General features: G+C 48.9%; 1 protein-coding gene across 1 annotated transcript; it reads left to right on the forward strand.

Annotated features, from left to right (window-relative positions):
* Window positions 1-4,814: 4,814 nt before the first annotated feature.
* MYRFL (myelin regulatory factor like) lies at window positions 4,815-88,042 on the forward strand. Its single transcript, XM_038549569.1, has 22 exons — window positions 4,815-4,892; window positions 12,227-12,501; window positions 13,936-14,099; window positions 20,537-20,687; window positions 23,977-24,172; window positions 26,167-26,243; window positions 27,953-28,063; window positions 28,926-29,016; window positions 39,425-39,625; window positions 47,852-47,960; window positions 48,720-48,829; window positions 66,758-66,921; window positions 67,577-67,640; window positions 72,155-72,240; window positions 74,330-74,404; window positions 74,488-74,540; window positions 74,661-74,876; window positions 81,859-81,946; window positions 84,031-84,105; window positions 87,122-87,242; window positions 87,551-87,625; window positions 87,763-88,042. The coding sequence occupies exons 1-22, from the start codon at window positions 4,815-4,817 to the stop codon at window positions 87,847-87,849; spliced, it is 2,667 nt and encodes an 888-aa protein (XP_038405497.1). The 3' UTR covers window positions 87,850-88,042.
* The last annotated feature ends 55,438 nt before the right edge of the window (window positions 88,043-143,480 follow it).

Below are 143,480 nucleotides of genomic sequence, written 5' to 3' on the forward strand. Positions count from 1 at the left end.
AGGTTTGCTTTATGAACCAAGATACGATGTATCTTAGAAATTTTCCACGTGCACTTGAGAAGAATGTACATTCTGCTATTGTTCAATAAGGTCTTCTATAAATGCTAATCAGGTCAAGTTGTAGACATTGTTGTTCAGATCATCTCTATTCTTGAGGATTTTTGACTACTTTTATCTGGTACTGGGAAAGGAATGTTAAGTCTTCAAGAATGATTGTGAATTTAGAATTCTTGGTTAAGTTGTTTTTTTCCCTAACACTTAAAAAATTTTGACCTACTGTCATCTGACCTCCATGGTTTCTGATGAGAAATAGACAGTTATTTGAATCATTGTTCCTTTATATATAATATGTCACTTTTCTCAAGCTGCAAGATTTTTTATCTTTGGTTTTCAGCAGCAGTTTTATTACAGTGTGACTTGGTATGGGCATAGTTTTGTTTCGATTTTTGAGAGAGAGAGAGAGCAAGTAGGGGAGAGGGTAAGGGTGGAGGGGTAGTGAGAATCTTAAGCAGGCTCCAAGCCCCGAGCTGAGCCTCAATCTCACAACCCTGAGGTCATGACCTAAGCTGAAATCAAGAGTAGGATGCTCAAATGACTGAACCACCCAGAAACCCCTGGGCTTAGTTTTATTTGGGATTATATTATTTTTGAATTTGTAAATTCATGATCTTCAGTACATCTGGGAAGTTTTCAGCTATTCTTTCTTCACATTTATTTTCCTGTACCGAGTCTTTCTTACCTCTTTTTAATACTCCAGTAATACAAATGCTAGATCTTTGATTCTATATATAGGCTCCTGAGTGTCAGTTGATTTTTTTTTTCAATCTCTTTTCTGTCTGTAGCTCAAATTAGATAATTTCTATTAGATAATCTTCAAGTTCACTGACCCTCCTCTATCATCTCCATTTTGTTATTGAGCCTATTTTGGCATACCTGTAAATGCCCTCCCTCCTCTTCCCCATGAAAGAATGAAACCAGACCTGAATCTCAGTAATGAGGAAACCTATTTGTGGATACCTCTGGCACCTGGCTTTTGCTGCTCTTTGCTAACAAGAACATGCTTGCCAAATGGCCACAGGATGAAGGGAAGCTCAACATTTTGCAAGCTGGTTAAACACAAACACACACAAAGCTAGTGGGTTGCCAAATGTGCGAGCCTACACTCTGAGCTAGCTTTCCTGCTCCCAGCACTGTATGGGCTGAACCCAGACACTAATTGCCCCTGTGCCTTCCCTCACATTCCCTCTCACTCCATCCGAACCACTAGTGTAAATTCCTGTGGAAAGAGTGGAAGTTGTCTAGTTTCTCTTCTATGTAACTACTCCTTAAGGGAAGGTACAGCTGATTGTACCAGGGTTCTGTGTACTTATCTGGGTCACTTTTATAAGCTGCAGAAAGAACTTTAGCTATTTGGTGGAGAGAAGTGAACAAATGTCTTATTCAAAGAACTGTCTTCTTCTTTGGAAAGTCTGAAATTTGTCATATGATCTTAGTCTCCATGTTAATAATGGTCCTTCCTATGGGATCAGAATTATCTCCCTGTGGGCTACCACTATTGGTTTGCCCAACTGGATTCATTCTCTACCTTGAGGGGTGGTTGGGTACAAGAGAGGTAGAGGGGGGAATTACTATTGCTGAGCATTTACCAAGTATTAGGCAATGTTCTTTGTACCTTTTACATGTTCATTTATTTAATTACATATTTAATTTTACACATGTCATTCTCTGAACAAATTTGCCAAATAAACACAATATTATCTATATTTCATGAATATAGAGGGGCAAAGAGAGTAAGTAATTCTCCACAGGTCAATAAGTGGCAAAGCTGGGATTAAGATGTGCCTGGCTCTACAATACTGGCCCTTTTTTCTATATGCAGCCTTTAGATTAGGTCATCTTTTGGAGTAATGTGAACCTCAGGACAATACATTCAATGCATCTAAAATTATCTGACAAAAGATGTGACATAGGATGGATCTGAGCCATACTTTGCAAAGATTGTCAGAGTTCCTGTCCATTAAAGAAAAGTCCGATAATCAGATAACTTATCACTGCTTGATAAAAACCATTCAGATGCATGCAGTTAAGTGAGGCTGCAATTAAAGTCTGAAAGAGAACACGTGGAACCAGTCCCAGTCCATCCATGACCACGGGGCTGTTCAGCTGGTTCAATGATCATTACATCTGTACAACCTATTCAGATACTCCAAGGGTTGAATATTTCTAAGTCCCAGGCTCTTTTTTGCAGGTCAGTTGCATTCCTTATAACAGCACTGACATGTAGGGTTTTTGCCTGGGCTCACAGCTAATAAGGAGCAGAGCTGGGATTCAAATCTGAGTTTACTACCAATCCTGAATGACTTCCCCTGCTACTATATTTCTTATGAATTATGCTTTTAAAAAATGTCAGTGACAACTCTTTGCCTAAATGATCTAAGAGACCGCTAGGCTGCAAAATTGATGAGAACCAGTTTGAATCACATAGGGAGATTTTCACATCTCAAACATATTTAAAAATTGAATTATTGGCCCTATAAAACAGATGCCCCTAAATGCTCTCTGCAAAATTGGTCCCAGGAGATGCTGTGGGGAAAAAATAAAAGTTCCATGATGAGTAAATAAGCTTATGAATCACTGGCTTAAACAAAATTAAATGAACTTTACTGCAAGACTTTTCAGAGCCTTTGTTACGCTAATATGCAACTGGAGAAGGGAAATGGTATGCACTGTTTCTTAAATTTATTTGGCTATGGACCCCCTTTGGGAGGCAGGTATCCATACATGAGCATTGGAATACACCGCTCAGGACTCTCTCATTTTTCTGTCTGAATCTAATTGGCATGTTGAGCTAGGGGCAGTCCTGTCAGCCTGTGAAAATTTCTGAATATTGCCCTTAACCCTTTGTTTCCTTGTGTGGCAGAATCCAGGGCAGCTGTCTGCCCAAGAGGGGCAAGCTGAATCCTGGGATTTCCCTAGGTTAGCCAGCTAATTACTTACTAGGTACACAAGTAAGCTGTGGTGGACACACGGCGAAATGTCTAGGTGGAGAGCTGCTTGAAGGGAGGAGGGCTAGATAATTAGGGGATAGCATAAAACCCTGGAGGTTAAAAAAAAAGTGGGGGGGGGGATGCCCGGGTGGCTCAGTGGTTGAGCATCTGCCTTTGGCTCAGGGCGTGATCCTGGGGTCCTGGGATCAAGTCCCGCATCGGGTCCCTGCAGGGAGTCTGCTTCTCCCTCTGCCTGTGTCTCTGCCTCTCTCTGTGTCTCTCATGAATGGATGGGTAAAATCTTTAAAAAAAAAAAAAAAAGTCCTGGAGGTTTCAGGGAAAAAGGACAAGAAGTGTGTGTGTGTGTGTGTGTGTGTGTGTGTGTGTGTAGAAGGAAGACTCCAGAAAAGAGACTAGTGAATCTTAAAACAGATTTTGTTTCCTTCAAAAAGGCCCAGAAGTTCACCTGCTTCTTTTCTTTACTCTAAGTGTGGGTCAGGGAGCAGCACTCACATGACCTGGGAGCTAGAAACGTAACATCTCAGATCTTACCCCAGAAAAGGCCGATCGGAATCTACATTTTTAATAGGATCCCCATGGCATTCACATCACATTATGGTTGAGAAGCCTTGCTTTAGGTCACATAAATATGCTTTCTTCCCCATCACCTCCTATGTTCCAAACCAAATAATTTGGTCTGGTTTGAGTAAGTGCGCTCAGTGGGGATCATAGCATCCTGGACGTTAGGCTGGCCTTGGGGTCCTTCCTGTGGGGTAAGAGGGAACTAGCTGAGGGCACTGGGGTGTTACAGTTTTGAATGGGTGACTTCACCGGGGGAGACCTTGAAGATGCATTAGGTCTGTGCGGAATCAACTGCAAGTTGTATTTTATTTCATTCAAATGGTTGAGCTTATTCTGGGTTTTACTTAGGACTTGGCTTATTGGGGTCAGATGGCAAAATGAACTGGGAGTCAATGACCCACTGCATGCTTCAGTTCTGCCGCTAATGGAATGGGGCTAACAAGCTCTTTATGGTGGTGTTGTGAAAGGGGTGAGGTGACACACCGTAATTCTGTGAGAAGCGCCTGTTAAAGGCTGTGTGAGTCATTGACCAGTTGACTTCTGGGTTCAAACGGATGCAGTAGGAGAAAGGCTAAACAGAATCCTGGGCTGAAACATTCCTGGTGGCATCTTGGTTCTAACGATAATTGTGGAAAATTACCTAGTAATTAATTTGATTAGGACAATCTGTATTGGGGGACCTGGTGGCTCAGCGGTTGGGCGTCTGCCTTCAGCTCAGGGTGTGATCCCACAGTCCTGGGCTCGAGTCCTGCATCAGGCTCCCTGCATGGAGCCTGCTTCTCCCTCTGCCTATGTCTCTGCCTCTCTCTCTGTGTGTCTCTTGTGAATGAATGTGTAAAATCTTAAAAAAAAAAAAAAAAAAAAAAAAAGACAATCTGTATTCAAATCACAGTGTTTTTTTAGCTCTGTTTTTTAGCATTAGCTCTGGTGGTCGACCACTTGATTCCGGCTTGATTAGTTGTCAGATGAATCATCTTGGGTGAGTTATGTAGCCTTATCAAGCCTTAGTTCCATTGCCTGTGGAATGGAGTTAATAGTAGCCTCTTTCCCCATGGTGGTAGTTGAGATTAGATGAGATAACACATGCAAAGGATGAAGTCAGTGCTTGGACCAGAGTAGGTTCTCCTAGTAGTTTATCTATTTCTAAAGCAGCAGGGGGAGTGGTGGCAGGAGGCCCAGGGTCCTTGCAGTCTGCCAATAATGGGCTGGAGGGGTGGGGTGGCATCTTGCTTCCTCTGTCCTGCCATGAAATTATTCTCGTGGGCTATCTTACACATTGACAACATTGCTGCCAAGGCCCTTTCTCCTCCCAACTTCCAGGTGGTATGTACAAACCCTAACTAAGCTTCATCAAGTATTTATTGTCTGCCTACAACATGTTCCCCACTGGGCACCATGCAGGACACACCCACACACAGTATTAAGATTTTTTTTTTTAAGATTTTATTTATTCATGAGAGACACAGAGAGAGAGGCAGAGACACAGGCAGAGGGAGAAGCAGGCTCCACGCAGGGAGCCCGATGTGGAACTCGATCCCGGGTCTCCAGGATCACTCCCTGGGCCCAACCACTGAGCCCACAAAGCACCCCCTAAGATATGTTCTTAATGCAAATGTTCACGTGGGAGGATAAATCATACACATGAAAAATTGAAGAAATTATTTTCAATAACAACTATGTTTATAGTTGGGTGTTGGAGTACAACAGCGAACAAAACAGATGAAGTCCCTGCTAACAGTTTACCAAGGGCAGCGCGGTGGGAAGCAGTCTGCCCTGGCAGGGCTCCCAGGCATTTTTCTCTGAGTTGGTGGTGCATGGTGATAAAGAAAGCACACTGACTTTTTTGTAGGGTTAAGTATTGTTTTTAAATTCCCAACAGATGGTGCATTTCCTTATTGCCTGCTGCTGGGGTGAGACGCTCCCGTGCCCTTACTCTTGGTACACTACTGCTGTCATGCCCCTCTGGTGGGAAGAGAAAGGCAATGGCATACAGTATAAAGTCATGAAGTAAGATGAAGAAAAATAAGGCAGTAGGAAGAGGGGTGGGGGAAGGCTATTGTTTTAGATTGGATGGTCAGGAAAGTCATCCTTTAATATATGAATTTACATATATATAACTTTTATGGCCATATGTAGTATAAAAAAGGCAGTAATTCATATTTATTAAGTATCAACTGTATACCAACCTGCAGAGTTGAGCTCACCGTGCAATAGAGCCTTAGAGAAGGCACAATTGGTGTGTGAAGAAGGCACTGGGGGAGTCATCAAGGAAAACTAGGGATTGGACCTTTTTTTTTTTTAAGATTTATTTATTTATTCATGAGAGACACAGAGAGAGAGAGAGAGAAAGAGAGAGAGAGACATAGGCAGAGGGAGAAGTAGGCTCTTCACAGGAGCCTGATGTGGGGCTCGATCCCAGATCCCGGGGTCATGACCTGAGCCCAAGGCAGCCTCCCAACCACTGAGCCACCCAGGTGTCCCTGGATTGGACTGTTTGAATTGTGAGTAGTCCCAACTGGGTATGCCCAGGAAGCCCGTGTCTTAATACTGTATGTCCTTCATAGTGCCTAGTAGAGTCATGAACACACAGTAGGCACTCAACAACAACTTGGCCGAGCCTGAATACAATCTGAATGAAATACCAGCTGCTTTGGGCACAGCAGGCAGCCGTCATGGATATATTATATATATATAAGTCCCACCAGATGGAAAGAAAATCTGTTTTGCATTCTCTCTTTTGGTTGGCATGGCATTCAACCTCAGGAGACCATATTTATCCATTTATCCTCCCAAACACAGACACAAGTTATATATCTGAGAAGAAGAGGTTTAGAAGGCAAATTATTCGTTTTTTATCAGTAGCTAAGAATCTCTTGATTATCAACTATTTCCTACAGAAGATGGAGACAGAAATGGCCACTCAAGGAATGATCCAGGGTTCTGTTACTTTCCAGGTCCACTTCGTGCAAATCCCTTTCATATAATAGGCAGATTCAGAGCATGAAGACCAAAAACAGTCTAATATGCCTGACTGGGATTCCTGATGTGATTCCTGTGTCTCTCATTAGGAGATTAGCGCCTCATCAACAGTCCCAAACAACAGTGTTTTTCTTAAAGTTAATTATTGCCTTTGTCTTAACAAGTTGCTCAGTTTCAAAGGTATCCATCACTAATTCTTCCTTCAAATTCTCTGAAAAGAACTACAACATTTCTCTCAACACTATAAAATACATTGAGCATGGAATGCAATGGCATAAAGGAGTAGCTATGGTGAGTTTTGTAAGGGAGAGTAGACTGCAAGGAAAGCATTGAAGATTTCAAAATCTTGGGGTGCCTGGATGGCTCAGTTGGTGAAGTGTCTGACTCTGTTTCAGCTCAGGTCATGATCTCAGTGTCCTGGGATCAAGCCCGATGTTGGGCTCTGTGCTCAACAGGGAGTCTGCTTGAGGATTCCTCTCCCTCTCCCTCAGCCCCTCCCCCTCCTCGTACACTCTCCCTCTCTCTAAAATAAATAAGTAAATCTTTAAAGAAAATGTCAAAATCTTCATTTTGAAACCATCACCACATGTTGCTGCCCCTCAACAAAGGGACGTTGGATTCTCTGTGCGTGCATTCCTATATATGATATGCCATGCCATATTTCTCAAGCAAATTGATCATTTATTTGTGATTTTTAGTTTTTATTAACATTACTGAATTCCAGTGGTGCCAATAATGTAAAGTTAAACAACTGCCTAGAATCTTGAATGTGTAATTGTGCGATCGCAGAGTCAATCACAAAATACAATTTGTCAACCTATGAGAGTGATACATGTGCAGATGGTACTGTGTGTATCTGGCTTATGAAGAAGACCAGCCATCCTCTGCCCCAGTCTTCTCCATTTCCCTCAGTTTGCCTCTCCCAGAGACAGATACTTTCCAACTCTTTTAGATATGTCTCTCACTCTATATATATCTTTTTTTATAAATTTATTTTTTATTGGTGTTCAATTTGCCAACATATAGAATAACACCCAGCGCTCATCCCATCAAGTGCCCACCTCCCATTTTATATTTAAATGGTGTTTTATATTGCTGTTCTTACTTGAGATGGTTTGAGAACTTCATATCGTCTTCAGGGAGGATTTAACTTTCTTTTACCACATCTGAGACCCACTTCTAGCACCAGCCTCTCAATATCATACAGTTATATTAAATTTTTGGTTAGGTCAGTATCCAGGGCTTACATTATTATTATTACTATGTACTCACATATAATTTATTAGGATTACATTTTCTTGAACTTTTTGTTTTTCTTGAACCAGAGCCTTCTTTCCATGATTTTCTTTGCCTTGAATCTATCATTAAGTCTTCCCACAAATTCTCTGAAGGGGAAATTCCTCTCAGTATTGAAACACATCGGTTCCTTTTCTTGTTAAAGAGATTTCTCAGATGGTCTCTGTCATTCCTGATTTTTTGGTTCTATCAGTTGAGGAGAGAGGGATGTTAATTAAAATCTCCAACTATGATCATACAATTATTTACTTCTGTCATTCTGCTTCATGTATTTTGAAGTTCTGTTATTACATATGTAAACAATAAACCATCATGATTGCTATGCCTTCCTTTTTTTTTTTTAAGATTTTATTTATTCATGAGAGACAGATTGAGAGAGAGGCAGAGACACAGGCAGAGGGAGAAGCAGGCTCCATGCAGGGAGCCCGACGTGGGACTCGATCCCGGGTTTCCAGGATCATGCCCTGGGCTGAAGGCAGCGCTAAACCGCTGGGCCACCAGGGCTGCCCTGCTATGTCTTCTTAGTGAAGGGACTGTTATTATTATAGAATGAGCCTCTTTATTTTTAATAATATTATTTTGAAGTCTGTTTTACCTGTTATTCATGAAATTACTTCTCACTTCTCACACCTTTTTTTCTCCATTAGTTTTCACCTTATCTGAGTCTTTAAAGACTTGTTTATTATATTATATTATAGACTGTTTCTTACAGGCAATGTACCGTTGGTCTTGGTTTTTAAAAATCCATTCTTATAATCGCTGCCTTATATTAGAGTTTTTAGTCCATTGACATTTAATGTAGTTATTGATAAGGTATTTAATTAAGCCATTATATTATTTGTCTTCTTTTTATCCCTTCTATTTCTTATTTCTGTGCAATTCCTTTTTTACTCTATTTTGTATTATTTGAATAATTTTAAAATTCCATTTTATCTGTTGACTTCCACTATACTTCTTAGCATCATTTAACCTTTTTTTTTTAAAGATTTTTTTTTTAAGATTTAACCTTTTTTAAGACCCTGGGATCATACCCTGAGCCAAAAGCTGTCATAAGTATTATGTCATAAGTTTGTCATAAGTATGTCATAAATATTACCTCTTCATACATTATAAATGCTACAAGATAATGTCACAATTTTTGCCTTAAACAGTCTTATGTATTTTAAAGAAATTAAGAAAAATTTAAAGAAATTAAGAAAAAAACGTATTTGCTTTCAGATATATAATTTTTTATTCTCTACATTCCTTCCTAAAGTTTCAAGTTTCCATCTGATATCATTTTCCATTAGCCTAAATAATGTCTTTAATATTTCTTATTGTGCATGTTTATGTTTATGGTCTCCTAAATTTTTTTTAAAATCTGACAGTATCTTTATTTTGCTTTTATTCTTAGAAGATATCTTCATCAGATATGAAATTCTAGATTGGCAGTTTTGGTTTTTGCTAGCACTTTAAACATATTGTTGCACTGTCTTCTCACCTCTGGAGATTTTCATGAGAAGTCATTGGTCATTTTAATTACTATTATCCTACATGTAATATGTTGTTTTTCTCTGGTTGCTTTTGAGATATCTCTTTATTTTTGCTGATTTGATGACCTAGGGGTGTGTGTGTGTGTGTGTGTGTGTGTGTGTGTGTGTTTTCTAGATCTATCTTGCTTAGAATTAGCTAAGCTTCTTGAACCCATAAACTTATGTTTTTTAATTAAATTTGGAAAGGTTTTGGTCATTATATCTTTAATTACTTTTCTGTTACATTCTCTCCACCACAGTTCATGAATCTCTTTTTCTCTCCCTCTTTTTTATATTTATTTCTTCCTCTCTGTTCTTTAGTTTGGATTATGTCTATTGATTTGTCTTCAAGTTCTTACATTAAACCACCCAATGATTTTTTCATTTTCTATTTTTATTGTTATTTCTAATTTTTTTCAATTCTAGAATTTCCATTTTGTTCTTTTTAAGTTTCTATTTCTTTGCTGAGATTTTTTTATTTTTTATTTATTTTTTACAAACACATTATTGTCTACTCCATTAGGCTTACTTATAACAGCTGTTTTTATAATAGCTGCTGCTAAATCAGGTTTATTTATTAATCCAATATTTGGATCGTCTCTGGATTGGTGTCCACTAATTGTTCTTTTCCTTAAGGCAAGGCCATATTTTCCTGCTTCTTCATTCGTTGAGTAATCCTCAATTGTATTCTGGATATTGTGAATGTCTGGGTTTTTTTTTACATTCCTCTGAAAAGTATATATACTTTTGTTTTGCCAGGCAGTAACTTTCATTAAGCTCAAATTATAAACTCTGTCTCAAATTATAGTTTTGTTTCATTTGTTTGTTCATTTTGCTCTTTTGTTTTTTGTTTTTTGGGTTTTTTTGGTTGGACAGTATGCAGTCAGCCCACTGTTGTTGATGACTCCAGAGTTAGACAGACTCTTGGCCAGAAATTATACACAGAATTTTGGGTTCACCTTTCTGAATCTCTTTTTCCCAAGATTCCTCTTTCACTTTAAGCAGCTGTTTGTCCCAAATTCTATTCTCTGGCTCTTTAAGTCAGAAAGTTTGTGTGTTTCTAATGGAGTTTTAGCTGTTCTGTGGTTCTGCCTTCAACTGGCCCTAAACCTAAAAGCTGTTAACGGGTAACTAACCTTATGCTATTACCTTCATCCAGGTTTTCAATGTCCCCCCAGAATCATCTTGGTTTTGTCTGCTTTCCAGTATTTTTAGGCAGATTTTTTTTTTTTTTAATTTTCCAGAGTTCGCAGTTTTTATCTATGAAAAGGTCAAATCTGGTAGGAGCTTACTACTCATATGAGAAGCAGAAGGGCTCTTTGTGGGGATTTTTGCATCCCTTCTTTATCTAGTTGTTCTTTGTCTTTGATATCAAGGGTTTCTGGAAATGTCTGGTCCCTCATCTTTTGTTCCTGTGTGCAAGCCATTATTCTCAAAGGATGAGTTTCATTGTAGAGTGATTAAGCAGGCACTGGCCATTTTGTGGGGGGTAACTTCAAAATATTATTTTTTCCCTTGAGGACATTCCATTTTTCTGGGGAACAGTCTTGCAATTTCTAACCATAGGAAGTCTGCTTGGATGCCTGCAAAGTCAGGTTGAAAAAGAGTCTCAGGATACAGCATTTAGACTTTTAATGAATCCTTCCATTTTTAACTCAGTTGCTTTACAATCTCCCTGGGATCTGTTTCTCCAGAGAGTAAGCCTTTCCAACTTCTATTGGGGTGATGGAGGTAGTTGGATGTACAGATTGGGGAAGCTAGTGTAAGGGTCCAGCCATTCCTTAATCAAACTTTCAACTGATGGTTTTGTTTTCAGCTCTAACTTAGTCCTGAATTCAGAGGTTCTGGTAGCTTCAATACCTTGGGCTTTTCTTGTATTAAAATTGGATAATTTCTTGTTGGCTGTGTCCCTTTTGCCCTCTCCAGTCTTGTTGTTGCTTTTTCCATTCCGCTAATTCAGTTACCATCCATCCTACTTGTTGCTGCAGTGTCACTAAAATAAAGTCTGTTGTGCTCTCTGTTTATGTACTCCGTGTCCTTTTGTGTTTGTGCTTCTTTCTTTACTCCTTTGCTTTCATTTTTGGTGGTGTTTTTGGAGGACGGTGGCATTTTTGGAGGAAGGTGTTCTCTTCCTTTATTCATAAAGAGCAAATAAATTATAAAGTATTAACATGAGGAGAAAACTTAACTTTTCTAGTTAAACACTAAAAACAGACTTTTCACTGTATGAGGTTAAAATCTTAATCAGCCACGAAAGACAGGATAGCTCTCGCAGGAGAATCAAGTGGAGGGTGGTGGTGCTTATGAATGCCTTAGAATCACGGAGTTTCTGAGCCATACGGAACCTGTAGGTTTTATTGGAATGGAAAATTTCACACTTTTTTTTAGCGGTGGTACTTATTTCTTTTCTTAAATGAAATTTTACTTGTACCTCAATATATAAAACAGAAAAAGTTATGAATTCCTCCCCCCTCCCGACATTTAGTTTTTCTTTTCTTTTGTAAAGCCACGTTGCTCTTTTCCAAGAGCTTTGGGATTTCCCAGGGTGCAGATGGAACACCATTGCTTTAGTGGTGACATTTTATAGGGCTTTAGCTGGAAGAGTATGCACAACCATCTCTCTGGTGTGAGTGCTTGGAGAATGTTAAGAAGCAACAACAGTGCGAATTAAACTACAATAAATAAACTATACATAAACTGTAATTGAGCACACACTCCGATTGGGGGCACTCACTATGTGATGGGTTTTATACCCAGTATCTCATTTAATTCTCACGAGGCCACTAGGAGGAAGGCATGATGGTTATTCCCAGATTGTAGGGGAGGAAACGGGGGCCTGGAGGGACTGGGGCCTTGTTCGTGGATACACAGCTCCGAAGTGGGGGAGCTGGGACCCCAACCCGGTTCTGTCCGGCTCGGGGGCCCATCTCCTTCACACCTGACACCAGGCCCAGGGGGTGGGCGGGCGGGCTGTCCCAGGGCTGCCTCCCTCGGTGGCAGAGGCGGCAGGACAGGCCCCGGCCCCGGCCCCGGCCCGGCCCCGGCCCGGCCCCAGCCCCGTCTGTCTCCCCTCCCCAGGCAGCCGCAGCTCCCGGACACCCCGCCCTACTCGGCGTCAGACTCCAGTTCTCCTCCCGACGCCAAAGGTGAGCGGCCCCTGCAGCCCCTGCGGCGCCCGCCCCGCGGGTCACGGGTCAGGAGCGGCCCGTCACCCGCCTGTGCCCCCAGGTGCGTGCTGCGCCCCCGCGACGCCCTCGGGCCGGAGGAGCCCCGCCGCGGCCCCGCCTGCGCCGCCCCCCGCGCACCTGCGGCCGAGCAGCTCGGGCCCCCTGCGCCGCGGCCTCCTCACCTGCCTCGAGGACACCTGTCGGCGCCCGGCCCCGCCCGCCCGCGGCGTGTGCGTCCACCTGGGGATCGGCCCGGCCCGCCCGCAGCAGCGCCCCCGCCAGCCGCCCCGGTACTTAGTGAGCACGACGCTCCCAGCGGCCCCAGCCCTCCGGGCCCCCCCAACCCCCCAGCCCTCGCGGACCCCCCAGCCCTCGCGGTCCCCCCGCAGCCCGCAGCCCTCCCGGGCCCCGCTACCCACCCCCAGCCCTCGCGGTCCCCCCCAGCCCTCCGGCCCCCCGCAGCCCTCCCGGGCCCCGCTACCCACCCCCAGCCCTCTCCGACCCCCGCAGCCCTCCTGGCCCCCCGCAGCCCGCAGCCCTCCCGGACCCCCCCACCCCCGCAGCCCTCGCGGTCCCCCCCGGCCGCTCGGAAGCGCGAGCCGTGGCGGCCTCTCCAGCAGGTGGCGCTGGTGGCGCAGAGATCGGACGCGGCCCGGCGCCGGCCTAGGACGGTCCTTGGGTTCAGCCGCCCCGACCCCAAAACCTCACCCTCACCGTCGGATACAGAGGGGGCCTGAGAGCCGGGCAGACTCCGCGGCTTCCCTGCCTTCCCTGCCGACGAACATTAACATTCCCCCCCTTCCTTCCCCTTCTTTTCTCCTCCCTTCCTCCTTCTAAACCTAAAGAATGGCAAAAAGAGTAAAGGTCCTCAAAAATTGTGCTGAAATTCCACGTGAAGAAAAAATTTCAGGCATAAAATGTGCACCTATCGGGCTATACCTTAGGTCCATATCTTCTCTGCCTCAGTGGGCCCTGCGCAAATGTGGTCAGAGCTTATTTTTCAAGTAGCTGAACCTCAGCTCTACAGGATATTGGAAAACTAAGTTTCAGACTAGGAGGGATGCTGAGCTAGGATCTTGTCCTATTGCAGACCAGCAGGGCTCGAGCAGTCGTAACCAACCAGAATTAGTCTTTTTTAAAAAATATTTTATTTATTTATTCACGAGAGACACACAGAGAGGCAGAGACACAGGCAGAGGGAGAAGCAGGCTCCCTGCGGGGAGCCCGACACAGGACTCAATCCCGTGCCCTGGGGTCACGCCCTGGGCCACAGGCCCAACGGCTGAGCCCCCGTGTGCCTCACCAGAATCAGCCTTGAGAAGGCCAGGAGCAGACGCCTGGAATATTGAATCTGATGTGCTGCAACCTGGAGAGCGGAAACTCTTAACCTTCGTTTTGGGTTCTTGATTTTAGAACCTCGTTTCCACCAACCAAGAAGAGAAAGTGCACAGAGGTGCTGGAGGACCCTGGGGACTGCCAGGTGTGGGCCCAGCACCAGGACCCTGGGGACTGCCAGGTGTGGGCCCAGCATGAGGACCCCGGGGACTGCCAGGTGTGGGCCCAGCATGCCCGAGCAGGTGAGCCAACCCGCGGCCTGTCCCCGCGTTCACCCTTCAGCCAGGGGTTAGTCCCCGGGGGTTTCCTCCTTTCCTCCTAACCCCGGTTACCGGCTGTGCTAGGTGGGGTCACGCGGGGGCTCCTGGGGAGAGATGCCGCATTCTCTCCCTCTCCCTCTCTCTGGTGGAGGCCAAATGGCCATCCCCTGGATCTCGGGGCGGTGTGTCTGGGAGGACACAGGCTCCGGGCAGGTGGCAGCGTGCAAGGTGGCAGCACGTTCTGCAGCCTGCCGGTGTGCTGTTGCTTGGTGCGTTGCAACCCTTCTCAACTTTAATAGGGATCTTGGTAAAATGCGGTTTTGATTGAACCTGAGATGACGTTGAACCTGCAGCCTGAGGCGGGGTCCGAGATTCTGGGGCCCCGACGAGCTCCTGGGGGCTCCCAGGCCTGCGGGCCCGCAGCAGGTACTCTGAGAAGCCGACTTCGGAGAGTTTCTCCAAAGTGGAGCAGGAACCACTGAGAGACTTGAGTTCCCCTAGGACTCACTTCCAAGTTAGCGGGTTCCAAGTCGATCTTTCAGATTCTGTAGGACCAGTTCCTTCGGCCGGAAGATCAAGTCTTCAGCAGAATCATAGGATGCCCAAGGGGTCAGACGACCTTATCTTTGGTCTTATATAACCGATGACGCATCATGTTTTGAGCTTAGAGACCTCTTCAAGTTGTGAACAAATTGGAGTTTCGGGGTCCAAAGCCTTAACCTTTGAGAATACACGCGGCGGCACTTACCAGGCAAAAGGATAAGCCCCCGCGCGTCTTCTATCAGCTGCTGTGAATAATCAGATGCAGGCCCCGTGAATGGGCGCCCAGACTTAGGGTACATCCCTTTTATTCCCATGCATCAGCTTGGCAGGAGGTTACACACTTCTGTCCTGGAGCATTCTTTCCTCCTCCTGTCCCCAACTCCAGGGGTTTCTACTACCCTGAAGGGTGATGCAGGTGGCTTCCTCAACTGCTTGAGTTGCTGCCCTTGTCTTTCAAGGCCAAGGATTAGAACCGGTCCCCTGCGCTTGTGCAGCCCACTGTCCTTTCAGGGATCCAGCTCCGCCAAGGCCCACACGGGCCGCCCCCCGGGAGTGCTGGGGCACACGCGCACTGGGCATCCGGCCCTTGCAAGAACCAGACCTCTCCCTGCCTCCTTTTCTTTCGCATGGATCCAGCCTGGCCAGCAGTTGCTTGGTTTTCCTTTTTCAACCCTTGAGCCACAAAATGCTAATGAAAGTCTCCTTTCTGGATAATTTGGAGCTCACGGTCCACCTTCCTCTGCGAACTTCCTCTGAGTCTCCTCCAGGATCCTTACATCTAGCCTGCAGCTTCTTTGTGATTCTCAAACACAAAAGGCTGAGTAAGTTCCCAGCCAGACGAGGGACCCATCTGTTCGCCTCCCACAGAGGCAGCGGCCCACGGAGAGAACCCAGCAAGCCACCCAAACCTTCCTAGCCTTTCCCCATCAAACCAGATTGCTGCCCAAATCGTCCTGGCCGTTGCAGGGTTCGGCTCCATCCTGCGATGATTTTCTGCTGCCTGCCTCTTGGAGAGGACATTGATTTTTTTTTTTTTTTCACCATCTCCAGAGAAAGTCATGGAAGAGGATCCAAAATGTCTCAACAGATAGGAAATTTTGAATTCCTTGTTTCGGTCCTTATTCGGACAGAGGTCACTGAAAAGCCCATGAAAGATCATTGCCTCCAGACAATGGTTCCAGAATGTAAATGAACAGGTTCCTGGGGTGGGGGTGGAAGGAGGCAAAAATCCGAATGCTGTGTTTTCATCACAGTTTACATTTTCTGCCGAAGTCTTCTAGTAGGGAACTCCTATTTGTTGTGGCGGAGGGCAAGGTTTTTTTTACAAGGACAGGAGAGCAGGAAGGAGGAGCTCATGCTAGTTTTTATTGGGCAGGGATTTCGGTGGGAGGAGATGTTCTAAATCAATCAATAAGGCTTTTCTGGTGACCTTCGCCCAAGCAGTTCACTTTGTCCAAGGGTTCCAAGAGTCCCATTTATAGGCTCACAATGTGGACTCACTGGGTTGCTGTGGGCAGATGTAACATCTTGCTTAGAGAGAAAATAGCTGGTGGGCAGGCTCCTTCTAGCGGTTTCCAGCCCCACATGGTCTAGACCCCATATATGAGAGGGTTCCCGCTTCCCTCTGATCCGAACCCCAATTATAAGAGAGTTCATGGACTCATACGGTTTGAACCTCAAATATGAAAGGGTTTTTCAGCCCCAGAGTGGTGGCCTTTGGCCCCCAGGAGAGGTGCACTGGCTGAGTTCACACTTTGGAATCAGAAAAAGTATCTGCTCATCTCCTCAGCAGCTGGGGACTTTCTGAGACTGACTCTTTTTTTTTTTTTTTTTTTTAAAGATTTATTTATTTGGGAGAAATTGAGAGAGTGAGCACACGCAAGTGAAAGCAGGGTGGGGCTTGGGCAGAAGGAAGACGGAGAGGGACAAGCAGAAGCCTCCTCATTGAGGGGCTGGATCTCAGGACCCTGAGGTCACCACCTGAGCTGAAACCAGGAGTCAGCCACTTAATGAACTGAGCCACCCAGGTGCCCCAAGACTGACTTTTCTTGATTGTCAAATGAGGATCATAATTTCTATTTCACCCATTTCTTAGATTATCTTAAAAGTAATGTATAAAAGAACATTTTTGAAAGACATTAAAAATGCAAGCTATGAGTTTTTCCAACAGGTGGGGACTTGGGCAGTTTGCTGCCTTCACACTTGTATTCCTCTTCTGCTACGTGTTCTCAAGAAATCCTCTGTGTAGCATGAAGGGAAGAGGATGGCTTGAATCCCGTCTCTTCCGCTTAGCAGCCATGACACAGGGCAAGTTATTTCAGGTGTTTGAACCCCAGTTTCCACATTTGTTAAATGACACGAGGAATCCTGACCTCCTAACCACTCGGTAAATCAGTTTGGCTGCATGGACTAATGCATATCCTATGTCCCCGTCATTCCACTGCTAGGAATATGTCTTCCAGAAATATGCAGGTACACCCACTAAAAGACACACAAAAATATCCATAGCAGCATTACTTATAATATCCACGAACTGAAAATAACCCAAATGGCCATCAAAGGCAGGAGAAGGGACGGCTGGGGGGCTCAGTGGTTGAGCATCTGCCTTCGGCTCAGGGCGTGACCCTGGGGTCCCGGGATCAAGTCCCGCATGGGGCTCCCTGCAGGAAGCCTGCTTCTCCCTCTCCCTGTGTCTCTGCCTCTCTCTCTGGGTCTCTCAGGAATAAATAAATACAATCTTAAAAAAAAAAAAAGGCGGGATAAATTGTGGTACATTCCTCCAGTAATAGAGATGACAAATGACTGCCATTTGCAACAACAATGAGTGAATCCCATAAACACAATATTGGGCAAAAGAAGCCAACACATAAGAGTATGTATCATAGGATTCCATTTCTATAAACTCCTCTATGGCATTAGATTTCAAAATAGTCATTTGTCTTGGGCAGGAGGAAGTAGTAGCTGGAAGAGGACACGAGAGTGTCTTCTAGAGGGCTGGACATGTCCTATTTCTTGGCCCAACGCTAGTTACCCAGTATAATTCACTTTATTAGGAAGCATCAAATTGCATACTAATGATCTCGCATAATAATACATTCTTTTTTTATGTATATTGTACTTAGTCAAGAAAGCTTATTGAAAAAACAAAAAGGTATCCTTACCTTGCAGAGTTGATGAGGAGCTATGCCAAGTGTGTGGGTGCGCTTGGGGACAGCGGTGGTGGAGACAGCACACGAGAGTAGTAGATGTTCTTATTAGTGTGAACAGTGATAGGTCCCAGCATTGGGCTCAGGCTTTTTTTTTTTTTTTTTTAAGATTTTATTTATTTATTGAGAGAGACACACAGAGAGAGAGAGACAGAGACAGAAGCAAGCTCCCTGTAAGGGGCCGGATGTGGGACTCGATCCGGATCCTGGGATCATGCCCCGAGCTGAAGGCAGATGCTTAACCACCGAGCCACCCAGGCTCAGGCTTTTGCCTTGAAGTTCAGTGTGGCCTGGGGCCCGGGGTCTCACCAGCGGACATCCAGCTCCTCCTGCGGGGAAGCCTGGCTGTGTCGGTCCCGTGGGAGCGGTGCCCCATCCCTTTGCTGCTGTAATGAGAAAAAGCAGGAAAGGCCCGATCCTTGACCTTGCTACCACGAGTGAGTGAGGAAGGGCCCCAGTTAGTGATTGTCACTCAGGCACTCGGTGTGAGTTATTCCACCTCCGACTGAGTTCTCACGAAGGCCAAGAGCAGAAGTATTGGCCAAGGCTTCTTAGAAACAGCCGAGGCACCTGAGCTGAAGCAAGGCCACGTGATGATGATGACAGGCCACTGGTAAGTCAAAGTGCCACCGTTTAGGCCCTTACTGGGGATAGACAGGCGCTGAGCATGGATGGACGTAACCCGTTGAATCCTTCAGCAGCCCCGGGAGGCTGTTACTCCCGTTTTGTAGATGAAGAACCTGAAGCCCAGAGACCTGAAACCATTTGCCTGGATTGTACATCTGGTGAGTGTGGAGTTGTGACTCAGGCCCAGGCCCGTCGGATTCCAGACTCCAAGCTCTTGAACTTCTTTTAGCCTCTTTTTCCGCTGGAGGACAGAGGAAGAAAAGATGGGAGGATAGTGTCTTCCTTTCTCGGGATTTTGTCTAAGCAGGAGAACCCTGGAAGGTGTTTGTGTGTGTGTATGTGTATGTGTGTGTGTGTTTTGAAAAGTTTTTAGGTCTGGTAACTTTTGGAGGAGTGACAGCCTGAAGAGAGGTCCTTGCGCTGCTGACCTTCTACAGTCCAAGCCAGGAAAACGGTTTTCATGATTTTGCAAAATCATTTCAAAATGGTTGTTTACAAAAACTGAAAAAAAAAAAAAGTTGTTTTCCTTAGGTGACATGTAATAGAGAGATACCCCCATAAGCCTATTTTCTATGACATTTGAGACCAAAGACAACCTGCAACAGCTGTGTTACTTATTCATTTGAGGAAGTCCTCAGTGCAAGTGTAAAGAAAGGAAGTTGGGAGGGCGAAAGCCAACCCAGCATTTACCAACCCGTGGGCTCAGGGCACGCTCCACAGGAACTCATGTCACACTTCTGTGTTGGTGCTTACAGCCTGCACCTGAGCTTACGAACACCCACTATTTCCCTCTCACTCCTGAAGTCAGGCATGAGTGATTGGAGGGGGATTAAAAGAGAAACAGAAAACATACCAATAGAATTTACACCAAGATTATCCAAGGGTGAATCACACGGTCTGGAGGCATACTCAAATTAAGACAATTTGCAAGGATTATGCAAAAATAGTAGCTTGCGCCTGTGAAATTGCTGTTATTTTAACATGTGAAAATAGCAATTTAGTATTGTCAATACTACATACTTTCGACCCTTTCTGTCACTTTATCTTGGCTTTAGCTTCTGGAAGCGCTTTCACTTGTACTATGATAGTCTCTCTGCTTGTATAACGTTGCAAGATGGGCAAGACATCTGCTTTAATTTCTGTTTTTGCTGTTGAGGGAAGTAAGACCCTAAGTGAATAAATAGCTCATCTAAGTTCAGAAAGCTAGTGCCACAAGGGACCTGTAACGGATTAGATGTAGTGGTTGCAATGAACAAAAACAAAGAAACAAAGGACAAAATCCCCAAAACCTCAAAGTGCCTTAAGCAAAAAACAAACAAAAAACAAAACTGGAGGATTCCTTGGCTCCTGTAACCCAAGAGTTTAGAATTGGATCCCAGAACTCCAATCACGACATCAGAACTGGGTGCCCTTCATTCTCAACCCTGCCTTCTGCTGTGTGGGCTACGGTCCCAGACAGGCTTTTCCTTCACATACCAAAATGGTGCCAGCAGCTCTTGGGGCTGTGATCTCATGGGTTTAAAGCTCATAGCAAAGAGTCAGCATCTTGGAACCCGTGTCCCCTGAAGGGCTGAGGTCCACTCTGCTTGGATTGGCTTGGGCCATGAGTCTACCTGACGCAGTTATCCATGCAAGTAGTGAATGCTGTACTTTAACTGGTCCAGCCTGGGCCCCCGTACCCTCCTCCGGCTGGGAGTGGACTCCACTGGAACCACGTTGACTGGAAGAGGGGAGATGCTGTGCAGGAAGTAGAGTAGATAGATACTGAGGGCAGAGTTTCCACCAAGTACTCATGATGGCATCATAGAGATCACTGACCCCAAACTGCTCTTGTTACAGATGAGGAAACAAGGCTAGCCACATGTCTCCTGCCTCCCAACACTTGTCACTTTCTACATGGTCACTCTTCCTCATACGCGGCCAGTTCATTTGCTCCATGCAACTGTCTGTGAGTCCAGGAAAAACAGCCTTGGAAGAAGGATCTAACACTGATTTCTTTTTTTTTTTTTTTTAAATTTTTTTTTAACACCGATTTCTTTGCAGTGACAAGTAGGAGTCACAGCAGTGAAGTGCAAGACTACGACAGTGAGGGGCTGAACGTGATGCCTGTGGACCAGTGTTCTCCTACTCTGAAGTGGCAGCCATACCAAAGTGTTCCTTGGCACAGTTTATTAAATGGTCATTATGAAAAACTGTAAGTGGTCCAGGACCCCCTGGTGGCGTACTGGAGAGTGAGGGAAGAAAGGCAGTGCTAACTCTCAAGACTAAATCCAAATATTTGGGCTTTGATGCCACCCCTGATCAAATAGAAGGGGGTCAATGAGAAAGTGTGTCTTACTCCTTATGTTTTGCAGTCCAGCTAATGAGTAGCTGGGGCATGGGCTTCTGGCTTTTTGGAATCCACATTATAATCCCAACTCATTATAATTTACCCACTAAATGATGGAGGGAGAGCAAATCTTTTTGAGATCATATACCCAGTTCAAACTAAAAGCTGGAAAATAGGGATTTCCCGAATCAGTAACATTTAAGCCTGCAGCTGATTTAAAATTCCACAGAATACTGTTTTGGGGGCCACGTTAAATTGCTAGCTGGTGACATCCCCCTCTCCCAATATCTATGTTGTGAATCAGTATGTCAAGCTCATTGTCAATATACACGACAACAACAACAACAACAACAAAAACATACACGACAACAATCCTAGCTGGTGGTGGCTTTGTATTTAGAGACTGAAATGAAACCGTACAAAATATCTTTAAACTATAAAAGTTTCATCGTGATCTTATGACATTATAGTTTCAAGAAATAAATGTGGACCTATGTTTTATTGCTCTTAAATATCCTCTGAACCTTCTCTTTATTCCTTAGGGTATAATTTACCTACGTAAATCTTCTAGAATTTTCAAGATTATAAATACCTTCTTGAAAAAACTGAAAAATGTTAATGGCTAAAGAATAGGACTTTCAAGTAATAAATATAATGTGAAATGAGAAACGTTGATCTATAAACTTGAGGGCCTTCCCTGGTATTTCCCAAATTCAAATATAGCTCCTTTAAGAGCAAAACTTATCACTAGGACTTTCATGTCAGAGGAACTCTTAGAAGGAAGAAATCATTTCCTTAAAACAAATTCTAAGGACTTAAACAGACTTTGGGGGTTGGTGTGTTGAATGGGAGGCAGAAAGGAGCAAATTGCTAATTGCATCATTGAAATGTCACAACTTTGTGTCTTTTCCACTGTGTCCAATTAGACGAAGAAAGGAAGGGTCCACTGGTCTTGGTTTTGAGTCTTGGCCTTCATTTGGTTATATTTTGGGGGAGTATTCCATGTGCTATCTTAAATATGACTACTGAGGTCATGAAACCCTTGATCAAGTTTTTGAGGCAACTTACCCTTCTTCTTACTTGGGTAGATTTTTTTTTTTTAAGTTTTGAATAGCCAATCTAAGCTCCACTGATCTGGAAAAAAAGGAGAACATGGATGGTATCAGCTCAAAGGTACAGAGGCAGATTTATCTTGAATGCTTAGACGTAATTCACTTCTCTTAAGTGCAAGAAAAAGACCATGTTAATCTACATTAGACTTCATGTTGTCTTGATTTCATTACTCATATCATTGAGACAGAAAATTGCTTGTCCCAGATTATTTTGTCTAATTTGTCACAAGAATATTGTTTCCTTAAATTACTTAAAAGCAATCCAGTTAGGGGATTGAACATTCATCAAAAACTTTGTCTTCTGAGTGATACTTAAAACCTGTTTTGAAAGAGCTTTTAAAAAGCCAGTTTAGTTGACTTGATGTATAACTTTTGATATCAAGAACAGAATTGCTATTTTTAGGTAAACAGATTTCTATAACCAGAGTTTGGTGTTTAAGATTCAGAATCATCTTCAACTGCATAAGTGTTGTTGGTTGATTCAGTTTCTGCTTCTGACTGTCTTTAAATTTCAGGCTTAAATGTTCCTATCTGAGCTGTAAACTTTACCTGCTTCCTTTGGAGTCTTTGATAGTGAAACATGGAAGATCACAAAAAGATACTTCCTTTTTTTCTCAACCAAGACAGTTCTTATTACCCTCTGCAGTAAAATCTATACAATTTCATTCATCTAGCCGTGAGATGAGTAAATTCGATTAGTTCTAGAAACATGAGTCAATATGAAGTTCCCAGATGGCATAAGACATGTGGTCTTTATCAAATCCTTCACTCAATGAATGTTCTTGGATTTGCTGCTGCGGGCACTCTGATTGCGGAGCCTTTGACGGATCAGCTACTTGGGAGTAATCAATGATCCAGTGACTTGATCCATTGGGAAGGTGCTTAACTTGCAAAGAACATGAACACTTTTTTCCCAAGAGACTCATTCATATTTTCTGTCTCTGGAATTAGAGGAAAATGTAGAAACTCAATGTTGTTCATTATAATGGCAGCCATCCAAATTGAGATCCCAGAAAGCACAGACCCATGAAGCAGCAGAGAGCTAGCAGAGCAGTAAATCTGCCCTTCTGTGCTTCTGGTCCTGGGAAGGAGCTTCTTTCCTGAGGAAAACCCCACATTTAGGAATCTTGACGACTTAAAAATCCTGTTCCATATCTACAACATGTATAGGAAAAACTTACCAAAAAGGTTTCACCTTCTATATTCTGTTCTTTACTCAATAATGTTACACATGTAGGGTGTTTTATTTTTCTTAACATTTAAAGGGATCTAATTAAACCCATGATACACAAAGCACTGATATTGAAAATAATTTGATAGGACAAATAAAGCAAGGGCCTGATTAGCCATCCTGCCACTTCTGTTCCCAGTAGATGTAACCAGTATAGTAGGTTTTCAGTGCCATTACCAGATCAGGAAGGGAAAAAGGAAATGGCCAAACTCTGATGAAAATAGGTTTGCAATCAGTATTCTTACACTGGCTCTGGTGAATCTAGTTTAAAGCTATTCCTGGTAATTCTGACCAGCCTCCTTTTTCCTTCTGACCACCAGTAGGCTGAAGAGTCACTCATCTGAGGGACTATTTGTGTATGGTGTTGCTGATGACATTTAGAGGCTTATTTTTTAAAGGAGGAAAAAGATGAATTTCATCCCAGATATTTCACAGGTCTGAGTAATGCAGTGACTTCTCAACTCCTAGACTATGCTTTCTGTTGTATGGTAGAGTCCAATTAGAATTCTAGAAAGCACAAAGGGAAAAGGCAGGCTGAGGAGACAGTGTTTCCATTTGGCAAGAATTGTGCTTCTTTCTTGTGAGAAGATAAAATGCTGTGAGAGAACCATCTGTGTTTTGAAATAGCATTTCACTTCCTCAGCAAAAAATCCACAAAATTGATTAAATATAGCAAGGGTCACCTTCCACAATATATTTTCTTGAAATGTTTATACTATTAATATTTTATTTTTTACTATTAATGTACTTAATGAAAGAAGATGTGTAGAAAATGTTTGTTAAATTAGATTCTTGATTCCTCTTTTCATAGACCTGATTTAGGCTATCGAGTTGTCACAGACAAAGGATTTAATTTTTCGCCAGCAGATGAAGCTTTTGTTTGCCAAAAGAAGAACCATTTTCAGATAACCATCCATATCCAAGTTTGGGGAAGTCCAAAATTTGTCAAAACTCAAATGGGCCTAAAGCCAATAGAAATGTTTTACTTGAAAGCTTTTGGGGTTAAGGTAAGTCTTTTATTGAGCTCAATTTAATTAAACCAACATTTATTAAGTGTTCCAGTTATCTGTTGCTGCATAACAAGCTACCCCCCCCCCCCAACTTAGCAACTTAAAATAATGACAATCATCTCTTTGGGTCACAGATGTGCAGGTTGGTTAGGGATTGGCTCTGACAGTTCATATCTCTTCAGGAGTCATCAGCTGGGGCAGCTTAGCTGGGCCTGGATCCAATTTCCAATATAGCTCATTTATATATCTGTCAAGTTTGGGTCTGGCCATTGGCCAGGAGCTCAAATGAGACTGTGGCCGGGAGGCCTTGGCTCTTCTTTACGTGGATAGGTTGTGGGATAGGTTGTGCTTCCTCACAGCATGGTGGATGGGTTCTAAGAATAAATGTTCTAAGACATAGGAAGCGGGAGATGCCAATTTCTTAAGGCTGAAACTGGCTTGGAAAGAGCATCACTTCAAACTACATTTTGATAGTTTTCACTATATAAATCTTGCACATCTTTTACTAACTGTAATGCTTTATTCTTTTTGATTCATAGTTTTCACCTCATTCTCAAATAGGTCTCTGACTTTAAAAAGCCACAGGAACCATTAATCTAGTCAATGTCCCCATTTTTTCAGTTTACCAGAGGGGAGACTGGGTCATGGTAAATTTAGACAATTCATCCAAGATAAGTAAATAAGAGAGCTGAGTTTAGAATGCAGGTAGGATGACTTCTGAATGGCCAACAAGGATTTGTTAACTTTTTACCTCAGATCTAGCATTTAGGGCGAGGAGCATCCATTATCTGCATGTTTTATTCTGATTATTAATCTAATTGCAGGCATTGAGTCTCCCAAAATAGGGCTCGACTGCTGCACACATCAGCTGCTCTTGCTCCAAACTGAGTTCTTAAACCAAACCAAACCAAAAGCAAACACAGATTACAAACAAACAACAACAACAAAATATATTTTTCTGTGATTATGGAAGTAACATGAATCCATCGTGAAAATTTTGGAATAGAAAACAATAAAGAAGAGAGAAAATTCTTTCATATTTGGGATCTGCCATTTGGTAGTCTAATTTTTCCCATTATTAAAATTAATCTCATATTGTTAATAGTGTATTACAAAAATAGCGTATGGTACTATTAAAGATCCTGTAAAATATTGTTTCTGAAGATGACATAGTTTCTATTGAATAAATGTACCATATTCCTACCTTATTTTAAGTTTTTCTTATTTTCAATTCTTTATTATTAATAAAACTTCAAAAACATCCATGAATACCTGTCTTCGCATGAGGATACATTCCAGAATAATTTATACATCAAAGGCATGAACATCATTAAAGCTCCTGCTGTATGTTGCCCAACTGCTTTCCAGAAGAATATTATGCTAATACCCACAAGCCATATAGAACAAGGCAGATCTCACCAGACCCTGGCCACTACTCATTCATAGCAAGAGGAGTTTTGTAGCAAGTACTGAAAAGCCATTTTCTGTATTTTATTTAATTTCATTGTTTATTGTTATTTCTTCTTACTAGAATGCTAGCTCTGCGAGGGCTGGGGTTTCTGTTAATTTTGTCCACTGCTCACCTCTAATGCCTTGAGCAATGCCTGGTGCATAGCAGGTGCTTGGCAAGGATCTAGGGAATGAATGAATGTATCATTTGAGCTGCCTTGCTCCTGTGTTTTGCTCCTGATGTTTTAATTATCTACAAGTCACACTATATTCAGCACCCAGAAAACTCAACTGTCTTCTGTTGCCTTCTGTTTTCATTGTTTAGTTTTACATGTATTCGTTTCTTTTCTCACCAATAGCATACTCCTTAAGGTTGGGGCCATTGTCTTATACATCTTTTCAGTGACTTGTTCCTTCTACTCGGTGCCTATCCTGATGCCTTGGAAAACTTGTAAAGTACTGAAATGTTATTTACTCATGGACTGTTTAAAAAAATAATTTATTTATTCGGCAACTAATTTACTTTCCATTGTTCCACACAGGTAGAAGCCACCAATCAAATAATTGCTATTGAACAATCGCAAGCAGATAGAAGCAAGAAGACTTTCAATCCTGTTAAGTAAGATTTTCTCTTCTGAATTCCTTTGTGAATGTATGGGGGAAAAGACCTATTGCCTAATTTATTTTGTTTATTAAAAATAAATCCTGCTGACCATATGATCTCACTTATATGTGGAATCTAAAAAGATAAACAAATATACCAAAGAAACAGAAACAGACCTATAAATACAGAGGATAAATGGATGGTTGCCAGAGAGGAGGGGTTGGAGCAGGAGTAAAATCAGTGAAGGGGGGTGGGAGGTACAGGCTTCCAGTTATAGAATAAATAAGTCACAGGGATGAAAAGTACAGCATCGGGGATAGAGTCAATGTCATTGGAACAGTGCTGTGTGGTGACAGCTGGGACCTGCACTCACAGCCTAAGTAGAGAGTTGTTGAATCATTATGTCTACACCTGAAACTACTGTAACATTATATGTTGACCATACTTCAATAAAAAAAGTAAATAAATAAAATCACTCCCACTGTAGAAACCACATTAGTAATATATTAATATTATGAATACCTGCTTATTAGCAAAAACAAAGATGGTAAAACGCATTGAAATAATTTCAAACAAATTCTTGTAAAAAGTTCCATTTTGAAGTCATCATTATTAGTTTTTTAAAAGATTTATTTGTACATGAGAGAGAGAGAGAGAGCAGGCATGAGGGGCAGAGGGAGAGGGAGAGAGAATCCCAAGCAGACTCCATGCCGAGAGTGGAGTCCAACACAGGGCTCGATCCCAGGACCCAGAGATCATAACCTGTGCTGAAACCAAGAGTCGGACACTTAACTCCCTATGTCTCTCAGGCGCCCCAAGTCATCATTATTTTAATAACCATTTATAGCATCCTTGCTAACTACGTGGGTTCCTTGACATAGATTATGGTTAGACCTTTCTTTTAATGTCATGCTGTGCTTATTAACAACTCATTTTTTCTTATTTTTTAATGCTATGTTGATAGACTGCCTCGTATGTTCCAAGGTAGACAGCATACAGGACTGGCATGACACAAAGCAATATGACTGTCCAAAAGGAATGTTCATGCTGTGGGCTGACTTGGAGTGGGATTTGCGTTTTGACCGTCTGGCTGGGATGTAGTTGAGACATCTCAGTATTTTGACCATGAGTCAATCCCATCTGGGCTGGAAAGAAGATGATCCTCCTGCCTGGAGGGACCAGGCGGGAGCTCAGCCTGACGCTGAAGCCACATGTCCAAACACAGCCTTGAACTTGCCTGGCACACCTGGTTCTCCCTCGCCGGGGCAGCCTGGGTGTGGTCTCCCTTAGGAGCCGGGCCAGGAGGAGGCCAATATGTGAAGGGGAGGCAAAAACATTCATGAGAAACTTAGGGAAATTGCTTGTCGGGAGGCAAGTGCTCTAGCAACAGCGGCAGAGGTGCAAATGAGATGTCTTCCCACCCCCCCACGGTGGAGTTAAAAGAGCTGATACGTGGAATGGGGAGCACACGGCCCATGAGTCAGAAACTCTGGGCTCGAGCTTCTGCTGAGTGGGCATATGTCACCTTTTAAGAGTGATTCCCCGGCTGCCATTCCTGACCATGTTGTGGAGAGTTTATTAAAAGGCCAGGGCCTGGGGTAGGGTCCCCCGCGGTGTGATGGGGACCGGGGACTGAACGTCCCTGAGAATCTCAGGACCGGTTAGACATGACCAGAGTCCACGTTCTCTCACAGTGTCCCCGTATTTCTGCTCTTTTGTTTTAGAATTGACCTGCCGGCCGACCAGGTCACCAAAGTTACACTGGGCCGGTTGCACTTCAGCGAGACTACGGCAAATAACATGAGGAAGAAGGGAAAGCCAAATCCTGACCAGAGGTACTGGCATCCGCGCATAATGGAAAGACTTGGATCTGAAATTTCACACCGCCTTGAGCTGGCTGGGTGACCTTGATGCGTAACTTCCCCCATTCTGCGAAATGGGGACAACGTTTATATCCTTCTCCAGTAGGGCTGTCCGGGACTTCTAGATGAGATACTGTAGATGAACTGCGTAGCCCAGCGTAGAACCCATTTCGGGGACTCAGATGATGGCTAATAATCATGATGAAAATAACCATTGTTTTACTTTAGATTCAGGGGAGAACTCTTGTCTGTAAGGGTGAGAGGATCTGTCCAGTTTGCAGAGGAAGGTGGTGAGGCTTAAAGCCAAAGCTTCTCTCATAGGGATAGTTTTATTTTGACTTTCAGGAAACGATCCCATCTTAGGAATGCCTCATCCGTGTTACATACGAAGCAGTCATTGGAATAATGATGAAACCTGCACTGGGGGTGATTGGAGGGGAGGAGGGCCCAGGTCTTTGACCAAAGTCATGACTGCAGGGTAGACAGTTGGAGCTGGCCAAGAGCAGGTGGGGTGGGAAGGATCCGCGGTGGCCCTACTGGGACAGCTAACGCAGCCTGGCTGGCTCTGGGCAAAGGGACCTGTCCCGTGGCCACTTGTCTTGAGGCCTGCAGAACGGCTCACCTCGGAACAAGCGGAGGGTGGGCCCAGAACCATACCAAGGGGATCAGCTGCTCTCCCTCCCACAGCAGGGGCAACTTGGAGCAGAATAGAAAATCTTTCAATGCACACACCCATCTAGGTGGATTCCCCATTGGTTGACAAGGGTTGGGGGGTGTTTGATGGCTCAGCTCATGTCTCTGTTTCCTGGTGTGTTGATGGCTGGTTTTGAATCAGATACTTCATGTTGGTGGTCGGACTGTATGCTGCGAACGGAGACCAGTTCTATCTATTGTCTGCCCACGTCTCTGAACGGATCATTGTGAGGGTAAGGTTCGGTTCCTGTGCTCTCCTGGGTCCCACCTGCTTTTCTCCTCGCAAGTAGAATTTGCATTTCCCCTGGCATGCTGGGCATGTGCTGTTTCACAACTGATGAGGATAGTAATAGCAGGTGTTATCATTTTAGGTTTCACATAATGGTTCCCAACCAGGAGAACTTTTGTCCCCTGCTCCCCGCCCCCTGAAGGTCGTCTGGCAATGTTTGGGTTGTCACAACTGGGGGATGCTACTGGCCTCTAGGGGTACAGGCTGGGGGTGCGGTTCGGTCCCTTGAATGGACAAGATAGGCCCCCGCAGCAAAGAATGACCCCTTCCACCATGTCAGCAGTGCTCCCGTTGAGACGCTCTGGTTAAGCCCTTGAGAAACTCCATTCCAGGCACTGGGCCTGATAAGTCATGTACAACGTCACTTCACCTCGTGGCACCTTTACATCACCTTCTTCACATGCAGAGGAGCCGAGGCTCAGGAGGGCAAGAAATTCATCATCTTGCATAGTTTGCAAAAGGGGAGCTCGGGTTACAACCTCCCAGAGCCCATGGGGTGGGGAAAGTAGTAAGAGTGACCGGTGCCCCAAGGAACCCCTGGGCCCCTGCCTATCAACAGCGATGGTTCCGCACGTTCTGCTGAATGACTGATCGGTCACAGCTGTGGATGTGAAGCTTGGCAGCTGCGAAGGCCCAGAGCTGTTGGCAGCTGGAGCTGCAGCTGTGTGAGGCCAGGCTGGCCACCACAGACAATACCAGGGCCATCAGATAACAGGTCACCACGGGCCCGGCAGCGGGAGGAGCTGGGCTGTGACACGGGGAGGACATGTAAGGGCCAGGAGAAACCGTTCGGTAAGGGCCTGCCCACGTATGTGGCTGTTGCTCCTGGGCCTGGGGGCAAGATCTGCCCATCTGGGGACACGAATCTTTCCTTTCTTACGCTCAGCTATTCTGAAACAAAGGGTGCTCTGTGTAAATTCTTTTAATCAATTAAAAATAATAAGCCACTTCTACGTGGAAATCCTTAAACCGCATCTCAAAATTTCAATGGAAGTGAAGTAACGATGGAAATAAGGTAAAACATTTGGGTTTAGATGTCCCAGGTCAGGCCTAGCCTGTGTCCCTGCGCAGTTCTGTGGGGCTTGATCTAACCTGTGGCAAACAAGGGAGGGAAGGCAGGGGAAGGGGGGGCCTCTTCCACAGGCCAGGGGCCAAGGGCAGGGGTTCTCCATCTCCCGGCAGGGTTTCACGGGGTCCTGACGATGCCGTCTGCATTGCTTTGCTGCACTGACGAATGAGATCTGAAGTGAAGTCTGCAAACCTGGGGCTCTCATTCTTTCTGGGTTTTCCTAAGGAGGAATAAAGACAGACAATGCTGTTCTTTTCGGAGCTGGCAGAGGTCAGACGTTATGCAAGGGCTGCTCTGAGCTGGGAGGCTCATGCTTGAGTCACCTGCAGACCTTGAATACTTTACCTGGTGTCCGGTTCCCCCATTTCCTGCTGGCAGCTGTGTCCTCTGGCTCCTGCGGAGTCCACACAGCAGCTGCAGGAGAGAGCGCTCTCCTGTCTAATACTCCGTTACCAGAACCCGGGAACTGGTGCCTCCTCCTACCCAAAACTCAGTGATAATTTAACTCATGATCACTTTGAAAAGTTGAGTGTCTCTGCAATTCACATTCGGTACAAATACTAAAAACCATTAAATTATGATTAATATAGATTGGTTGTCATATTTCTCACTAAACTTTTATTTGTAGTACGTGATTGTATTCCAGATTTGATTGCTTTCTTCTAGCTGTAAGTTTCGGTGAAAGAGAACGCCCTATTCTAGAAGTGCGCTGGGTAGTACAAGGCTTACTCTAGTAATAATGAGACAGAGGAGAATGGTAATAGTACAAACCATTCTCCCCCCCCGCCCCCAAACTAGAAATATCTTACTGATACTATTTTGTTCTAACTCCAAATGCAGAAGTGAAAATGAATGTCCTTTTGAATCTATTTAATTGTTTAATGTTTAAGCCAACCGAGGATGGGACACCTGGGTGGTTCAGCGGTTGAGCATCTGCCTTTGGCCCAGGATGTGATCCTGGGGTCCTGGGATCGAGTCCCTCATCAGGCTCCCTGCATGGAGCCTGCTTCTCCCTCTGCCTGTGTCTCTGCCTCTCTCTGTGTCTCTCAGGAGTGAATGAAATCTTTAAACAAAATAAATAAATAAATAAATAAATAAATAAATAAATAAATAAATAAACCAACCAGGGGAAAAAAAAACAAACAAACGCTGAACTTCAGAAGTGGTGATGTTGGGTGAATCTGTGAGTTTTTGACTTGTTCACAGAACACATTACCTATAGGATTGAATGGTTAGCCTTGAATGGTTAGACCTATGGTCAGACCAAGTGTAGACCAGCTCGCATCCTCCAAAAAAGCCAGGTGTGCCCTCTCAGGCCATGTCCTGGGTGCGTTGGTTTGAGCTGCGGGATAATGAGAGTAAAATTTGACAACTGAACATGTTTTAGGAGCAGACTCCATTATACGGAGAACTGCAAAGTACATTGAGCAGGTTCATTTGCTTCATTCATTCATTCATTCATTCATTCATTCATTCAATTCAATCTGTTCATTTTGAGGCCGAAGAATCGTTCTTCCCAAGAGCAGAGATTAATACAAGGACGCATGTGAGAGGCATGGACTAGACGAGGTTTAGGCCTCCGGGGGCTTCAGGAGACCAAGCCCGTCAGATTTCTCCTTAGAGAGAGAACGGTGGGCAAGAACCCAGTAAGGGCTCATCTGGCTTGTCAACCAGCCTCCTGTAGTGTAAATTGCCCAATTTCATGGAAATTAAGGTTTACTCCGAAGACAGATTTATTTCCCAGGTCTGCTGTTTTTGGGGAGCACTCTGCCATGGGGTTCCTTCAGATTCTCCTGGTTAATGACTAGGTTTTCATTCAGCTCCCCTTTCCTTCTAAAACACGTAATTAAACCTGGTTTGGAGTGCTGCGTGGTAAGCAGGAGGGATGGTTACTTTTGTCTGCCTTTCAAAGACACGCCGGGGTTTCCTAGTTCTGAAAACGAATACATTATTCCAGTTTCTTTTCCAGAAGAATAAAAAAGCATATGTCTCCCCGAAATGCCTCTTTACCGCCCCGCAAACTGTTCCGTCCTCAGATGAGAGACCAACAAACAAGGGCAGGGAAAACAAACGAAATAATGCAGCTGTAAGGATGGTTGAGGGCGCCTGGTGGCTCCGTTGGTTGAACGTCTGCCTTGGGCTCAGGTCATGATCCCGGGGTCCCGGGATCGAGTCCCGCGTCAGGCTCCCTGCTCAGCGAGGAGTCTGCTTCTCCTCCCCCTCCCCCTGCTTGTGCTCTTTCTCTCTCTTGCTCGCTTTCTCTTGTTCTCTCTCTCTCTCTCTCTCTCTCAAATAAATAAATAAAATCTTAAAGAAAAAAAAAAAAGGATGATGAGGGGTGGGTGTAAGAGCAGAGCCATGTGAGGGTCCACTTCCCTTTCCTCCCCAACACATACACACACGCACACACACACGCACGCACGCACACGCACACCCGACTTCTGGAGTTCACATGAATTTTTGCTTACCCAAAGGAATCAGTATGTGGAGCAAATGTCCATTCCACCCTGTGGGTGGAATTCACGTGTGGGAATACACATAGGGCATTGAATTAAAGCAAGTCTTTGGGGATCCCTGGGTGGCTCAGCGGTTGAGCGCCTGCCTTCGGCTCAGGTTGTGACCCTGGGGTCCCAGAATCGAATCCCACGTTGGGCTCCCTGCATGGAGCCTGCTTCTCCCTCTGCCTGTGTCTCTACCTCTCTCTGTGTGTCTCTCATGAATAAATAAATAAAATCTTAAAAAAAAAGAAAGACATTTCCAGGAGATGCCGATGTTGCTGACCTTCAGATCACATCTTGAGTAGCATCTCTAGGCCCATTTTCCACAGCCCTTTCGAAAGGAACAAAAATTTATTTGTTATGAACTGCCTTTCTCAACTCAGGCTTTCCTATCATGCTCTCTGGCTGCTGCTTTTGAAGCCCAAATGATGGTAAAGCAGAGAAATTCCAGCTTTCCCTTCCAAACTTAGGGTGGCCTCAAAGGACTATTAATTGCTGTGTCCTAATCCGAGCACCTGCAGAGGGCACCATTTACATTTATTCGGTGAGTGGAGCTCCCTCAGAATCAGGCAACTGTGCAGTGTGTTGCTGAGGAGAGCCGATTAAATGATTACAGGCGTATTTCGGAGACGGTGCAGGTTCAGTTCCAGGCCACCGCGGTAAAGTGAGTCAAATGAAGATTTTGGTTTCCCGGTGCACATGAAAGTTAGGTTTACACTCTACCATAGTCGACTAAGTGAATCAGAGCATTATGTCTTCAAAAACAATGTACATACCTTCATCAAAACCTATATATATAGGGGATCCCCGGGGGGCTCAGTGGTTTAGCGCCTGCCTTCAGCTCAGGGCATGATCCTGGGGTCCCGGGATCGAGTCCCGCGTTGGGCTCCCTGCATGGAGCCTGCTTCTCCCTCTGCCTGTGTCTCTGCCTCTCTCTCTCTCTCTGTGTCCCTCATGAATAAATAAATAAAATCTTTTAATAAAAAGATTTATATATTTTAATATATTATATATATATTTTTTCTAAAAAATGCTAGCAGTAATCTGAACTTTCAGAGAATAATACAATCTTTCAGAGAGGGTGGAAGGTCCTGTGTCAGTGTTAGTGGCTGCTAGCAGATAAGGGGGTGGTTGCTGAGGGTTGGGGTGGCTGTGGCAATATCTTAAAATAAGACAAGAGTGAAGTTTGCCCCATTGGTGGACTCTTCCTTTTAGAAATGGTTTCTTTTTTAGTGTGAGATGCTGTTTGTTAGCATTTTACCCACAGTAGAACTTCTTCCAAATTTGGGAGTCAATCCTCTGAACCCCTGATAGTGTTTTATCAACTAATTTTATGTAATATTCCAAATCCTTTGCTGTCTCTGCCACAGTCTTCACAGGATCTTTAACAGGAGTAGATTCCATCTCAAAAAACCACTTTTTTTGCTCATCCATGGAAGTTTTATTGTAAGATTTCAACAATTTGGTCTCATCTTTAGGCTCCACTTCTGGTTCTAGTTCTCCCCCTATTTCCACCTCATCTGCAGTTTCTTCCCTCTGCCAAAGCCTTGAACTCCTCAAAGTCATCCAGGAGGGTTGGAATCAACTTCTTCCAAATTCCTGTTAATGTGGATATTCCTACCTTTTTCCGTGAATCAGGAATATTCTTAATGACATCTAGATTGGTGAATCCTTTACAGCTTTTCAACTTACTTTGCCCAGATCCATCAGAGACATCACTATCTTTGGCAGCTATAGCCTTATGAAACACATTTCTTTCTTTTTTTTTTTAAGATTTTATTTATTCATTCATGAGAGATACAGAGCGAGAGAGAGAGAGAGGCAGAGACACAGGCAGAGGGAGAAGCAGGCTCCATGCAGGGAGCCCAATGTGAGACTCGATCCCGGGTCTCCAGGATCAGGCCCTGGGCTGAAGGCGGCGCTAAACCGCTGAGCCACCCGGGCTTCCCTGAAACACATTTCTTAAATAAGAAGACCTGAAAGTCAAAATAACTCCTTGATCCATGGCCATAGAGTGGATGTTGTGTTAGCAGCATGAGAACAACATTGCACATCTCCATCAGAGCTCTTGGGTGACCAGTACGTTATCAATGAGGATATATATATACTTAGATGTAAGATACTTTTTTTATTTTATTTATTTTTTATTTTATTGTTTTACTTTTTTTATTTTAAAGTTTTATTTGAGAGAGAGAGAGAGCAAGTGAGTGGGCCGGGGGGTGGGAGGGGCAGGTGCTCAGAGGGAAAAGCAGAGAGAGAATGTCAAGCAGACTCTCCGCTGGGTGTGAAGCTCAGTCTCACAACCCTGAGATCCTGTCCTGAGCCAAAATCAAGAGTCATATACTTAACTGACCGAGCCACCCAGGTGCCCTGAGCAGTTGTATTTTGAGAGGAATCTTCTTTTCTGAGTGGTGAGTCTCAAGAGTGGGCTTAAAATATTGAGTAAACCATGTTGTAAACCGATAGGCTGTCATCTAGGTCTTGTTCCATTTACAGAGCACGGGCAAAGTAGATGTAGCATAAACTCATAAGGGCCGGAGGCTTTTCAGAAAGGTCAAGGAGCATGGGCTTCAACTTAGACTCAGCCTGTCCTTTGATGCTTTGAAGCCAGGCACTGACTTCTCTCTAGGTATGAAAGTTCTAGATGGCCTCTTCTTCCAACAGAAGGCTGTTTCATCTACATTAAAAATCTGTCGTTTCGGGGCACCTGGGGGGCTCAGTCTGGTAAGCATCTGACTCTGGATTTTGGCTCAGGTCATGATCTCTGTCTCTCTCTTTCTCTCTTGCTCTCATTCTCTCAAATACATAAAATCCTTTAAAACGTCTGCTGTTTAGTGTAGTCACCTTCAAGAATGATCTAGAGTTTCTGGACAACTTGGGGCAGCTTCTATTAGCTCTTCGCCTTGTGCTTTTGTGTTACACATATAGCTTCTTTCCTTAAAGCTCAGGAACCACCCTCTGCTAGCTTCAGACTGTCCTTCTGCAGCTTCCTCACCCCTCTCAGCCTTCATGGAATGGAGGAGAACTAGGCTCTTGCTCCAGATAAGGCTCTGGCTTAAGGAAACGTTGTAGTTGGTTTGATCTTCTGTCTAGACCACTCGAACTTTCTCCGCATAGGGCTGTGTCACTTTCCTATCATCTGTGTGTTCGCTGGAGCAGCACTTACAATGTCTTTTGTCTTTTTCACAACTTGGCTGTCTGGCACAAGAGGCCCAGCTTTCCGCCCTTTCTCGGCTTTCAACATGCCTTCCTCCCTAAACTTATTCATTTCTCGCATTTGATTTAAAGTGAGAAACATGCATCTCTTCTTTTCACTTCAATACATAGATGCCATTGTAGGGTTATGAATTGGACTAATTTTAGTGTTATTGGTCTCAAGGAATAGTGAGGCCTGAGGGCAGGAGGAGAGGTGAGGAAAGGGCTGGTTGGTGGAGCAGTGAGAATAATACACGTAACATTTATTAATGAAATTTTGCCGTCTTATGTGGGCATGCTGTGGCTCTCCAAAGTATGATAGTATCATCAAAGATCATTGATCACTGACTACCATAGCAAATGTAAAAATAATGAAAACATTTGAAATATTGTTAGAATTACCAAGTTGTGGCAGAGATGTGAAATGAGCAGTGGCATCAGCAGTTGATGGTGCAGACAGACTTGCTTGATGCAGGGTTGCTACAAACCTTCAGTTTGTAAAAAAAAAATTAAAAAATAGAAAAAAATGTGCTCTCTATGAAGTGCAATAAAGCAAAACTCAGTGAAAAGAAGTATTCCTTTATAGGTAGGACAGTAGTTGCTGTGCACAGCGGTGTGTTAAGGCTAATTTGAGACTATTCATCCTCATTTTTGCCAAGTATTCATATATATGTGATTTGATTAAATTCCCACAACACTGTGAGAGAGGTAAAGACGTCATTATTCTCTTTATTCTTCAAAGAGAAAAAGCTGGTACAGAAAGGTTAAATGATTGCCCCGAGATCACACAGCCAGCTTGTATCATAACACAGACTGAGATGTTCAGGTGTTCCCTAAATATGTGGGGCTGTGGAATAAATAGTTAAAGTATTTTATTCACTATTCATTCACTTATTTATTCACTTATTCATTCATTTATTTATTCACTAATTCATTTGGGGGTTTGATATCAGTGAACCACTATTGGACCACATGGGAACACAACGTCATAATTCCGGAACGAGATAGTACATTACAGTTTGCTTTGAACTATTAAGATCGCGGATAACAGAGAAGGGCATTTCCCATTACTGATGAGGACAGCCTGTCCATAGGTCTATATATTTAGAAAATTGCAGATCTGTGGCCCTTTCCAAAATGACCTGAATGTATTTTAGGGATCTGAGTTTTCATCTGATGAAAGCTAAGTGAGATTTCAAAAAAATCCAAAAATCCAAAAAATAAAATCTACTTATATCTGCTGTTCCAACACGATATCAAGTTTATGATAATAAGTATCTCAAAGCTCTTTAAGAAAAAAATCCATCACTGTCTTTTATTTCCTTGAAGTGGCTCATTATGTTTAGATAGAGCAAAATGCATCAACATTTATCTGGTATACCTTTGGATTTAGTTGATTACTCGCTATAAAAGGATTTGAGTCAAAGCCAGTTTGCTATTCACAGCCGAGGGGGCTCTAGGGATCTTGTGGCAAAGCACTTTGTTTAAGTGAATTCACTCAAAATAATGTTCAAAGTTGTTACTTTCTATTCTTTTACTGCTTTTGTCTCTCAAATGGCAATGGTTGAGTCTTCTGAGCAGCTCAGGGTTCAAACAGGTGAGAATGAAAAATTTGAAGACACCTAAGAATTCTTTCACTGAACCCAAGCTAAACTTTGTGTGTGTGTGTTTTTTTTTTAAAGATGTTATTTGTTTATTCATGACAGACACAGAAAGAGAGAGAGGCAGAGTCGCAGGCAGAGGGAGAAGCAGGCTCCATGCAGGGAACCCGACGTGGTACTCGATCCCAGGTCTCCAGGATCACGCCCCGGGCTGAAGGTGGTGCTAAACCGCTGGGCCATTGGGGCTGCCCAACTCTGTGGGCTTTTAAAAAATTATTATTATTTTAAAATTGGTAGCACATCCTTAGGGTAAAAATATCCAAACAATACCAAGAGCATGTAGGTTGAGCAGTGAATCTCCTTCCCAGCCCAATTTCTACATCTCCCAGTTCCTGTCCTTAAAGAAAATGTTGTAATTGGTGTCTTGATTATTTTCCAGAGATAATCTATGTATATTCAGGTCCTGAATCCTGAGTGTCTCCCACACGGCCCAGAAAAGCAAAGTGAAGACATTGCATCAGTGTCGACTTTTTAGATGATCAGTGCCTGAACTTGTGACAACCTGCCTCAAATGCACAAAAATCACATTTAAAAGAATAGGTCACAATTTTAAAAACAAATTATTTTTATTGTGAGGATATGGAGGGATTCAGAGATTCCTACTTAAAGAAATATATTCAACAGCCGTAGGGATCCCTGGGTGGCGCAGTGGTTTAGCGCCTGCCTTTGGCCCAGGGCGCGATCCTGGAGACCCGGGATCAAATCCCATGTCGGGCTCCCGGTGCATGGAGCCTGCTTCTCCCTCTGCCTGTGTCTCTGTCTCTGTCTCTCTCTCTCTCTCTCTGTGACTATCACAAATAAATAAAAAAATTTAAAAAAAAAAACCAAACAGCCGTAGTAGGTGGGGAGAAGGGAAGGCAGTCGAGTGAAAAATTCTTCAGCAAAGAATTTTCTTGAATAGTAAAATCTCCAGAATGTTGTCTGGTCTCATCATTTCACTTGGATACTCTTTGAAGACTACATTCAGCCAGGGTTATTTTTTTTTTTTTACATTTATTTATTTATTTGAGAGAGAGAATGTGAGCATGAGCAGGACTGGGGGGTGGGTGGGAGGAGAGGGGCAGCAGGAGAGGGAGAAGCAGACTCCCCGACAAGCAGGGAGCACAATGTGAGGCTCCATCCCAGGACCCCGGGATCATGACCTGAGCCAAAGGCAGACGCTTAACCGACTGAGCCACCCAGGTGCCTCCGGCCAGACTTACTTCTAATAGGAAAAGTTAGAATCTTTATTTAATCACTAAAAGAAGTATAAGTCCAGCTCCAGAATTTATTAGCTTCGTGGCCTTGGGCGATATATTTATCCTTTCAGAGTCTTCTGGATATCTATAAAATGAGGACAGCAGTACGCGTCCGTCGTGCAGAACGGTGGTGCGGCCCAGCGCACATCGAGCGTAGCTCCTGTAACTCCTCCTGCAGTGTCACCTGTGTTTAGGGAGTGGTTGGGGTGAACCAAATACATTTGTCCTGTTGTTTGCTTGCCCATTGCATATGAAATCATAAATACTAAAGCGTTTTGAAACTTTTATAAAAGGGCTAGCTAAATGCAAAGTAGTTTTATTTACCCGGACTTTCATAAACGTATAATAACTTCTAATGTAAGGTGCTGGTGTGAAATCCTTATTCTTATTTTCCCAGAAAAGAAGGTCATATTTGAGTTTCCTTCTTCCTTATCATCTGCTCAACGTAAGCGACACATTCTAATTCCTGGATAGTCGCAGTCGAGCTGGGACGTCCCAAACCATGACATGCTGAGCTCTGGCTCTGCTGGGGCCACAGTTATTTGGATACGTCGGAATGTCCCATCCAACAGAGGACTCTCGCCTGAAAGACTTAGATGCCATTCCGTGTTCCTTAGCCCTGAGGAATAAAGCAACCATCGACTCCAGCTGCTCTAACTTTAGTTGTAACGTACTTACATATTTCTTCCAGGCCTCTAACCCTGGTCAGTTTGAAAATGACAGTGATGCACTATGGCAGCGAGGACAAGTTCCCGAATCTGCTGTTTGTCATAGTCGAGTGGGAATAAATACAGATGCACCTGATGAAGCCCTGGTTGTCTGCGGCAACGTGAAAGTGATGGGGACCATTATGCATCCCTCGGACAGCCGGGCAAAGCAGAACATCCAGGAGGTGAGCGCGGGGTGGGCCTTGGGCGCCCCCTCTGACACCTGAGTCAGGTGTGCTGGGTGCCCCTGGACGCCGACACGCCTTGCAAAGGGTCCCTGTCCACGTCTCCTGTTGGGGCCAGACACACACAGTGCGTGACAATTGTGGGTGTTGGAGCCGACAGGCCTGTCTGCTGAGTCTGAGCTACTTCCTACCCGAGAGAGCGGATCTACCTGACGGGAGCCGTGGGCAGGGACAGCACAGCCCTGGCTTCACAAGCAGGAAGCCTTCGAGTCACTGTCCACGGGCCCTTGCCCTTCCTTCCACGCATTGTCAGCTGCTGGGCTTGCCCTTTCCTTCCCACGCCCTAGTGTCCCCCTCCCTGTTCATCTTCCAAGCACGGTCCAGGCCAGTTCCTGCCCGTAGTTCTGCTGAGCCTCCCAGCCTCTCGCTCCTGGAGTCCTGGAGCCCTGCCTGCCGCCGCCTTCCCCACTCATCATCTTTCTCTGAGGCACAGTTGGAGGTGCCCCTCCTCCCCTTCTTCCCTCCACCAGGTCAGTCTCATGGCCTAAGGCTCCAGGCCAAGACCTTCTCCTATCTCTGGAGAGACGGTTGCCGAGTGGAAATCAGAACTCAGGCCTGGACGTCAGGAGGTGCTTCTCCACTTTGGGCTCGCCCCTGCAACGCGGCCCTGGATAGCACAGCTCCACCCGAACCCGCTGCCCTCTCGAGAGGGTGCAAATAGTGCCTCTCTGATTGGTCCTACCAAGTCTTTCTTACTTTTAACCCATTGGGATAAGAATCATCTTGGGAAGTCACAAGTGCCCTGGAGACCTAAGAGATTGGGATAAAGATGCTGGTTCCTTAGCCAGAACGCTCTAGTGTTCTCCGTCCTCGCCCTCCCATCGCTTAATTCTGTTTCCCACTCACCGCTTCTACCCCGACCCCGTCCTCTCATTCACTGGCTTCTCCTACACGCATCTTCGAGGCTGGGGCAGGATTGTGTTTTTGAACCCCCTTTCCTTAGTCTTTTTTAGCTCAAAGGAGACATAATCTGTAAATCATTGGCCATCCTTCCAGACTGCATTCCTTTCCCAGTGCAAATCTGCACTGGTTTTTCTAAACGGGCCAAGGAATGTCCTCCTTTGCTGAGTGGATTCCAAAGAATGGCTGTAATTGTAGACTTTTATACTGATTGCAAAGCCGTGGTTCGTGTTAGGAGAGCTGTGACCTACTGCCGGATGGGAACTCTTGGGGCTACAAAGTTCTCACGTACATTTCCCGATCCCAGTCCTAGATATGGTGCTTTTGACTTTCAGAGAAAGATAAAGTGTCTGCGTTTCGGATCACACCGACTCAAACTTATTTTTGCTATTGGCTGTTCAATTCCCTACTAGATCTTATCCAAATGCAAATGGAAGATGGTAAGTCGGGAGAGTCCTCCACAACCCCTCCTGCTACCACCAGGCTACCACCCAGAATTCGCCTACCAAACGTCTTGGTTTGAAGAAAACATATTGTCTTAAAATAACAAGCTTCCCTAGAACTTCTCAAATCTCTTCTAGGCAGCCTTCTCGTATAAATAAAATGTCACCCCAATCCAGGCTCTCACTGTGGAATTCCTGTATCCTCTTCCTGCCTGTGGCCACACGATGGGCTAAGGAGAAGCCCAATTTCTGGTGGAAGGCCAGAGTTTTAGTTTTGATTCCGGCAACCACTGGCCCAGGAACCTTGGCACAGGGATGTTCTGTGCCTCTGTATTCTCCTGTGAACAGGGAAAGCTCATATTCAATTCACTGGTGTTAAATGTGTCTTTTCAGCTCACATACGTGAAGCATTCTTTAGCTTTAGCATTATTTATCTGTATAAAAATGAAAATTCTATGTGATTCATTTATTAAATTATTTCATATTAATATGTTTGTTCTTAATAGGTCTATCCACCTTTATGAAATAGGGGTTTCTAGAAATCTTATCCCGGAGGCTGCTTTTAGGCAAACAGGCTCGAGTGATGGAATGCCGAAAGGGCCCAGAACACTCTCCTCTCCCCTAGGCTGAGTATGGACAGGCCCGGCAGGCTACACACTTCAAAATACCCTAACTGACCAATGGGCCTCTTACAACCAGGCACAGTTACCAGAAAAGGGAAGATTCCATATGTCCCCGTACCTCCTCACCTTCCTCCTTTAAATACAGCCCCTCCCGCTGTCTCCTGGCAGACAGCCTCTCCCTCCCCGCCCTGTTGGCCGCTCCCAATGAAGGATTCAGTAGACTTCTACATCGTTTGTTCTGCTTTGGGTGAATCCGTTCACACTGCTCATGCTGCCGGCTTCCTACTCAATTGAATCAACCCCACACTTGGGTCACCCCATCAGTAGAGTCATCACACTTATCAGTTCTGTTCACTATTACAGACAAGGGAGATGAGGGTGATGATGACAGGGTTGAGAGACACGTGAACTTCATCTTCACCTCCCTTGACTCAGTTTTTCCAACTCTTAAAAATAGCCATTGCACCCTGGTTGACCTGATTACAAGCATGGGACTGGAGGCAGTTTCTCGTTCTTTAAGGATGCATGGTCACCAGAGCTGGCTTCCGGATGGGCTGTTGCAGGACAGTGGCAAAGCACGTTGCCCAGTACTGTGATGGGGGGAAATGAATAGAAGTCGCCGCCTCGCCCTGGCTCTGTGCCTCCTCACTCAGGGCAATGGAGCTGGTTTTGTGGGTATTAAGCCCATGAGCACCCTGCATAGAGGCCTGGTGGAGGCCTCTGTGCCCATCTGGACACATATCTGCCACCCAGAGACCATAAAGCAGGTGTGATTGAAGCCAGCATCGTGGAAGCACTGGGAAAATGAGGTGGGCCTTGGTGAGGAGCGGCCTCCCTTACCCAGACGCCGTGTTCACTGACGTGACTACAGACCGTAGAAGGAAATGCAGCTCTTACGGTGGAAACAGCGAAATCAGGGTAGAAACGATGTGCTGAGAAACAAAGGAGCATGAAAAAACGGTAAGGTCGAGGCAAACAAAGTGAGGCGGTTGAAAGTTGAACACATCAGTCAGATTCTGTGATGAAGGCTGCAAACAAGGCCGCAAAGGATTCAAAACTAAAAGCCAGGATAGCAATCAGCCAAGATGAATTGCTCGAAGATCGATTTCCCCAACCACATCAGCAGCGTGGTAAAGACAGAAGTGTCGGGTCCAAGAAGGTCACGGGGGCGAAGTCTCCCCTCCAGGCCATGAGCCAGATGCAGAAGTTCCTGAGCTTGAGGTGACCCAGTGTCAGCCAGGCTGCTCCTGATGGGAGTCTGGTTGCCTAGGCTGCGGCCGGATGATGGAGAGTGAGATCTCCCCCCCTGAACAAACTGGGGTCCCGGGGGCAGGAGCGCCTTCTCTGCGGTGCAGTTGCTGAGCTCATGTTGGAGGAGCCAAGGTGTGAAGCAACAAGACAGTGACGGCCACTTGCATTCAGGCGCAGTACTTTCCAAGACTGCGATGTGCAAGACCAAATCAGACACCCGACCTCAGCTTCTAGCTTCTGGCTCAATGCGCATTGATGAGCAAGGTGCCGTGTGAAGTCCTGGCCGGTGTTTGGTTCCTGGAGGAGGAGGCCCAGAAGGCACAGCTCTGGCCTCAAGGGCTTTCCCTAGGCCACGTATACGCATAGGGAATGGGCAGTGCACGCAGCTTATGTTTAGTTCTGGAAAGTCTACAACCCGGCATTATAAACCAGAAGAGCATTATCTTTCTGTTTTTTTTTTTTTAATATTTTTATTTATTCATGACAGACACAGAGAGAGAGGTGGAGAAGCAGGCTCCCTGCGGGGAGCCCGATGCGGGACTCAATCCCAGGACCCTGGGGTCACTACTCAAGCCGAAGGCAGACACTTGACCATTGGGCCACCCAGGCGTCCCCAGAAGAGCATTTTTCTTACAGAAAATTTGCTATAGAAGGTGTTTAGATCCCCAAGCCAGCCCTCAAAATTTTCTTCAGCCAAAATCTATCTGAAGCACAGCGATAATAATACCGTGGAACCCAAGTACCGTGCGCAGCAGTACGTCTTCAGGGAAGATGTGTCAAAGGGGCCACATTCCCCCCACGTAGCCTGGACAGCCGGAGTGAGGGCACAGCCTCCTCTGCTTCCTGTTGGCAGCAAAGGCCCCCCGTGGGGGCTCAGGCAGGAACCACAGGGATAGTGAAAAGTAGGCAAAGCAGGTGCAGGACTCCCAAGGTGCAGGGAGTGGGGAGCTGGTTAGGGCCTGGCTGGCTCCTGACTGATGCCCTGTCTTCGATTCTGTGAGTGTCAGGGATTGTCCTGCCATTTTACTACCTTCATTCTCTCATCCCTTCTTCTTTCATTGAAGGTTTTGGGTGAAGTTACTCTGCTGGGCACTGCAGGGGTCCTGAGACGAACTAGCTGAGGGCCTTACCCTCAAAATCAGGACTTTTTAAAAAATTCAAACTCCAAGTAAGAAATACTCATTGGATCTCCAATGCCTGGGATAACATCGGGTGCTGTTCATGAACAATTTGTTGTTGGCTTGTCCCTCTCTCTCCCGCTCTGCCCCTCCTCTGACTCTCTCTCTCTCTCCAATCAATTAAAAAAAATTTATTGCATGAATGAAGGCACTCACCATGTTAGCTGCGTGCACAGGCCGGTGTGAAATCATGACTGCCCCTTCCTCGCGTGGCCTGCAAGATCCTCCCGGCTCTGACCTTAACCTTCACAGTCTAGTAATGCCAAACTCTGCCCTGGTCATGCAGACATCGTTCAGGGGACTTAGTCCCTTGAGACGTCGCTCATGATGTTCTTTCTGCCTAGCAAACCTGCCTTGGTCTCCCCCTTTCCATCCCTTCTCCCTTCCTTAGCTCTTTCCCTAACTCCTATCTTAAATGTATTCCTATTAAATTTATTTATTAGATTGTTAATTTATTTAACAAATGTTAGTTGAGCATCAACGCCATGCAAGGAAATGTACTAGAAGCTGGTAATATGGTGGTGGGCAGGAAAGCACGGCCTTAATGCGTCTCGGCCCTCATGGGGATATTACATGTCCTACAGGGAAGGCACATAGTAAAGGTGACACAACTAGTAGTCTGGGGATAACTCTGATTAGTGCTACGCAGGAAAACAACAGCTCCCATTAGCACATAAAGCAAAGGGACCCTTCCTAGTACAGGAGATGAAGAAGTGCTTCCCTGGGGAAGGGATGTTTAAGTTAGGGGAGGAGAAGGTAAGAGTGGGAAGGAGAAGCTTTTGAGGCAGGGTAAATGCCCTGAGCCAAAGGCCAGAAGTGCAAGGAGCAGAATTTGCTTGAGAACCAAAATAAACCAGGATTTCCGTGGGGCTTCACCATCTCTAGAAGCCCTCATTTATGCTTCCCTAGGAATATTTTAGGGACCCCCTTGGAGCTGCCATAATTCTCTATTCATAATTCTGTTATCACTCTGCACTTCTCACATTGTAATATAATCATATGGGATGAGTCTGCCTTCCTGTCTAGACCACAAACATTTTTTTTAAATGTTCATTTAATAAGTCTAAATTTTAGGAAATTTGGAATGTGAAACCCCATAGAAATAGTATGATACAAGGTCAAGACAGTCAGAAAACCTATCTACTTATTTTTACTTTTAAATTTTTCTTAATTTTAGTTTTGCTTATTTATTTCTCATTTGAGTATCATTAACACGCAAAGTTACGTTAGTTTTGGGTGTGCCACATAGTGATTCAACAGCCCTATGTTATGCTATGTCCATCACGAGTATAGTCACCATACAATGTAATTACAGCCCCATCAACTCTATCCCCGATGCTGCACCTTTTTTCCCCATGACTTCCTCATTCCATGACTGGAGGCCTGTATCTCCCGCTTCCCTTCACCCATTTTGCCCATTCCCCGCCTTCCTCCCCTCTGGCAACCATTAGTTTGTTCTCTTTATTTATAGGTTTGCTTTTTGTTTGTTTATTCATTTGTTTTGGTTTTTAGATTCCACATATAAGTAAAACCATATGGTATTTATCGTCCTCTGTTTCACTTAGTATAATATCCTCTAATTCCATCCATGTTGTCACAAATAGCAAGATTTCACCACTTTTTAATGGCCGAGTAATACTCCATTATATGAATATAGCATGTCTACTTTGTCCCTTCCTCTACGGGTGAGCACTCGGGTTGCTTCCACGTCTTGGCTCTTGTGCGTAGTGCTATGATAAACAGGTGCATATGTCTTTTTGAATTAGTGTCTTCATTTTCTTTGGGTCCTCCATAGTGGAATTATTGGATCATATGGTATTTCTATTTTTAACTTTTTGAGGAACTTCCATATTGTGTTCCACGTGGCTATACCAATTTACATTCCCACCAATGGTACACAAGGATTTCTTTTTCTCCACATTTTTGCCAGTACTTGTTGTCTCTTGTCTTTTTGAGGCTAGCCATTCTGACAGATGTAAGGTGATAACTTATTATGGTTTGGTTTGCATTTCCCTGTTGATTAGTGACATCAAGCATCTTTTCATGTGTCTGTTGGCTACCAGATGTCTGCTTTGGAAAAATGTCTATTCAGGTCCTCTGTCCATTTTTAATCAGATTCTTTATTTTCTAGTATTCTGTTATATAACTTCTTTATGTATTCTAGATAGTAATCCCTTATCAGATATATCATTTGCAAATATCTTCTCCCATTTAGGAGGTTGGCCTTTTATTTTGTTCATGGTTTCCTTTGCTGTGCAAAAGCTTTTTATTTTGATGTAGTCTCAATAGTTTGTGTTTGCTTTTGCTTCCCTTGCCTTAGGAGACATCTAGAATAATGTTGCTGTGGCTGATGTCAGAGAAATTACTACCTATGTTCTCTCTTAGGAGCTTTCTGGTTTCAGGCTTCACAATTGGTAGAGCACAAATTTTTAAAAGGCAATCATTTTTTTAAAGTGCCAAAACTAGTGTAGTGCATGGTATATAGAAGGTGACGGGTAAATGTTAATTGAATAAAACAATGAATGAATGAATTAAACCAAGCTTTTGTTAACAGCAGGTATCAAAATAACAGTGAGCCCCAAATTATAATTCCCAAGAAGAACCTGAAGTAAAGTTTGCCCGGTTAGCCAGTTAAGAGTCAAGCTACCACCTTTCACAATCAGCCAAACTAGTGAAGGACGGGGAGCTTCTAATGATATTGGAGGAGCTTTCCACTCACCCAACAGGGTGGGTCAAGGAAGGAGCTGAAGGCCATGTCAGGGGTTTTCCTAAAACAAGAAAAACACAGCACTTTTGGTTACTCTAATACATGGATGAATGTCCGAGCAGTATGATTTTAATTGCCAACAGACCACGGGTTTTGTAATTGTTATATTCCCAAAGAAAACTATATCGTAAAAGAAAAAGGGTCATCATTTTACTTATAGAAAAAGGTCATTTTAAAAATCTATTCTGCTAGTACCATGGATTCATTAAAAAGAACTCAAAAGAGAACCCCTTGAATCAAACACATCTGGCTTTAGGAAAAATTCACTCTATTGCCTATTATTATCATTTTGCTGGGACCCAGTGACATTATTTTGAGGAATTGGCAGTGAAAGTTGGGAATACCTTTTATAACCTATAAGAGCAATGAACTCAGAGGAGCACACCATCACTGACCAGCGTGGTTTGAGGGAACGGCCATCTGTAGGAGAGGAAAGTATGGATCTTAGAAGGCCTAGCAGGTGGCTAATACAGGCTTGCAACCTGCCACTTGAGGAAATTTTCTACAGCAAGGTGTCCAAAATCAGTGATATAGGATATAGCCATTCCTCAAAGACCGTTACCTGAACTAAGCCTTTTCAGTTTGTAAATTCGTTTGGCGTATTTGTGTTTATTTGGTGTTTATACTGTGTTCATTTGGAAATGATCCCTTGCAATCCTGGATCCTGATTGTTTCTCTCCGAAGTGATCAGTCTCCATTCTCAGAATGAGGATTGGCCTCTCACAGGAGAGAAAAAAGGCAAGAGTAGTGAACAAGGGAACGTTCACCCTGTAATTTAGACATAAAAACTCTGTCTTGATTTGTCAGTGGATTGAAGTCACTGATATGGACCTTGAAGCTATGGTTTCTCTAAGGAGAAAAACATAAATTTCTCTTAGAATAGTTTGGGCAAGAGAAAGAACAGTCCCACTGTCAACATTCTAATTTCCCTGGGTCCCTTTGGGCATTGATTTGAATAGGAAATATCTAAGCGGGTGAAATCTGCTCTTCTTTAATTAAATTAGGTCGACACAAATGAACAGTTAAGACGAATAGCCCAAATGAGGATCGTCGAATATGACTACAGACCAGAATTCGCATCTTCGATGGGAATAAACACCGCCCATCAAACAGGTAGGCACACAAATTCCCTTTTTAATTTTGTGTTGTCAACTCTTCAAAGTTTAATTCCCTCGTTAGCTGGAGGTTGCATGCTATGGCATTGATTTCCTCTGTGAAATCCATAGTCATGGGAAAGGTTAGAGCAATTTCTGTGTCATCCTTACTCAACACCCCCATCTCTACTCCTGCACCCTGAGGTACTGTTGAAATATTTTGAAACCTTGCTTCTTTTCATTGAGCCACTGTGCTCATGGGATGAGGCCTCAGGGCCAGATGGCAGCTCCAACTGTGACATGGGCAGCATTGGGCAGACCCGGGAGAGAGGGACATTGCAGAGTAGGTGGGTCTAGGTCAGAGAGGGGGAAAAGTGGTGTTTATACTCCAACCAGGAATCCTAAAGAAACAGGAACCGTTTAGATGGCAAATCCTCCTGTAGGAAAATAGGAAATCAAGCTAACACCCCAACCTTACTTCTAGATGCAGGGATTTTAAAGTATTTACTCAACCCCTTCCAACACTTAGCCCCCAGTCTCAAGGAAAAGTGAAGAAAATGACACCCCTCTTTTTAATCCTATAGCAGTTATGGGCTCAAAATTCCTCCTTTGCTTCAAATATATCATAGATCAAAGCAAAAGCTGAAAGGGGATAATAAGCATCTATCTGCAAAGATGTCCTGGGGGGCTGTCAACATTCTATTTTGATGTAGGCCTGGAAGGATTTTCTCCAGAAAGCTCTTTTCCTGACTAAACGTGTTGGAGTGTTTGTGTCTAGGAATGATCGCCCAGGAGGTGCAAGAGATCCTGCCTAGAGCCGTAAGAGAGGTTGGTGATGTCACCTGTGAAAATGGAGAGACGCTGCAGAACTTCCTCATGGTTGATAAGGTAACCACAAAATAGATCTACCCCCTGGAGCTATGACCCCACGGGGGAATCCCTTTTCTGTGGCATCGCAATGCACTGAAACATGCAACCAGGAACAGCAAAGCTTCCCCGGGCTGTGGAGTAATTGGTATCAATTATGGCACCCTGGGCATGGGTACCAAAAAGAAGCCCCATAAGGGAAAAAGAAAAAGGAATCTAAAAAAAAAAAAAAAAAAAAAAAAAAAGGAAAGAAAGAAAGAAAAGAAAAAAAAGAAAAAAAAGAAAGAAAAAGGAATCTGTAACAGTGATGGTTGAGCTCAGCCAGGCTGATTGTCAGAAGGAAATTGGCCTGGGGAACATCGGCTTAACAGGAGTGCCCCTAAAATGAGGACCTGATGTCTTGTGAAACAGGGACAACAAGTTGTGATTAGATTTGTCTTAAAAAATGGAACTGGAAAAAAAAAATGGAACTGGAACTCACACAACATAATTTAAGTAATTGTAATAGAATGATTACATTCTTAGAATGATTACAGTTCGAATGCAGTGTTCATTTTTCTTTCTGAGCATAGTTTTTCAACAAAATTGTGTGTTCCACTTTTACAGCACAATCATAAAGTGGGTCACTTCTACAAAGATATTCATGAGTCTCAGCCTTTTCCCCAAGGGCCTGTCTTCATTCTTTGATATTCAAATCATTCTCTTTTGAGGGGCCGTCCCCTCCTTGTAGATGAGCTCCCCTTCACTCGGTAAAGGGGTCTCAGCCTGCCCTTCCTCTGCTCACCGGGGCTTTGTTGTGTGACTTGAGTAGTTCTCCGAGATCACGGGCCTTAGTTCTGTGAAATCCTGCATCTTTTGCAAGGTTGGCAGATGCACTGTGCTGCTGGTTTGCTGTACATGGCACTGATGTATTTGATGCTGGAGGGAAAAAACTGATTGACGTGGGGATATTATGGTTGTAGGGAGAGGTATCTGAGTGGAGACCGATTGGTAATTTGTCAGTTCACGGGGGCAGTGCTTCTCAAACTTCAAAGTGTACATGAATCCCGGGGGGAACTCACTAAAATACAGACTCTGATTCAGCAAGAATGAGGAGAGACCCAAGATCCTGCATTTTCAACCAGCGTTCAGGTGGTGCCAATTTTGCCAATCTTGCTGGTCAGCAAGCCACACTTGGAGCAGAAAGGAGGAGGGTCTCTTTCCGTGTTGGGCCCTTGCTCGCTCTTCTTCCTATAAGCTCTTGGGCAACAAACACTTAGATCATAGGCCTGGATGGCCTGCTCTGCCCTGGGCTGCAGGGGCGGAGGGGCAAAAGTCAAGTTACTTCCTCTTGCTTCCCAGACCCATCGCGAGTAGAAGCAGCTCTTTGGTCTCGGACCTGGGCTTTCACTTCCCTTGAGAGGTGTATTGTGAGAAATCTATTTTTAATAATCAAGTCGTGAAGTTTTCCAATTATTTCTTTCAAATGTAAGATAAATGATACTCAGAGGTATTCATGTAGCAAGGTCACACTCACTCTCTTGCATTTTCAGAAAGAAGCTTCCTGAGTGAGAGAAATACATGTAGGCACAGCTGTCAGGAAGCTTCCTGGGTGAGAGAAAAACATGTAGGCACAGCTGTCAGGCTCAGGGTGCAACCTGCAGGGTGTCATTAGGCTGCCGAGGTGGGGCTCTTGGGATTACTCATGTGGTAGCAACCATGTCTCTTCTGACTGTGGCCCTCGCCTGGAACAGTCAGGAAAGATTTCTGTGTTTTCTGTGTAGGTCACATCTGCCCAGGGCCTTATGATTGTCACTCTGCAGGAAAATAATTAGTTCTCTGCTGGCCCAGTGTCTTCCCATTCCCAGTTGAGTTGCATGAGGATAGTGAGGATTGTTAGCAGCGGCAGTTCTAAGCACCGCCCATCCCCTTAACCCCCCAAAGAGGCTACAACCCAAGTTCATTCCCAAGAAGGCAAGCCCAGAGCCCTGGGACAATAGGGGTGGTATTTCCGTTCTGGGCAGCCGGGGTCGTTTGTCATCTGAGGAGCAACCCACGCCAAGGCAGCAGTTTATAAGTTAAATACAACCGACAAGAGTCCAGAATGGACAAGTCGTGATTCTCTCAGTAACAGGATCTTGCCCTGATTCCATCTGTGGAGACATCACCAAGGCCACACTCATTTACAGAACCTGTAACACGATGAGGGGGTGAATATCTCTGTGCTCTGAGGCCTGGCTTTCCTCTTGGGCTCATTTCCGAGGAGAAACTTCAACTGCTGGTTTAGCCCTCCACGCTGCGGAAGATCCCTCCACCCCTTATAAATACTGCACAGACTATTTCCTTTGTTCCTCCTTATTAAGGACACAACTAATGTGACTCCTGTTGTCCCCTACTCTACGTTAATTGTACGCTAAGCAAGGTGTACGGAGAGCCTCTTGCTTTCCTGGCCTCCTACCCATTCGTGTGCCCACCACGTTGGCCTTGATCACCACATTCAGGACTGCTTGTGTTTAGAGACTTTCCTAGGACTTCCTGGGCCTCACTTGCTGTAGCAATGGGTGGAGGTCAGGTTCAGTTACAGTTTCTCCCTCTGCTCTTCAGTTCTCTTCCACCCAATGTCCCTTTGCTATAAAGAAATTTTTATTGAAGCTCGAGTGCAAACTAGAAATGCACGTGAAAATGTTGAGATGCTGCACTCCGTGATTGCTGTGTCTTTTCCACATGCGCTTTGCAACTTTAAGCCCAAATAAGAAACAGAACCAGCTGGATCTTTACAGACTGTCCCTGTAACCAACCATAGCTAGAGACTAGTGATGTCGGCCCAATCATTTGGAGAAGAAAAGAAAGAAATCATTTTTCTTTCAGAAGAGATGACTGTGTAAGGTAAACCTCCCTTATCTGGGGTAATTTGCCTCCTCTCATAAATTTCTTATGATTTATGTGCCCCAGTGAAAGCTCAGTAAGAGTAGGTAGCATGAGAGGGCTCTGGGCTGGTCCTGAGAGCCAGGGGGCCATAGGAGGCAGACACCGTGATCTAACCTTGCGTAAGACCCCTAGGGCTTTGCCCTTTGGCTTGTTCATCTATCTCTTTATTTATTTCTGTGATTATTTGGGGGTAGGTGGTTACATTTCTCAAGCGTTGTTATTATTAGGTGTACTTGGGTGTAAAAATGTACCCAGTAAGCGTAAGAGTGGCCCTAAACATGTTTATAATTGAGTCTGTATAAGGATGAGGTTCATTCTGTGAATAAATAGGCTTTGAATAATCTGTGTGTGTGTGTGTGTGTGTGTGTGTGTTTTACAAATGCATGTTATAAGCCATCCTACCATATCTCAGTATGTGGTTACTTCTTACTCATTGATTCTCTTTTTCCTTCAACTAGAAGGAATTGTCTGTTCAAGTCATGCAGAGAGAAGTAAGGCAGGGTTCCTGTCTTCAAGCAGCTGACCGTCTAAGCAGGGTGATGAGACGAGACGCGAGGATGGAGCTATGAGTGGCAGCGTGACAAGTGCCGTGGCAGAAGCGGGGCCTGTGTGTGGCCACTGGGCAGGGGTTTGCAGGTGGAAAGGAAGCGGGGCCAAGAGACCAGCGAAAGAAGACAGTGGCTAACCTGGGGCCTGAAGGTCTGGCTGAGGAGGAGGAGCATCCGGGGGGTCTTTCCATTCTTCCATTTTCTCACACACGGTATCCAATGAGACGCCGAGTGCTGCTAGGACAGTTTTGGCGGCATCTCTCGTCTATCCTCTTCCCTCTTTATTCTCCTCATGCTTCCCAGTTTTCTCCCTAAAACACAGACAACACGAAACACCTCTGATCGGACAATCTCCCTTTTCCACTTGGGCTCTTCATTGGCTTATTATCACCCTTCCACCATCTGGATGGGATCTTCTCTGACTCACTTCCGAACACTCACACCCACCCCGCCAACCCCGAGGCCCCTGCAGGGGACAACGTCTCTGCGCACACCTGCACCTCGGCTTCGCCACCCCTCTGCCATCGGCTTTGCTGTCTGTCCTCACGCTCACCAAGCCTGCTTCTGCCCAGCACTGTTCCACTGAGTGTCCTCTGCCCCCGAACACTCGCCCTCTAGATAATCTTGTCGTTTGGATCGCAGCACCAAGACTTGACCCGGCCACCCCCTCTAAAAGACTCTCGGCGTCATCTGGTTTCACTGTTTTGTGACATTCAGGGCCACTGAGCGGGTGTGTAGCACCTTGGCTGGAATTAGAGAAAGGTGCCTCCTCTGGCCGGTACAGACCTCCCCGGCCCCTCAGCCCCAACCTCTGTGCGGGGCACACCCTGCAGACTTTTTCACAACAGCCTAGAGAGTTCTATCCCCAGCTGGAATGATCTTATTTGCCTACTTATTCTTTACCAGTCTCCCTGGTTCATTGCATGACCCCAAAAATCTTCTATAGTCTCAAAGCTTTATCTGCAGTTCTTTGTTTGTGGCTTCAACCCCAGGGCTTCGAGGACTCTAGGAATTCAACAAGTATCAGTTGAATGAATTAATGAATTCTTTGATGCTCTGATTGATCCTGTGTCTATATTGGCTCAGGCCTCCGAAAACACATCTTCTAGACTATTTATCACATCGTGTGGTCGTTCTCTTTCTACTCCGTGTCTCTCCCACTAGACCGTGCGCCTCCCAAGGTCAGAGGATGAGCCTTGTCAATCCTGTGTTGTTTAGTTCAGTATCTGGTACACTGTGGGTTCTCGGTAAGAATGTGTTTAAGTTAATGGCTGAGTTGCTGAGTCTCAATGAAAGGAAGAGAAGTGGTTCTATAAAAATGAGAAAATGTGACAGAAAAGTGGTTTTCTAGTGGGAAAATGAGTTCAATTTTTGAGTTTGAGATGTCAGCGGAATATTCAGATGAAAATGTCCAGAAGCAACTGGAGTATGAAAGTTGGGAGTGCAGTTGGGGCCCAAGGGGAAGCTGCAGCCGTGGGTGAAGATATTAATTAATAAGGAACAGATTATGGATACAGGTCACAGATCAGAAGCCTGCGGCCAAGTCTGGCCTGAAGACTTTTTTTTTCTCATGACATTTAAAAATTTTTCAAATTTGTTGCCTATTTTTATTTATTTTTTATTTTTTTAATAATAAATTTATTTTTTATTGGTGTTCAATTTGCCAACATACAGAATAACACCCAGTGCTCTTCCCATCAAGTGCCCCCTTAGTGCCTGTCACCATTCACCCCCACCCCCCGCTCTCCTCCCCTTCCACCACCCCTAGTTCGTTTCCCAGAGTTAGGAGTCTTTATGTTCTGTCTCCCTTTCTGATATTTCCCACACATTTCTTCTCCCTTCCCTTCTATTCCCTTTCACTATTATTTATATTCCCCAAATGAATGAGACCATATAATGTTTGTACTTCTCCGATTGTTGCCTATTTTTAAAACTTAGGAGGTCCCCACACGAATTCTGGATTCCTGGCTCCCTTGAGCCCTCAGCTCTCATGACATGATGCTGAGGAGTGGCTCCCCTGGAAGGGCTTCATGTGCCATCCCCGTGGTGCCTCCCTCACCTGCCCAGCCTGCAGGCTTGCAGTGCTCGTGGGAGAAGGAGCAGTAGACCAGAAGCAGCAGATTTCCTCAAGTTAGGGCCAGTAGAGGGAAGAAGAGATCTGGGACGGCCAAGAAGATTGGGCTAAAGCAAAATATGGAGCAAGCACAGTGTCAAGTGAGCAGAGAGGACGGATAAGGACATGGGGAGGAAAGAGACGAGATGAGAAGGAAATGAAAGTTATCAAAATATTGTTGATTTAGATGATTGGAAACTTACAGATAATGTATAAATTTTAACATCAGATAAGACTTTGTCCAAAACTTGGCTCAGCAAGTTTGGAAGATAATAAGGTCACTTTCACATCTATACCAGACAAATTATTGTATTCTTTACAGTTCTCAGGAAAAATAACTTCAGTATGGCAAGCTGAAATTCTCCCTTTATCCCTTTTCCTCCACCAAGGCAATTGGCTTTTATAAGTGATTTTTGTTAATAAAATCTTTCTTAAGACATGACTTTTAGGTCTACAGTAGAGTATAACCTAATAAGTGATTGTTAGTAAAATTTTTTCTCAGAAATGCTACCACCTTGATGTCTGAGATAATTTGTTTTATTTTTTTAATAGAATGGCACATTACTATTTTATACCCTTAGTATCTTTTTTTTTACATTTTTTTAAACTTAAATTCAATTTGCCAACATAGCGTATAACACCCAGGGCTCATCCCATCAAGTGCCCCCCTCAGTGCCTGACACCCAGTGACACCATCCCCCCACCCACCTCCCCTTCTGCAACCCTTTTTTGTTTCCCAGACTTAGGAATCTCTCATGGTTTGTCTCCCTCTCTAATTTTTCCCACTCAGTTCCCCTCCTTTCCCTCATAATCCCTTTTACTATGTCTTATATTCCACATATGAGTTAAACCATATGTTGATTGTCCTTCTCCGATTGACTTACTTCTCTCAGCATCATACCCTCCAGTTCCATCCACGTTGAAGCAAATGGTGGGTATTCGTCTCTTCTGATGGCTGAGGAATATTCCATTGTGTATATAGAGCACATCTCCTTTATCCATTCATCTGTCGAAGGACATCGTGGCGCCTTCCACAGTTTGGGACGCATACTATTTTTTATTCAGAAAAACTGAGTGGTAAAAAAATTTATAGTAGTTTGAGTTCCTATGACTAGACGAGAATCTCAATGGAGGCATTTCTTTAATTTATTATTAAAAATTTAAAATTCGTGTATAGTAACACACAATGTTACAGTAGTTTCAGGCGTACAGCATAGTGATGCAGCAAGTTTATACTTCATGCTCTGCTCACCCCAAGCGTAGCTCCCCTCTGCCCCCATACAACACCATCACAACACCATGGACTATATTCTCTGTGCTGTGCCCGTCATCCCCCCTGCTGTGATTTCTTTATCACATGACTGGGAGCCTGTCTGTCCCTGTATTTGCCCAAAATGGGGGCTTTCAATGTCCTACTCATCAGTTTGGTTTAAAAGTCTGGTCTTTTCTCATCAAGAGACATAGCAGAACTCATTTATTGGTTGTGGCAATAAGTCTCCTGGAGGGGGTAATCCTTCTCTGTTGTGCTCACATAATTGATTTGACTCCAAGCCAGGTGATTACTTTAGAACTAATCTGTTATTAAAATCAACCCTGGGTATTTTAACACCTGATCCCCTGTTTGTAGGCCATCTTCTTTCCTAGAAGCTCCTCACACTGGAAGCAGGGAGAAAATCCTCTTGCTTCTGGTAGATATTTTATTTATGTATTTATTTATGTATTTATTTATTTATAAGATTTTGTTTATTTATTCAAGAGAGCACACAGAGAGAGGCAGAGGGAGAAGCAGGCTCCCTGCGGGGAGCCCAATGCAAGACTCAATCTCTGGACTCCGGGATCACACCCTGGGCCGAAGGCAGATGCTCAACTGCTGAGCCACCCAGGTGCCCCGCTGGTAGACATTTTAGAGAGAAATATGATATTTATTGTTTTCTTGGAAATTTTCTTTTCGTAGGTTAATTTCTTTTTGTAGCTGTGTCTTCTTTAAAAAAAAAAAAGTTGTTGCTCATTTTTTTTTCATGTGTTAATAGTTCAGAAGTAACAGAAGTAAAACCTGTGGATCACCAGGGTAGTAATTAGTAAAAGTTTATTGTGCACACACAAAAAAGACAGTTTGTAAACTGAAACCAAAACACAGAATAAGACAGTTTATGAAGCAGCTTACAGAGAGACAAAGCAGTGCCTGTTCATTCTTCACGGTGATTGGTTATAACATTAGAATTTTCTTAAGTGATCGGAAAGTGGTCAGTGATTACTTCATATTGACCTTGGGAAACAGTTCAGGTTTTGCTTATGATTTCCAGAGGCGCAAGCAAGAGATGACGTAGGTCAAGTTAGTTATGCAAAATAAGTTAAAGTAAGCTTTGTTTATATGACTAAACTAGTTTTGTCTGCTCAGAGAATTTTCAAGGTTGGTCACAATTTGTTTTTTATTTTGACGCATGCATTTAAACAAGATGGATGGACGGAGCTAATTGTGGAATTTAAGTGGTAGGTATACGGGCACTTACTGTACAGTTTTTAAAGTTTCTCCACATGGTTGGAATTTTTTGTAATAAAATGTTGAGAAGACCTTGTTCCAGACACCTAAAACTGCAGTTTAAAAATTGTGGCAGCAGGTAGTGGCAATACTTTGAAAATCAGATAGCCCTGTTTACTCAAGCCACTGATTTATTTATTATGTTTTAAAGATTTTATTTATTCATGAGAGACTCACAGAGAGAGAGGCAGAGACACAGGCAGAGGGAGAAGTAGGCTCCATGCAGGGAGCCCGATGTGGGACTCGACCCCAGGTCTCCAGGATCACGCCCTGGGCTGAAGGTGGCGCTAAACCGCTGAGCCACCTGGGCTGCCCCAAGCCACTGATTTAATACCTGGAGTTTTATGCTTTATTTACGAAAGTGTAACTCGGTAGTCTCCTTTTCTGGCTTAGGGAGGCTATGTTTTTTAGATCCATATCAAGGCCTGGTGAGCCATAAACAAAATAAAGTCTTGGACAAACATTGAGAGCCGAATTTACTCAAAGCCCAAATAATTGCCAGGCACATCCGTTGGCTAAAGACAGTTTTCCTCCTGCTGGCAGGCACTCTCCTGATGCTCAATTGCAGGCTACTGTATTCCCATGATTTTATTATAAGACATGAGTCCATACAACATCAGATGCCATGAGGACAAACAGTCACATCCGTGACTCTCACTGGGAAAGAAATAAGAGTCTATTTCAACTTCTCAAAGCTTTTCCTTTGCCATCAGACTGAGTTCCCCTTAATTAGTGTCGTTAGAGAGAGGACAAGTTGTAGTTCCCAAAAAGAGAGGAAATCCGCTCTGCTGCCTGGCTGCTCATTGCAGGTTCCTTTATCATCAGAACTGCGAGGGACCCCGAGCTTTCAAACTGCATTCTGCAAGGCTTACCTAGGGGGTGGGGTATCCATTCCCTGAGCCAAACCCTCCCAAAGGGGAAAGGACCTACTCAGAGTGGAAACCAGTTTGCTGTGTACAGTCAAGCCCGCCCCCCACTGCACTGAGGATGTTAAACACTAGTATTTCTTTGTTTAATTCACCCAAAACTCCATGGACATTCCCTTACATGGAATTTGGACCTCAGTCTTTTTGCTCTTCTGAGAGCAACCTCAGATAAAAGAATGGACTAGAAGGTTGGCCGCTCTCCGTTTCACTAGAGAAGGGTGCTATGGGTCCCCGTGGGGCATGCCATAGCCGTCCTTGTAAGAATATGCATTCGTGTTTACGTCCCGAGTTCCTGCTCTATATGGAGAACTGTGGACAAGATGCGGCCCTGTCTGTAGGTGTTTATCATACGGGTAAACATGACACCAAGTGGAAGGAAAGTGGGAGGTGGGGGCGGGCAGGTGGTTGGGGTAGAGGGAGCAGCCTGTGCTGTGCTGGCTTCAGAAACCAGAGAAAGCTTGATACGTTCAGCAAACAGCACATGGTTCCATATGATTAGAGCACGGAGAGTGAAGGGAGCTACGGGAGGATGTGGCTGAAGGAAGAGGCCTGTCCAAGCTCAGGGAAGGCCTTGATTTCATAACGCTCCCTGCTGCTTTCCTGTGCACTTACACTCGCCAAACCGCTGTGCATGTCCTTGCAGGAAATAGGTCATGCTGTCCATTTGTACCTTTACCCCAAAGCAAGTCATAAATGGGCACAAGATTTTCATGTGACTTGAAGCAGGTTCTATCCATCCCGCCAGAGACCTCATCAGCAGTTTTGGGTGGCAAGCTGGTTTAATCATTTTTGCATCACAATCGTAAAGCCTCATTTCAGCTGAGACAATGGGTCCCATTTTACATGGTTAATTATTATTAACTGGACACAGTTGAATAACTCAATTAAGCTCAATTATAAAATAGTTATTAACCAACACTGGGTATTAGATGGGGAAGCTTTTCAAAATGCCCCAGACTTATGCCCATCTGAGTCCTAATGAATATAGACCTTTACATGGGACCTGGATGTACGTATTTAAACAAAGTTCCCCAGGCATCTAGTTACATGTTCATGGTTAAAGTGAACTCCCAGAGATTTGTCACTTGCATAGAAAAGAACAGTTTCAGAAAATTCTGGGTTATGTTTTTGAACATATTTATGGCTTCAGTCTGGTGTGAGAGGACAGTGTTCAGTGGTTAGGTTAGTGTGAGAAGAAGTCAGAGTCAGTGCCCATAACATAATGTCCTAGAAATTTATTTTTTGGTAAATTTCCATTGGATCCATAAAGTCAGGGCCATAATTATAACCAGGAAGGTAGTAGTAAATTTCCTCTCTACCTTTATTTCCTCTTAAATAGGAAAACACATGAATTATCTTTCTGCCTATTTGGATCTACCTGGAAGATGTATGGTGCCAGCAAATTTGAGTTGGAGAAATCAGAGTTGGCTTGTCATCATTATTTACAAGTAACTGGACAATTGCAGCCAATTGCTCATATCTCATGAGGCAGCATTAAAAGTCCTGTTGGGTAGACACTGCAGAATGACCTTACTGCACTGGAGAGGGGACTTTAGTATCATATTCCATGGTCTGCTCTCGTTTGGGCTAAATCACAAAGCCATGTATCAAGTGAGCATTAAAAAAAGAAGAGTTAAGCTGGTTGACAAGAAAAATAAAACAAGCTAGGTATGGTTGTGCCAGTGAGGATGGAGAAAAGTGGGTGGAGTCAGGAGGTTTGGGAGACTGAACTGGTCGCGTGGCAGGGACGTGGCACAGTGGATTCCCCTTTGCGGGAGTGGGTGGGGAGGAGTCAGAGATGATGGCTGGGAATCTGTTTGGGACCACTGATGTAATGACCAGTTATAATTATAGTATAAGGCTTTCCAGAGTGTAGACATCGTGAATGGTTGTATGGCATTTACTAGGATTTAGAACCATAGGATGTTATTCTTGTCTTCATGATTTCTGCCTTATTTTTATTAAAAAAAATTTAGATGTAAGGGAACATTTGTACCAGAATTAGAAAATCTTAAAGAGCTTTTGTCAAAAGATTTTTGGTTGTTTTCTGATTTACTCATTTCTTAACATTTTTAATAAAAAAATCTCAAATATACACAAACTTAGAATAATAGTGATACCCATGTATATACTTCACCCAGATTTGCTGGTTTTCAATTTGTGTCATATCTTATTTTCTTCAAATCCCCCACCAACTATCCTTCCTTTTACCAAGTGTGGGTTTTTTTTTTTTTTTTTGCTTTATTGAGATATAAGTTTAAGGTATACAACATGATTATGTGATACACATGCATATTACAAAATGATTAGTACAATAAGGTTAGTTAACACATCCATCACCCACATAATTATCGTGTGTGTGTGGTGAGAACATTTAAGATCTACTCTCTTAGCAACTTCCAAGTATATAATACAATATTGTTAACTATAGTCATGATGCAGTATATTAGATCCTCAGAATTTATTCATTTTAAATTGAGTTTGTATGGGGCGCCTGGGTGGCTCAGCGGTTGAGTGTCTGCCTTCAGCTTGGGGCGTGACCCCGGGGTCCTGGGATCGAGTCCCACGTCGGGCTCCTGCATGGAGCCTGCTTCTCCTCTGCCTGGGTCTCGGTCTCCCTCTGTGTCTCTCATGAATAAACAAATAAAATCTTTTAAAAAAATAATAAATTGAGTTTGTACCTTTTGATGAATGTCTCCTCATTTCCCCCATCTCTCAGCCTCTGAAACCACCATCCTACTCTGTTTCTCTGAGTTTGGCTTTTTTAGCTTCCACATGTAATGATATCATAGTCTTTCTATGTCTCACTTAATTCACTTAGCATATAGCTCTCAATTCCTGTCACAAATGGCAGGATTTCCTTCTTTATTATAGCTGAATAATATTCTGTGTGTGTGTGTGTGTGTGTGTGTGTATCCTATTTTCTTTATCCATTTGTCTATCAATGGATACTTAGATTGTTTCCATATCTTGGCTATTGTCAATAATGCTGCAATGAGCTTAGGGGTGCACGTAACTCTTAAAGACAGTAATTTCACGTCTTTCGGATATACACCCAGAAATTTTGGGGAGGGAGTATCTCCATTTTGTATTCTATAGTGCCTGTACCAATTAACATTTCTACCAAGAGTGTACAAGGGTTTCCCTTTCCCATACCTTCACCAACACTTGTCATCTCTTTCCTGCCTTTTAAAAAATAGCCATCCTAACAGGTATGTGATGATACCTCGCTGTAGTTTTGATTTGCATTTCCCTAATGATTAGTGATACTGAGCATCCTTTCATGGACCTTTTGGACATTTGTATGTATTCTTTGGAAAAATATTCATTCATGCCCATTTTAATCAAATTATTTGTGTTTTGCTACTGAGTTGTGTGAGTTCCTTATGTAGTTTGAATATTGACCACTTATCAGATACATGGTTTGCAAATATTTTCTTCCACTCTTTAGATTGCCTTTTAACTTTGTTGATGTTTTCTTTTTTTGTACAAAAGCTCTTTAGTTTGATATAGTCCCACTTATTTATTTATTTATTTTTAAGATTTTATTATTTATTCATGAGAGACACAGAGAGGGGCAGAGACATAGGCAGAGGGAGAAGCAGGCTCCTCAAAGGGAGTCTGATGTGGGACTCGATCCCCAGACTGGGATTGCGCCCTGAGCCGAAGGCAGACGCTCAACCACTGAGCCACCCAGACATCTCATCCACTTGTTTATTTTTGCTTTTGTTGCTTGTGCTTTCAGTGTCATATCCAAAAAAATGGTTCCCAAGACCGATGTCAAGAAATTTTTTCCCTGTTTTCTTCTTTGAGTTTTATGGTCTTAGGTCTACATTTAAGTCTTTAATCTATTTAATTTTTGTGAGTGGTATAAGGTAGGTCTCCAATTTCATACTTTTGCATGTGAATATCCAATTTTCTCAACACTGTTAAAGAAACTATCTTTTCCCCATTAAGTACTCTTGGCTCCCATGTCAAATTTTAGTGGAGCATATATATATGTGTGAGTTTATTTCTGGGCTCTCAGTTCTATTCCATTGGTCCATATGTCTGTTGTTATGCTAGTCTTATTTGGATTGTTATAGCTCCATTATAGTTGAAATCAGGAAGTGTGATGCCTCCAGTTTTGTTCTTTCTCAGGGTTGCTTTCGATTTAGGGATGTTTTGTGGTTCCATACAAATTTTAGGATTTTTTTTTCTGTTTCTGTGAAAAATGCCATTGGAATTTTGAGAGGGATTACACTGCATCTATAGATGGCTTTGAATAGTATGGACATTCTGACAATGTTAATTGTTCTGATCCAAGAACATAAGATATCTTTCCATGTATTTGTGTCTTCAATTTTTTTCATCAATGTCTTATAATTTTTAATGTGCAGATCTTTCACCTCCTGGATAAACTTATTCCTAAGTATTTGTTGCTTTTGATGCTATTATAAATGGGATTCTTTATTTCTTTTTTAAATAGTTTGTTGTTAGCGTATAAGAAATGCAACGAATTTTTGCATATTGATTTTGTGGCCTGCAACTTTAGTAAATTCATTAATTCTAAGTTTTTGGTGGAATCTTTAGGACTTTCTCTATATAAGAGCATATCATCTGTAACAGATACAGTTTACTTCTTCCTTTCCAATTTGTATAACTTTTATTTCTTTTTCTTGTCTAATTGCTTTGTCTAGTACTTCCAGTATTATGTTGCATAGAATCATGGGGCAGTGAGCTTCCTTGTCTTGTTCTTGATCTTAGAAAAAAAACTTTCAGCTTTCCATCATTGAGTGTAATGTTAGGTATGGACTTACCATATAGGGCTTTTATTATGTTGAGGTATAGTCCATCTGTATTTCATTGAGAGGTTTCTTTTTCACAAAAAGATGCTGAATTTTGTCAAATACTTTTTCTATTTTCTAACATCTACTGAGATGATCATATGATTTTATTAATGTGGTATATCACATTGATTTGAGTATGTTGAACCATTTTTACATCTCAGGAATAAATCTCACTTGATCATGGTATATGACCTTTTTAATGTATTGTTGAATTTTATTTGCTAATATTTCATTAAGAATTTTGGTACTCACATTTATTAGAGATAATTGTCTATAATTATCTTTCTTTTGTAGTCTCTTTATCTGACCTTGGTATCAAGGTAATGCTAGCCTTTAAAAATGAGTTTGAAAGTGTTCCTTCCTCTTCAATTTTTTGGAAGAGTTTGAAATGGATTTGTATTGATTCTTCTTTAAGCATTCAGTAGAATTGCCCAGGGAAACTGATTGATACGTGGACTTTAGTTTTTGAGGATATTTTTGATTGTTGATTCAATCTCCTTTTCTTACTTGGCCCGTTAGATTTTCTATTTCTTTGTGATTCAATCTTGGTAGGTTGTATGTTTCTAGGAATATCCATTTTTTTCTAACTTACCCAATTTGTTGGAGTATAATTGTTCATAGTATTTTCTTATGATCCTTAGTGTTTTGTGGTATCAGTTGTAATGTCACTTCTCCTTTCTGATGTGATTTATTTGAATCTTCTCTTTTTTTTCCCCATAATCTAGCTAAAGTTTGTCAAATTTGTTTATCTTTTCAAAAAACAAGCTCTTAGTTTTGTTGATCTTTTCCATAGTGTTTCTGATCTCTGTTTAATTTATTTCACTCTGATCTTTGTTATTTCTTTCCTTCTACTATTTTTCATCTGAGTTTGTTTTTCTTTTTATAGTTCCTTGAGGTGTAAAGTTAGTTTTTTTATTTGAGATCTTCCTTTCTTCTTCTTAATGTGTTTATTGCTATAAAATTCCCTCTTGAAACTACTTTTGCTATATCCTGTAAGTTTTCTTATATTGCATTTCCATTTTTATTTGTTTCAAGATGTTTTTAATTTCCCTTTTGATTTCCTCTTTAACCCATTAGTTTTGCAGGCATGTATTGTTTAATTTCCACATACTTGTGAATTTTCAAGTCTTCCTCTTGAATTTCTAGTTGCATACCATTGTAGTTAGGAAAGATACTTGGTATGATCTTAATCTTCTTAAATTTGTAAGGCTTGTTTTGTGACTTAACATATAATCTAGCCTTGAGAATGTCCTGTATGAATTTGAGAAAACTGTGTATTCAGCTCTGTTGGGTGGGATTTCTGATATAGCTTTTAGGTCCATTTGGTCTAAAGCCTAGTTCAAGTTCAATCAATCCAGGCTGATCTCCTGTCTGAATAAGCTATCCATTGTTGAAAGTAGAATACTGAAGTCCTTTACTGTTATTATATAGCTTCTATTTCTTCCTTCAATCTCTCTCAAGAGAAAGATAGAGAGATATCAATATAGAGTATAGAGGTATATATTTACAATTGTTATATTCTGATGAATGTTCCCCTTTATCAGTGATTAATTGACCCCTTTATCAGTATATGACCTTTTTTTAAATTTTTTATTTATTTATTTATGATAGTCACAGAGAGAGAGAGAGAGAGAGGCAGAGACACAGGCAGAGGGAGAAGCAGGCTCCATGCACCCGGAGCCTGATGTGGGATTCGATCCCGGGTCTCCAGGATCGCGCCCTGGGCCAAAGGCAGGCGCCAAACCGCTGCGCCACCCAGGGATCCCGTATATGACCTTTTTTGTCTCTTGTTGCAGTTTTTTTTTCTTTTAAGATTTTATTTATTGTTTCATGAGAGACACACAGAGAGGCAGAGACATAGACAGAGGGAGAAGCAGGTTCCCTGTGGGGAGTCTGATGCGAGACTCAATCCCAGGACCCCAGATCACAACTTGAGCCAGAGATAGACACTCAACTGCCGAGCCACCCAGGTGCCCCTCTTGTTACAGTTTTTGACTTAAATTCTATTTTATCTGACATAAGCATATCTGATATAAGTATAGCAACCCCTGCTCTCTTTTCGTTTCTATTTGCATGGAGTATCTTTTTCCATTCCTTAAGCCTGTGTGTGTCCTTAAAGCTGGTGTGCATCTCTTATAGGAAGCAACATATAGCAAAAAAAAAAAATTTAATTCATTCACTCTCTCTCTGTCTTTTGGTTGGAGAATTTAATCCATTTATATTTATAGTAATTATTGATAGGTAAGGACTTACTAATGCCATCTTATTAATTGTTTTTGGGCTGTTTCCCTGTTCTTTTCTCCCTCCTGTGCTGTGTTCCTTTATGAACTGATTTTTCTGTAGTGGTATGCTTTGACTCCCTTCTCTTTATCTTTCATAGGTTTATTGCTTTGTGTTACACAAAGTTTTGAGGCTTACATAAACTATCGTACAGATATAGCTTATTTTAGTCTGATAACAACTGAATTTTGATCATATACAAAAACTCTACCCTTTTACTTACATCTCCATGTTTTATGTTTTTGATGTCATAATATACCTCTTCTTATGTATGTACCATTAACTAATTATTATAACTATAGTTATTTTTAGTACTTTTGTCTTTGAACTTTTATACTAGTGTTAAAGGATTTACATACCATCATATTACAGTAGTAGAGTATTTTGAAATGGACTATATATTTACCTTTACTGGTGTGTTTCATACCAGTGTGCATGTCTTTAAACTTCATAAACTAAGCCTTAAGTTTATAATGTTCAGCTTTTGATTCCTTTCTGTGTGGTTGCTTTACAGTGTTTGAAACCCGTAAAGCTTCAGTTTGCATCATGAGAATCTCAAGGACACACAGCTCCAAGTCTGATCCCCCAACTATAAAACAATCTTTCACTTTTGGCCTTGAGCTCATCATTTTACAACAGTGGACTGGACTCTATGAGCCCCAAAGAATTCTGTGGCATTCAGAACTTGTAAACAGAGAGGGGGCGAGGAGAGGAGGTCACAGGGATCAGGATGTGAGTTTATGAGAGCTTTCCAGTGTTTTTGTTATGGCTGAGTGAGACACACATGTTTCTATGACAACTGAAGTGCGTGGGTGGGAGAAGGGATGGCTGGCACACTCTGGCTGTGGTGGTTTCCCTTTCTTGCTCTTTCTGGTGTGTCAGTGACCTTCTCTGAACAGACAGAGTTAAGTGGTGTTGTTTTCAATTCTGTTTGGGAGTTAGGCTAAAATAGAAATTGATAGTTCATGGGATGTTAAAGCAGGAATTAACACCTCAGGGGTGCCTGGGTGGCTAAATTGGTTAAGCTCAGTTTGTTAAGTCTGCCTTGGGCTCAGGTCATGACCCCAGGGTCCTGGGATCGAGTCCCACGTTGGGCTCCCTGCTCAGCGGGGAGTCTGCTCCTCCCTCTGCCCTTTCCCCCTGCTCATGTTCTCTCACTCTCTCTCTATCAAATAAAGAAATAAGATCTTTTTTTTTAAAGAAATTAACATCTCAAGAATTATTTTCTTGTTTATAGATGAAGATACTGAAGCTCAGAGAGGTTGTTTTGTTTCATACAGTCTCACATCTAGTAAGGGACAGACTTCAGAGAAAAGCCCAGGTCTTCATTCCTTTCCCCTTCACCTGAGCAAGCACATCTTACCAAGAAGAACTAGAACCATTTCTTACAGGGATTTCGTGATGTACACACAAATCAACATTCAGAAGCCTGATCTGATTTTCTTTTTTTTTTTTTTTTTGATTTTCCTTTTATGAGTTTTAAATATAGTATAATGGCCATACCAAATAAATCTTCAGATTCCAAACCTGACAATGTCCTTCAGCTCCATTCTCTCTCTTGGATTACAAGGACATATTTCCATTTTATTGCAAATTGAACATAAGCAGTTTTACTACACAGCCAGCAGTTTAGCAAGATCATTTTAAGTTGCAAACCTCTCCAGTTTTATCTTGAATGAACTTGAGGTTGTAACATGTGTATAATCCTTTGAAGTGGTTGTTTCACCTGACTTTGAATGGACTGTGGACAGGTCCCCGGTGGTCTCACACTGTAGGTTTATGCCCTGTGTACTGTTTTCATTTCTAGGACCAGATCTTTATGGAAAATGTGGGTGCAGTGAAGCAGCTCTGCAAACTAACCAACAACCTTGAAGAAAGGATAGAAGAGTTAGAAATATGGAACAGAAAGCTGGCCAGGCTAAAGCGACTCAATAGTTGCAAGTCATCAGCCAGCGAAGCAAGCTCAATCAGGTACATCCCGAAGGGCCATGCGAGTCGTGTTGGGTCAGGAGGAAGGGGGGAGTGGAGCCTTTCCAGAACTGGACCCTAGAACGTGGTCTTTCTGATCCAGCAACAACCATTACTCTCTGATGATGTAATTACTCTCCTATTCTCTTTATAGAATGTTTTGGAACGCCACTGCCTTCTGTGATAATTTTCTTTCTTTCTTTTTTTTTTTTTTTTTCTGTTGCTGCTTTAAAAAAGGAAACAAAACATGAAGTATCTGTTTAAGAGCAAGGTGTTTTAGGAAATGTTACGTTTTAGCAAAGGATGACTTCTCCTTTAAGGAGGAGAAGTGGCCCTTTCTAAATTTAGAAAATCATGTTTGGTTCTCAGGGAAAAGACTTCTAGTTTTTTTCTTTACTTAAGGAGGTAAATGCATATTTCCTGGGGTCTAATTATGAGAAAAAAATAAATGCAAGGTTTAATGCATTCATTTATGCTTACTAAGGATGTTTTCCACAAAAGGAATGCTCAATTGCCTTGACTTTTCCTTTTTAAAATTACCACTGTATTACAGAAAAAAGTCAGACTGCTGTGTTAGTGGCAGCCTGGGCCTTTGTCTTATGACTCCTGGAGAGGCATTTGAATAGTAATTAACATTCTCTCACTCTTTTTTTTTTAGCAAATTTAGCAGAGCGGTTAGTGCCTCCTCTCGGAGAAGGGCTGTCCCCCAAAAAACCAACAAGGTAAAAAGACTTAAATTTGTATTGAACAGTGATGATGTTTTTTCTACCAAAAAAAAAAAAAAAAAAAGAAAGAAGAAGAAGAAGAAGAAAAAAAAAAAAGTCTTTAGAGAAATTGATCAAGAATGCTTTTCATTTATTTGTAATAGATTCCCTAGTTTATCCTTATGCACTTTAGGTATTTTATTTTATTTTTATTTATTTGAGAGAGAGAGAGAGAGAGAGACAGAGCATGAGCAGCAGGTAGAGGGAGAAGCAGACTCCCTGGGGAGTCCAATGTAGGGCTTGATCCCTGGACCCTGAGATCATGACCTGAGCTGAAGGCAGACATTTAACCGACTGAGCCAGCCAGGCATCCCAACACTTTAGTTATACCACCCCTTTAATAGACACTATTTTTTCAAAAAGATGTTTAGAGGAGTGAGTACAGAACAGAATTCATTTCAGAAATACTATCTTGCCAGTTTATACTGTGCGCCCCCCCCCCCCCCCAAGTGAAATTCATGAACCACCGCATGCATATGGCCCTTGGCTGCAAGATCTGATGCCTTAACCCAATCTAATTCCTTATCTGTGGCTTCTGAAGATCCCAGAGAGATTTATTTTAATCCCCAAATCCCTCTTTTCCCTTTGATATTTAGTACTGTTTGTGCAAATGGGGAAATAGGCATTCACTTTCTTGCAGGGGTTAAAGTGTGATGGTTTTATTAATGAATAAAGAGAACTTTCATCCTCAAACTGGGTAACATTTATAGTAAAAAGTGAGGGTTAATCATTTATTGAAGTACAACACCCTCTCCAATGCAGAGAAATGTCAGTGGGGGAGAAGCGGCAATATTCCCTTTCCAGCTGCAATTCAGACAGACAGCTGTGAGACTCCGCTTGTTCCCTGTGAGCCACCAGTATTCCACAGGCGGTCCTTTCCAGGAGAAGACTTTCTTGACCTTAATCTATGTCTTGTTATGGGCTGACCTGGTGTTTGAGCCATTGCCATATTTATCTCTACTCATGTTATACTGCCTTGACCTATTCTAAAAGGATTCAGAAAGAGTTTAATATTCTACTAACAACCGCTGAAATGTTATGTTGCTGACAAGCTACTTGGTGTGCCAATAAACATAAACCCATGAGTAAATATATATGTAGAAGTGTCTTCGGGCAAGTTGCTTAATTACATTGAGAAATAAAGATAAAAATGGTATCTGCCTTGCACAGATTATTTACAGGATTAAATAAGATGAAGCCCTTATCCACAGTGCCCAGCACACAGCAGTCTGCTCAATAAGCACAAACTATTAAAAATATTTTGTAGGAAGGGTACCCTTTGTACTCACCAATTTGCAATGGGAAGGAGGGAATGGTACCCACGTCCACGGCGGCCCTGATTGCTGCAATTTGATCATGTGCAACCTCTGTAGCTCTCACCTGGCACCCAGAGAATCCCTTTATTTTGCAGTTATCTCAGAATATTAACTACAATGTGTGGTTCACGAGAACAGGCCCCATTGTCTGCCTTCCTCACTCTGCATCGCCAGGGACTGGCATATAGTAGGTACTCAAGAAATACTTGTGAAACGAATGCATGAATGGAAAGCCCCGTCTGATACTCTTTCCTAAGTGGTTCAGTGTCTTGGGTATGTGGGTGGGGAAGGGGATTGGGCTGTAGACCGTAGAGGATTTATATTAAGTACTAAAGAGCACCCATTCAACCTCAGAGACCACTTAGAGTCACTGTCATAAGCTTGTGGGGGGCAGACAAAGGTGAATAAGACATGCCGCCTTCGAAGGCATTTCTAGGTAGCCCAGGAAGATCAGGAGATCAGAGGACAACCTAAAGAACAGTTGTATCTAGATGTGGTGAATATTGCAAAGGCTCAGAGTGCTGCAGGAACGGTAGGGGGCTGGGCCTTCTGGGAGGAGTGAGCTCTGGGTAGGTAGAGGAGGGGTTCCAGAGGGAAGGGCACAAGCGAAGAGCCGGGGGCTGGCACTGGCTTCATTGAAGGATGAGGTTAGGGAGGAGAGTAGAAGAGAGGACCGAATGGATAGATAGGGCTCAGATATCCTGGACCACCTGTGAAACAGTTCCCTTATGAGCATGAAAACCCTTTGGAATAGTAACAATACTAAGTTGTAGAGTGTTCTCTTGTCTCACAGAGAGAGGGCGGCAACATAGCACGGTGGTTAGGAGCGGGGATTCTGGAGCCAAATGGTTTTTTTGGTTTCATTCCTGGCTGACTTACTAGCTGTGTGATCCTGGGTAAGGAACTTAGCCTTCATTATTTCCCTTCTCCATAAATCGGGGATGATGACAGTACCTGCCTCACAGGGTTGTCAAGGATTATCACGAGGCTAAACAAATTAGTATATAGCGAGCACTCAGAAGAGAGTAAGGCACATAGTAAGTGTTTTGTACATGTTCTCTCTTTTTTTAATATTATTATTACTAAGTAGGCTCCATGCTTAGCATTAAGCCCAGTGTGGGGCTTCAACTCACAACCTTGAGATTGACCCTTGAGCCGAGATCAAGACTCAGATGTTTAAGCAACTGAGCCACCCAGGCGCCCCAGGTGTTCACTCTTATTAGCATTTTCAAACCCATGACTTGAGTGGTTCTTATACTCTGGCCTGTTATCCGAGGCTTCGGGGGGCTTGTTAATGTGGATGTTTTCCCCTGTGCTGTCTCTGCAGGAGGTCTTGGCTATTTCTCTGAAGTTTACTTTCCCTTCCATGACACCAGCCCCTCCGTCATCCTTGGGTCACTGAAACATATGTGTGTGAGCAGAGTGTGCTACTCTTGGGTTGGGTGGGCGCATCAGTGAGCAAACTGCTGGCTGTGGGCCTTACCAGATGGTAAGAAACCTGGCCGGGCCTTGCCTCAACTTCCACACAGCCGCCTGTGGTGGCACTTGTCCTGGAAGAAGATTGAGATCTCCTGAGTAGTGCTCATCCAATCTAGTGTTCCTCTTCCTTCCTTCTCTTTCTCTCCCTTCAAGAGATAGGTGGGTGATCCCTGCTGTATGTTGGTGGTTGGGGTGGGGTGGGAAGGTCTTCAGGCCTTCAAGCAGAATTTGCTAGAAATTCCAATAAATTCCACAGTAATTCTCATGTGGGCCTGAATTTGAGAACCATTGCGCTATTAGTTGGACCCATCCAATAACTCTGTTGACGGGTATTATTTTATCATTCCTACTTTATTGATGAGGGAAATGAGGATTAATGGCATTTAGATGACTTATTTAGGACCTGACTCAAGCCTAACTCCAGGTCTTGGATCATTTCCCCATACTAGGTCAAAGGATTTGAAACAAAAGCATGGAGATTTAAAATAATCCAGCAGCTGTGGGGAATAGATTGGAGGGGGAAGCTCTTATCCTGAGACTAATGCTATTTAATTCCAGTCGATTCAACAAATTCATTGAGTCCCTCCTCTGTACAGCACATTATGAGGCCGTCCTCTGAACGCTTCCAGTGCAATGTCAGGATGGTGTGGACCATTCACTTCTTAGTATCCAGAGTGGCTTCCGGCGCCCTAAGGGTTTGCATATTTGCTAAAAACCTACATGCCTAATCCCACCCTGAGCCCCAATATAACATTGAAGGACATTTTACTTATTCAGAGAACCAGCCCAAGAAATTCAAATAAAGACTGATTTTAAACTATTTCTCAACTACCGTCATCCTCCAATTCGCTTCCAACCAAAAGCATGATCCTATCCTGTATCCCACAGGGGGAAGCAAACATAAGACTCCCCCTGTTGTATTAGTAGAAAACCTCCCACCTCAGGGGCACCCTTGTTAAGGTGGGCAGCAAACCAATCCTGTCCTTTCAGCGAGATTCATCACCGGTTACCCGGCAGTCTATTCCCTGGTTCCGGGCCCGTTCCTCACATGCAGGTTCTTTGCCCATATGCACCGGTCCTAGAGGTTGGCCTCATTCATTCCGTACCTTACTTATTTTTAGGTTCCCCGTAGTGTTAAACATAGCAGTGCTTAATGAATATTTGTTGACTGGGCATAAGGATCAAGAAGACACAGGCCCAGAACTGTTCTTCAAAATGATTTAAAGAGTACTTAGGATTTCACACAACAAAAGTCTTTCCCATGGTTTGTCATGATGCCTGAAATTCTCCCACTGGGATTTATTCCATCATTTATTCCATCACGTCTCAAAGACCTTGTGATATTCAGAGGTGTCGCAGTAAAGGCGATGGACATGTGGGTTCCGGCAGTATCCCGTCTGTAGGCCCTCTGCTCTCGTGAAACTAAATAAAACTAAGATGAGCGCGGGAGGAAGGGCACGGACGCTTGTCCTGCAGGAAGCCGGGGGAAAGGACCAGTGACTGTAGCCTGGAGAGTCAGGAAAGGGAGAGCCGGGCTTTGGGAGAACTTGGTTTTCGGGGGCCGGGCGGGAGGGAGGAGGAGGTTGAAGACAGCACCCCGAGCAGCCCTGCTGGGATCCTCCCCGCAGTGAGCACTGCTGGCTCACCTCACCTCCCAACACCATCTTTTTTTTACAGGTTTGTTTTTCAGGAAAAAAACGGCTGTGTCCTAACTGGGTTTTCCAGACCTTGGTTATAACTCTCATCGCTGTGATGGCATTTTGGTAAGAAAAGCTTCAGTGTTCTGCTATCTCAAGCTCTTTTTTCCTTCCCATTTTCCTTTTCTCATGTATGGACTAAGGACTGACCCCAACAAGGGGCCTTTAACTGACATTGACCTTGGATTTAGCTTAGAGATAAGCGAACCCCCTGCTTTCTTTTTTAAGACTTTATTTATTATCGGTGAGGGGGATGGTGGCAGAGAAGCAGTCTCCTCACTGAGCAGGGGACCTGATGTGGGGCCTCAGGATCCTGACCTGAGCCAGAGGCAGGTGCTTACTGACTCAGCCACCTGGGCGCTCCAGGAGGCCCTTTATAAACTCATATTCTAACGAAAAAAGCATGGGCTTTCTGTACCTAAATGTGGCATGAAGGATGATTTTTTTTTTTCAATCAACTGATATTTTTTAGTAGCTTACTGGGCCTTGTGTGTGTGTGTGTGTGTGTGTGTGTGTGTATCTTTTTTTTCAGTGTTATAAATAATTGTCTCAAATTGTTGGTTCTCTTTCCCGTCCATTTGGGGGAAAGGAGTAAGAGGGCAGGCAGTCTGGTGCAATCTGTGCTCCCCTGGACACGCTTGATTGTTAGGATTCTTCTAGATTCCTCAGTAAAGACTTCCCAGCAAAGGGCCTACGAGAGAACCCCAGGGTATACGGTATATTGAAACTGCAGCCGGATGTGCTAAGCAGCTGAGGCCCGCAGACACAGTCAGGACGGAGGGTTTGCTGTGCAAGCAGTGGGCACTTGCCCCCGTCCGCGTCTGTGGGGCGAGGGGAGCCAGGCCTCCCTGGGGGGCAGGGCCTTCCTGGGGCTCCGGGGGCCTGGGTCCTCTGGGTCTCCCTGTCCGTAGCCTGTTGGCCTGGCCAGATGGCTGTTTGTCTCTCTCTCTCCCAAAAATGCTTTGCAAGTGTGGGAAAGGGCTGCTGGGCCTGGTCTCGAGGGAGATGCTTGCTCTCAGGGCCCAGTGAGGGATGGGGCCAGGGTGCTCATGGCTGCTGGCCGCCGGCTTCCTGGCTCTGGAGGCTCGTGGGTCTCTGCCCCCCCTGCCCCCTGGGGTGCGAGGCCCTGGGGACCCGCAGCTTTCTCCTCCATCTCCCCAGTGAGCTGCCCTGCACTGGGATTCGAGCACCTGCCAAGAGGTCTCTCGGGGCCAGAAGCAGAATTTGCCCCCGAGGAGAGGAGCCGATGTCCCCTTCCTGCATGGTTCTGGAAGTTCTGGGGGTCGTGCGTGGACGTGAATGCCGGAGACGACTTAGAGCGAGCACCTGAGGGAACGGGGGGGCAGGGTGGGGGGCCCAGGAGCCCGGGTGGCAGCAGGCGGCAGGTGGGGTCCGTGTGACCGCATCTCTGGGGCTCAGTAGCACTGCATCTGGACGGGGAGCACTGCAACCGGCCGAGAACTCTCTGCAGACTTTCTTCTTCGTGGGTGGAATTCAGAAGTGCCGCACGTTCCCTGGCGTCTATTTGATAGTCACCCCAGGCCCTTGGAAGGCACGATGGGGTGGGGAGCCACGCCTGGGGCCGTGGGTGTGAAGCCAGGCTGGCCGGACGTGGGGTCGGGCCACCCTGCGGCCCACTGTCAGGGCGCCCCTGCTCCAGGGAACGTCTGGGGGCGCAGCGCTGTGGGGTGCGGCCTCCCAAAGCCCAGAGCCTTTGGGCAAACCTGCTGCTTGCGTGTCTGCGACCTGCTGGTCAAGGGAAAGGGCGCAGCCCCCCCTACGGTCACGGTGGCCTCCTCTCCCCGGCCTGCTGTTGCGGCCTGAAAAGGCAGGCGGCCGGCCAGGTCAGAGGGGCCCAGAGGAGGCCCCCCCAGGGCCCCAGGGCCTCCTCCCCTCGCCTCCCCGCGGCAGCGGCCCAGGCCCAGGGGGCTGCTCTCTGGAAACGTCCACCAGAGCTGAAGAGCCAGGGCCTCTGGGCCCCGGGACACCGAGGGCTTGCTCGCCCCAGGCCGGCGGCTCCGTGGTGCCCCAGTGGCCCTGTGGCCCGTCAGGGGGGACCTGTGGCCGCCGGCTGTAGGGGGGGAACGCATGTGAGCTCAAATCTGTCACCTAAGGCTTCCTTCTCATGTTGTCTTCTGTTTCCTTTTTTAAACAGCGCCCTGACGATAGTCTCCCTTTACATACTCAGCTTAAAAGATCAAAACCGACGTGCCCCAAACCTCCCTCTGAGGTGAGAGTGTTGGGCTGCTTTTCCTTGGGGGAGAAGGACTCTTGAAGGCCTCCCTCGTTAATCGGTTTGCTCTCTTCCCTCAGCAACAGCACCAGCTCTCGGGAGCCGGCCCCGCCGCCCACAGCCTCCCCCTCAGGTAGGACTTTCACATTCCTCACCCCCAAACCCAGCCTGGTTCAGGGGAATTGTCAACAGAAGAACCAGCCTTTCAGGTTAACCTTGTCGTCTCCCTCCCCCTCCGCCCAACGCTCTGCAGCACCTCCTCCAGCCCTGGCGACCACACAGGCCTCCCTCCAAGTCCCAGAAATCACTTTCTGTGAGGTCCTGCCCTGTCGGGAGACTTACTGCTGCCCCATCTGGGGAAAGAGAAGAGTCCCCTCAAGTCCCGTGCGGAGGCGGTCCCGGGAGGAGGACGCCCATCGGGGGCCGAGGCGGTCCCGGGAGGAGGACGCCCATCGGGGGCCGTGGGCAGGTAAAGGATGTTCAAAGAGAAGCGACTGTGGGGACTCTGCACCCGAGGTGTTTTTCTTTGCAAATATTTACTTGCATAATCTGTTCATGGTTCCAGACAGTGGTTCTACTTGGGGTGGCAAGATCCTCCCCAACACAAGTGTGCAAGCTTGCCGTCTCTGTAATCGTGAGTTCCCTGCCCGGGGATGAAATTGTGGTTGATGCAAGGGGAAAGGGCTCATTTGTCCATGGCCAACAAAGACAGTCATAGTAGAACATGTCAAGTAATCCTGGGTGGGTTGCGTAGATTTTCTGGCTCAGTTAGAACTTATAAAATGATGTCGTATCTGGGCTTCCTGCCCAAACCAAGTAGGGCAAAATGCAAAAGGCTTTAGAACTCTAATGAGTTCAGGGTAAGCTGCGAGTCAGTGAAAATCACAACCACTTTCAGAATATCTGCTTCTTCCTCCTGGGGAGAAACACACACACACACACACACACACACACACACACACACACACAGAATTTTTTAAGTAACAGATTTCTCATGTTAAAAAAAATTATGGAGACTTGATCAAGGGCTAAAAGTATAGTTATCTCTGTAAAAACATATATAACACATCCAAATGTATCCTAACTCGTTGTTTGGGGGGAACCTCTGCACACACACAAGCGTATAGACTAATGATGACAATAATAGCAATACACACAGGTTAGGGTGGCTTCTGTATCCAGATGCCATGGCAACAATAACTCCCCAATTACAGCAGCTCACTGTGGCCAAAATTTATTTCTGACTCTGTATGTCAAATGTGGATCAAAAGAGGGCTCTCGCTCATGGTGTCATTTAGAACCCAACTAATGGAGACTCCATCTCAATACGTATTTCTACAATCTCTGTAACAGTGATAAGAACACGGCTCTCAAAGCTGCCACTGAGGCGTACCACATGTCCTTCTGCTTACACTTTATCGGCCAAAGCAGGTGACATTGGTCACATCCGACTTAGAATGAGTTGATAAAGTGCAGACCTAACATGTGCCTAGAAGAAGAACCAGAATATTTTGAGCAGTCCAAGTGACGGACATGGAAAGTACGGTCAGTGGTTGAAGTTTGGGGGGCAGCAATGTGATTTCCTTTTCCTTTTGATATTGTTCCATACCCTAGAGGTGAATAAATAACTTTTACAAATCGTCATCATCACCGTCGTCATCATCACGTAAGGAGCCATTACCGCATACAGAGGCACTGCCGTAAGTGACCTACGTAAACCTTCCGTGAATAAACTATTCGAGCCTCACAAGCCTAGAAGATAGGCATCTCCATTCTTTCTAACGAGGGGTGAGGCATAGAGAATTGTTCCCTGCCCCTGTAGGAGGCGACGCTTGCACTGTTTTTCTCATGAAAGCAACTTTTTTTTTTAATATTTTTTTATTTATTTATGATAGTCACAGAGAGAGAGAGAGAGAGAGAGAGAGAGGCAGAGACACAGGCAGAGGGAGAAGCAGGCTCCATGCACCGGGAGCCCGACATGGGATTCGATCCCGGGTCTCCAGGATCGCGCCCTGGGCCAAAGGCAGGCGCCAAACCGCTGCGCCACCCAGGGATCCCCTGAAAGCAACTTTTGATTGAACTTGGGAACAGGTGCATCAGCACAGGACAGAGATAAAGCTTCAATGTGAAGAAAGGAATCTGTTTCAGCCATCAAATTCTCAGTAGTCTCAAATATGGAAAAGTCCAGCACTGTTACAGAAATCCCCCCAGGCCTTCGTCTTGTATGAAAGCACATGGATCCCTGTGGCTGGTAAACCTTTTTCTTGCCTTGGGAGTCCACCTTGGGTGTACTTGGTGGCCTTTTCGGAGAGCAATCCTCAGAAGAGACCATCTCACCTATGAGGATGTGTAACAGTGGATCCTATACAGGAAGAGGTTATGGACTGATCCAATCTTCATTTCCAAAAACGTTCTTGACCCTTGAGCGAACTCATTCCTATAGCACCCAGCTCTTTACATCGAGGGAAGGTTTATTGCTGTCTTCTCTGGGACGTGGGGTGCCAGCCTCTCAGTATGGGAGGCACTGACGAGACTTCTAGAGAAGGAAGGGCTTCTCCATAGCACCTGGCTGTGTCCTCCTAGACGCAATTATCAGCTTCTCTGGCTAATGGGGAAATTTAAATCCAGCCTTACCAGGCTCCCCAAGATCTGGGGAAAGTTGTTCCTCTTCCCTCTTTTAGATGAAGAAAGATGGAAAGGATTTAAATGTTCTCTTCACTCTCATCTTCTGGAAACTCACAAACTTTGGGGGATTTAGAGTCTCATAGAATGTCAGAGAGCAACATACCAGTGGCACCCTAACTTATTGACCCCTGGAAGCTACTATTAATTTGTTATTCTTTTACAATTATTTGACTGAGAAAATACCTAGAGGGAGAATGTTACTCTAAACTCAGGTAAGCTTTTAGTCAAGTTATTTTTGTTAATCCTACAGCAACATTTGAAGAAGAGTACAAACCTGTGGGAGAGTTGTTACAAGTCCACGGACACCACTGAACACTTTGTGCAATCACTTGGGGTTCCAAGGTATCCCCAGGTCAGGAAAACCTCTATTTTCCAGCTGATAAAGTGGAGGCCGGGGACTCTGCTTAAGGTTCTGCAGTAAGTTACTAGAGAGGTTGGAACTGGAAGCTGAGTCCCCTGTCTTCAGTCCCCTGTCTGTCCTGGGTTCCTACCCATCTACCATCATGCCGCCATTTATTTGGACATGGTGTACACATGCTCTAGAGGAAGCAGAAGGTATTCACACTATGGTTCTAGAAAGCCCCTTCGCCTCTCCCTACCCCAAGTTTGCCTTAGAGCCATTGAGCTATCCCTGATGTGGGGTATTTCTGGGGTGTAAAGAAAGCCTCTTCTCTTCTGCTGCTAGTCCCTCCTTCCCTTTGTCCTATAGGACACTGGGATTCCTAAATCTGAAAGTGGAGAAAGCCAGGCAAGTTCTTTCAACCAGACGTTTCTGAGGCAGCGACGACTAATTAAAAATTAAAGAATAATAAATAAAAAAAAAATTCAAGAGTTAAGAAAGAAACCAAGTTGAAAGAACTCTCTAGGATGAAGAGTGCTATCTAGCACTTTACCAAGCCCCAGAACACACTTATTGGCTCCTTCCCTAAGGAGAAAGACCACGAGTAAAATAGAGAAGGGAAATGAGTATTTTTATGCTATGCTGAGCACAAGCCATCATTCTTCTTTTGGGCCCAAGCTGATTGTGTAAAACGCCTTTCAGAAGGTTTATCCCCTCTCCTCACTTAATATAAAAGGTTTGGGTAAGAGGTGGAGAGTGGGTGTTTTGGAATATTGAGCTTCTGTTCTGAGGAGCCAACTGAGTGTGATGGATTAGATTTTAATCTATGCAACCAATAAAGATGTAAACAGACGGAGTTAGATATAAGAAGTGAAGAGCTTGTGAGGGGGGAAAAATCTAAGGAATTCTACAGATGTTAAGAATTTTGGTAAAGATTTTTTAAAAATCTCAGGAAACTAAAAGGCGTGGAAATTTGTGCTTATTTTGTCTGGAAGATCAGAACTCTGAGAAGAGCAAATGGCTGAAAGAAACTGGTTCCCCGTGTACAAGGACACAGCCATCAATTGGTTGGGCTCATTGACGTTTTCTTGGCATGAGTCTGGTTCAATCGGGAAAGAAAAAGGTATCCAAGATGCTTGGAACTCAGCCACACCGCCCAATTTTATGAGTAAGGCTATATACACAGTCTACCACAACAGGATATGCTTTGGTTGGACACCATCTTAAATCTCTCCTCTCCAGAAGTTTCTAATTTAGTTTATTGGGAGATCTTTTCCGCTGATTGCAAAATATATCTCCAACATCACAGTAAAAACCGCTGAGGGTGTATATTAAGTTTACAGTGAATATTACTGAAAGGCATTTGTAAAATGAGAGCCACCCCTGCTTGACTACAGGAGAATTTATGGTTTTCCAATAACCAGCCTTTCAGCATTGCCTAGTCTTGCCTCAGAGAAGGGACAAATTGGAGATGTTTTTATAGGAGACTTAAAATGTATTTCCAATCCTGCTTTTGAAAAGCCACTTTCATAACTCTAATCCTCAGGATTATGTCTCCTCAACTTTACCTTTTTATTACTGTTTTTAAAAATACCGTTATCCCATCAGATACTAAATCCTATCGTAGGATTCTGTGTCTCCAGGAACCCGAAAACATGCTTCCGTGGAAGTGAGGCAACTCTGTAGTTCTGTTGCTAAAATTGATAATGAGCCCTGTGCCTGCGAATTCAGTGGGAAAGTAGCAAAAAAGATAAGGGATGGAAACAGATAGGATGGAGAAGTTCTGGTTTCCGCTTCTTTTTGTGCCTCATTTGCCCTATAAATTCACAGCCTTCTGTCGAAGCAGTCATAAGCGACACTCCTAGCAGGGGACCTGTGCTTGACAGGTGCTTATTGGAATAGCTGGCATCCAGGAAATCTCGAGGCCTTTTAGACAGCACATATATTTCTATCTAAAGGGAAATATATATTCAATCTTCTAGAAAATCCTCATGGGTCAAGACCCATTTCTTTTTAATGAAAAAGATCAAGATGCTCAGGAAACCTGCCTCTCCTTCAAAGCCTGCCTCACTCCCCTTTGCCTCGCGAGGGTGAAGGAGCTCCGGTTTCCATGTGTACCCTCCCCCGCCCCCCCCCAGCATCCCTCGGCACCCATCCCCTGACAATTTCCCCTTCGAGCGTGCAAGAGGAAACAGTTTTCTAGAGGGTATATGATTGGCCTCTCTTCCTTCCATCCTCCCCCAAATATTTGCTGAGCACTTGCAGAAAGCCCAGCATTGCCTTGTCTGGGGCCATGGCCGTGCACAAATGTGCACGCGGGCTTCTAGAAGCTCACAGTCAGTTTTGTGCACAGGTAAACAAGCCTGTGTGCCTCGTGTGAGAAGTACTAACCAGGGCAGATCTACTTAGGAGTGATGGTGCCAAAGTAGCGTGCACCCTTGTGTGTGCTTTCTATCCGGAAATTGCACATAGAAGCTTGAGTAGGAACTTGTTTCTGATCTTGCCTCCCTTTTCTTCCTATGAAAGGAGCACACACTGTGTTAACCTCTGTCTCTTGTTAACTGAGGTTCCTGGCTTTATGTTTTGCCTCAAACTATGTTGAGAAATATAAACATATTATGTAATCCAAATGGAGGAAGATGATAAACAGTATGCGTACTTGGGGAAAAAATCGGCAAATTAAAAAAAGTGACTGCAAAACCATTAAAATTCTTTTTAAAGACTTGTTTAGCAGCCCACGAAATAATTGCGTTCGCCATTTACTCTAAGAATATGGTCCCCCCCACCCCCAAAGCCTTAACAACAATCATCTGAATAGTTACCCTTCCAAAACTGCCTTTTTTTTTTTTTTTTTTTCCAAAACTGCTTTTTTAAAATGCCTTTTCGGCTATGACAGGGGCAAAACCACTCCCGGACTTCCCTCCCCACAAGCCAGCTCTGGCCCCTAACCAGTGACCTGACTCTTCTCAGCTGCAGCGGGGTCCCTACCTTGAGCTTTGAGCTTTTTTTTCCTGTGCAGATCACATTATACCAGGAGTTACTCAGGAATCAGAGAATTTTAATAGAGGCTCCCTATTCTGGAGCTGTCAAGAAAGGACAAAAATGCACACAAGTTAAGTGACAAAACAGAGATGACATGCTTTTGATGGGGCGACAGATAGATCACTAGCTGATCACCCCGCAAATGGCCCAAGGGTAAAGCTGTGGCATCACGAAGGAGCGGGCCGTGGGCCGCACGGATCCGACCTGGCCGCCGTAACAAGGTACCACAGACGGGCAACTCAAGCAACAACATTTATCTTCTCACAGTTTTGGAGGCCAGAAGTCCACAATCAGGGTGTTGGCAGGCCTGGTTCCTTCTGAGGCCTCCCTCCTGGACTCACCGATGGCCACCTCGGTGCTGCATCCTTCCAAGACCTTCCCCCGGGAACCTCTTCTTCCAGGCAGGGACACCAGTCAGATTGGATTAGGGCCCAGTGTAACAGCTTCATTTTAACCTAATTGCCTCTTGAAAGGCCCTATTTCCAAATTCTGAGGGGTTGGAGCTTCAACGAGTTTGAAGAACACAAGGTAGCCCCAAACAGCTGGCTTCTTGGAGGAGGGTGAGAACATACTAGATCTGCAAGGAGTGGGGTAGGGATTGGATGGGTGAAAGGTGGGAGAGAGAAAGGGTGGGGAAACATCGAACTGAAGAGACAAAGGGGCGTCTACTGGGTATCTTCTCATCCTGACCCACCAAGCCTTTAAGATTGACAGACATTTTCCCTCTTCAGAAGACAGAACCTTGTCCTTCCTGGCAGGAGATGCGCTAACCAGCCCTGACTGGGGGAGTGACTGTAAATTCACATTTAAGTGACCCTCCTTTGGCTTCGTAGAGCAACCAGCTCTTCGTAGAGCAACCAGCTGCGTCAGCCTTCCCCAGGGACACTCTCTAGCCAATGTCAGGCGTGAGAGGTGGTCACTCACCACCAGACAAGTGGAGGTTGATCCGCATGGATTTTAATTATTTATTTGAATTTCCTGCCTTCTTCTCCTATTCTGATGGTACTTTTAGTTCATTTTCTGTTTTCTGAGGTTTTTTTAAAAGCTTTCTTTCTTGGCCAGATTGCATTTCACATTGCACCCTCCCTTTTCAATAAATGTCAATCTAGTAGGACTTCCAAAAGAAATTCTTTTGTTTGTTATCAGATGTTATCTATTATCAGAAACTGGATTTTTAAGAGTTTTCCTAAAATTTACTCTAACTACAACAACAAAAGCCTTCTTCCCTCCCTTCCCCTTCTTTTTTCCATTTGAATGCAAATGGAACCCATTAATCTAGGAAACTCTCATTTCACATTCAGTAATTTGGAGTTTTGCTGGAGCACGATACCCTTTTCCTCTGCAGAAGGGTTTACTTTCTTTTCTCTATTTCTTCTCAATTCAGAGATTGATACAACCATTAGTTCTATTCAGATTGTGGAGATCCAGCAAGTAATAGATCATCGGTATTGTGGTGGAGGCCTCCAGTGCAGGTGGGTAAGCCTCCCCATCCTACCCTGATTGTTTCTGGGATTTACTCAGGGCTCTGGGTTTCTGAGACTGGAATGAAAGCCAAAACTACATGGTAAAAGTCAATGCGTGCATACACTGCTCCGTAAGTGAAAACACATTTGTTACATGGTAGACGAGGGAATCATAAAATGGTTGGTATTAGCGAATGTCAATAAACCATGGCTCCAGTGATGCCAGTCTCTCGTTTTTAATGGGGACGTCCAAAGCAAAAAACTTAGGGGGACTCTCCAAGGACACATTCCATGAGCACAGGGGCTGTCGGTTAATTTTATAGACAAGAAAGACGTTGTTACTGATGGCTCCACGTAATGAATGAGCTGACGTTTATACATTTTAATAACGAGGAATATCATTATCTTAATTGCTAAGTAACAAAGCTTATCGTGGCTTTTCCAGGCAGGAGAAAAAACATCCAGATATTGCAAAAGTTATCAGCAACCGCCATGTCCATGGTGAGCCATCCGGTCATGGTGCATTTAGAAGCATAGCCTACAAGTAGCCTCAGCTAGCTGGCCCAAAATGCAAGTTGAAGGCAGTAAGAGTGGGGACCTATTTTTCTTTCATCGATGAATATTTACTGGGTGACTGCTAGGTGAAAGGCAAGGTCCTGTACCGTGGACTGGTATCCCAAATCCTTGGGATTCTCAGCCTTATTTCTTTTTTCAACCTGATGACCCTGAGCTTTAACTGTGTGGTACTTTATGATTTGTTTATGGCTTTGACATTCATTATCTCATTGGATTCTCCCCAAATCCCTGTGAGGTTGGGATTGTTGATCCCATCCTGCCATGAAGGAACCTGACCTTCAGCGAATTTAACCAAGTGGGAGACCGATGTTAATTACTGTGCTAGGGTGACATGGTGAAGAAGGGTGGGATGATTTGGTTTCCAATTCCAGAACTTCGACAAGGTGTTAATTCCCCCTGAGTGTCCATGTCTCACCTGTGGGATGAGGCTACTGAATTGCGTTGCCGTGAAGCATGCAGACGCTGGCGGGGCGGGGGCACTGGTAGGAAGTGAATTCCATTTATCTCAGCTTTTTCCAGTAGAACAAGGCTCTCCTGATCCCAATTCAGATCCATTTCTTTTACTTCTGCTTTCTCATTTTTAACAACTCATTTTAGGAATTTTTTCTTTTTTTTTTAATTTTATATATTTATTCATGAGAGATACAGAGAGGCAGAGACATAGGCAGAGGGAGAAGCAGGCTCTCCGTAGGATCACAACCTGAGCCCAAGGTAGAGGTTCAACCACTGAGCCACCCAGGAGTCCCCATTTTAGGATTTTTTCAAGAGAATCTAAAATGATTAACTTTTCTCCCAATGTATCTGGTTTTAAGCTGTTTCTCCATGGAATTCGAGGTGTGGCCAGGTCCGAAGAATCTGTGTTAGATTCAATATGCTTTTCTGCTGGAGTTTTCATTACAGTATGAATCCCAGGAAGTCCCCCTTTGCCCCAGTAGCTCCCTTTTTGGGGGGATGTGGGGGGCGGAGTGCCTGCAGAAGCACTTCCCTGCTACAGTTCTCTCCAATACAAAATGGTAATTAGGACTATCAAAATGTTAGTTGATTCAAGTTCTGAAAGTACATGATATTTCCTGCTAATGTTGCCTATGAGGGAGCGATTCAGGGTAGAGGAGCTGGTATTTATTATCTTCAGTCTTCCTTTCCAGAGGGAAAATGCTGGTTTGAGGCCTTTGCCTCATTTTCTCCTGAAATCTGTGTCTCCTTAACGGGGACCAGAGTCGTTTTCTGTGCACTCAGTGGTATGCATTTGGCCTGGGATTTGGCTTTCCCTCATTTCACCTGTGTGTTCTGACAAACCATAAATCTTTGTGGTACAGTTTATATATTAACACCTACAAGAGATCCCTTTGAAATTTGACAGGTACGTCTCTGAAAAGCACAGAATTCTACGTGCTAAATTTGTTTTCCTGTGTTTGTTATAGAATATTTCACAGCTTGTGTGTAATGAGTAACAAAAGCCTTTTGAAGCCTTTCCTATGTATTTTGATTTGTGGTTTTATTTTTTTTTCCATAATTAGCCCTGGGAATTACAGTTACAATATTCCTGTTAATAAGCACACACCTACCAATGTCAAATTCTCTCTGGAAATCAAGTAAGTGCCTAATTGCAGAGAACAATTCTGCTTCTGTCATTATTTGAATAGCAAGGCTTTGACCTTACCTCACAGTTTGGTCACTAAGAGGGTGGGAAGTTAGCAGTCCCCATCGGCTGATGCTGGCTGGGGTGGGAGGTGGGCCAGCTTGAGGGAAGCGTCTTCAAAAGGATGGTCAGAGTCTTCCAGCCTCCCTCCGTGGGATGGAAAGGCTTCTTCTAGGCTTCACATTCACCTGTGAGATGGGGGTGACCTTGGGTTTGATGCTCACCAGCTCCAGGATACCCCTGAATGTGTCCCTTTGAATTGGGGTGGGAGCAAGAGGAATAGCATACCCCCTAGGGCGGGGGGAAACCTGCCCATTTTCCTGAGCTCCTGGTAGCAGTGCTAATGCAGACACCACTCCCTCTCCCCAGGGGAGTTCACAGAGTCAGAGTTTGGAGTTGGGCAGACCAAGGTTCAAATTTTGTCTCTGCCACTTACTAATCTTATAACCTTTTGGAGAAACCACTTCTCCTCTCTGAGCTCTTTTTAATCTATAAAATGAGTTTGAACTAATACCATAAGAAGTAGAGCTGCTGTGGGAAATCACTTGCTAATAGTGAAACCCATACCTACCATTTGCTGTGCACAGAGCATATGCCAGACACTCTCCACTTTAATAGCGGATCGTATAATCCTCACAATAACCCCCCGAGTTTGGTTTTTCTTTTCTAGTTTATATTTTTCAGATGGGAACACTTAGTAGGTTTGGAGAGGTCCAATACACTTGTCCCAAAACTCACAGCTAGCAAGCCGTATTGCTGGGTTTCAAGCTCGGCCCATCCTTTAAACTGTCACTTCTGGTCTTCCCGATGAAATGAGAGATGTAAGAACATTGCCCCTTCCCGACACATAGTAGGCGCTTCATAAATGGCAGCTTTTATTATGACTACCTTTCCCTCAAGATCGCAAAGCTCTAATTTTATCTATTCTTACCAAATATTTAAAATGATTACAGTACTTTTAAGACTTGGACCCATAAAATATTTTAAAAAAGGGGGGGATCCCTGGATGGCTCAGAGGTTTGGCACCTGCTTTTGGCCCAGGGCGCGATCCTGGAGTCCAGGGATCGAGTCCCACATTGGGTTCCCGGCATGGAGCCTGCTTCTCCCTCTGCCTGAGTCTCTGCTTCTCTCTCTCTCTCTCTCTCTCTCTGTTTATCATGAATAAATAAATAAAATATTAAAAAAAAAAGACTTGGACCCACTTCACTCAAATTATGCAGTGAGCTACTCACTGGGGTGATAGATGGGTTTTATTTTGTGTCTCTTGATTGTAGTCTCTCTTTTTCTCCCCCTGCACTTTTCCTCTCTTCTCCCGGTTTGCTTCTTGCTCTCCCTCCTTTTCCTCTGTCCTCCGCTCACTCCTCTGCTTCCCTGCTCTGGCATTCCTCCCCCATCCGTTTCTGCTGCTCTGTCCCTTCCTCTGTTTCACTCAGGCTTCATACTCCTCCTCTCATCGACTTTGCTTCTACGATGAGTTAATGACACTCAACCCAACTGCTTGCCTCGGAAAGGTTTGTTTCAAGCAGTGAGTATTTCATGACTCGGAACTCATCATGCTTCATGCAGAGCAAGAGCCAAATGGACTATCTTCTAGCATCCCTGAGTAGCCTGGAGTGGCATTTCCTCATTCATTCCTAGCTTTGGTGAGGGAAATAAGCTGAAATGGGGTATTCCCTGAAATGGCAAAAGACCATTAGGAGCCACTACATCAGGCTTTTTAGCTTAAGAACCATTTTTCTAATATGGGTGATTTAAAAATAACACACATACTCAACTGAGATTGTAAGTTGTCCCACTTGTGCAAAAGGATCATTTCCAAAGACAGTTGGATCTCATCCTCTTGATGATAATTAATGGGCTGCCCTCCAGAGGAGAATCATTCTTTCGGGCAGGCCTTCCACTCTGAGAGCCGTGATGGTAGGTAAATTCTAACGGGGCTCACCCCCAAATCCCTTCCCGTTTGTTTACCTTGCTGCTTCAAATAGGATGTACTCAGATCAGGGGTTTGTAGAATCTGAAATCCTGGAAACTTCAGGTAGATGCAAGTTCAGTTGCCCATGAAAAGAAGAGGGATATCTCCAAAAATGATTTTATATATTTATTTATAAAATAGATATGATCTACTTATTTAGAGAGAGAGAGCACAAGCAGGAGGAGGGGCAGAGGGAGAGGGAGAGAGAGAATCTCAAGCGGACTGCTTGCTAAGCAAGGAGCCCAATGATGCGGGGCTTGATCTCACAACCCTGAGATCATGACCTGAGCTCAAACCAAGAGTTGGACACTCAACTGATTGAGTCACCCAGGTGCCCCCAAAATGATTTTAAGATCTACGGTGATAGGAACTTCCGCTGCCGGGATGATTTCAGTCATGAGATTGTCTTAGAGACCGTCATATGCTACCTCAGGTTGTTTTGATCGGTTCAGGCTCTGAAACAAAAACAAAACACCATAGACTGAGCGCCTCCACAGACGTTTACTTTCCAACATTCTGGATGTTGGGAAGTTCCACACGGGGGTACTGGCAGATTTGGTGTCTGGTGAGGGCCTGCTTCCCGTGTCACAGAAGGCCATCTTCTCACTGTGTCTACCTGGCACAGGAGCGAGAGAGCACTGAGGTCCTTGGTAGAAGAGCGGTTATCCCACTCAAGAGAGCTCCGCGTCAAGCACTGCCCATAGGCCCTAGCTCCCAACACGTCACATCGGAAGTTGGGATTTTAGCATATGACTTCGGAGGAGGGGATCACGAACACTGAGTCTGTAACAGTAACCTCCTGAGACAGTTTCTTGCTGGAACAAGGAGGTGGGAACGGGGATGCTGGCATCCATGAGCCTTGTGGCATAAGACGCCTACGTGAAACTGAATGGGTTTCCAAGTTACCGTCCCATTCGTACCTCTTTTTAGCAAAGTGTAGCCCAGTGGTGCTGGTAACTGCTTTCCCTTTGCCCTTTCTGCCCTTTGTCTCTTGAAGCACAACAGAGCCATTGATAGTCTTCCAGTGCAAGTTCACCCTTGGAAATCTATGTTTCCATGGTCAGAGGGGAGCCAGAGGGACACAGAGCCGCCAAGTGGTCTCCCAGGAGATGACACAGGTAATGTTTTCCAACCCCTGGTCCCGAAGAAGTGTGTCTAGAGTTGTGGCTCAGCCTCTGTTGCCTACAGAGGGATGCCATGAGGCACGTGCTCTCCCCTTGCTGGCTGATCCTCGTCACGGGGCTTGGCTCGCTATCTCCCGCGTGTCCTTCTGAGGCCACAGACTGTTTTAGCAACTCTGCTCAGAAGCTGTTGCCCCAGATACCTTTCCTGGGGGAGTCAAGGAGATGCTTTCTCAGGCTATGTTCTTTCCAATGGAGTGTAAAATGTGGTTATGAAATGGATCTCTCTGTCATTCATTATTTAGGGCTATCAGCACATTTGGAGCCTCCCCGTAGCCCCATTCTTTGATAGCATGTACCATTTCCGTGTAGCTGCACCGGTAAGCTTGCTTTTTTTTTTTTTTTTTTTTTTTTGCCTTTTTCTTTCCAGGGAGAAAGAAATAGATGTTCAATCAATTGATCAATTGATTTGGCTAATTCTTATATTAATCATTCTTTTTTTCTTCTCTTCTCACAGGATTTAGCTGACTGTTCCACGGATCCTTATTTTGCTGGGATATTCTTTACAGATTACTTCTTTTACTTCTACCGGCACTGTGTCTAATTTATTCAAGTTGGTTGAGGACTTCACCAAAGGAAAATACTCGGAAATACAGGCAACAGAGGCATCGCCTCTTGCAATTTCTTTCTTTTCTTTGTAAAATATTCACGTTTCTTGCCATAGGACTTTTTCAGGCTTCGGCTCCCAGCAGTTTTGAGCCATTAATGAGGAGAATAAAGTGTTTGCTGCAACTTGAGATAATGTGGTCTTTGATTTTACCGTGACTAGGAGAAAAACATTTCTTGGAGTCGACAGCACCGTTGGGCTTAAAAATACTGCTTCTGGTATTAAGGAATCTATGAGGTCAAAGAGGCAGGTCAAACTTTATCTGTCTTATGTGTTTCTCACTGTAGCTTTTGAGAAAAAATAAAAAGGTCCACCTCAGCCATGTCAGCTTGGATCCACTCAACACAGACTCTCGATACGGGCTGCGTTAAGGGGGACGGATGAGCGGTGTCTGATAGCTGACCTCACATTGACACAAACTATTGCTATGTGTTTGTGGGAGACAAGGAGTGGAAGAGAGGGAGGGAGGGAGGGAGGGAGAGAAAACAATATACACTGGAGTACAGAGCATAGCTTACTAATGAATTGGATTTAGGAGAAATAGTTGCAAGTATATCCTGTAAGGCTTGATGGGCACTAAGTTTTCTTAGTGAAACACTAACTTGTGACAAGTCTTTTAAGATAACCAAATACTCTAGGCCCGGATAGTTGCATTTAATCTTGCAGTTGTCATCGTTTTTGTTTTTTGTTTTGTTTTTCCTCTATATATGCAGGGCTTCTCTCATAGAGCATTAGTACCCATCTCCGTGGCTTACAGCTGAATTAGCTTTTGGATACTTCTGTCTGGCTTGTGGGTACATTTGTATGCCTTCCCCAACTTAGAGCAGCCAGATATCCTCCAGCTGGAGGCTATCAACCATGCCTTTTCTCTTCTGTATTCTAATGTTTTGACATTTTGGGGTCGTGCGGACCCTAGTGGGACTCTACCTCCTAGGGTCAGCCAATTCCTAGAGATAGCAAACGACTTGCCCATGAGTGCTTTTCACATACAAACCAACCAATTCAGAGTCCACACTGCAAACCGCCTCCTTTATCAGGCTCTTACACCCCACCCGCCCTACCCACATCAGGGCCAGGTACCAGACAACTAGGCACGGCTCCTATATCCCAGCGCCTGCTGGAATTATTCAAATGAGCCAATCCCAAGCCAGTTCACCCTGCCTCACCTGTTTCTTCTGATAGAAACCACATTAAAGGGTGCCTGGGTGGCTCAGTTGGCTCAGCGTCTGCCTTTGGCTCAGGTCATGATCCCAGGGTCCTGGGATGGAGCCCTGCATTCAGCTTCCTGCTTGGTGGGGAGTCAGCTTCTCCCTCTGACTGCCACTTCCCCTGCTTGGGCTCTTTCTCTCTGTCAAGTGAATAAAATTCTTAAAAGAAAAAAAAAGTGAAGGCTCTTGCCCGAGCTTATTCCTCTTCCTCTGCTTCCCATCTGACCCTGGTGCCCCCCAACATGTGGCATATCCCATTCTCTTGGGAACTGTAACAAACTATCTTTACAGTGGCAATCCTTGGCCATTCATATACCTCAAATTTTCTATTAATACACTGTATTTAGGACCTGGAGATTTGAGCCATTCCAGCTCTAGCTCCAGGTGACAAGGCTGAGGACTGGCTGGCCTTCCCTCATCTTACTGTTGGCCTGTGAGTCAATGAGGAGATGAGAGTATTTGGGTTTTTCACCCTGACAGTGATAATCAGTAGTAATAATATGTGGGAGTGGACTTTAGGTCCAAACAGCCCATGTCTCGAGTTCAAATCCTGACTTTATCTGTGTAACCTCAGGCAGGATACTTCTCAAAGTTTTAATTTCCTCTTTTTTTTTTTTTAAGATTTTATTTATTTATTCATGAGAGACACAGGCAGAGGGAGAAGCAGGCTCCATGCAGGGAGCCCGATGTGGGACTCGATCCTAGGACCCTGGAGTCACGACCTGAGCCAAAGGCAGACGCTCAACCGCTGAGCCATCCGGGGATCCCTTTAGTTTCCTCTTTTAAGGGAGAGGATAGTGAGTGTCTAGACAGATAGAATGAAATGAGATAAAATATGTAAAGCACAGAAAGGCTGTACATAAGTATAAGCTATTATTGTTATATGCAAGTAACAGAATCAATATAAAGCTTACAATGGGATTATAAAGGGATTGAGTCACTGAACACTCACACTTACACCAAGGCATGTTTGTGAACTATAAAAACCAAGTTGTGGATAGAGCATCTGTGTGTGTGTTACACAATGTTTATATTTTTTCTGTATTTGGAAAATCATTCTCCCTTTTATGAAGAGCAAAGCCTTTGTAGAAAATGAAATAAGGGGGGATCCCTGAGGGGCTCACCAGTTTAGCATCTGCTTTCAGCCCAGGGCATGACCCCAGGGTCCTGGGATCGAGTCCCACGTTGGGCTCCCTGCATGGGGCCTGCTTCTCCCTCTGCCTGGGTCTCTGCCTCTCTCTCTCTCTGTGTCTCCGTGTCTCCCATGAATAAACAAAACAAAATCTTCAAAAAAAAAAGATAAAAAGAAAACGAAGTGAGGTAGTTAATTCTTGGGAGTATTTCAGGATTCCTGCCACTTCCTGGATTCAAATTCAGCCTTGCTTGGCCTCAGGGGTAGTATCAGCCTGTCCAGGCATGACCTGCGTCTTGAGACTTCATTTCCCATTTCATGCTGTAATAGCGTCCCACGTGCTTGGTGTGGGACACACTCCGTGACGTCGACTCTCCCACCAGGAGCGGCGTGCTTGTGGGCCGCAGGTGCACAGACCCCGTGCTCGCATCCGTGCGCTTGTCCTCAGCATCACACGGGGGTTCAGGGACCAAATGGGGTTCAGTAACATCACCAAAGAGGCTTTCTCTCAACTAAGTGCTGTTTTCAGATCACATCCGATTAGGAAACGGAAAGTCTTTTTCATACCACAACACAACACCAGGACGCGTTCCCAGAGACCGTGTTGGAAGTCTTCAGAAAGACGGGGTTCAACACAGCAAACAGACCGGTAGTGATCCGTGGTGTCCTGGGATCAGCTAAGGCCACTGGGAGAAGAAACTGCTGGAAGATGCTCTTTGGATTTGAAGCCCTTCTCCAGCGGTGAGGTGTCCACTGGGGACCCCGCAGCTTCAGGCCAGAAGACTTTATGCCAGAGAATCATCTAGACTCGCGGCAGGAGTATGTCCAGATTTAAGGAATGTCCACACATCTGTCTCCCCAAGGTTATAAGCTCCGTCTAATCATGAGCAAGACATCAGACAAACCCAAACAGAGTGACATTCTACAAAATAAATGCCTGAGCAAGACTCCTTAAAATCCCCAGGGTTATCGACAGCAGGTAATGTCTGGCAACCCGTCAAAGCCAGGAGGAGCTTAGAGACGCGGGGCGGCTAACGGCGCCGTGGTACCCAAATGGGAGCCTGCAGCCAACATGGGGAACACACAAAAACTGAAAAAAAGGACGGACTTTCAGTTAATTAAAATGAATCAACGTCGGTTCATTTATTGTGATGGAGGTTAACAATAGGGGGGTAAGGTGGGGAGTTTATGAGAACCCTGTGTACTAGCTTCACAGGTTTTCTATAAATCTAAACCTGCTCCAAAATTTAAAAAATTAGGTATTTTTTAAAAGTCAGAAAAGAAGTCTGACAGAGCAAGGCTGTAAGAGTAAGAGCAGGGCTGAAGTATCAGCTGCTGGCACCAGGTGCCACTTGGGATACCATAGGGTAGGCTCGGTCCTGAAACAGAAATACAGTTTAACGTCGGGTCATTTAGCTCTTAGTCACAGTATATGAAACACAGTAATTGCTTTGCCAATTATTCGCCGGATTTTGCATGTCAATTTAATTAGCTGCCCCCAACTGTCACAGAAAACACTATATAAAACATAAGGCAATCGCGTAACCTAAACAAGTAGAATTGCAATGATTTTATGAGATCTAATAAAGAAACCCATCAAGATTTTGGGACAACCAAATCATAAAAATTCACTTAAAAATCTGCAGGCATGAGCTCAACCCTGTGGCATTTGGAAGAAAAATAAAATGTAGAGCCCCTAACCTACCTCTCTTCCCATTTTTATTTTTACTTCCTTTGCCTAAACGATTTCTGGATTCCCACTTCCGAGGCAGGTTCCTGGCGACACGTCTTTGAGGATGTCCCACGGAAGTGCCCAAAAGCCATTTTGTCAGCGGTTGACTGAGGCCTTGGGCGGCCTCCCTGGCTGGCCTCTCACCGCGGCCTGGGGGCTGGCGGGGGCCGCTCTGCTCCCCCCCTCACATAAGGAAAACGAGGCACACAGGGGCCAAGCAAGGACGAGGGGGGGCGGTCTTCTGGGCCTCCATGTGACCCCTTCCCCCCGAGGGACACCCTCAGACCTCAGACGGGTGGCCGTGGCCTCGGTGTCACGGTGCTGGGGTCTCCAGGCCAGAGCCCCACCTCTGTGCTGCTGTGCCCTCCCCCCCCTCCGTGGTCTTGGATGGGTGCGCGCAGGTGGAGAGAGGGTGCGGGGGAGGCGGGGACAAGCGCTCCAGTGCCTCATTTTCAGAGGCCACTAATGCCACCGTGAGGCTCCCCTGTCCTGGCCCCTCATTACCTCCCAAGGCCCCGTCCCCGTGTCTGTGGGCTCAGGCCTCGGGCTTCACGCGGGAGCCCCGGGCTCACTTACCCCGAGGGGCCACTGTCCTCTCCCTCCCCCCCGCTCCTCGGCCTTGGCAGGACACCCCCGCTCAGGTGCTGATGCCCCAACAGGCATTGGCTGGGCCTGGCCTGGGAGTGGGGTCTACACTCACCTGCCCTGGAAACGCGTGGGATTATTGGGGGCCACTTGGCTCCCCGCAGAGGGCCCGAGACCTGGGTCCCGGGCCCTCCGTGCCACCCGCCTCCCCGCTCAGGGCAGGGGCCACTGGGCCTGTCCTTCAAGGACATGGCCACGGAGTCTCGCGTCTGACCGAGGAGGACAAGCGTGGTTGGCGGCACCTGTGGCAGCGCCGGGAACCCCGACGGCAGCCCCGCTCCCCGGAGGGCGCCCCGACCCGAGCCGGTGCCTCCAGGTGCCTGGCCCTGGGGTCTGGGGCCCACCCGCTGCCGCTGTCCCACCGCCCGTCCGGCCGCAGGGGACCCGGAGAGAGAGCTGGAGCCCCAGCAGGACAGTCGGGGCCCCGGCTCCAGCACCGGCCCCGTGTTCCCCGGGCGCAGCATCGGGCCCACGGGCGTCCTGCTGGCGTGACAGCCGAGGGTCGGCCGCGACAGGTGGCCGTGACCCCCCTGGGCCGCGGGAGGTGCCCGCGAGCCACAGCCCCCGTCGGCGTGCCTGGAGCGAGGAAAGAAGATGCTGGAAATCCTCCTTCCTTGAAGGAGCTCGAACGGCGGTCGGGCCAGGCCGCACCGTAACGCAGATTTGGATTGTTGTGCACTGTGTGTGTCTTAATCGCTATTATTTGGAATAATCGGATGTTATTACCCTCCTCCAAACACAACCACCTCGAAAGGACTTCCGACAGAAACTGGAAAATCGCCCGGCCTGTTGCGTCCTCCAGGATTTCGGACCCGAGAGCTGCCACCTGTTGCCCATCGTTTATATTTACGCTGCTCGAGGTTTTTTTTTTTTTTTTTTTTTTTTCTAGAAAGCACAACCGTGTGAGAATTTGCATTAATTGCAGATTAATTGTAAAGCACTTAGTGAATGTTTCCTATTAGGTGCGAACGTGGAGCATTAGGACAGGAACTCGGCTGCTGCTGCTCCCCTGAAGTGAGGCCTATTCTCCCCTGCAACGACCAAGAATCATTTCCTTGTTGGTGTGGACGTTCCTGGGCTCTCAGGAGCAGTTTCTGGAATTATCTGCAGTAGGGAAGCGACTCCAGATTATGCCAAGATGCTAGAGGGCCGCCACTTCGGGAGGGAGCCGTCACCCCTCCGCGGCCTCTGACCTTCCATGCTCAGCTCTGAGCGCCGTTCGCTCTTCCGCCGAGACATTTGGGGGGACCTTCCACGTGCCAGCCTCGGGGTACATGAGGAGCAGGCCACTGATCCGCTCCTCCCGGGGCCTCCTGCACCGGTGCACCCACCACACGGCCACCCAGCCACCAACCGCCACGACAAGGAGCGCAGTAGCTGGCCTCAAGGCAGGGGGGGGGGGGCGGTGCAGGGAAGGCGTGCGGAGGGGGCCTCGCGGGCAAGCGGGGAAGAGGCTGGAAGGGAAGAGGCGCAGGCTTCAAGCGGGAAGACACGCACCAGCCGTGGGGCTCCTGCAGGGACGGTGCACGTGGCTTGGTGTTGGGAGCTGTTCCTGTTGTAAACAGAGAAATAAAACAAAAAATAAAATTAAAAAAACGTAGGGGCTGCCTGCGGATCGGGCCCTGATGAGAAAGCCTGTGGCCTGCCGTGCCCGGGAGGTGCCCAGGGCAGGATGCCGCGCCCCGCCTGACCCAGGCCTCCTGCGGGCTCTCTGCCCGGCAGGCGCGCCCCTGCTCCTAGGAGACACCCCTTCTTGTGCTCAGCCCGGGAGCCAGCCATCCGTCCCGGAGACTCGGGGGAACCGTGGGAACAGCTAACCCCGCTGGGTGGGGCAGGGGGTGACTCAGGACTGGCGGGGACTCAATGGGCGGGGAGGCCGGGCCTCGGGACGGCGACTGAGTCATTGCCAGGTGCAGCGACCGCCCTGGTGGCCGGAGACACCCGTGCAGTGTCTGCCCAGGGCTGCTGGTCACCCCGCCCGCCGCCCAGAGCTTGTCCTTCTGCAGGACACTTCCACAGGTGCTCGTGGCAGGGAGCGCAGGGAGCGGGTGGGAAGTCTTCCCAGGACGGCTTGCCCCTTCTTTGGCAACAGCACCCCCGGTTTTCGCTTGGCCGACTACCTGGGCCTAGCGGTCAGTCTATACCGGTGAGGACAGCTGGAAGGCAGGTCAAGAAGGGGCAAGGGGCCCCCCACCCTAAGAGGAAACCAGCCTCGCAGGGAGCCCTGCACCCTTTCCCACGTGATGCATAGGTGACCCAACTGGGTGACAGGCACAGGGAGGGGTAAGCAGACTAACAGCCTGCCAAGGAGCCCGTACAAACCTCTTGACTTAGGAATCCGGGTGGCAGCCCCCCGGGATCCCCCGTCCTCAGAGTTCCGTGCCATCACCCGACGACAGCTCAGTACACCTTGCTCGCTGCCTGCCACTCGGCTCCAACTCTTCCTTCTTCCCACGCCGTGTGACCAAGAACCCCGGGCAGCTGCAGAGAGAGACCGTGCAACCTCTGTGAATCCGGGGAGCCTCAGACCCAGGTCCCCCGGGGAAGAACAGCAGTGACCCAGGCCCCACGGAAGGAGACAAGATGTGCCTTATTAATTAGTTCGCATTTGGCAAGAGCAACGGGTTTCGGGGTCGCTCTCTGCCCCGAATCAGGGTCACCGGGACCCTCGGGGTGGCTGGCCTGGGTCTGAGCAAACAGGTGCTCAGTGGGGGCACCCGGGACTCATTGGCTGGGCTGGGCCCAGGAGGATGACGGCTTGTGGTGGTGGAGGTGGGGGTGCACCCGCAGGAGGGGCTGCGGCCTGGGGTCGGGGTGCAGCGCAGGAGCTCAGAGCATCTCGGGGACAGCCCCTCTAGGGACCCCGATTGGGCTGCAGGAGTGATAGCTCCCAGCTCACAAGGGGCACCGGAAAGCCCGAGGCGGTGCCCCCCAGGCGACACACGAACTGCAACCAGCTCGGTGGGCAGCTCGCAGTGTCACCCGGGGCACGGCCTCCCGGCCTCGGGCATCGCGTTCCCGGGCGCGTCACCGTCGGGGCCCGGGGCCACCACGCGCGTCACGGAGCCTTGGCCTTGGGGCTGCGGGAGTAAGGGCACAACCGCATAAAAGGTCGCCTGTCCGCGGGGCCGGCCCGGAGCGTCCCGCCGTGCACAGCGGCGTCGTCCCTGCGGCGCGACAGGTGCCATCGTGCTCCGCTGCGGCCCGTGGGGGGGGGGGGGGGGGCGGGGAGGCTGCCTCTGAGCCGCTGGAACCGCCGGCTTGCCGCCCCTGACAGCCGCGGAAGGACGGGCGCCCCCCGCGCCCCCAGGAGGAGCCGCGCCCCTTCCCACCCTGCGCTAAGGCAGCTCTGCCTCCGCCTCCTCCTCTTCCGAGCAGTCCGCCTGGATCCGGGTCCTGGCGCTGGGATGGGGGTGGGGGGCGCTGACAGTTGCACTTCGTGGGGAGCACGTCCCAGGAGGCTGGGTTCTATCGCGGAGCCTAAAGGTCGCAGGCGGGCCTCTCCTTGCACCCCCGGGATACGGCCTGTCCCCGCGGCGCCAGATGCGCCCGCGGCCAGCTGCGCCCGCGGCCCCAGTGAATGAGGTTCTGGAAGGAAACCTAAGCGATGCGCGCAAACCCGGGCGCGAGGGCAGGCGGGCGGCTGTTACCCGACGGAGCTCGCTGCGGCCCCGCGGGGAGGCGGAGAGGAGACCCCAAGCCACGGCGCTCGGCGGGAAGGTGAGGACAGGGGCCCCCACCCAGGCTGCTGACGCCCCGCGGGCCCGGAGCTGCTGACCCCCCGCGGGCCCTGAGCTGCTGACCCTCCCGGGCCCGTGAAGCTGACCACCCCAGGCCTTGTGCTACTGACCCCCCACAGGCCCCAGGTGCTGACCCCCCAAGGCACTGTGCTGCTGACCCCCCCCACCCCCCGGGCCCCATGCAGCTGACCCCCCCCAGGCACTGTGCTGCTGACCCCCCCCCCGGGCCCCATGCAGCTGACCACCCCGGGCCCCGTGCTGCTGACCCCTGGCAGGCCCCGTGCTGCTGACACCCCCGTGGCCTGAGCTGCTGACCCTCCCCAGGCCTCGGGCTGCTGACCCCACCATGCCCTGTGCTGCTGACCCTCCCGGGCCCGTGTAAGTGACCCCCCAGGCCCTGTGCTGCTGACCCCACCGGGCCCCATGCAGCTGGCCCCCAGGCCCTGTGCTGCTGACCACCCCAGGCCCTGTGCTGCTGAGCCCCTCGGGCCCCGTGCAGCTGACCCCCCCCAGGCCCTGTGCTGCTGACCCCCCAGGCCGTGTGCTGCTAACCCCCCAGGCCCTATGCTGCTGACACCTCCGGGCCCCATGCAGCTGACCCCCCCAGGCCCTCTTCTGCAGACCCCCCCAGGCCCCGTGCTGCTGACCCCACCCAGGCCCCGTACTAATTAACCCCCCAGGCCCTGTGCTGCCAACCCCCCTAGGCCCCAAGCTGCTGAACCCCCAGGCATTGTGCTGCTGACACCCCCAGGGCCCCGTGCTGCTGACCCCCCGAGGCCCTGTGCTGCTGACCCCCAGGCCCCGTGCTCCTGACCCCCTCGGGCTCTGTGCTGCTGACCCCCCACAAGGTCCGTGCCCCATGCTGCTGACTACCACACGCCCGAACTGCTGACCCTCAAAGGCATGGTGCTGCTGACCCCCACGGGCCCCCTGCTGCTAACCCCACCCAGGCCGCATACTAATTACCCCCCCCAGGCCCTGTGCTGCCGACCCCCCCAGGCACTGTGCTGCTGACCCCCGGGCCCCCTGATTCTGACCCCCTCTTGGCCCGAGCTGCTGAGCCCCCCAGACCCTTTGCTGCTGACCCCCCCGGGCCCCGTGCAGCTGACCCCCCGAGGCCCTGTGCTGCTGACACCCCTGGGCCCCATGCTGCTGAACCCCGCAGGCAACGTGCTGCTGACACCCCCGTAGCCTGAAATGGTGACCATGCAGGGCCTGTGCTCCTGACCCCCCGTGGCCCAAGGTGCTGACCCCCCCAAGGGCCCTGTAACTGACCCCCACAGGACCCTATGCTGCTAACCCTCCGGGGCCCCCTGCTGCTGACCACCCCCAGGCCCCGTGCTACTGACCCCCCGGGACCCCTGCTGCTGACCACCCCCAGGCCCCGTGCTACTGACCCCCCGGGACCCCTGCTGCTGAACACCCCGTGGACAGAGCTGCTGACCCCCCCGGGCCTGTAGAGTTGATCCCCCCAGGCCCCGTGCTGCGGACCCCACCCCGGCCATATGTTGCTGACCCCCCTAGGCCCTGTGCTGCAGACCCCCCAAGCCCGATGCTGCCTACCCCTCCGGTCCCCATGCTGCTGACCCCCTGTGGCCCTTGCTGCTGACCCCCCACAGGCCCCATGCTGCTGACCCCCCAGGCCCGATGCTGCCTACCCCTCCGGGCCCCGTGCTACTGACCCTCCCGGGCCCCCTGCTGCTGACCCCCCGTGGCCCGAGCTGCTGATCCCCCCGGGGCCCTGAAGCTAACCCCCCCAGGGCCCTGTGCTGCTAACCCTCCCGGGCCCCCTGCTGCTGACCCCCGCAGGCCCCGAGTTTCTGACCCCCCCGGGCCCAGGGACCCGTGCTGCTGACACCTCCCGGCCCTGTGCTGCTGATCTCCCCGCCGCTCCATGCTGCTGACCCCCCTAAGCCATGTGCTGATGACCCCACAGGCCCTATGCTGCTAACCCCTCTGGGCCCCCTGCTGCTGAACCCCCGTGGCCAGAGCTGCTGACCCCCCAGGGCCGTGTGCTGCTGACCCCCCCGGGCCCTGTGCTGCTGACCCCCCCGGGCCGTGTGCTGCTGACCCCCCTGTGCCCCTGCTGCTGACCCCCCGTGGCCCGAGCTGCTGACCCCCCCGGGGCCCTGCAGCTTACTCCCCCAGGGCCCTGTGCTGCTAACCCTCCCGGGCCCCCTGCTGCTGACCCCCCAGGCCCTATGCTGCTGACACTCCGGGCCCCCTGTGCTGACCCCCCCGTGGCCAGAGCTGCTGACCCCCCAGGGCCATGTGCTGCTGACCCCCCCAGGCACCCTGCTGCTGACCCCCCGTGGCCCGAGCTGCTGACACCCCAGGGCCCTGCAGCGAACCCCCACAGGGCCCCGTGCTGCTGACCCCCCCCGGGCCCCTTGCTACTGACCCCCCGTGGCCCGAGCTGCTGACCCCCCCGGGGCCCTGCAGCTAACCCCCCCAGGGACTTTTGCTGCTAACCTTCCTGGGCCACATGCTGCTGACCCCCCTAGGCCCTATATGCTGAACCCCCGGGCCCTTTGCTGCTGAACCCCCCGGGGCCCCGTGCTGCTGACCCCCCAAGGTCCCGGTGCTGCTGATCACCTCCAGGCCCCGTGCTACTGACCCCCCCGGGCCCCCTGCTACTGACCCCCCGTGGCCCGAGCTGCTGACCCCCCCGGGGCCCCCTGCGACTGACCTCCCATGGCCCGAGCTACTGACCCCCCCGGGGCCCTGCAGCTATCCCCCCCAGGGCCCTGAGCTGCTAACCCTCCCGGGCTCCCTGCTGCTGACCCCCAGGCCCCATGCTGCTGACCCCCCCAGGCCCCATGCTGCTGACACCCCCGTAGCCTGAGCTGCTGACCCCCAGGGCCCTATGCTGCTGACCCCCCCAGGCCCTGTGCTGCTGAACCCCCCCGGGCCCCCTGCTGCTGACCCCCCGTGGCCCGAGCTGCTGACCCCCCGGGGGCCCTGCAGCTAGCCCCCCAGGGCCCTGTGCTGCTAACCCTCCCAGGCCCCCGGCTGCTGACCCCCAGGCCCTGTGCTGCTGACCCCCCAGACCCCGTGCTGCTGACCGCCGTGTGCCCCGTGCTACTGACCCCCCAGAGTCCCCTGTTGCTGATCTGCCGTGGCCTGAGCTGCTGACCCCCCCGGGGCCCTGAAGCTAACCCCCCCAGGGTCCTGTGCTGCTAACCCTCCCGGGCCCCCTGCTGCTGACCCCCGCAGGCCCCGAGTTTCTGACCTCCCCGGGCTCAGGGACCCGTGCTTCTAACACCTCCCGGCCCCGTGCTGCAGATCCCCTCAGGCCCTGTGCTGCTGACCCCCCAGAGGCCCCGTGCTGATCCCCCCAGGCCCTGTGCTACTGACCCCCCAGGCCCTGTGCTACTGACCCCCCCGGACCCCCTGCTGCTGAACCCCGCAGGCAACGTGATGCTGACACCCCCGTAGCCTGAGCTGCTACCCCCAGGGCCCTATGCAGCTGACCCCCCCGGGCCCTGTACTGCTGACCCCCCCTGCACCCCGTGCTGCTGACCCCACAAGGGCCCCGTGCTGCTGACCCCCCCAGGCCCGATGCTGCCTACCCCTCCGGGCCTCATGCTGCTGACCCCCCTAGGCCCTATGCTGCTGACCCCCCCGGGCCCTTTGCTGCTGAACCCCCCGGGGCCCCGTGCTGCTGACCCCCCAATCGATGCTGCCTACCCCTCTGGGCCCCCTGCTGCTGAACCCCCGTGGCCAGAGCTGCTGACCCCCCAGGGCCGTGTGCTGCTGACCCCCCCGGGCCCTGTGCGGCTGACCCCACAAGGGCCCCGTGCTGATGACCCCCCTGTGCCCCTGCTGCTGACCCCCCGTGGCCCGAGCTGCTGACCCCCCCGGGGCCCTGCAGCTTACCCCTCTAGGGCCCTGTGCTGCTAACCCTCCCGGGCCCCCTGCTGCTGACCCCCCAGGCCCTATGCTGCTGACACTCCGGGCCCCCTGTTCTGACCCCCCCGTGGCCAGAGCTGCTGACCCCCCAAGGTCCCGGTGCTGCTGACCACCTCCAGGCTCCGTGCTACTGACCCCCCAGGGCCCCCTGCTGCTGAACCCCGCAGGCATCGTGCTGCTGACACCCCGAGCCTGACCTGCTGACCCCCAGGGCCCTATGCTGCTGACCCCCCGTGGCCTGAGCTGCTGACCCTCCCGGGGCCCTGCAGTTAACCCCCCCAGGGCCCTGTGCTGCTAACCCTCCCGGGCCCCCGGCTGCTAAACCCCCGGGCCCTATGCTGCTGACACTCCGGGCCCCCTGTGCTGACCCCCCCGTGGCCAGAGCTGCTGACCCCCCAGGGACGTGTGCTGCTGACCCCCCCGGGCACCCTGCTGCTGACCCCCCCTAGGCCCTGTGCTGCAGATCCCCCCAGGCCCTGTGCTCCTGACCCCCCAGGACCTGTGCTACTGACCCCCCCGGGCCCCCGGCTGCTGACCCCCCAGGCCCTATGCTGCTGAACCCTCGGGCCCCATGCTGCTGACCCCCCAAGAGCCCCGTGCTGCTGACCCCTCTCAGGCCCTGTGCTGCTGACCCCTGCAGGCCCCGAGTTTCTGACCTCCCCGGGCCCTGGGACCCGTGCTGCTAACATCTCCCGGCCCTGTGCTACTGACCCCCCAGGCCCTGTGCTGCTGACCCCCCCGGGCCCCCTGCTGCTGATCCACGCAGGCAACGTGCTGCTGACACCCCCGTAGCCTGAGCTGCTGACCCCCAGGGCCTATGCTGCTGCCCCCCCCGGGCCCTGTGCTGATGACCCCACAAGGGCCCTGTGCTGCTGACCCCCCGTGGCCCTTGCTGCTGACCCCCCACAGGCCCCATGCTGCTGACACCCCGTGGCCCGAGCTGCTGACCCCCCCGGGCCCCCTGCTGCTGACACCCCGTGGCCCGAGCTGCTGACCCCCCCAGGGCCCTGAAGCTAACCCCCCCAGGGCCCTGTGCTGCTAACCCTCCCGGGCCCCCTGCTGCTGACGCCCGCAGGCCCCGAGTTTCTGACCCCCCCGGGCCCAGGGACCCGTGCTGCTGACACCTCCCGGCCCTGTGCTGCTGATCTCCCCGCCGCTCCATGCTGCTGACCCCCCTAAGCCATGTGCTGATGACCCCACAGGCCCTGTGCTGCTGACCCCATAGGCCCTATGCTGCTAACCCCTCTGGACCCCCTGCTGCTGAACCCCCGTGGCCAGAGCTGCTGACCCCCCAGGGCCGTGTGCTGCTGACCCCCCCGGGCCCTGTGCTGCTGACCCCCCCGGGCCGAGTGCTGCTGACCTCCTGTGCCCCTGCTGCTGACCCCCCGTGGCCCGAGCTGCTGACCCCCCCGGGGCCCTGCAGCTTACCCCCCCAGGGCCCTGTGCTGCTAACCCTCCCGGGCCCCCTGCTGCTGACCCCCCAGGCCCTATGCTGCTGACACTCCGGGCCCCCTGTGCTGACCCCCCCCGTGGCCAGAGCTGCTGACCCCCCAGGGCCATGTGCTGCTGACCCCCCCAGGCACCCTGCTGCTGACCCCCCGTGGCCCGAGCTGCTGACACCCCGGGGCCCTGCAGCGAACCCCCACAGGGCCCCGTGCTGCTGAGCCCCCCCGGGCCCCTTGCTACTGACCCCCCGTGGCCCGAGCTGCTGACCCCCCCGGGGCCCTGCAGCTAACCCCCCCAGGGACTTTTGCTGCTAACTTTCCAGGGCCACTTGCTGCTGACCCCCCTAGGCCCTATGCTGCTGACCCCCCCGGGCCCTTTGCTGCTGAACCCCCCGGGGCCCCGAGCTGCTGACCCCCCCGAAGCCCTGCAGCTATCCCCCCCAGGGCCCTGAGCTGCTAACCCTCCCGGGCTCCCTGCTGCTGACCCCCCAGGCCCTATGCTGCTGACCCCTCCAGGCTCCATGCTGCTGACCCCCCCAGGCCCCATGCTGCTGACACCCCCGTAGCCTGAGCTGCTGACCCCCAGGGCCCTATGCTGCTGACCCCCCCAGGCCCTGTGCTGCTGAACCCCCCCGGGCCCCCTGCTGCTGACCCCCCGTGGCCCGAGCTGCTGACCCCCCGGGGGCCCTGCAGCTAGCCCCCCAGGGCCCTGTGCTGCTAACCCTCCCAGGCCCCCGGCTGCTGACCCCCAGGCCCTGTGCTGCTGACCCCCCAGACCCCGTGCTGCTGACCGCCGTGTGCCCCGTGCTACTGACCCCCCAGAGTCTCCTGTTGCTGATCCGCCGTGGCCTGAGCTGCTGACCCCCCCCGGGGCCCTGAAGCTAACCCCCCCAGGGTCCTGTGCTGCTAACCCTCCCGGGCCCCCTGCTGCTGACCCCCGCAGGCCCCGAGTTTCTGACCTCCCCGGGCTCAGGGACCCGTGCTTCTAACACCTCCCGGCCCCGTGCTGCAGATCCCCTCAGGCCCTGTGCTGCTGACCCCCCAGAGGCCCCGTGCTGATCCCCCCAGGCCCTGTGCTACTGACCCCCCAGGCCCTGTGCTACTGACCCCCCCGGACCCCCTGCTGCTGAACCCCGCAGGCAATGTGCTGCTGACACCCCCGTAGCCTGAGCTGCTACCCCCAGGGCCCTGTGCTGCTGAACCCCCCGGGCCCTGTGCAGCTGACCCCCCCCCGCGCCCCGTGCTGCTGACCCCACAAGGGCCCCGTGCTGCTGACCCCCCCAGGCCCGATGCGGCCTACCCCTCCGGGCCTCATGATGCTGACCCCCCTAGGCCCTATGCTGCTGACCCCCCCGGGCCCTTTGCTGCTGACCCCCACGGGGCCCCGTGCTGCTGAACCCCGCGGGCTCTGTGCTACTGACACCCCTCAGGCCCCGTGCCGCTGACCCCCCCAAGCCCGATGCTGCCTACCCCTCCGGGCCACATGCTGCTGACGCCCCCAGGCCCTGTGCTGCTGAACCCCCCTGGGCCCCCTGCTGCTGACCCCACGTGGCCCGAGCTGTTGACCCTCCCGGGGCCCTGCAGTTAACCCCCCCAGGGCCCTGTGCTGCTAACCCTCCCGGGCCCCCGGCTGCTAACCCCCCCGGGCCCTATGCTGCTGACACTCCGGGCCCCCTGTGCTGACACCCCCGTGGCCAGAGCTGCTGACCCCCCAGGGCCGTGTGCTGCTGACCCCCCCGGGCACCCTGCTGCTGACCCCCCCTAGGCCCTGTGCTGCAGATCCCCCCAGGCCCTGTGCTGCTGACCCCCCAGGACCTGTGCTACTGACCCCCCCGGGCCCCCGGCTGCTGACCCCCCAGGCCCTATGCTGCTGACCCCCCAAGGGCCCCGTGCTGCTGACCCCTCTCAGGCCCTGTGCTGCTGACCCCTGCAGGCCCTGAGTTTCTGACCTCCCCGGGCCCTGGGACCCGTGCTGCTAACATCTCCCGGCCCTGTGCTACTGACCCCCCAGGCCCTGTGCTGCTGACCCCCCAGGCCCTGTGCTACTGACCCCCCCGGGCCCCCTGCTGCTGATCCCCGCAGGCAACATGCTGCTGACACCCCCGTAGCCTGAGCTGCTGACCCCCAGGGCCCTATGCTGCTGACCCCCTTGGGCCCTGTGCTGCTGACCCCCCCCGTGCCCCGTGTTGGTGACCCCACAAGGGCCCCGTGCAGCTGACCCCCCCCCAGGCCCCTTGCTACTGACCCCCCGTGGCCTGAGCTGCTGACCCCCCCGGGGCCCTGCAGCTAACCCCCCAGGGCCCTGTGCTGCTAACCCTCCCAGGCCCCCGGCTGCTGACCCCCAGGCCCTATGCTGCTGACCACTCCGGGCCCCCTGCTGCTGACCGCCCTATGGCCAGAGCTGCTGAGCCCCCAGGGCCGTGTGCTGCTGACCCCCTCGGGCACCCTGCTGCTGACCCCCTCAGGCCCTGTGCTGTTGACCCCCTGTGGCCCTTGCTGCTGACCCCCCAGGCACTGTGGGGCTAACCCCCCAGGCCTCGTGCTGCAGATCCCCTCAGGCCCTATGTTGCTGACCCCCCCGAGTCCTGTGCTTACTGACCCCCCCGGACCCCGTGCTGCTGATCCCCTCAGGCCCTGTGCTGCTGACCCCCCCCGGGCCCCCTGCTACTGACCCCCCGTGGCCCGAGCTGCTGACCTCCCCGGGCCCCCTGCTACTTACCCCCCATGGCCCGAGCTGCTGACCCCCCCGTGCCCTGCAGCTCTCCCCCCCAGGGCCCTGTGCTGCTAACTCTCCCGGGCCCCCTGCTGCTGACCCCCCTAGGCCCTATGCTGCTGACCCCCAAGCCCGATGCTGCCTACCCCTCCGGGCCCCATGCTGCTGACCCCCGACAGGCCCCGTGCTGCTGACCCCCCAGGACCTGTGCTACTGACCTCCCCGGGCCCCCTGTTGCTGAACCCCGCAGGCAACATGCTGCTGACACCCCCGTAGCCTGAGTTGCTGACCCCCAGGGCCCTATGCTGCTGAAACCCCCCAGGCCCTGTGCTGCAGACCCCCCCCCCGGGCCCCCTGCTATTGACCCCCCATGGCCCGAGCTGCTGACCCCCCCAGGCCCCCTGTTGCTGACCCCTAGGCCCTATGCTGCTGAGCCCCCTCAGGCCCCGTGCTACTGACCCCCCGGGCCCCCTGCTGCTGAACACCCGTGGCCCGAGCTGCTGACCCCCCCGGGCCTGTAGAGTTGATCCCCCCAGGCCCCGTGCTGCGGACCCCACCCCGGCCATATGCTGCTGACCCCCCTAGGCCCTGTGCTGCAGACCCCCCAAGCCCGATGCTGCCTACCCCTCCGGTCCCCATGCTGCTGACCCCCCGTGGCCCTTGCTGCTGACCCCCCACAGGCCCCATGCTGCTGACCCCCCAGGCCCGATGCTGCCTACCCCTCCGGGCCCCGTGCTACTGACCCTCCCGGCCCTGTGCTGCTGATCTCCCCGCCGCTCCATGCTGCTGACCCCCCTAAGCCATGTGCTGCTGACCCCACAGGCCCTGTGCTGCTGACCCCATAGGCCCTATGCTGCTAACCCCTCTGGGCCCCCTGCTGCTGAACACCCGTGGCCCGAGCTGCTGACCCCCCCGGGCCTGTAGAGTTGATCCCCCCAGGCCCCGTGCTGCGGACCCCACCCCGGCCATATGCTGCTGACCCCCCTAGGCCCTGTGCTGCAGACCCCCCAAGCCCGATGCTGCCTACCCCTCCGGTCCCCATGCTGCTGACCCCCCGTGGCCCTTGCTGCTGACCCCCCACAGGCCCCATGCTGCTGACCCCCCAGGCCCGATGCTGCCTACCCCTCCGGGCCCCGTGCTACTGACCCTCCCGGCCCTGTGCTGCTGATCTCCCCGCCGCTCCATGCTGCTGACCCCCCTAAGCCATGTGCTGCTGACCCCACAGGCCCTGTGCTGCTGACCCCATAGGCCCTATGCTGCTAACCCCTCTGGGCCCCCTGCTGCTGAACCCCCGTGGCCAGAGCTGCTGACCTCCCCGGGCCCCCTGCTGCTGACCCTCCGGGGCCCCTTGCTGATGAACCCCGCAGGCCACGTGCTGCTGACACCCCGTGTCCCGAGTTGCTGACCCCCCCCAGGGCCTGTGCTGCTAAGCCCCCAGGCCCCGAGCTGCTGACCCCCCCAGGCCCTGTGCTGTTTACCCCCCAGGGTCCTGTGCTGCTGACCCCCGCTGGCCCCGAGTTACTGTCCACCCAGGGCTCAGTGACCGGTGCTGCTAACCTCCCCAGGCCCTGTGCTGCTGACCACCCGGCCCCATGCTCCTGACCCCCCTTGGCCCTGTGCTGCTGAACCCCCGGGCCCACTGCTACTGACCCCCCTGGGCCCCCTGCTGCTGACACCCCGTGGCCCGAGCTGCTGACCCCCCAGACCCTGTGCTGCTGACCCCCCAGGGTCCTGTGCTGCTGACCCCCGCCGGCCCCTAGTTACTGTCCACCCTGGGCTCGGGGACCCGTGCTGCTAACACCCCAGGCCCTGAGCTCTGAATCCCGCTGGCCACGTGCTGCTGACACCTTTGTGACCAGAGCTCCTGACCCCTCCAGGCCCTGTACTGCTGACCCTCCCGGCCCCACTGCTGCTGTCCCCCTCGTGGCCCCGTGCAGCTGACCCCACCGGTCCCTGTGCTGCTGACCCCCCCAAGCCCCGTGCTGCAGATCCCCCCAGGCCCTGTGCTGCTGACGCCCAGGCCCTGTGCTACTGACCCCCCCAGACCCCCTGCTGCTGAACCCCGCAGGCAACGTGCTGCTGACACCCCCGTAGCCTGAAATGGTGACCACGCCAGGTCCTGTGCTGCTGACCCCCTGTGGCCCAAGGTGCTGACCCCCCCCCCGGGGCCCTGGAGCTAACCCCCCCAGGGCCCTGTTCTGCTAACCCCTCCGGGCCCCCTGCTGCTGACCCCCCCGTGGCCAGAGCTGCTGACCCCCCCGGGCCCCCTGCTGCTGACCCCCCGGGGCCCGAGTTGCTGACCCCCCACAAGGTCTGTGCCCCATGCTGTTCACCCCCACGGGCCCCGTGCTGCTACCCCCCGCAGGCCCTATGCTGCTAACCCTCCCGGGCCCCCTGCTGCTGACCCCCCAAGCCTGATGCTGCCTACCCCTCCGGGCCCCATGCTGCTGACCCCCCAAGGGCCCCGTGCTGCTGACCACCCCCAGGCCCCGTGCTACTGAACCCCCCTGGGCCCCCTGCTGCTGACACCCCGTGGCCCGAGCTGCTGACCCCCCCGGGGCAGTGAAGCTAACCCCCCCCAGGGCCCTGTGCTGCTAACCCTCCCGGGCCCCCTGCTGCTGATCCCCAGGCCCGATGCTGCTGACCCCCCGGGCCCTTTGCTGCTGACCCCCCCGGGGCCCCGTGCTGCTGACCCCCCGCGGGCTCCGTGCCCCGTGCTGCTGACCCCCCTGTGCCCCGTGCTGCTGACCCCCCAGGCCCCGTGCTGCTGACCCCCGAGGCCCTGTGCTGCTGACCCCCCAGGGACCTGTGCTGCTGACCCCCCCAGGCCCTGTGCAGTTGACCCTGCCAAGCCCCGTGCTGCTGACCCCCTGTGGCCCGTGCTGCTGACCTCCCACAGGCCCCGTGCTGCTGAACCTCACCGGGCCCGGTGGTGCTGAGCCCCCCAGACCTGTGCTGCTAACCCGCCCGGCCCCGTGCTGCTGAACCCCGGGGCCCACTGCTGCTGACCCCCCCCGGGCCCCGTGCTGCTGACCCCCCCCAGGCCCGATGCTGCTGAACCCCTCAGGCTCTGTGCTACTGACACCCCCTAGGCCCCGTGCTGCTAACCCCCTCCAGGCCCCATGCTGCTGAACCCCTCAGGCATTGTGCTGCTGACACCCCCAGGGACCCGTGCTGCTGACTCCCCACACCCTGTGCTGCTGACCCCCGCAAGTCCATGCCCTGTTCTGCTGACCCCCCGAGGCCCGTTGCTGCTGACCCCCATAGGCCCGCAAGGTCTGTGCCCCATGCTGCTGACCCCCCCCCGGCCCTGTGCTGCTGACCCTCCCCACACCCGTGCAGCTGACCCCCCAGGCCCCGTGCTTCTGACCCCCACAGGTGTGTGCTGCTGACCCCCCAGGCCCCGAGCTGCTGACCCCCCGCAGGCCCTGTACTGCTGACACCCCGGCCCCATGCATATGACCCGCCCAGGACCTCTGCCTTTGACCCCCCAGGGCCCTGTGCTGCTGACCCCCCCTAGGCCCTGTGCTGCTGACCCCCCAGCCCCACTGCTCCTGACCCCCTCATGGCCCGAGCTGCTGACCCCACCAGGCCCCGTTCTGCTGAACCCCACCGGGCCCCGTGCAGCTGACCCCCCTAGGCCCCGTGCTGCTGAACCTCACCGGGCCCGGTGGTGCTGAGCCCCCCCAGACCTGTGCTGCTAACCCGCCCGGCCCCATGCTGCTGAACCCCGGGGCCCACTGCTGCTGACCCCCCCCCGGGCCCCGTGCAGCTGACCCCCCCAGGTCCCATGCTGATGAACCCCGCAGGCCCTGTACTGCTGACCACCCCCAGGCCCCGTGCTACTGACCCCCCCTTGGGCCCCCTGCTGCTGACACCCCGTGACCAGAGCTGCTGACCCCCCTGGGGCCCTGAAACTAACCCCCCCAGGGCCCTGTGCTGCTAACCTTCCCGGGCCCCCTGCTGCTGACCCCCCAGGCCCTGTGTTGCTGACCCCCCAGGCACCTGCTGCTGACCCCTTTTTGGCCCGAGCTGCAGACCCCACAGGCCCTGTGCTGCTGACCCCCCCGGGACCTGTGCTGCTGACCCCCCCGGGCCCTCTGCTGCTGACCCCCCCGTGGCCAGAGCTGCAGACCCCCCCAAGCCCCTTGCTGCTGACCCTTCAGGGCCCTGTACTGCTGACCCCCCAGGCTCCATGCTCCTGACCCCCCTGGGCCCCGTGCTGCTGAACCCCGCAGGCAACGTGCTGCTGACACCCCTGTAGCCTGAGCTGCTGACCCCCCCAGGCCCCGTGCTGCTGACCCCCGCAGGCCCCGAGTTTCTGACCCCGCCCCGGGCTTGGGGACTCATGCTGCTTACACCTCCAGGCCCTCTGCTGCTGACCCCATAGGCCCTATGCTGCTAACCCCTCCGGGCCCCCTGCTGCTGACCCCCCGTGGCCAGAGCTGCTGACCCCCCAGGGCCATGTGCTGCTGACCCCCCCAGGCACCCTGCTGCTGACCCCCCGTGGCCCGAGCTGCTGAACCCCCAGGGCCGTGTGTTGCTGACCCCCCCTCCGTGGCCTGAGCTGCTGACCCCCCCAGGCCCTGTGCTGCTGACCCCCCAGGCCCGATGCTGCTGAACCCCTCAGGCTCTGTGTTACTGACACCCCTTAGGCCCCGTGCTGCTAACCCCCCCCAGGCCCCGTGCTGCTGACCCCCCCAGGCATTGTGCTGCTGACACCCTCAGGGACCCGTGCTGCTGACTCCCCACGCCCTGTGCTGCTGACCCCCCCGCAAGTCCGTGCCCTGTTCTGCTGACCCCCTGAGGCCCGTTGCTGCTGACCTTCCGCGGGCTCTGTGCGTTGTGCTGTTGTCACCCCCGGGCTCCGTGCTGCTCACCCCCCCAGGTTCTGTGCTGCTGACCCCCCCATGCCCGATGTTGCTGACCCCCGGCAAGCTCCATGCAAATGACGCCTCAGGCCCCGTGCTGCTGACCCCCCCCCATGCTGCTGACCCCCCAGGGCCCCCTGCTGCTGACCCCCCCGTGGCCAGAGCTGCTGACCCCCCTAGGCCCTGTGCTGCTTACCCCCCAGGCCCTGTGCTGCTGACCCCCCAGGGTCCTGTGCTGCTGACCCCCGCCGGCCCCTAGTTACTGTGCACCCTGCGCTCGGGGACCCGTGCTGCTAACACCCCTAGGCCCTGAGCTCTGAATCCCTCTGGCCACGTGCTGCTGACACCTCTGTGACCAGAGCTGCTGACCCCCCCAGGCCCTGTACTGCTGACCCCCCCGGCCCCACTGCTGCTGTCTCCCTCGTGGCCCCGAGCAGCTGACCCCACCGGTTCCTGTGCTGCTGACCCCCCACAGGCTCCGTGCTGCTGACCCCCTAGGCCCCATGCTGCTGACACCTCCGGGCCCCGTGCTGCTGAACCCCCGGGCCCACTGCTTCTGACCCCCCCGGGCCCTGTGCTGCTAACCCCCTCCAGGCCCCGTGCTGCTGACCCCCCCGGGCCCCCTGCTGCTGATCCCCCCGGGCCCCGTGCAGTTGATCCCCCCAGGCCCCGTGCTGCTGACCCACCAGGCCCCGTGCTGCTGAACCCCGCAGGCAACGTGCTGCTGACACCCCCGTAGCATGAGCTGCTGACCACGCCAGGCCCTGTGTTGCTAACCCTCCCGGGCCCCCTGCTGCTGACCCCCGCAGGCCCCGAGTTTCTGACCCCCCCGGGCTGCTGACACCTCCTGGCCCTGTGCTGCTGATCTCCCCGGCACCCCATGCAGCTGACCCCCCTAAGCCATGTGCTGCTGACCCCACAGGCCCTGTGCTGCTGACCCCATAGGCCCTATGCTGCTAACCCCTCCGGGCCCCCTGCTGCTGACCTCCCTAGGCCCTGTGCTGCTGACCCCCCAAGCCCGATGCTGCCTACCCCTCCGGGCCCCATGCTGCTGACCCCCCAAGGGCCCGGTGCTGCTGACCACCTCCAGGCCCCATGCTACTGACCCCCCGGGGCCCCCTGCTGCTGACCCCCCGAGGCCCTGTACTGCTGACCCCCCAGGCCCCATGCTCCTGACCCCCTCGGGTTCCGTGCTGCTGACCCCCCGCAAGGTCTATGCCCCATGCTGCTCACCCCCACAGGCCCTGTGCTACTGACTCCCCAGGCCCTGTGCTGCTGACTCCCCGGGCACCTGCTGCTGACCCCCTCTTGGCCCGCGCTGCTAAGCCCCCCAGATCCTGTGCTGCTGACCCCCCCGGGCCCCGTGCAACTGAACCCCCAGGCCCCGTGCAGCTGACCCCCAGCAGGCCCCGTGCTGCTGAACCCCACAGGGCCCTGCGGTGCTGACCTACCCCAGACCCTGTGCTGCGGACCCCCCCAGAACCTGTGCTGCTGACCCCCTCGTGCCCCATGCTGCTGACCCGCCAGGCCCGTGCTGCTGACCCCCCTGGGCCCCGTGCTGCTGACCCCCCGAGGCCCTGTACTGCTGACCCCCCAGGCCCCATGATCCTGACCCCCCTGGGCCCCGTGCTGCTGACCCGCCAGGCCCTGTGCTGCTAACACCCCCGTAGCCTGAGCTGCTGACCACGTGAGGCCCTGTGCTGCTAACCCTCCCGGGCACCCTGCTGCTGACCCCCACAGGCCCCGAGTTTCTGAACCCCCGGGCTTGGGGACTCGTGCCGCTTACACCTCCATGCCCTGTGATGCTGACTCCATAGGCCCTATGCTGCTAACTCCTCTGGGGCCCCTGCTGCTGATCCCCCCGTGACCAGAGCTGCTGAACCCCCAGGGCCGTGTGCTGCTGACCCCCCCAGGCACCCTGCTGCTGCCCCCCCCCCCCGGGCCCCGTGCTGCTGACCCCACAAGGGCCCTGTGCTGCTAACCCTCCCGGGCCCCCTGCTGCTGACCCCCCAGGCCCTATGCTGCTGACCCCTCCGGGCCCCATGCTGCTGACCCCCCCAGGCCCTGTGCTGCTGACCCCCTCAGGCCCTGTGCTGCTGACCCTCCCGGGCCCCCTGCTGCTTACCCCCCAGGGCCCTGTGCTGCTGACCCCCCAGGCCCGATGCTGCTGACCCCCCCGGGCCCTTTGCTGCTGACCTCCCCCGGGGCCCCGTGCTGCTGACCCCCCATGGGCTCTGTGCCCCGTGCTGCTTACCCCCCAGGGCCCTGTGCTGCTGACCCCCCCAGGCCCTGTGTTGCTGACCCCCCCGGGCCCTGTGCAGTTGACCCCGCCAAGCCCCGTGCTGCTGACCCCCCAGGTCCCGTGCTGCTGACCCCCCCAGGCCCTGTGCTTCTGACCCCCCCGGGCCCTGTGCAGTTGACCCCGCCAAGCCCCGTGCTGCTGACCCCCTGCAGGCCCCATGCTGCTGACCCCCGTGGGCCCTGTGCTGCTGACCCCCCCAGACCCCGTGCTGCTGATCCCCCAGTCCCTGTGCTGCTGACCCCCCGGGCCCCATGCTTCTGACCCATTCAGTTCCTGTGCTGCTGACCCCCCTCGGGCTCCGTGCCCCATGCTGCTTAACCCCCCCAGTCCCTTTGCTGCTGACCCCCCAGGCCCCGTGCTGCTGACCCCCCTGCCCCGTGCTGCTGACCCCCCGCGGGCTCCGTGTCCCGTGCTGCTGACCCCCCCGGGTCCCGTGCTGCTGACCCCCCCGGGTCCCGTGCTGCTGACCCTCCCGGGCCTCTTGCTGCTGACCCCCCACAGGCCCTGGCCCCGTACTGTAGATCCCCGCTCCCCAGCAGTTGACCCCACCCTGCACCCCAGCATCTAACCCCTGCAGTTCCCGTACCCCTTGCTGCTGACCACCCCCGCCGCCTGGCTGCTGCTCCCCGTGAGTCCCGTTCCCCCTCGGCTGACCCCCTGCGACCCCGGCCCGGCCAGGAGGCTGCCTTCCTCTCTCCCCTTTGCCGCAAGAGCGAAGCCGAGCCCCAAGGGAGACTAGCCCTGTGCCCCCGCAGCACAGAGACCCAACTGGTCTCTCTCCAGTTGACAAACATCCCGCCCCGACCCAAAGATCTCTGACCCTCGAAGTCTTGGGACAACGCACAGCTATTTACGTCTCAGGCTACTACCCCTCTGATGTGCTTTAGGGGTTTTTCTTATTCAAGTCTTAGTCACACACTTTCTGGAACAGACAGTTTTTTAAATACAGCAGATTTAGGACATCTATTTAAATCAGTTTTGAAATGCAAATTTTTTTGGGGGGGTAAATAGATTTACAAATGGCATTGTTCCATTTCCGTTTGGACAGGTTATTAAAATAGGGTGTTGACGTGATTACTTTGTGACCGGGGCGTGGAAGATGGAGACAGTGGGACGAGGGGTAAGGTGACATGTGTCCATGCACCGAAACTGTGAGTCAAGCTAGAGTAAGGCAGTAAAAGGTTTTCCTGGACCCGCTTGGGGTTCCTGGCTGGGTGTCAACACTGAAGTGACGAAGGCAGATTCACAGGAGAGAAGCACACACATTTATTTAGCGTGACTGTGGCGCGACCCCGCAGACTGCGTGAGGACGAAGGCCTGATGGGGCAGAGGAACCGGGGTGTTTACACTCACGCTTGCTGGAAAGCGGACAGTCTTGTAAAAATGGGGTAGGTCCGGGAGTGTGAGCAAGTGTGTGAACTGGGGGAAAACTGAGCCAGGCCTGTTTGTTCAGATGTTTCTTGATAAGAACGCTCCCCCGAGTGCAGGGGGGACGTCTCAAGCGGGGGTCTTATGACCTGTTTCAGCAGAGGAGCCCTAGGGGAGAGGGCCCACCTTGCTGCCCTGCCACCCTCCTCGCCCAAACCTACTCAGTGCGGGGTTCCGCCAGCCACGACCGGGGGGGAACTCAGAGCCCGCTCCTTCTCCCCAAGGGGCGGAGGGTTCATGCCCTACATCATGTAGCTTTTAAGATTAGCACCCGAGAGAAGGGCCCCCCAAATATCGACCTTTGAGGACCAGCCCACCCCACAGACCTGTGCGACTGTGGCAAACTGAGCCCCTTCAAGGGGCTGCGTGTCGAGCTCCCCGGTCCGGGGCCGGGCAAAGCAGCCCTCTGAAGGGTCCCCACGCTGGACGTGAAAGAAGTTCGTTCCCTCATTTTAAAGAGTCGGTCTAAGGTGGCGGGGGCCTGCAGGGATACCCCCCAGGGACAGAAACGGGTGGGTGCCGTGTTCCTGCTTCCCCCCAACTTGTGTAGGCCAAAAGGGGCCACCTCTTTCCCCCTCTCCCCTGGGCACCGTTGCTATCCCCTCCTCGGGGTGGGGGTGGGGTGTCTTCCCTGCTCCCCCATTTCCTTACTGACACTGGCAATCACAATCTTTTGTTTTTTTTTTAATTTCCCTTTCTACTTTTTCTTCTCCCCTGCCCCCCTTTTTTAAAAAAAACAAAAAAACAAAAAACAAAAAAACTTCTTTTCCATGAGTCCTCTCTTTGTCCTTCCTCTGGGCCCCACTGCAGCCAATAGGCGCCGGCGTTAGGTTCTCCTCCGGCCACACTCGGATGCCACTGAGTCACAGAGGGGAGCATCTACACACCTCTGGTGACCTGGCTTTGGTGGCCGCTACTTAGGAGATGCTCCTTGATTGCCAGGACCCGGAGGGGGGGCTTGGGTTCCTGGGAGCTCCCTGGCCCCAGCAGGATGGATGGCCCTTGGCAGGCTGCCCCAGCTAGGGCGCTCCCAGACAGGGCTCTCGGGGACCGCGGGCTGGTGACTGGAGCGGCTGTGCCCCCACTCTGTCTCGCCCCGGCCCCCCTGCATCTTGCAGGAGAGCGGAGGCCTTTCTCGCGTGCCTCGATTTCTGTGGCTGCGGCCAGGGGCCACCGACCTCTCTGGTGGCCTCTCTGGTGGCCAGGGGGGCTTATGCCTGCTGGTGGCACAGGACCATCCCCAAGAGTTGTTAATCAGCCACTGCGCGCAGGGCACGGCAAGGGACGACAGACCTAGGGGCCCAGTCTTTGGGGCAGAGGCCTATGGGCTGCCCGACCGGTCGCAGGCCGAGGGCATCTGTTCTGAGGCCCTGGAGGGGGGCACTACGTCTGGCTCCCCGCATGCTGGGACCTGGAGCGCCCACATCTCCTGGACGGGCTCTTGCGGGCATCCAGCGCCCTCGGGCTCACGTCTGGAGGCCTGGTTTTTGTGGCTGCCAGCCAGCAGATGCCCCTTGGTCACCCGGCTCTGCTGGCCAGGGGGGGTGGGGGTTCTTAGCATTCTTGGGTCCCAGGGGACAGATAAGGGCGGGAGAGACCCCTCTTGACAGGCTACCACCCCCCGGGCATGACACGGGCAGCAGATGGAAACACAAACCCAGCCGGTCTGTGGGGGGACCTACCTGCTGGAGTCCTGGAGCTGCAGCTCTGGGGGCGGCTTCAGATCCCACGCACCGACACCCGCAGGTGTTCTCAGGGGTGCAGGCAGAGGGATGCGGTCGCTGTGCTCCCCCTCTGCGGGTGCCGGCCCACCGACAGCTCAGGAAAGAGCTCGTAGCCTTGCCTGGAGCTCCGGTTTTGGTGGCTGCTGCCAAGGGGACACCTGGCTCGGGGGCTGGCCCGGCTGATGCTTGCAGCACGTGGATACCTGCGTCTTTCGTAGCCCAAAGGGGCTAACTTCCAATCAGCCTGAAGCTAGGTGCCGATGGAGGGTCTCCCCTTTGCCCCCCTGCCTGGTCCTGGCGTGCCCTCCACGCCTGAGAGCCGTTAAAAATGCAAGTCGCTGCCTGGACAACCACAAAGGCTTGAGAGACAGCTGATAGGCCAGCGCTGGGCCATAAGGCTTACGCCCTGTGGGAGGCCACACTTCGGTGACCATGAGCGGCTCCTGTTCCCTCTAAAGTGGAGGTGGCAGGAGTCAGGGGGTCCGGGGAAACTCTTTTGAAGAGTCAAAAGGCACAAACTCCCAGTAAGTCCGACATAAGTCGTAGAGACGTATGCACAGCGTGTAACTGTCGTCAACCGTAGTGTATCACATATTTGGACGTTGCCAAGTTCTCATCCTGGGAAAAGAATTCTGTAGATTTCTTGTGATGATTGTATCTCAATATATGTGAGTATTGTGTCACCATGTTGTACACCCAATATTAATACAACGTTGCACGCCAATTATACCTCAGTAAAGGGGCGCCGGGGTGGCTCAGTCGGTTAAGCATCTGCCTTCGGCTCAGGTCATGATCTCAGGGTCCTGGGATCGAGCCCGTGTCGGGTTCCCTGCTCAGCTCAGCAGAGAGTCTGCTTCTCCCTCTGCCTCTTCCCCCACCCCCTCTCACGCTCTCTCTCTAATAAATAAAATGTTTTAAATTAAAAAAAAATATGATACTTCAGTTAAAAAAGAAAAAAAGGAAAAAATAAAATATTCAAGATGCCATATTTGGGGGTAGCGTGTCCTGAAGCCCATCACTAGCCCAAACATCGAGGGGTCCTTATGGTCCTTCTATCGAACCCCTGGTGTCCCAACAGGCTCGCGATTGTATTTACGATCTTTTACAGGAAGCCAGGAGAGCATCCAGCCCAGTTTCCCAGGTATTCGTGAAGTACCTATTAAGTGTCTTTTACACACAACGGAGATCTCATAAAAGACAAACGCCGTGGAAGGCTCCCTCCTCCTCTGAGCCGCTTCCTTCCGCTGTTGCTCTCAAGGACTCTGAACAGGAAAGGTCAAAATCCACTTCAACTCCACTTTGGCCGCTGCTTACGTTCAGTCTCATATGTAATCAACTTTCCAGGGGCTGAGACACTTTCGTGCATGTGGGTTTGCATGTTATAGGTTCTCCTGCCTCACAAATAGCCCAGGATTATGTCAGGTGGGTGCCTCCCTCAAATGGTCCTTTCCTGAGCCAAGGAACTGCTGGCAGGACTAACGTGCTCCGTGACACCTGCTCAGTTCCGCAGGACCAGGGCGGCAGGCGGGCGGGACCCTAAGAAGGCCCAGTCCTCCACGTTAGGCCACGCTGTGCTTCCCTGGGGTACGTGAAGGGAAAACAGAGCTCACCCAACAGGCCGTGCCTGTTTAGTGCCCTGGAGCAGGACTCCTGGCACCTTAGGGTGTCTACCGCTGATCTCGGGGTCCGGATCCCGCCACAATGCGGGTTCTGATTCAGGAGGCCTGGGGAGGGGCCCGAGAACTTGCCTGTCCACGAACCCCTGCGTGATGTGGATGCTGGTGGCCTGGGGACCCTCTCCAGATGGCAGGTCTTTCCTACATCATCCCGTTCAATTCTTTGGATGGGCCTGGGGTGTACTTGACTGGAGCATCCGCATTTTACAGACGTGGAGACAGGTTCAGTGAGGAAAACAGGCCCACCGAGGGTGTGCAGCCGGTAGGACCGACGCTCCGTGCTCTGTGTTTCCTCCCCCTTGGCTTAGGCTCCTCTGCACACACCAGCCCTGCACCCGTGCTGTTCCTCCTGAAATTACCTACCAGCGCTTCTCTCGTCCAGAGAGTCGGTCCTACAGGACATGGCTGTGTTCCTGGTCCTTGAATCCTGTCAAATCTGCTCCTCACGTTGCTTGTTAGCACGTGTTGGTTGGTGATTCTGTCGTCCGACATGCTGTCCCTCAACATACGTGACCCACCGATACGTACAGGATTCTTGCTTTCTCACATCGGAATTATACATATGGGCCTTTGGGTGATGTTCGGAGGCTCAGGTGTTAATGGGTACACACAGGGACCTATCTGTGAGGAGTAAGATAGATGCACTGGAATACAAGGTGAAACACTCTCCTATTGGTAATAACAGCAGAATGAGAAGAACAGTATATATGAGAAGTTGGCAGACGCATCATGGCCAAACACAGGGGCTCAGGCTTCTGAATCCAAGTTCTGCCTCTTACCAGATGAGTAAGTTACTTAACCTCTGTGCTTTGATTTCCCTGTATCTTTAAAGGACAGAATATGGGGCACAGGGGGGCTTAGTGTCGAGCATCTGCCTTTGGCTCAGGGCGTGATCCAACAGTCCTGGGATCGAGTCCCACATTGAGCTCCCTGCATGGAGCCTGCTTCGCCCTCTGCCTGTGTCTCTGCCTCTCTCTGTGTCTCTCATGAAAAAATAAATAAAATCTTAAAAAGAGAAAGAGAGAGAGAGAATCTGGGTTTTGTGACAAATATTTAATTCACAACTATGCCCGGCACATAGTAAGTGCTCGATAAAGGTTAGTCAGCATCATTATTACGCATCATACCAACCTCCTTATTTTTAATCCAGAGCCACAGAGGCCCACAAAGCTCAAGTGGTTTCAACCTTCATTTACAAACCACGATGACGCTTTTGTTATGCAGCAGACATTTACTAGCTGATAGCTACACTAACGGGTTTTTGATATTCCGAACAGTTCCGGGGGTGGCCTGGGCTGCGGTAATCACCAAGCCTTCTTCCTTCTCTATTTGTCCTCTTGGCCTGGGGGGCCCTGGGGTGGGAGCTGGATGGCAGGGTGGGGGCAGACCCGGCAAGGGGGTGCCTGGCATGCAGGTCAGCCACGCTCTCACTGTCCCGGGCTCGGGAGGGCTTGCCCCCGGCATGCGTGTCCAACCCCACCTGGAGCCCTGAGACCCTGGGGTTTAGAATCGGCGTCGTGTATGTGGCCCAAGTGAGTGCTACCAGCATCTCTGTCCCCAGGGACAGTAAGGAAGCCGGTCAGCTCTGGCCGGGGTCAGGGGCGTCAGTTTGCAGCTGAGCCTCCTGCCACATTGTACGGTTCTCTTTGCCTTTGTGTCCAGAGAACTCTCTGGCTCTGAGCTTTGGTACTTTTGTTCGGAGCAGCCTCGCCCCAGTCTTCAAGTTTCAGGTCAGGATCTGGCGGATGACTAAGGGATAAGCCGAAGAAACACAAATCTTTGATGACCTGTGTGAAGCCAGGTATGTGCCCGTAAAGAATAGAGAAGCACAAATGACTTCGAGAGGGGAACCGTGTAAACTCCCAGGGGGCTAAGCTCCTGTCCTCACAAACCAAAACTTGCCTCGCATTTCACTACCTGGTTTTCCTCTTTGTTCAGAACGCAAATTGATGCTCACCCATGGCAATTTAAGGGGTATGCTCCCTTCACAATGATTGCAAATGTCTGTCTCATTGCAAATTATTTCAATGTCATCAAATAGTTCTTCCTTCAGCCAGAGCTCCTGTATGTGAAGCCTGTGTGTGCAGAAAACCCAGAAAGGTGGAAAATGGACCTTCATAGACAGTCTAGCCCCGGGGACTTCACACTGCCCCAGTGACAGGGAGTTTGGATGGCATGGGATAAAGGGCTCCAAGGTGAGAAATGGAAAAAATAAATAAATAAATTAAATAAATAAATAAATAAATAAATAGATTTTTTAAGTGAGGAACGTGCAAGATGGGAGAAGCTGTGATCTTTTGTCTGTAAACATGGAATAGGAATTCATGCTACCGAATTCCCAATGCACTGAGTTATGGAAATGGACAAAATTCAGGGTTTTTTCAATGTTATTCTATCAGAGTAATACATGCGCGTGATTTTGGGAATTGAATGGGAATAGTGAGCCCATGGTTGAGGGTAGGGTTCTCTCATACACACCCACTTCACTCTCCAGCAGCAAAGAATTCCTGCACTTTGAAGCTCTTTGTTCTTGAACGAGGCTCATGTTTCTAAAGAACATGCTCATGCTGCTACCATTCACCAAGTTTAGACATTACGGTAGATAGAGATTGAGCTCAACTACCTTCCACTTCAATCTGTAATATATTTCTACCAAAATTTTGTGACAATTTATGTTCTGTTTTCATTATCCCGAATGCAAATGTCAGTTGTTGCCGAGCTGAGAGGTGTGATTCTGTTTTCTGTAGACGTTTATTGTGGCTCTTTCCTGGGCTCTGTGGCCCACAGCGGTTGGGACCTTTCCTACCAGGTACCCTCTCCTCTTACTCCATTAGCCGATGACCAGAATTCGCCAGCCTTGTGGTCAGTAGATGTCTCCACTGACAGCACCTCATCAGGCAGCATAGTTATTTAGATTGGTTCCCTCTAAATCGGTTGCCCATCCTCAATGAGCAGCAAAATGTGAGGCCCCGGCATGGCCTGAGAGTCCCAAGCAGGATTTAGAGATGGCAAGAAGAGAGAACAACATAAATAAAGGCGAGAGGTGACCATGAATATGGCATCATCTAGAAAGGATTGCCTAAGATCTTGAGATGCTGCGTAATCTTACACAACGTGGCTGTGGATACCAAGTCACAGGGGATGGCTTTCGAATCACTTTGGGGGTTTTCTGTTTTCATTTCTCTTCATAAATACAACACATACATCTGGACAGCTTAACAATCTATTTCTTCCCGAAATATAGTCTTTGGCCTACAAAACCTGGTGAGTGCACCCCATGTTTTACCATCCGGCCCCTCATGAATGTGCCTCCTCCTCCTCCTTCCCTCATCACTGTTGAGAAAAGACAAGCATCTGCCTGCGGTTGCATTCCAGGCTCTGTCCAGATGCCCTGGAGTACCGAGCACCAAAGGATCCCCGCCCATGCCACACACACAGCCATGCACGCACTTACACACTTCCTCAGAAGCACACGCACATTAATCCCCTCTGATTCTTTTAAAGCCTTTTTCCCAGAGAGAGAGAGAGAGAGAGAAACCAAGAAACAGACTCTTCGCTATAAAGAACAAACCGATGGTCCCCAGAGGAGAGGTGGGCAGAGGGATGAGGGGAACAGGTGATGGGGATTAAAGAGTAATCATAATGGAAATAAGAAAAAAAGAAATAGGAAAGGTAATAATGAGTGGAGGAGCGGCAGGGAAGGGATGGCTGGAAGCTCAAAAACCATCCCCGCCGCATTTTTGTTTTCAAGCCCAGGATATAGAAAAACATACTTATAATAAGCAGTGCAAGTTCCTGCAGAGCCTAGGCCAAGGACATGCAAAGAAAAATGCTGGTCGGTCATTTTTTTTTTTTTAGATTTTATTTATTTATTCATGAGAGACCCAGAGAGGGAGGCAGACACACAGGCAGAGGGAGAAGCAGGCTCCATGCAGGAAGCCCGATGTGGGACTCGATCCCGGGACCCCAGGATCATGCCCTGGGCCACAAGTAGACACTAAACCACTGAGCCACCCGGGCTGCCCTAGGAAATCAATTTGAACAAAGTTGAGGTTGGCCCTTTCTGACAGTATGGAAATGGCCGCAGCCCTGTGGTGGAGGGGGACTGGCCTCCTTGGCTGTTCATTTAATTTAATTTCTGGTCAATCATTCATTGAGCGAATGTCTTAAGTACCGGCCACGCGCAAGGCTCTGTTTAACGACAGACCATGTCTAAAGATCCTTTTCCTTCACCTTCTTATCGTTTCTCCTCCTTTCCATCATCACCGCATCCCCAGGGAGGGAGGGTCACGTGATAATGAGCCACACAGGCCACGTCACCTTGAGGAAGTTATTGCACATCCCGGAGCCTTGGCTTCCTCATCTGTGAAACAGGGGTAGCAACCGTGCTCAGCCAACACTGGAGGCTCAGCACACACTGAGCTCCCAGTAAGTGTTAAATATGAATAATGTAATTAAAAGATCATGATAATTTGCCTCACGGCTGCTGAAGCCAACTGAAAGCCACCTTCAGGAAAAAGTGGCCTTAGGCAGAGATGAAACGAGGATAATGTTTTGTGACTCCCAGTGTTTTGTTATTTCTTGAGCATGAAGAAGCCACCAGCACTGACTGGGCTGGTACCAGGCCAGGATATGAGCAAACCTTTTGATCTGGGATATTTGTGGCCGAGAAAAAAACCAAACAAATGATTTTCACTTACCCTCTTAAGTTCTGTGGCTGAGGCCCTGAAAACTAAAACTAAACTGGTAAGAGGCAGATTGGCAGGAGAAAAAGGGTTATTCCACATTAACGAGGAGAGGCTCACAGAAATGAAGTGAAAGCTCCAAAGAGGCCATCGGGCCCGAAGGCTTATATCCTTTTTTTTTTTTTTTTTGCTTATATACAATTTTAACAAAGAGTGATAAATGTTGAGATACAACGTGACAAAAGAAAATGAAGTGTGGAAGTCAAAATATGTGCGGGGAAACCAATGGAAGATAAGGGTTGCTCATCTCCATAAGGTTTATACTGCAGCGTCGTCTCAGTGCCATCACCCGGGCTGCTAAGAGTCTGGAGGTCCCAGGTCACGAAGTCACTCTGCCCCTCCCGGTACTACAGCGAGGGGCAGGGGGCACAGGTGAACAAAGGGAAGCCTGCACTCTGCTTTGAGGCAGACAGACTGGAGGTAGAGAGCCTCGGTCTGCATCTGTGGTTTCTCAACTGTCTTTGGTTTGGAATAATCCTTATGCCCCAATGGCATATTCAGGGTGGCACAGTGTTTACCTGCGTCATATTATTCAATATGCCCTCACACGAAACCCTATAAAGTGGGTAATGTCTGTTTTGTATTTGGGTAAACAGGCTGAGAGAGGGAAAGCACTTGCCATGTTTACCCAGATGGCAAGTGGTGGAACCAGGAATCAAATCCGGGTTCCTTGAGTCTAGAACCAGCACCCTCAGCCCTCAACCTCCCTGAAGCTCTGTGGACACAGCAGTGGCAGAGATCCCGAGACAGCCAGGACTGCAAATAAATTCCAATTCTAAGAATTAGAGGAGGGAGAACACTGTTTGCTTAGGAGCCGGGCCCTGGACTCCGTCTGGTTATTGTGTAAAGGACTTCATCATCTGGTGCCAGTGACAGACTCCTGCTACAGCAAGGAGGGAAGCATGTGCTGAGATTCGGGATGAAGGCTCTGAGTCACTTTTAACTGTGGTTCCATAGAGACTGGTCATTCCCTCCTCCTTGGTCTGCCCCTGCTGGAGGTCAGCGACTGTGTCCTTGTCACTTGGTAGAGTCCTTGTGCATTTAAGTGACCCCCTGCTTGTGGGGATGAGAAAATTTTGGTAGAGAGGGGCTCCTCTCTGTCGATGAGACAGAAACAGCTATGCAGCTGGAGAAAAACAATTAGGGCCATCAAAAACCTTTAGGGTGGACTAATCGGGTTTCTTTGGGTCATCAGTATGTACAAAATGAGCAAATATGGGATCCCTGGGTGGCGCAGCGGTTTGGCGCCTGCCTTTGGCCCAGGGCGCGAGCCTGGAGACCCGGGATCGAATCCCACGTCGGGCTCCCGGTGCATGGAGCCTGCTTCTCCCTCTGCCTATGTCTCTCTCTGCCTCTCTCTCTCTCTCTCTGTGTGACTATCATAAGTAAATAAAAATTAAAAAAAAATGAGCAAATAGACACTACTTGCAGAATCTGGCCATATATGAGTATTTGTTGGATTTTTTCTTTAACCCATCTAATTTTTTTTTTAACTTAACAAATCTAAATCCACAAAGCCTGCCTTCGACTCATCCCACTCAGTTGGTTTGACGAAGCTTGAACTCATCAAGTAGTTGGTTCTTTTGTCTTGACTGCACATTTATCACAAGTCTGGATGACTTGGTTTGCCTTCCCATGGCAAGACCTGCAGAATTCATTGACAGGTCCTTTGGTTTCCTGCTGGATGGCTCTAAATGTGTTTCCTCTTAGGGGCAGGGATTCTGAACCCATTCTGAGTTGGTGAGCCATTTGCGATTGATTCCTGGTCAGATTCAGTCCCCGCTTACCCGTGCAGCCCCATAGGCTAGAGTAGCTTAAGGCTGGAGCAAGTATAAGGTGAATTCAGACTGGGGCACAGATCCATACAGGCAATGGGTTTACCTCCACACCAAAACTTCCCTCCTCGGGATAAAGCGTAACCTCCTTCACACAGGAGAAAGTCTGGTGTAGTAGTTAGGGACACAGTCCTGGAGACCATCTGCCTGCTGTTGGACTACTGCAGCCATCCTGCTACCAGGAAGAGAGGGCCTCCCTGAAGGTGAGGCCAATATGGCCAAAAGCAGAGCTTAGGGGGAGTGAGAAACCAGGTCCTGGAGATGCTGCAGGAAATCAAAATACCCCACCCCCAAATATGCCTCCTTTGGCAGAAGAGTTATTTTTAGTTGGAGGAAAATGAGAATCAACAGATGTAGAGAGAAGCCTTCCTGGAGCTTCGTCATCTGCCTGGAAGTAGAAACTTCTGAGAAATGAGGACTGTCCTCTCCTGGGGAACTTTTATGGCAACAAAGAAGATAGTAAGTTGGCACCAAGACGGGCCCACACAAACAAACCTTCCTCTGGTGCTTGCCCCCATAGATTTGCCTGCCCACAGTGTGCTGCCCTTGGAAGCTGAGAACCTTCTCCTTTCTCTTGTCACTTCTGTACAATTGTATTCCTCTTCGTTAAGATTCCATAGAAGCTCCAAGTTGTAACCACCACTTTGAGTTACTTGTCGCTGAGCTTCTCCTTTGTAAGTGCACGCTGCACCTGTTCTTTCCTGTTACTCTGCTTTTTGTCAGTCGCTTTGTAGGGCTGCAGCCTGAACGCATAGGAGGCAGCAGGGGACAGAGAAGGGTTGTCTTTTCCTTCCCTGCAATCCTATAAGGAGCCCTGGTCAAGCTAAGCTCGAAGCTACAACTATTGCTAGATTTTTCAGGCGTGTGAGCCAAAATGCTTCTGTTTTGCCCGAACCATCTTAGATTGGTTTTTTCCCATCATTCACATTCTGCTCTCCATCTATCAAAATTTTCCCCGATAGCCAAGCCCATTCAAATGCACCTCTCCTCAAAGCCTTCCTTATCCTCTGAAACTTTTCTTATTCCTTCCAGGCAGAATGGACCCGGCCGTCCCTCTCCCCTTCTGTTCCCATGTAGTACTCAACTGGCACTTCTCTAAATTCTCTTACCAATTATGTGTTGGGCCATGAAGCAACTGGGGACTCTGGCGCTGCGTTGCTTGGATTGTAATCCTGGTTCAAACACCCAGCACGGGATCCCTGGGTGGCGCAGCGGTTTGGCGCCTGCCTTTGGCCCAGGGCGCGGTCCTGGAGACCCGGGATCGAATCCCACGTCGGGCTCTCGGTGCATGGAGCCTGTTTCTCCCTCTGCCTATGTCCCTGCCTCTCTCTCTCTCTGTGACTGTCATAAATAAATAAAAATGTTAAAAAAAAAAAAAAAAAAAAAAACACCCAGCAGCTGTGTCAGATCTCCCCAAATAGAATATAAGAGGTTCATGGTAGAGATCGTGGCTTGAGCTCTTCCCTTGTTGTGCTGCCCATCTTGCTGTGCCATCCCCCGTGAACAGGGCCTGTTTGTAGATCGACCTTAGAATTCATGTGTTGCCCTTCTGCCCTCCCTCTCTTCACAAGACCAGTATTCCCTTGGCCTACCTACTACGCTCAACTTCAGGTCTTTGGCTGCCCTGCAAATATGTTGGAATCCCAGACTTCCTAAATCTTCCTCATGCTAATCATGAGGAAAAAGAGGATTCCTCATGCTGATCAGGATTATGACATAAATAAACAATCTCAGTGACTGACCCCTTCTCTTTTCTGGATTCTGGAAATGTCTGGCGCTTAAAGACAGATAAAGGTTGATCCAATAATCTATCTTGACTGCAAAAAATTCGTTCCAACAAATTAGAAAGTAAATTCTATTCCCCGGTTTACTATAGAATGTAGTTCCAAATCCGTACTTCCTTTTGCTTTTCTGAGAGGCAGTCTGAAGGGTTAACCGTTGGCAAAAGCCATTCATTCAAATGAATAGACTCTGAAGACTTTGTGGAAAGAATATTAAATCCAGCTGTTCACAAAGATGTTATTCTTGAGCTAATGGAAAAATAAAAACAATATAACTTAGCAGAGTCAAAATGTACATAAACAGAGAACAGAAAAGATTAAAGGCTTTTAGACAATAACCTGAGTTATGGTCCCATTTCTTCCATTTAATAAATATATGACCATGGGCAAATCACACAAGTTCGCAGCGTTCCCTTCTGCATAATGAGATTGATGATAAACTACTCTATTGCTACGACACTGAGCCGAGATGATGATCAAACTGGCGGATGTATGGTTGCTTTGCTACGTACGTAAGGTAGTGTTGTTATTATTACTATTTCCCAGTGACCTGGGTGGGGGAGAGAATCTAATATCTTAGTGGGACTTTTACACAATATTTGGTAATGATTGAAATCCAACATCCTTGAGGAACTCAAGTTCAATTCTTTGTGAAATGGCCATATTTGTTTTGTGAGCAAAGAGAGTAATAATGTCTGAACTTATGAAGTCTGTTCTTGCTACTTTCGTGTTTAGATTGACGATAATCAGATTAGGTAACAGTAGTGTAATATAACTACGTAACTATAATCCTTAGATGCATGAAATAGAGCAGAAAAGCAAATGGGAGTATTGAATCTGGGTTTGATGGTGGGCCAACGGTTCTTTAGGTTTGTGGTTGTATGTTGGGCGGGAGCTTACCCTATCCTACTCAGCTTTGGGTTCCTCTGCTTTATCATATATACTTATTTTCGGGCTCCTTATTGATGCGAACCTAGATTCTTAGGTGCCATGGAATTGGTCTTCCTAAAAAAGTACCCCTCAGCAGGATAGCTGAAGTCTTCCCATCAACAGTCACTATGTTGACATTGGCCCAGGGGTTGTAACGCTGGGTGACACTGACCGTTCCTTAGCAGTAATCAGGGGAGTGACACCAAACCTTACTAACAATCGTTGATTGTATTCTTCTCCACCCTGAACGTCCAATCTCGACTCCCTAAATACCTCCGCAGAGGCAAGGCCTCACACGGGATGGTCATGTGGTATTTCTGGAATCCTGGACCACTGAGGCACTGAGCACAGGCATGTCAGGGAAGAGCATCTGCACTCTGGTTTGGGCAACACAGAACTCAGGAGGAACTGGGACAAACTAGAGATTAAAGGACTTTCTTCCAGTTCTGGGCTCCCACCCAGATTCTAGGCAGATGCAGGCTTCCATAATGTCTAAAACAAAACTCTGCACCAGACAGGTGGGATGGGAGCTTAGAGGAAAAAATGAGGTTGATTTAAGGGAAATGAGAAAATGCCAAGGGAATAATTCTGGCACACTTGGGTTTGTGGGTGGAGATGAATATCTGCTACTACAATAATGTGCACTGTATTTATATTCTCGCTACTTAGGGGACAGCCTATTTTAAGGAAGATGTGTCATTGAAGTGTATGTCTGTGTGGCATTTCTTTTGTCCTAAAGCCAAGCTGAAGTTTAACATGCTCTGTGCTGAGCCACTAACGTCTTGCAGGGTGTTTTTAAGGCAATTGATGACCCCACAGCAAGAGCAGGATCAGAATTTGGAAAACCTTTGGCGCATTCCTTGGAGAATGGACAAATCTGAGAAGAAAGGCATCTAATAGGGAAAGGAGCAATTCGCTAAAAGAAGAAGAGAGTAAGTGGGGTAGAGAAGATGGAGTTTGAACGTGACACTGCCTACTTAGTCACTGGATCAGGGGACAAGCACAGACTGATAATTCCAGTCAACCCCTTGAATTCTTATTTTTCCTAAATAACACTCCTCCTCTCATTTTCAATCTACCCAGATCAGAATTTTCCTTTTGCTTCCAGAATCCACTCCATCCTAGTGAACCCACTTCACCTATTTCTTCACTTGGAAAATACTTTTTGAACACTCGCCAGTGCCAGCCATTACATATATAAAGAAAACACCACACGGTCTTTACCTTAACAACAAAAACAATCCCAGCCGCATCCACTTCCTTCTCTTTCTAGTCACGCAGCTAGATGAAAATAGGCTAAGGGAAGATTAAATAAGTTGCCTAAGGTTGCATAGCTAGTAAAGTTGCGGAGTGGGATTTAAACTCAGGGTAGAGGGGAATCCCTGGGTGGCTCAGCGGTTTGGCGCCTGCCTTCGGCCCAGGGCATGATCCTGGAGTCCCGGGATCAAGTCCCAAGTCGGGCTCCCTGCATGGAGCCTGCTTCTCCCTCTGCCTGTGTCTCTCATTAATAAATAAAATCTTTAAAAAAAATAAATAAATAAACTCAGGGTAGGGCCCAGTTGAAAGTTAGATGACAGGTTCGAAAACAGACCATGAGCTGACCATTCCCTGTATTTAAATCCCATGCCCATCTGAATTTCAGAAAGGACTTTACTAGAAGGAAAATTCCTAAGACCTGGCAACCTCCCCTGCAGTTAAGGAGGGCCAGGCGACGGTCTACGCCAGTAGAATGTGCGTGAAAATGATGTATATCGCTTCCCGGCCTGACGCCTAACAATCTCTCTCACAATCCCCTCATAGGCTCTGCTTTTTTTTTTTTTTTTTCCCATCTGTCAGCCAAATGCTAATGAACTAGAAGATTCCGGAGGATACATGGGCTGGAAATCACAGGATGGAAGACCCTGGGACCCCGAAGGACTGCGTGAAGTAAATCATCCCCGACTAAGTCCCACTGAGAAATGGGTCCAAACTAGAAAATGACATGCCTCTCACCAAAAGCCATCAGATTGACTCCTAAAGACTTCGTTGGCTACATAATAAACATCTCCTAGTCAATTTGTCCATGGAAGCCACAGTCACCACGTGGGAGATGCACCTAGATGTCTGTGGATGGCCCACCCTAGCTCTCGTTGTCAAGAAGTTCTTGGGTGTATAAGATTTTCTCATCGTTGTCCCTTGGGGAGATGATCTGAAGGAATACTCTCCAGTCCAAGATGCTACTGTTTCTGGATCTTCGTGCTTTATTCCTTCGAGGCCTAAAAGTTTTGATTTCCAAGAGTCCAAACTATTAATTTAATGCATCATTATTGACAGGATCAGCTGCATAATTTGTGAGGCCCTTTGCAAAGTGAAAATGTATGGACTTCATTCAAAAAATGGGGAAAATATGATTAAAGAGATGAAAACACCTCAGTCCAGGAGTTAAGCCTCCAATTCTGGATTTCAGCTCAGGTCATGGTCTTAAGGTCATGCACTTCGGGGGTCCACGCTCAGCGGGGAGTTGCCTTCCCTCTTTCTCTCTCCCCCTTCCTCTGCTCCTTCTCCCACTCATGCTCATGCTCTCTTTCTCTAAAATAAATAAATATTTAAAAACAAAATAAAATAAAATAATTGTTTAAAAAATATACTAAATATTAACCATTTTCTTTTGTGGTTTCTCTCTTGACTGTCATGGTGTTTTGTTTAATGTGTATTTAAAATTGTTAATTTATTTAAACTAATCTGATTTAATTTAATTGTGCTAATTAATGTCATGCTCCCTGGGGTACAGGGATGTGCCTGGGGAAATATGATCTTGGCAGGCACCTGGGGCTGCATTCCTGGTGGGCTGCACAGCACTGTGCTGGATATGCTGGGGACAGGCAAGTCCTGCAAAGGCCCTGCAGCCTGCACACCAGGATGCACTTGGCTCCTAGACTGGGTATGGGCGAGAGGCTTGCCATGGTGGAGTCACCCACTAAATGCACTTGTGGAGCTGCCCCTCCAGGGTGGGACAGCTGCTGTGATGTCCTTCCAGGAGACGTGGCAGGGCACAGGCACCCAACTTCAACCTTTCAGCATCCCAGACCCCGGGCCAGAGTCACAATTCCCCTTCCCCAGACCACCTACCTTAGGCCCCGTTCACAGGTGGGGAGTGAGCAGCCAAGAACCCAGAGAGGCAGGAGACGCAGAGGTAGGAAGTGGGACCACATGTGAGCAGAGGTTCAAAGTGCCCTGCCCATGCTCCACTGTCCTGTCAGATTTCATCTACAAAACACAAATTCCAAGATATAATCACTAAGAAGGTCATGATGATGACCACAGAGCATTAACACCAAGCGCGGAGCCCTTCTGAATCGGGGCCCTGTGCCACTGCCCCGCTGGAACACCCATGAAGCCAACTTCGATCTTGCATCATCTACCACCTGCCAAGCACCAGGGCTGCAGTTCTGATCAAAATACACCAAATCCCTTCCCTGACAGGGTTTACATTTTTAATCCAGTCCTTGCTGAAGTGCAGATGAGCGTGAGAGGGGTCATCCTTCAAGGAACAGTTTAATTACGGGGAAGGTTAGCCAATGGTCAACTTGTGAGCCTTCCATAAAGATTTCACCTTTGCAGAGCCCCGGGTTTGGACCCTGCTCTTCCACTGCCACCAGTGTGTGACGTCGGGCAATTTACTCAACACCCCTTAAGCCAGTTTCTTCATCTGGATAATGGGAATGATAATAGTATCCATTTCTGTAGACAAGGAGCCTGGAGGGGCACAGGCTCATGTTCATTATCACTGTTTGGCAGTAGTGGTAATGAGAGTAGTGCCACCCATTAGCTTTAGCTTAAACGACCTGAAACAAAGTGCATGAAATTGAAGAAATGACAGCAGGGAAAAGGAGAGTATTGAGGTAGAGGAAGCGTTCATCTCACTGCAACTAACTGACTCAACTTTGGGTTATTTTTCCTTATTTAATGCCAGCTGAATTAAATTGTCTCTTTTTTTTTTCCTTCACTAAATTGACTGAATGATTTGGTGCCAGGAGAAGAAGAATCTAACAGGATAGCTTCCTTTTATTTTCCTTAAAGAAAACTTGGGTCTTAAATTTAAGTGAGGCACAGTTTATTTCTGATTTCTAGAGGCAAGGAGATGATCATGTGTAATGGACTTTTCACTATACTCTGAGTCATGAAATTTGGCATTTATGTTCTCTTCTCCCCCTGGCCTGCTAAGTGCATTCTCTTTAACCTCTGGAGAATTGTAGTGGTAACACTTGTCACATTCCCTACTGATGTATTTTGAGGATTAGGTCAAATTCTTAAAATACTAGCAATGTAATGAAGGGCATTTGCTTAAAGAGGAGAAAAACCACTGCAGGAATTCTGCTTCCTGCTTGTGAAAAGAATCCAGGAATTGTTTGAAATACAGTTGGATTTCTACGCATCTTGATTGTGACCTTCCAGAAAAGCATTCATAAGTCTGGAATTTCCCAGGATGCTTTGCACGGAATAAGTGTTGAATTACCAGAAAATCAATATGACACGTAGTATCCATTTATGTAGATAGTAATTCAACACACACACACACACACACACACACGCATGCATGCACACACACCCCTCTCATTGTGGAGCTCCGACTCAGGAGGAACAAATTCCTAATCAGAGATGGAAAGGATTCATTTCACAAGTTGTTCTATACAATCATCTCCAGTTGGAAATATAATACGATAAAACACAGTTTCTGTAGTTCTTATACTCATCCTGAAAAATAGATTCTGTATTTTTTCAGGTTTTAAAATTTTTATTTATTTATCTCTAAAGATTTTTATATATTTATTCATGAGAGACACATACAGAGAGAGAGGCAGAGACACAGGCAGAGGGAGAAGCAGGCTCCATGCAGGGAGCCCGACATGGGACTTGATCCCGGGACCCCGGGGTCACGCTCTGAGCCAAAGGCAGATGCTCAACCACTGAGCCACCCAGGCGTCCCTAAAATTTTAATTTTAGATTTATTTTCATTACCTGTCCTGCTAATCCCTCAAGTCCTGCCTCATATACCATTATTAGGAACTGCTCCTGATCCAAATCATCTCCATCTTTCCCCTCCAGCTCCCTTTCCCCTCCTCCCTGTGTGTGTGTGTGTGTGTGTGTGTGTGTGTGATTTCAGCAATTTTCCTCTGACAGGAGTCTGAGCCCCTTTCTGAGAACGTGGGTGAAGGCTCCACAAATCTGGCCAGGAACTCCGTACTGTGTATGAGGATTTTCTTCCCCAGGTCTGCATGTTTCCACACTGTCAGAAGTCCTTTCCGTGCCTGGCGGAAAGCCGGAGATATGTAGACCATCTTCTAAAATAAATCCTTTCCATATCTGGTTGGTGCACTCTCTGAGAATCCATGTGCCCAGAAAAGATCACAGGGTTAAAAACTCCCAAGCGCCGGGGGATGGGGAGAGAAGGAGAAGGGAGCCTGGGAAGACTGGATAGAAAACATTTGGTTCTTCATCTGGACTGAGTTACTTAATCACTGTACCTTCAACCAGAGCCTCCAGAGACCCCAAGACAATTCCTGGACTCTCTCAGGAAACAGATTACTCCATCTGAGTGAAATCCTCCCTGGAAAATAAATTACACACGCACATAGAGAGAGAGAGAGAGAGAGAGAGAGAATGGTGCAGGCTCCCATGTGTCTATTTCAAGTGATTTATCCTCCCTCTGGAATACGTGAGCTTCTTCGTGCCTTGGGTTTATTTTGTTCAAAAGAGAATTCAAGTGACTATCTGGAATTCAGCTACCTAGATTCAGCCCAATTTTGGATTCCTTCCGAAATTAAATAGGTAGGAATTGTCAGGCACCGTAATAGACTTTTCCTTCTTCAAGGGGGAAAATGAAGGAGTGACTCAGTATCTCCTAATTTAAATTACCTCCAGGGTTGAACAAGGCTTAGGAAAACCACTGATATTTGTCATAAAGGTTCAGAGCACCCAGAAGCAAGCTGGCACTTTCTGTTGGGTCTGTTCAGGACCAGTCACGTCGTTTATGGCCTGCCTTCCCCATTTGACAGAAACATCTCTAAGTTCTGCACGTGTGTCTAGCACACTTAGATGCCCTGTGCTAACGGTTCTGTCCACACTTGGAGGCCCTTATGGATCTCCCCACTGCTAACTACTCTGCAGGATGGGGAAACGCGAGGCCAGGAGATGGGTGGGAAGAGAGGCTAACATGTTTTTAGAGGCCCCCTGGGTGCCGGGCACCACCTTGGGCACAAACTACAGAGGCAGAGATTGTTCGATCCCCTTTAAGCCTTTTATTTAGATATGTGACTTCAGGTAAGCTACTCAACTCCCCAAGGACCCAGGTTCTTCATCCATAAAATAGAAATATTCATGTTATTTATGTTGGATAATATCTAACATTTTTGGGGTGCTGTTTGTACCAGGCGCTGTACTAAGTGCTCATGTGCGCACGAGGTGGGTACTATGGATAGAAGAGAAAATGTAAATAAAGTGCTGAGCAAATCGGTGCTCAACAGCACCTACTATCATCATAATAACGTCTCATTATTACATAGTGTCTTGCAGATATCATATATCTCAGTTGATTTTCCCAAAACTCCTATAAAGTTGGTATCATCCTTCCTAGTTTTTACTCATGAGGATGCTAAAGGAGGTTAGGGCACCTGGACAGGTTCACTTAGCTGCTAACAGACAGAGCTGCAGGTTCAAATTTAGGGGTCTGATGTCAAACTGGTTCTCTTTTTACTATACTGCAAAAAATAAAAAGCCCCCCCCCCCCCAATTCATGCTACAGAAACAGTGTCTTCTGCTCGTGGCTACAGGATTTCCTATCGTTTATGACCCTGCCTTACAGGTCTGAACTTGGTCCCAACAGCTTTGCTGAGAAGCAGGGTCAGCATCCCAGGGCACGGGTGCTTGAGACGGCAGGTGCGAGTATTTGCACGGGTAGGTGTGGGCATTGCTGACGTCATGCACCCATGCCCGGCTCCTTACCCGGTACCCCCACCCAGGCCGCCGTCAGCAGCAGTACCACCTCTGCCATCCCGCTGCCCTGACTCACCCTTGCTCATCTTCCAAGGCTCATTCATCCAGCAAATATTTGCAAGGGCCGACCCTACATCAGGCACGCTTCTAGAAGCTGGGGTCCAGTACCGAGACTTGCTGCCCCTGTGATGCTTTCATTCTTGTTTAGGTAAGCTTCCCCACAGCATCCCAAAACGCTCATTTATGACGTTGCATGCTTGAGGTTATTTATTTGGAAGAATTTAAATCAATACCATTCTTCCCCACCTCCCACCCCCATTAGTTTCTCGGTACAGAAAAGGCATAGACCACATGAGGTTGTCTCCATTGGTTATGGAACTTTGCACGTTGTAGGCACTCAAAAAAAAAATTTGCTGAATGATCGCCTCGCAGTGGGCACGTTAATTCATCTTTTATTTCCTGGGAAGCTCCAGCGATGGGGATTCTCAGTACCAATTCCCAGGAGCTCCTCGGGGGCTTGAGCTCAGCACCCAGCCTGGGAGCAAGACACAAAAGGCGCATCGTGGACGAGGGGAGGGCCCTACAGTGTGACCTACTTCTTGGAAATGAGCCCTCCCCGGGGGATGTGGAGACGGGTTTTCACACGATGTTAATGCACGTGTAGACTGGTACAGCCATTCTGGCGAAGCGATCTTGCAGAGTTGAGCCAATCCAGGGCGCACTCATCCAGCGCTCCAACCGCAGGGCTCCCGGGGGCACCCAGGGGCGCGCACAGGTCACTGAGAAGACACACGCAGCGGCCTCGATTGCAGTATCCTTTGTGGGCGTCTGTCCATCACCTGGAGAACAAATGGGTAAAATGGTGTGGAAGCCACGATCGGCACATTCACAGCAGCCGGGAAGAGGGAACCTGATGCATACTCAGCAGCACGGGGCCCAGCAGCATCTGCCTAATGCTCCCGGGAAAGCCGGCAAACGGACGCGGATGCTGGACGTAAGCATTTATGTGGATTAAAAACCCATGAGCACAAAACATTGCACGTTTCGCAAAAATGCTTGCAATTCAAATAGCCACACTAAATACATTAAAATGATGGCCTACGATGAAAGGAGCATGGGTGTGAGTGTGAGGGGTGATGGGGATGAATGGAATTCCAGCTGTGCGATAACGTAACTTATTACATAAATTAAAAGTAAAGCGAGGGAGATGGCTTGCGTGGAGCGTTGACGTCCTCGAATAGAAGACTCAAAAGCAAGCAAACAGAATAATGTTTTCCGGAGCACCTGCCCTGCTTGTGGCACCGCTGGCCAGCCCCCGCTGTCTGTCGTGTCCACTCCTGGTGCCACCTGCGGGTCATAGGCCTTGCACAGATACTTGATGGGTTTTAGACTCCGCGAGGCCACCCTTGCTCAGTTTTCACCACGGAAGCTGCTTGAGGACCCCGAGTGCCCAGCGAGTGCTTCTGTCCCAGAGGAACTGGGTAAAACAAGGAGCATTGCTGCAGCTGGCTCCGCTGGTTCTGCTCCAGGACATCACTGCAGGAACGATCCACCTCCGCCTGGCTGAAGATGCTAAGGCCTGGCCTGCTCGATCCCCCCAAACGCGGCCTCCTGGCAGGGCCTAGTCTCCCCATCACACGGGAAGGTTGACATGACTCCTGCTTTTATTCCGGATCTCCATGTCCCATTAGCGTGGTGTGGTTCTTGGGCTCATCTGGAGTTTCCTGGGCACAGACAGGTGTCGAACGTTCCTTCGTCCACCCTTAGCACTGTCGTTCCCCATGGTTTACGTTGTTGTCTTGCCACGAGCCCCAGATCGCTGGTTCCAGAACTTCGGTTCTCCAGGCAGCAGAGAAGCTGGGCACCGGGGTGCACTGTTGGGCCCCCACGGCCCTGCCACATCAGCCGCGCTTCTAGGGTGGCCACACTCTCCAAGGTGAGAGCTGTTGAGTTGCAACAGCCTGGGTGCACCTAGAATATTTTTGGGAGAGCCATAAGCCCAGAGACCCCGAGTACAGCCTGGAAATGCCAGAACGAGGGACACATGGGTTGGATCGAATGGACTCTTGCCCCTAACCCGAACTAGTCTCGCCTGGGACAGAGACGGGGCCCCTTACAAAGGTAGCAGGAGGGCCGCACGACCCCAGGCGTGCATTCCCAAAGGGCCTCGAACTTTGATTTTGGATATTTTGATTTCTGATATTATCTCCAAAGGCATATACAGCCAGATACAGTGGGAAGAACTTCAAGATACCCCTTGAAATCTGAGGCCAGTTACAGGACTGTACCCTATTCCCGTAGGACGGTCTGTGCTACAGCACAAAGATTTTCCCCAGGATTGTTACATAGAATTATACAGAATGCTTTTCTTGATGATAAAAGCAGTAATTTGCTAAATGTAAATAGACTACAAATTTTGTAACCCTCTTCACCCATTTCTCCTTTAAAGAGAATATATACATGTACACTAAGAGCCTTAAAAAAAATGAAATAAACCTGAATATCTCGATGTCTGAGAGGCCTATGGCAGAGGAGCTATCAACAGATGTCATAAAGAAAAAAGTCGTGTCAAAAAAAAAAAAAAGAAAGAAAAGGAAAAAAGCGCTATCAGAATTAACTAGAGGGTTAAACCTAAAGAAGAGGATAACCAGCTCTCACTAGCTAGTTCTTGGCGAATTTTTGTTCATGGCAATGTTTTTCTAATTAAGACAATAATGCATACTCATTCCTGAACATTCAGAAAGTTCAGAGAAATGTAAAGATTAAAATTAAGCGGACACTACTTGAGTAATGTCCGTAAAAATTGTGTTCAGATTTGTTCTGTGTGCACGTTACACACTCACGCACACACGCGCATGCCCCCATCCCCAGTAGAATCATAAGTCACATAGTCTTTTTCCACGTGAGCCTATAAACATCTCTTTTTCCATGTCTGCAAATACAGAGCCATATCATTCGAATTCATGGCTTCATATTTACTGTGTAGACGTGCTGTAATCGTTCAACAAAAACCCAATTGATAAATATTCGGGTCATTTCAATTTCTTTTTCTTTTTTGGGGGGGGGTCATTTCAAATGTATCGTACTGTAAACTCTCCAGTAATTAATATCCTATTTACTTATTTTAACACATTTATCCAACTACTTCCTTTGGGCAAATTGCTAGGGCAGGGTTGGGGAGCGGGGCTTCTAAGTCAAAGACTTTTTAAAAAGACTTTTCTACATGTTGCCAAATTTTCCTCCAGGGAGGGTTCCTTTCTCCAGGAAGTTTGCACCGATTTACACTCCCATCCAAAGTGCAGGAGTTGCCTGATTCCCCGGCTCTTGGCAGCCCTGGACACCATCAGTATCAGTCTTCTTGGTCGTTCCCACTCCGGCATCTGGTTCTTCCTTGGAAGCCTGGGCTCCATCATGGGTCGCTCGACCTTTTTTCCAGGTTAAGCAGGTCAATCATGGAACTTCACTATTTAGAGCTAGCTTCCCGAGGGGACAGACCCGCCTTCCCCAGAAGCCAGGGAATATTTATCCCGGTCTTCAAGGTTGAACTACATTTTCCTTTAGACATGTGCCTGGATTTCTGAGTTTTACTGGCAAGGAGAGACTGGGCTTATTTCAAAGCTGAGTAAAATTAATGACCAAGTGAAGGATCGTCTGTGGTCAGGGCTGATCTAAACTGGAAAAACACTGTCAGGACACCCCCACTCAGTTGCACCCAGGTCGCCATCCCTCTGATTTATCTTCAACTCAAGGTATACCAAGTCCTTGAAAATCTACCTTTTGTTCAGTCATACTATATGTTTTAGGCATTTAAGTTTTTTTTGTGGTTGACAATGAATCTTCTCACGTAGAGCTAGCAATATTGATATGCCTGGTCAGATTTTATTAATAAAGTCGAAGTAAGATAATTTATAGAAATTATGACATCTAATTTCCTAGAGACAACTTAACCTTATCATTTGTGGGTTTTTTTTTTCCATTTCTGAATATTTGGAATGTTGCTTTCATAGATACACACGTGAAACTGAAATAATTGTTTTCCTCCAGGAGTCACTGTCCTCTCAAGAATTAATTTTCTGTGCCTTATTTTAAAAATGGTTAAAGCAGAGCTCCTGGGTTTGTCCTGCCAGCTCCTGAGATGAAGAAGACATTCATCAGCTTAGACTTGCCCTTGCGTCAGCCAAGGGTGGAGTCCAGCCCAGGACTCCACATCGATCCTCGTGTGACCCAGGTGCCTCTTTTTAGGCTGGTTTTTGGCAATAAGTCGTAAGTGCTACTCAACCTACTTGCACATTTTATGGAGTTCCTTAAAAAAGATTAAGTCTTAAATGTGACCTTGCCCATCCTACGGGGAGTCTGGGGGGGTGGTTTGTAGGACCTGGGGATGGGAGGAAGAAAGGAGAAGGATGGGTCGCCTGCAAGTTTTAGCAGAAGAAGGATAAATAGGAGTTGGTGGCAAGTGATCGGGATTATTTGCTGCACATGAGACCCAGGATTTCAAATGGGGGGGGGGGTCAGAGGCCAGGAGTATACTTTCAAGTTAGGCAAAAACGAGTCCAAATCCTAACCAGCTGTGCCATGTTCCCGCTGTGTGACTTGACCATGTTATTTTTCTTCTCTAAGCCTTAATAATATTATTCACTTTTGGATCATTCTAAGGGTTAAGTGAGCAAATGTATGGAAATCCCTTAGGATAGCACTCTGCAAAAGCTTCTCAATAATGAGAATTGTTATTGCGCTTCATTGAGACATGGGGCCACCTTCCCCATCTTTGGAACAACTCAATATATCCTACTTCGAGGCAGCGTCAGGCACACCAGCGTCCAGCCCACTGTCTGATTTTTGCACAGCCTGTGAGCTCAGAATGGTTTTTACATTTATAAATGGTTGAAAAAGGATCAAAAGAAGAATTCCATTTTTGCAACATGCGAAAAATGATACGAAATTCACATTTCAGTGTCCATAAATAAAATTCTGTCAGAATACAGCCACGGCAAAGGGTTCATATGTATTTCTGTGCTCCAGAGGCAGACTTGTGTAGCAGCAGAAGCGACCAGAAAGCCTGGTAAGCTGAAAATATTGACTCTCTGGCTCTTTACAGAAAGTTTGTCAACCTCTCCTCTAGGGAGCAGGTGAGGACTTACACCTCTGCTTGGGGCCAAGGGAGTACTGTTCTCTGTCCCCCCTTGTTCTGCATGTTTTGTCTCATTCCTGCTAATGGGACCATGTGGTCAGAGCTGTTCCCTGCAACCCAGAAGGACCATCCTTGGCGATGGTGCGCTAGTCAATACCTGACAATTAGCTTCATGGAAGGAAAAGGAGCCCTCATATGTACTGCTGGCCGACTTGGTTTGCATGATCACCCCAAGGCTGACTTCAAGCTAGCAATGTGTCCTCAGCTGGCTAGCAAAAAAAAAAAAAAAAAAAAGGTGTATTTATTTTAGAGAAAGAAGTCACAGTGGGGAGGAGCAGAGGGAGAAGGGGAGAGATCTCAAGCAGACTCCTTGCTGAGTGCAGAGTCTAATATGGGGCTTGAGCTCAAGACCCTGAGATCATGACCTGAGCTGAAATCAAGGGTCCCGGCTTGACTGACTGAGCCACCCAGGTGCCCTGGCTCAAAAAATGTTTAAGACTCAAAAAAAAAGAATTTTCTCTTTAAGACTCTAACCACTGGTTCTTGTGAGTGATGCCAGCCAGCATCACTCTGGCATTGACCTGACCTCCCCTGCAGCTGCAGCCTAGGGCTCCGGGCAGGGGGGACCTCTACTGGTTACTGTGTAACCGAGGAGGGGCTTGACTTGGGTCTCTGTGAGGGGCTCATCCCAGAGTCCAGGGATTCCAAAATACTGATCATCCGTGAGAGATTCGGAATAGATGCAACCTGACACACATGTGAAGAGAGAAAGTGCTAGGAGCAAAGCTGGCGAGTAATATAGTAAGACATTTGGTACATTTGGTCTAATTGGAATATCCCAGGCATGATGCAAACCCTACAGGTTCACCTCTCCTACCTCCTTCTCCCTGAGGGGGGCCTTATTCTGAGTGTGGCTGAAGGAATGAGCCCTGAGGATATCTCAAGGGACCTCCAGCTGAGGGAGAACAGCAAGTGCAAAGGTCCTGGGGTGGTTGCCTCTGAATTTCCTCTCCCCTTTATTACTTCTGTGGGCTCTGACACTTCAACTCAGCTTTTACTTTTGGGAAATATGGGGTTGATTGTTACCACGTGCATGAGATGGGAGATCCTGGAGACTAGAACTGTCCTATTTGTCTCTGTATCCCTGGCGCCTCACACAGTGCTGGCTACATAGGGGGAGCCACAAGCAGGGCACATCATGCAACCCCTGATTCCCCAACTCCCTCTCTACGCCGGGTCTCTGTGTCCTTTCCAGCAATCTGTTTAGGGTTTCTGAGACCGACTCTCACCTCCATGCAGCAAGCACTCCCACGGTCCAACGAAGCCCGCGTTCCCCTCCTTGGACAGCCCGCCCTGTCTCCTTCCCAGTGCTCTCCTGAGTGGGCACCCAGCTGTCCTCTTCACGCAGCCCGGGCTCGGGGGTGGGAGTTACGACAGAGAGGGCGGCAAGGGTCAGCGCCTGAGTGTCTGCCGCCCGGTGCTCTCCACGAGCTCTCCACTCTGGGATCAAGCCAGAGGCGGGACCTGGAAAGAAGGCAGGAGAAGTGCTTCCCCCCTATTTGACCAGTGGTGAAAATTCGAGAAAAGCAACCCTGGCCAATGAAACCCGTCTGAAGGATTGTCGTGGAGTCGTCTTTCTTCAAGGGCCAACCCATCCCACATGCATCTCCCCCACCCTCACCCCCCCAGGCCCTCTCTCGGGCCCTGGGCCCACCACCGCCTCGTGCCCAGTGATGCGGTACAGACTCAGGTGGCCTCATGCGAGCGCGGTGCGGCCTCGGCCCACTGTCCCCGTGATCCGGCCGCACGGGCCCAGCTCTAGTAAGAACAGCTCTGGGGGCAGGAAGTACATGGACTCACGAAGAGCTATTTTTTGCCTCCCTTGTTTTTCTGACTATAACCATATTCCAAAACATTCTTGGATCGAAGCTTTAAAAAGCTTGATGCAGCAAAGCCCACACAGTGCTCTGAGCTCAGGGTAGTTTCAGCTCGGCCCACCGGTCACGCTGGCAGCGGGGGCACTTTCTGCTTTAGGCTCCCATTGCTTCCCTCTCGGTTTGAATGAACGGAAAGCTGATTGGCCTGTGGTTTGTGCGCCAGCGTGTTTTACTCAGAATACTCCAGAAGGCTTCGCTGGGTGAGGAAGGGTGGGCCTTGGTTAAAACAGGCAGGCCAGCCCGAATCAAAGATTTATTTGGCTGGAGCCCGTTTCCAACTGCTGGCTTCCCCAGGGACCCCTGAAGAGGATCTGTACGGTGCCAGGAGATGTGGTTCTTCATCTTTGCTTTTCCTAAGTGGGTGTGCGTGTGCGTGTGTGCACGTGTGCGTATTTACTGCTGGTTCTGTAGAGGAAGGGATAAAGACTGACTATGGATCCATCCAAGCTTTACCTACAATCCACCGTGGTTCAATGTAAATACCGTATTTCATCAATCCAAAGACATACATTTTTTTCCACATTTTAATATTTCCAATATCAGAATGAGCCTCACCGTCTACAATATATCCTCATTTAATCGGTAGCGATGAGTAATTTTCCCAGTAATGCACAGAATTAATGGAGTGTGTGACAGTCAGTGGTGCCTTAGACTCTGGGACACGCGGGATCTGACCTGGATACCTCGTCCCCGCCTCAACCCATAAAGGCAGAGCACACCTGTCAAGGCCTTCAAAGGCCATGCAGCCGAACCAAAGCCCATGGGCCCCACCTCCATGACGCCCTCTGGGGTGTCCCTCATGTGCCTCTCTGGGTTGCCCTGCTCCCACTTACCAGGTTCCTATCGCAGCCAGCCTGTGTTCCAAGCACGTTAGCTGGTGAGCCTCACATTTCTGTGAAGTAGGGGTCACTGTCCAGTTTCCACTGGGATCCAGGCGAGAGATGGAAACCGCACTGGTCCTTTAGACACTGAAAATGGTGGGGCGCCTGGGCGGCTCAGGCGGGTAAGCATCTGACTCGATTTCGGCTCAGGTCTCGGGGTCGTGGGATCAAGCTCAGGATCTGGCTCTGCGCTAGGTGTGGAGCCTGCTTGGGATTCTCTCTCCCTCTCCTTCCCTCCCCTTCTCCTCCCCACCCCCCCCCCCAAAATGAATGAATGAATGAAACAGAGAAAATGGAATAGAAAGACTTGTTAACCAAGCATAAAGCTGATAATTAGTAACTAAAAGGGTAAAAATAAAAAAATTTAAAAAAGAAAAGAGAAATAAAATTTTTTAAAAAGGGTAAAAAGAGGACTCTAAGGTATCAAGGAGGCAGCAGCTATAGGAAGCAGGTATCACCCCAGGACTGGGAGAGCAAACGGAAGAGGCTGGAATCCTCAAACCCCAGACCTGAGTCTCAGGCCTCTGCTGGCACTGAGGCATCTGAGGGGGCCAAGGTGCTGGAAAAAGTGCAAGTTGGGTCTCGTTGCTGCTCTAAAAAAGAACCGCTTGTGGCTCGGTGAAGAAGCTTTGAGGAGAACGATGCTGTCAGGAACAGGGAGCAGGAACCGGCCCCTCCTGGCTCCTCAGCCAGCCCGCAAGGCCGAAATGTGGTCGCAGCCCCAGCATCACGGGGCAGAGTGCAAAGCATCTAGAGCCTGGCCTTACTTTTACGTATGAAGAAACTGAGACACAAAAATATCGAAAGTAGGGATTATATATTACTCCAAGTCACTCAAATCTGAAGACAGGAAGCCAAGACCTGAGCCCAGGCCCACCCGATTCCATGCGCTGTCTGCTCAACGACTACACAGGCTTCTTTCCCAGCTGTCGTCTTCTGCGTGTTTCTTTGTCTTGCTTTTCCATTTTGGGGACAACAGTTATTTCTTGAGTGTCTACTCTCTGCCAGGCGCCGTGCTTGGCTCTGGGGGAAACGGCAGCCAACACATCAGACGCAGCACTCGTCCTCAGGGCACTGACCATGCAGCTCTATTTCTGCGGGTAGGATTTCATTTCCCTGTGGCACGTTCTTTCTCTCTCTCTCTTACGATTGGTGCATCTGGTCTACAAATGTATATTCCTGGGATGCTGGGGGGTGGGGGGCTCAGCAGTTGAGCATCTGCCTTCGGCTCAGGTCATGAACCCGGGGTCCTGGGATCGAGTCCCATATGGAGCCTGCTTCTCCCTCTGCTTGTGTCTCTGTCTGTCTCTCATGAATAAATAAATAAAACATTTTTTAAAGTGTATATTCCTTTCTCATAATTTAATATCTGCCCCTCTCTCCTTGCTGTCTCTCTCTCTTTATGTATTTTTTTAATTTGTCCTGGTCCCTTTTCCTTCTAATGTTACCGTGCTTTTCCCCTCCTCCTATTTCTCATCGTACTCATGGCCAAAATGTAGACCCAAGTGTAGGCTCTGCGTGTTTCCTCTTTTTGACCATATTCACAAGCTCTGTTACTAAAATTCTGAAAGGAAATGAATGAAATAGTGTATAGTTCTCTATCTTAAAACACGGACAAATAAATCTAATTTGGCAGGCTTTTGCGTTTCGGCCTTTCATGTTCGTATGTGGCTTGCTCCTCCGAGGGAATCGGTCATTGGGAGACTAATGCAGTAGATCAAAGGAAGCATGACATTTATAATAGTTTTTACAAGCAGGACTTCCAACCCACAAGTCATGCCAGCAAATTCCTTTCTGTTTAAAGAGGGACCGTGTGTATAGTGGTTAAGGCTGGGGAGCCAGACTCCTGGGCATCTGGACCCACGGGTCTTCCATTTCCTGGCTGTGTACCATCAGGCAAATTATTCAGTCTGTCTATGCCTTGATTTTCCCCCCTCTGCAAAATGGGGACAATAATATTAGCGCCTACTTCATTGGGTTTGGGGGATGACTAGGTGAGTTAGTGCATAAAGGCACGAGGAAGAAGGGTGTAATAGATGCGGTTAGCCAGTATTATTATGTACAACACAAAGTGTACCATGGAAATAATGGCCCCTACGCCCACAGTCCTTTTATTCTGTTTCTCTATATTCTAGAGCACTGTTCTCCAGCATTTTTGAGTTAGAAGCTCTCCCTTCTGTGGTTCGGCTCCCGTAAGTATGAGCAAATGCATAACGTCAAACAATTACCAAGTTAGTTCATTCCGGTTGTAGGTGACACAAAACCAACTCAACTCGGCTTAACCAAAAAGGGCCACACAGCCGGGAAGTCTGGGAATAGAACCGGTGGCCACGAGTGGTTTCAGGGCCTCCAGGAAGACCACGGGGAGGCTCGCCCTACATTAGTCTCTCGCTGTGGTTTCTATTGGCTTTGTGCCCTCCTACTGCAGTCGAGCTTTTGCCAAGTGGTGACAATGATGTCCTCTGGCAACCCATGCTTTTCATCTTTCCGGTTGCCCTGTGATGTCAGTGCTCCTCCATGACAACGTGGGGGCAGCTCTGAGGCCTCCCCTGGTGAATCCATGTCCTCCCGGGTAACCCTCCAGCCCTGGGGAGTGGGGCAGCTGTGTTCTCTTCTGTTTATCCGGGACGTTAATCCTGGTGTCCTGGCCCCGATCGCGAATGTCCCCTTCACCATTTTCTTCAGGTGGGCTTCGCTGTCCTCATACATGGAGGACTCCTGGTGGCTGGTTATGATGACCCAGCATGCCCAAGACTGGCGGGTGCGTTCGGTCCTCGCTGCCACCTGCCTGCACCACACCGATCCTGTGTCTGCACGATGAGCTGCTC

Source organism: Canis lupus, chromosome 10, assembly GCF_011100685.1.
Source record: "Canis lupus familiaris isolate Mischka breed German Shepherd chromosome 10, alternate assembly UU_Cfam_GSD_1.0, whole genome shotgun sequence".
Lineage (NCBI taxonomy): Eukaryota > Metazoa > Chordata > Mammalia > Carnivora > Canidae > Canis > Canis lupus.

Bases quoted from the DNA above. Each gene is read 5' to 3' on its own strand.
- MYRFL (XM_038549569.1), top strand. From the start codon at position 4,815: ATGAAATTATTCTCGTGGGCTATCTTACACATTGACAACATTGCTGCC. The intron at 29,017-39,424 runs GTAAGGTTCGGT...TATTTCTTCCAG, and splicing joins CTGAACGGATCATTGTGAGG to GCCTCTAACCCTGGTCAGTT. The intron at 39,626-47,851 runs GTGAGCGCGGGG...TAATTAAATTAG, and splicing joins CAAAGCAGAACATCCAGGAG to GTCGACACAAATGAACAGTT.